At 42.0% G+C, this 144,179-nt stretch overlaps 2 protein-coding genes, 30 non-coding genes and 1 pseudogene across 34 annotated transcripts; 32 read left to right on the forward strand and 1 right to left on the reverse strand.

The window, feature by feature from the left end:
* Positions 1 to 58,753: 58,753 nt before the first annotated feature.
* Positions 58,754 to 58,827, forward strand: trnat-agu. Its single transcript has one exon. It is a non-coding gene; the product is annotated as a tRNA-Thr (tRNA).
* A 274-nt stretch (positions 58,828 to 59,101) lies between these two features.
* trnah-gug lies at positions 59,102 to 59,173 on the forward strand. The gene has a single exon. It is a non-coding gene; the product is annotated as a tRNA-His (tRNA).
* Positions 59,174 to 59,691: 518 nt separating this feature from the next.
* On the forward strand, positions 59,692 to 59,765 carry trnat-agu. The gene has a single exon. It is a non-coding gene; the product is annotated as a tRNA-Thr (tRNA).
* A 275-nt stretch (positions 59,766 to 60,040) lies between these two features.
* On the forward strand, positions 60,041 to 60,112 carry trnah-gug. The gene has a single exon. It is a non-coding gene; the product is annotated as a tRNA-His (tRNA).
* Positions 60,113 to 60,630: 518 nt separating this feature from the next.
* Positions 60,631 to 60,704, forward strand: trnat-agu. The gene has a single exon. It is a non-coding gene; the product is annotated as a tRNA-Thr (tRNA).
* Positions 60,705 to 60,978: 274 nt separating this feature from the next.
* Positions 60,979 to 61,050, forward strand: trnah-gug. The gene has a single exon. It is a non-coding gene; the product is annotated as a tRNA-His (tRNA).
* Positions 61,051 to 61,568: 518 nt separating this feature from the next.
* Positions 61,569 to 61,642, forward strand: trnat-agu. The gene has a single exon. It is a non-coding gene; the product is annotated as a tRNA-Thr (tRNA).
* A 1,212-nt stretch (positions 61,643 to 62,854) lies between these two features.
* On the forward strand, positions 62,855 to 62,926 carry trnah-gug. The gene has a single exon. It is a non-coding gene; the product is annotated as a tRNA-His (tRNA).
* A 502-nt stretch (positions 62,927 to 63,428) lies between these two features.
* trnat-agu lies at positions 63,429 to 63,502 on the forward strand. The gene has a single exon. It is a non-coding gene; the product is annotated as a tRNA-Thr (tRNA).
* A 273-nt stretch (positions 63,503 to 63,775) lies between these two features.
* Positions 63,776 to 63,847, forward strand: trnah-gug. The gene has a single exon. It is a non-coding gene; the product is annotated as a tRNA-His (tRNA).
* A 502-nt stretch (positions 63,848 to 64,349) lies between these two features.
* Positions 64,350 to 64,423, forward strand: trnan-auu. Its single transcript has one exon. It is a non-coding gene; the product is annotated as a tRNA-Asn (tRNA).
* Positions 64,424 to 64,696: 273 nt separating this feature from the next.
* trnah-gug lies at positions 64,697 to 64,768 on the forward strand. The gene has a single exon. It is a non-coding gene; the product is annotated as a tRNA-His (tRNA).
* An 866-nt stretch (positions 64,769 to 65,634) lies between these two features.
* trnah-gug lies at positions 65,635 to 65,706 on the forward strand. The gene has a single exon. It is a non-coding gene; the product is annotated as a tRNA-His (tRNA).
* Positions 65,707 to 66,573: 867 nt separating this feature from the next.
* On the forward strand, positions 66,574 to 66,645 carry trnah-gug. The gene has a single exon. It is a non-coding gene; the product is annotated as a tRNA-His (tRNA).
* An 841-nt stretch (positions 66,646 to 67,486) lies between these two features.
* Positions 67,487 to 67,558, forward strand: trnah-gug. Its single transcript has one exon. It is a non-coding gene; the product is annotated as a tRNA-His (tRNA).
* A 518-nt stretch (positions 67,559 to 68,076) lies between these two features.
* Positions 68,077 to 68,150, forward strand: trnat-agu. The gene has a single exon. It is a non-coding gene; the product is annotated as a tRNA-Thr (tRNA).
* Positions 68,151 to 68,423: 273 nt separating this feature from the next.
* On the forward strand, positions 68,424 to 68,495 carry trnah-gug. Its single transcript has one exon. It is a non-coding gene; the product is annotated as a tRNA-His (tRNA).
* A 502-nt stretch (positions 68,496 to 68,997) lies between these two features.
* Positions 68,998 to 69,071, forward strand: trnat-agu. Its single transcript has one exon. It is a non-coding gene; the product is annotated as a tRNA-Thr (tRNA).
* Positions 69,072 to 70,276: 1,205 nt separating this feature from the next.
* Positions 70,277 to 70,348, forward strand: trnah-gug. The gene has a single exon. It is a non-coding gene; the product is annotated as a tRNA-His (tRNA).
* Positions 70,349 to 71,189: 841 nt separating this feature from the next.
* trnah-gug lies at positions 71,190 to 71,261 on the forward strand. Its single transcript has one exon. It is a non-coding gene; the product is annotated as a tRNA-His (tRNA).
* A 760-nt stretch (positions 71,262 to 72,021) lies between these two features.
* On the forward strand, positions 72,022 to 72,093 carry trnah-gug. Its single transcript has one exon. It is a non-coding gene; the product is annotated as a tRNA-His (tRNA).
* Positions 72,094 to 72,958: 865 nt separating this feature from the next.
* Positions 72,959 to 73,030, forward strand: trnah-gug. Its single transcript has one exon. It is a non-coding gene; the product is annotated as a tRNA-His (tRNA).
* An 865-nt stretch (positions 73,031 to 73,895) lies between these two features.
* Positions 73,896 to 73,967, forward strand: trnah-gug. The gene has a single exon. It is a non-coding gene; the product is annotated as a tRNA-His (tRNA).
* A 518-nt stretch (positions 73,968 to 74,485) lies between these two features.
* trnat-agu lies at positions 74,486 to 74,559 on the forward strand. Its single transcript has one exon. It is a non-coding gene; the product is annotated as a tRNA-Thr (tRNA).
* Positions 74,560 to 74,833: 274 nt separating this feature from the next.
* trnah-gug lies at positions 74,834 to 74,905 on the forward strand. The gene has a single exon. It is a non-coding gene; the product is annotated as a tRNA-His (tRNA).
* Positions 74,906 to 75,771: 866 nt separating this feature from the next.
* Positions 75,772 to 75,843, forward strand: trnah-gug. The gene has a single exon. It is a non-coding gene; the product is annotated as a tRNA-His (tRNA).
* Positions 75,844 to 76,361: 518 nt separating this feature from the next.
* On the forward strand, positions 76,362 to 76,435 carry trnat-agu. The gene has a single exon. It is a non-coding gene; the product is annotated as a tRNA-Thr (tRNA).
* Positions 76,436 to 77,299: 864 nt separating this feature from the next.
* Positions 77,300 to 77,373, forward strand: trnat-agu. Its single transcript has one exon. It is a non-coding gene; the product is annotated as a tRNA-Thr (tRNA).
* Positions 77,374 to 77,646: 273 nt separating this feature from the next.
* On the forward strand, positions 77,647 to 77,718 carry trnah-gug. The gene has a single exon. It is a non-coding gene; the product is annotated as a tRNA-His (tRNA).
* Positions 77,719 to 79,174: 1,456 nt separating this feature from the next.
* Positions 79,175 to 79,248, forward strand: trnat-agu. The gene has a single exon. It is a non-coding gene; the product is annotated as a tRNA-Thr (tRNA).
* A 14,292-nt stretch (positions 79,249 to 93,540) lies between these two features.
* LOC110492677 lies at positions 93,541 to 94,956 on the forward strand (annotated as a pseudogene).
* Positions 94,957 to 108,913: 13,957 nt separating this feature from the next.
* Positions 108,914 to 110,413, forward strand: LOC110492676 (aerolysin-like protein). The gene is made up of 2 exons (XM_036945859.1): positions 108,914 to 109,405; positions 109,673 to 110,413. Exons 1-2 carry the CDS (start codon positions 108,923 to 108,925, stop codon positions 110,120 to 110,122), a joined length of 933 nt encoding a protein of 310 aa, XP_036801754.1. The 5' UTR covers positions 108,914 to 108,922; the 3' UTR covers positions 110,123 to 110,413.
* A 25,157-nt stretch (positions 110,414 to 135,570) lies between these two features.
* LOC110492679 (aerolysin-like protein) lies at positions 135,571 to 140,475 on the reverse strand. Of its 3 annotated transcripts, none has more exons than XM_036947720.1 (3): positions 140,312 to 140,475; positions 136,638 to 137,149; positions 135,571 to 136,350 (listed from the first exon to the last, which is right to left on the reverse strand). In XM_036947720.1, exons 2-3 carry the CDS (start codon positions 137,118 to 137,120, stop codon positions 135,901 to 135,903), a joined length of 933 nt encoding a protein of 310 aa, XP_036803615.1. In that variant the 5' UTR covers positions 137,121 to 137,149; positions 140,312 to 140,475; the 3' UTR covers positions 135,571 to 135,900. The 3 variants fall into 3 exon arrangements, with proteins under 3 accessions (XP_036803615.1, XP_036803616.1, XP_036803614.1); XM_036947721.1 differs by having other exon boundaries at positions 140,316 to 140,462; XM_036947719.1 differs by lacking the exon at positions 140,312 to 140,475 and adding an exon at positions 138,860 to 138,914.
* Between the last annotated feature and the right edge of the window lie 3,704 nt (positions 140,476 to 144,179).

Consider the following 144,179-nt stretch of genomic DNA (forward strand, 5'->3'; position numbering starts at 1 on the left):
GCTCCTTTGTCTTGCTGACAAGACTGCAATGCTCTACTTTCTGTCTACCCAGATAAAGCACAACATTTACTTCATTTATTGCTAAACATGGTTGCTAGAATCTTGACTAGAACCAAAAAAATTGATCATATTACTCCAGTGCTGGCCTATTTCAAGGTTTTACTGCTAACCTACAAAGCATTACATGGGCTTGCTCCTACCTATCTTTCCAATTTGGTCCTGCAGTACATACCTACACGTACGCTACAGTCAAGACGCAGGCCTCCTTACTGTCCCTAGAATTTCTAAGCAAACAGCTGGAGACAGGGCTTTCTCCTACAGAGCTCCATTTTTTATGGAATGGTCTGCCTACCCATGTGAGAGACGCATACTCAACCTTTAAGTCTTTATTGAAGACTCATCTCTTCAGTAGGTCCTATGATTGAGTGTAGTTTGACCCAGGCGTGTGAAGATGAACGGAATAGCATCGGAGCTATTCTGTCCTTTCTGTCTCTGCCTGGCCGGTTCCCCTCTCTCCACTGGGATTCTCTGCCTCTGACCCTATTACAGGGGCTAAGTCACTGGTGGTTGAAGACATCCCTCTAGTGGTGTGGGGGCTGTGCTTTGGCAAAGTAGGTGGGGTTATATCCTGCCTGTTTGGCCCTGTCCGGCGGTATCGTCAGATGGGGCCACAGTGTCTCCCAACCCCTCCTGTCTCAGGCTCCAGTATTTATGCTGCAGTAGTTTATGTATCGGGGGGGCTAGGGTCAGTCTGTTATATCTGGAGTATTTATCTTGTCTTATCCGAGTCCTGTGTAAATTTAAGTATGCTGTGTTATAATCTGTTATAATCTCCACACGGCACAGCCAGAAGAGAACTGGCCACCCCTCATAGCATGGTTCCTCTCTAGGTTTCTTACTAGGTTTTGGCCTTTCTAGGGAGTTTTTTTTAGCCACCGTGCTCCTACACCTGCGTTGCTTGTTGTTTGGGGTTTTAGGCTGGGTTTCTGGACAGCACTTTGTGACATTGGCTGATGTAGGAAGGTCTTTATAAATACATTTGATTTGATTTACAAATTAGATTACTGTGTAAGCAATGATAAACTGTAGAACACACAGCTCATGGATTTCAACTAGAAACAGAGAGAGCGGGAGGGAGGCAAAGACAGGGAGAGAGGGTGTCAGAGAGAGAGAGAAAGAGGGAGAGAGAGAGAGAGAGAGAGAGAGAGGAAGAGAGGAAGAGAGAAAGAAAGAGAGAGCAAGAGAGAAAGGGAGAGACCGAGTTAGCATTACTAACCATTTTTCAGCTTTTTGTAAATATCAAGGTTAATGGCTTGATCATACATGACACATTGACATTTCATGTTTGACCCACGCAGCAGAGTCGTGCACAGACATTTTAGGGGGCATGAGCTCAAACAGGCACCTCCCAAAAACAAATCCCTGCAACCGAGGTCACAGAGAAATTATGACTTTGATTATTTAGTTCCATTATTTAGTTCCATAGTAGCAATAGATGGCCACATCTTAATGTCAAATTAAATGTCACAAATAAATAACCCTTAATCTCATTCACTTTAATAATAGTAATGTACCATTTGTTACAGTTAACAAAATGGCTAACTATTGTACTGTAGCTAGATTACTAGAATAGTCATTTAATTTGTATTTTTTTTACAGATTGTGATTTATCACCAATACTATTAAAACATTTCTTCATGATCTAATATCTAATCTTCTAACTCCATAGTATAATTTTATAATAATGTAATAAAAAAATATTTTATATATATTAATTCTGTAGTCATGTATTGGAGCACAGATCCAGAGGTGGCACCACAGGTCCAGAGGTGGCACCACAGGTCCAGAGGAGGCACCACAGATCCAGAGGTGGCACCACAGGTCCAGAGGTGGCACCACAGGTCCAGAGGTGGCTCCACACGTCTAGAGGAGGCACCACAGGTCCAGAGGAGGCACCACAGATCCAGAGGTGGCACCACAGGTCCAGAGGTGGCACCACAGGTCCAGAGGTGGCTCCACACGTCTAGAGGAGGCACCACAGGTCCAGAGGTGGCACCACACGTCTAGAGGAGGCACCACAGGTCCAGAGGTGGCACCACACGTCTAGAGGAGGCACCACAGATCCAGAGGAGGCACCACAGATCCAGAGGTGGCACCACAGGTCCAGAGGAGGCACCACAGGTCCAGAGGTGGCACCACACGTCTAGAGGAGGCACCACAGATCCAGAGGAGGCACCACAGATCCAGAGGTGGCACCACAGGTCCAGAGGAGGCACCACAGGTCCAGAGGTGGCACCACACGTCTAGAGGAGGCACCACAGATCCAGAGGAGGCACCACAGATCCAGAGGTGGCACCACACGTCTAGAGGAGGCACCACAGGTCCAGAGGTGGCACCACACGTCTAGAGGAGGCACCACAGATCCAGAGGAGGCACCACAGATCCAGAGGTGGCACCACAGGTCCAGAGGAGGCACCACAGGTCCAGAGGTGGCACCACACGTCTAGAGGAGGCACCACAGATCCAGAGGAGGCACCACAGATCCAGAGGTGGCACCACAGGTCCAGAGGAGGCATCATAGGCCCTTTCGGGTATGACAGTGATTCATTAGTTGTTCAAAGGTTTTGAATGGGCTATGATGGGAACAGTTTTTCTAATCAGGTGACATGGTTTTTAAAAAAACTCCTGGAAAAACTCCTGGCCTTAGGAGAGGATGAAAACCCTGTCATACTGCAGCGACCTTGTTCATCATAGTCACTTATCCATGATTTGAAGCTCAGTGTTAAATTCACATCTCAGTATAATTCATATGCAGTATGTAAGCCAATATGACACCAATGTAGATGAACATTTGGAAATAAACTTGATTGGAGATGCACAAAACACTCCCCGCCTCTCCTCAAGATCCCTCTGAACGTTACTGAGATCCGCTACACCATATTTTTGACAGGGTCATTAACATCCTCATTTTTTGGGGGGGCCCAAACCTAGACTTCGGATTAAAACAAGTCTACAGCATCCATGAGGTGACTATTAGACTTAGATTCATTTGGACTGAAGAAGTTTGTTGTTGCAACAGTTTTAATTACATTTACAATTGAACTCTCTCACTTGCATATTTCTGCCAACGATGTGCTACCTTTTTGTAGCATTTCTGCCAACGATGTGCTACCTTTTTGTAGCATTTCTGCCAACGATATGCTACCTTTTTGTAGCATTTCTGCCAACGATGTGCTACCTTTTTGTAGCATTTCTGCCAACGATGTGCTACCTTTTTGTAGCATTTCTGCCAACGATATGCTACCTTTTTGTAGCATTTCTGCCAACGATATGCTACCTTTTTGTAGCATTTCTGCCAACGATGTGCTACCTTTTTGTAGCATTTCTGACAACGATATGCTACCTTTTTGTAGCATTTCTGACAACGGTCACATCTTTTTAGCTGAATCTCAGAGTTCTGAAGCTGGGTGCAACTTGGCTGTTGTGCAACAGTAGCAGCTACAGTAGCTATTAGAAGGCTGAAGATAAGAAGAAGGTGCTTTCAGTATCTATAAGTGTCCATATATCCATGACATTTGAAAATGTTTGAATTCTTCTCGACTGTAAATGTGATTTTTTTTTATTTAAAAAAAAAGTATTTAAAATGTGTGTTGGGGGTGTGGAGGGGGTAGTGTTTGTGTGTGAAAGAGATACATTTAGAAGAGGACCATTGGAGAGTAATGTCAGATCCCTACCTAGGGCCTCCTGGTGCAGTTCTCCAGGTAGAACCTGAGCATCAAGCGACATCAATTTCATATAAGATTAGTGTGACATAAATGTCATTAATATGCTGGGTATATAAAAACAAGTCTCTTATTATCTAATTAGATCAATTGGTACACTTAAGTAAGACTCTTACACAATTAGAACATTCTCAACATTCTCTGTGCACTGAACATATGCAGTCAGAATATTCATCCTTCATTATTACCATGGTTTCAAAACTAGTCAGGTGTTTCTCTTTGAAATCAGCCTCCCACTATTATGCATCCTCCTCTCCACCCAGGCAACAGAGAGCTCCCACAGCCCTGTAGCCTTACTGTTCAGAGGAACCTAGTGGAGGAGCATATTAGAGAGAAGAGCGAGAGAGCGAGAGAGCGAGAGAGGGGGGGGGGGGGGGGGGGGGGGGGGGGGCAAATGGGATAAATTGAAGGAGAGGAAAGAACTGATGACAAATCACAGAATCTTAATCTGGAGGGAAAAAAATTGCATGTGTACACTGCAATTCCAGAATGACTGATAAAGAAGGTCTGACTAGACATGGCCCTCGTTGTCTTGTGTCCCTGAGTCATTTCCTAGTTTCCTAGTACATAATAATATTACAATCAGCCTTTAGTCAACCTTCTGTGCAAACATTTGACCCAATTCCACTTCTAAAAGCTCCATAGAAAAAGTGGAATTTTGTAAAAGTGTGTGATTTTGTATGAGTGTGTGTGCATGTGTTTGTGTGTGAGAGAAATCTAGGTCAAACATGTTGTTTCTGCGGTACCCAGTAGAAGGGATGTTGTGCTGCTTTGAGTCACATTTCTAAAGCTGTGTTTAACGTGTAGGCTGGTGATCCTTGGGACCAGGTGTTGAAGTTATGTTTTATTGAGTGTGTGTGTGAATGTTTGCGTGCGTGTATAATTATCTGTGTGTGTGTGTGTGTGTGTGTGTGTGTGTGTGTCTGTGTGTGTGTGTGTGTGTGTGTGTGTGTGTGTGTGTGTGTGTGTGTGTGTGTGTGAGATTGTTGGGGAATGTGAGTTGTAGTTATGTTATTTTGTTGTTTTGATTAAAAAAGCAGAATCATTACAGAGAATGGCAGCCTTTAATATTGTAGGGCAGCAAGAAGTACAGAAGAACAGAATCAGAACAGAAAGGCCTAGCACCTACTCCTCCAGTCATACAGACCATGGGAAATGGATTACTTTTTCTTCCTTGACATTGAAAGAGTGTTGTATATTTCATAGTATCATTGCTATTTCAGAGTTGCACTTACCCTTGATACCCTGGCATTCATATTCTTGACCTCCCCTCCTCGGTTTCCATGAAAACATGAAACCCACAAGCATGAAAAAGGATCGCTTGAAATAGCAGATATCTCTTATTTCCCTGGCTGTAGCTTGTTTCATGTCAAATTAAAGGGAAATTGGGTTTGCTGTCCTGTGAATGCAGTACAATCCCCCGCTTGCACGCTATCAGAATAATAATCAACAGAATAGTGTAAATATTATTACCATCTGCAATATGTAAATATAGCTGGACCCTTTCAGACTGTCAACATCAATGTCTCAGATTGGGAGAGACAGAGAGGGAGAAAGGAGAGAGAGTGTTTGAAATTGTTTTAATTAAGGACTGAATCATGCTCTCTCTCCCCCTCTGAGAGACATTAATGTTGGTGTGGGGGTCCCCCTGCATTCTGAACCAAAAAGTGTTATTTGCGGAGGGATATGGTTCTAAATTAAATAAAATCGAAGTTTATTTGTCACTTGCGCCAAATACAACAGGTGTAGTAGGCCTTAGAGTGAAATGCTTACTTACAGGCTCTAACCAATAGTGCAAAAAAGGTGTTAGGTGAACAATAGGTAAGTAAAGAAATAAAACAACAGTAAAAAGACAGGCTATCTACAGTAGCAAGGCATTAAAAGTAGCGAGGCTACATACAGACACAGGTTAGTCAGGCTGATTGAGGTAGTATGTACATGTAGATATGGTTAAAGTGACTATGCATTATTGATGAACAGAGAGTAGCAGTAGCGTAAAAGAGGGGTTGGTGGGAGGTGGCAGGCGGGACACAATGCAGATAGCCCGTGGACGGGGGGGGGGGGGGGGGGGGGGACGCAATGCAAATAGTCCGGGTAGCCATCTACCAAGAACCGTTTTGATCAGAAGAACCCTTTTTGAAAGACAAGGTTTCTTTGTAAGGCAAAGGGTTCTACCTAGAATCTTAAACATCCTTTGATGATTCTTTGGAAGGCAAAGGGTTCTACCTAGAATCTTAAACATCCTTTGATGATTCTTTGGAAGGCCAAAGGTTCTACCTAGAATCTTAAACATCCTTTGATGATTCTTTGGAAGGCAAAGGGTTCTACCTAGAATCTTAAACATCCTTTGATGATTCTTTGGAAGGCAAAGGGTTCTACCTAGAATCTTAAACATCCTTTGATGATTCTTTGGAAGGCCAAAGGTTCTACCTAGAATCTTAAACATCCTTTGATGATTCTTTGGAAGGCAAAGGGTTCTACCTAGAATCTTAAACATCCTTTGATGATTCTTTGGAAGGCAAGAAGGTTTCAACATAGAACCATGAATAATATTTTACAGCATGCTCTATTGCAGGGAGATTTTTAAATTCTTTGTTTTACTGTAACATCTGTGTTTTACATTGATTGGTTGATTCGTTTCACGCTACACATTCGTTTTTGTAAACTAATCCAATCTGTTTGTAATTTGATTTTTTTTGCACCCATTACTGGGATGGTTGAGGAAGTCTCAGTGTTCAATGAATAACAATTCCACTTGTTGGATATCTTAACTATGGCTGGATTCCAATAGGAATTACACATCACTTTGCAAGCCAGCATAATTTGATTTACAGGCCTGATGGGCCTGTAAACCAGGAGATTCCTAACACCACAGTGTCAGGGTATAACTAGTCCCTCAAAGAAAGGCCTTATGATATATGTACTTATGTACTGTCATAAATAATTACATTTTAAAGGCTAATAAGGCTGGTGGAACCGTTCTAGGAAGAACCTTCCAAATATATAACGGTTCTCAGTAGAACCCTTTACAGACGGTTCTAGGAAGAACCTTTAGATTATAAAATGGTTCTTGTTAGAACCCTTCATAGAGGGTTCTAAGTTTAAAGAACCCTACATCCAGTAGAGGGTTCTAGATCCCTCTGCAAAGGGTTCTATCTATCACCAAAAAGGGTTCCCGAAGAAACGTGTATGGTTCAACTTTTTTTCTAAGAGTGTATACAACGGTATGTACAGCAGCCGGCTAACTAACTACCGCAGAGGCTAACTTGACTATGTGTTCTATTTAGAGTCCGATCCCATCAGCATTTGCAGAGGCATTAACATCAAGCCCAGCAACAAGTCACCAAAAATGTTACTAAAAAGATCTACTAAATCTTTACATGAATCCATGATGAACAAATACATATACTGGTCCTAGGGATAAACATGATCTGTGTCTTGTTGTCATGGTTGGTGTGTTTACAAGTAGGCTACAACTTCTGCAGTTCTCTGTATTATGGAGGCTTAGTTGATTGTTCATTGAATTCTAAATTGGAGAAAAGGAGTTATTAGTGAGGAGGGCATGGTGTGGGTGACTGACTAGTGTCTGTTGGGGGTGGGTATTGTTTCTGAAGGTTAGTAGGCATGATCTATTGACATGAGTGGGGTGGGTGCATATGGTACCTTGTTTGAGTGTGTATTGATAACAATATGGAAGAAAATGTAACGTATTCTACGAGAACCAATATCACTCGCTAAAAACACAACCTTATGGAACAATCCTTGGAAAGCTTTTCAGAATTCATCAATAAATTGGTCCACATGGAAAACTAAAGGCATAGAAACTGTAAATAACTTGGTAACAGGAAATACATTTATTTTAATTTTATTAATTTTATTTCCATGACAGAATTAAAAAGTAATTTTGGACTTACCAATGTAGATAGTTTCAAATACATGCAACTTAAATGTTACACATCACAGAATGTCAAAGTATTACAGCCCCCCCCCCCCCCCCCCCCCAAAACCTAACATCCCTGCCAACATTACCACAGCGCCAAAGCCTGCTAAACCAGCTGCCATAATCCAACACAAGAAGAGGTTCACCAGCTGAAGAACATTCTGGAACCTGGCTGGAACATTCAACCAACACAACATCCGTATTCAGTCATATTGTAGTAGTGTACTATAGAATGCCTAGTATGCTCACAACTGCATTGTGGTATAGATATTGCTAGCTGTTGTACATATGTATATAAATGGTGAGTTGTTTAACTTATAATATTTTTTACAAAAGGTACTGACAAGTGACAAAAATGATTCCAGCAGCTTCAGAAACCAATAAAGTGTTGAATTCAACTTCTGGATTGATTCATTGTGATATTCATGACATGTGTTTGGATAAACTAGATTTAGTCTTACTGCTAACACGAATGATGCAGGGAGTTGGGTGTTTCATTTAAACTTGAATTTGTTGGCAAGTAAACATGTTGCAATAAAACAGTCGATTAGTCTGTCAATATAGCAAACAAATAGACATGGCTTGTATTCAAGACAAAGTTTATTTGCTCTGGAGACTGAGATACACAGCAATATGCAGGAATAGTTATGGCAATGAATAGGCTAGTGGTTAGAGTCTTGAACTAGTATCTGACAGACTGCAAGGTTGAATCCCTGAGCTGACGATGTAAACATTTGTTGTTCTGCCCCTGGACAAGGCAGTTAACCCACTGTTCCTAGGCCGTCATTGAAAAATAAAAATGTGTTCTTAACTGACTTGCCTAGTTAAATAAAAGGTCAACTAAAAAAATATGCAGTAGAAGAAAAATATACTACTAATGCCTAAATACTACAGTTCTACAAAGGGAATACTTTCGTTTGGGTGGTGTAGTGAGTTGATCAGAGTCCGTTTGATACAAGGGGTAATTGTTGTTATGGGACCTTTCACATCTCCTTTTGAGAGTCATTAATTTATTTGTATCCAAATTGTTTGTGGGAGAAAGTCAAAAACGCTATAACACTTTCTTGGGCAATCGTTGGTACTGTCGGTTTTTCTACTATAGCAGCATGGTAGGGGTGGCAGGTAGCCTAGTGGTTAGAGCGTTGGACTTGTAACTGAAAGGTTGCAAGATTGAATCCCTGAGCTGACAAGGTAAAAATCTGTTATCTGAACAAGACAGTTAACCCACTGTGCCTAGACCACCATTGCGAATAAGAGTTTGTTCTTAACTGACTTGCCTGGTAAAATAAATGGTGTAGAATATGAGGTATTGCACAGACACATGCTAGCTAGCTACAACACACAGGTATAGCTACTCCAAAACTAATGTGAGATCTCTCACAGACACATGTTAGCTAGCTAGCTACAACACACAGGTATAGCTACTCCAAAACTAATGTGAGGTATCTCACAGACACATGTTAGCTAGCTACAACACACAGGTTTAGTTACTACAAAACTAATGTGAGGTATCTCACAGACACATGCTAGCTAGCTACAACACACAGGCATAGCTACTCCAAAACTAATGTGAAGTATCTCACAGACACATGCTAGCTCGCTACAACACACAGGTATAGCTACTCCAAAACTAATGTGAGATATCTCACAGACACAAGCTAGCTAGCTAATCAAATCAAATGTTATTTGTCACATACACATGGTTAGCAGATGTTAATGCGAGTGTAGCGAAATGCTTGTGCTTCTAGTTCCGACAATGCAGTAATAACCAACAAGTAATCTAACTAACAATTCCAAAACTACTGTCTTGTACACAGTGTGAGGGGATAAAGAATATGTACATAAGGATATATGAATGAGTGATGGTACAGAGCAGCATAGGCAAGATACAGTAGATGGTAGATGGTATCAAGTACAGTATATGAGATGAGTATGTAAACAAAGTGGCATAGTTAAAGTGGCTAGTGATACATGTATTACATAAGGATACAGTCGATGATATAGAGTACAGTATATACGTATGCATATGAGATGAATAATGTAGGGTAAGTAACATTATATAAGGTAGCATTGTTTAAAGTGGCTAGTGATATATTTACATCATTTCCCATTATTAAAGTGGCTGGAGTTGAGTCAGTGTCAGTGTGTTGGCGACAGCCACTCAATGTTAGTGGTGGCTGTTTAACAGTCTGATGGCCTTGAGATAGAAGCTGTTTTTCAGTCTCTCGGTCCCAGCTTTGATGCACCTGTACTGACCTCGCCTTCTGGATGATAGCGGGGTGAACAGGCAAAACTAATGTGAGATATCTCACAGACACATGCTAGCTAGCTAGCTAGCTACAACACACAGGTATAGCTACTCCAAGACCAATTTAACTTAATTTTACTTTACTGTACGCCATCATCATCAAAACATTTCTCCAATTTTGCACCTAACAAGAGGCCAGTTAGCTATAACGTTAGACTACAGGACATTTTAGGTATGACAAATTCACAGCTAACTAGCTTGTTAAACTTGACTAGCTTGCCTTGAAACACCGATTGCTGCAAAACATGACTCCAAAATGTTTTTAATCAGACAGCAGGCTCAATCAACCAATGAATTCAACCAATGACTCTCCTGGCGTGAACATTTAAAAATACAGATATAGTGCATAATTATGTCTGAAACACCATTTCATCACTCACAATTTTGTAGCTAGACTGGAACAACACCCCACATTGTTGAAGTTTCCCTTTTAAAAGCTGAGTAAGAACCATTTTAAACCTTACTTTCTTCAGTGTACTATAGCACCATCAATATAATATAACACCTTGTGTCATCCAGAAATAGATTAGCAGATATTTAGAGGTTTCAGCTCCAGGCCATGATGTGAAGCGGAATACTCTGCGTTAAGAATTCCATTTGATTTCCCCTCATCTGATGTGATTAGCTCAGTTCATTAGACTTGGGAAATAATGAGTGGAAGGATCGCAGCAGCACAAGGGAGCAGTCAGGACAGGAGAGGAGAGGAGAGGGGGAGGCAGACAGACAGGAGAGGAGAGGAGAGGAGAGGAGATAGGGAGTCAGACAGAAAAGAGAGGAGATGGGGAGTCAGACAGGCAGGAGAGGAGAGGAGAGGAGAGGAGAGGAGAGGAGAGGAGAGGAGAGGAGAGGAGAGGAGAGGAGAGGAGAGGAGAGGAGAGGAGAGGGGAAGTCAGACAGGCAGGAGAGGAATGGGGAGTCAGACAGGCAGGAGAGAAGAGAGGGAGGCAGACAGACAAGAGAGGAGATGGGGAGTCAGACAGGCAGGAGAGTAGGAGGCAGACAGGCAGGAGAGGAGAGGGGGAGTCAGACAGGCAGGAGAGGAGAGGGGGAGTCAGACAGGCAGGAGAGGAGATGGGGAATCAGACAGGCAGGAGAGGAGGAGGCAGACAGGCAGGAGAGGAGAGGAGGAGGCAGACAGGCAGGAGAGGAGAGGAGGAGGCAGACAGGCAGTCAGGAGAGGGGGAGGCAGACAGGAAGGAGAGGAGGAGGCAGACAGGCAGGAGAGGAGGAGGCAGACAGGCAGGAGAGGAGGAGGCAGACAGGCTGGAGAGGAGGAGGCAGACAGGCAGGAGAGGGGGAGGCAGACAGGCAGGAGAGGAGGAGGCAGACAGGCAGGAGAGGAGGAGGCAGACAGGCAGGAGAGGAGGAGGCAGACAGGCAGGAGAGGGGGAGGCAGGCAGGAAATATGTGGTTGTCTTTCCTAGCTAAGATGAACGCAATAAACTGGAAGTCTCCCTGGATAAGGGCATCTGCTAAATGACAAAAATGTAGATATGGGGAGGAGGGGATGCAGGAGAGGAGAGAGGGAGGACCGAGAGGAGAGAAGCAGGCAGGCAGGAGAGGAGGGGAGGAAGGAGAGGGGGAAGCAGCCAGGAGTGGAAAAAAGGGAGAAAGGAGAGAAGGGGAGGCAAGCATCAGGCAGGAGAGGAAAGAGAGGGAGGAGAGGAGAAGGGGAGGTAGGCATCAGGCAGGAGAGGAAAGAAAGGGAGGAGAGGAGAAGGGGAGGCAGGCATCAGGCAGGAGAGGAAAGAGAGAGGAAGGAGAGGAGAGAGGGAGGAAGAAGAGGGGAAGGCAGGCAGGAGAGGAGAGGAGAGAGGGAGGAAGGAGGAACATTTGGAAATGTGTTGATGATGTTGTACCCACCATAACTATGCACACATACCCCAACCAAAAACCCTGGATGAACAGAGATATCAAATCAAATCAAAGTTTATTGGTCGCAGGTGCAGCGAAATGCTTGTGTTTCTAGCTCCAACATTGTAGTAATACAAAACAATGCACACATAATACAAAGGGTAAAAATGAAGAAATATCAGAAAGATCACTGTCCAGAATATCCAGAATATACAGTGTGTATACATACACACACACAGTTGAAGTCGGAAGTTTACAGACACCGTAGCCAAATACCTTTAAACTCAGGTTTCCACAATTCCTGACATTTAATCTGAGTAAAAATGCCCTGTTTTAGGTCATTTAGGACCACCACTTTATTTAAATTTTCATAGTCCATCTATCGTCATGTTTAATCATGTTTAATCGTCATGTTTAATGTTCTGAGGTTGGTTCTCCATAGTGACAGGACAAAGGAATTTGTCTGTGGCCTGAGATTTACAAGGGGCGTGGGGGCAATAAACCACCCCACGTCTTCAGACCCACAGATCTCTCCTCCTCTGTTATGGTTGAGAAATAATCTGTAGGGTTGTGGTCTCCTGTAACCTGACCTGATCAAGACAGTCATGCCAGTAGCCTATGTATTATTTAAAGCTGTTGCAATCATACTGTAGTGCTGTTTATATGGATGGGTATCTGTACCCAGGGTATTATGAGTAATGAGAATGCTATTTAGAAGGGTGAGGCATCAGAAGATACCTTTGCACAGGTCTGGGGGGGGGGGGGGGGGGGGTCTCATATCTGCAAAGTTGTAGAGTTGTCTACATAGTGCCATAAGTAATGTAATGGATTCCAAACAATATAATGATGGTCTCTTTATATTGGTTGTTATTCTCTGAGTTGTATTATTCCTCTACATGTTTCCAGCTGGGTCAACATGAAAGACACATTCATGGCATCTCTCCACTTTTCTCTCCATCTCTCTTTCATCTAAGGACCTTTCCCTCTTTCGTTCCCCGGTTGTTTTAAAATGCCCTTCAGTTGTCTGGTAATGACAGTTATTCACATGAAAGACTCTTTTGAATCTCTACTCTGCAGATCTGGGACAATCCAGCATAACATAAAATAGCATAAGTGACAAGAACTGAATTAAAGCATTTTAACACTCCTGACAGTGTTCTCTCGGATCACTCTGACACCATAGTGTTTCAGAGCACACAATAGCTTCAAATAGCATAGCTGACTAGAACTGAATTCAACATATCACTGTCAAAAGTGAGACAGTAAACAAACCAAACAAGCAATGATGTTTCTTTACATGCGTCTGTTCCACCGAGGCAACAAACACAGAAACACTTCCTGCATACCAAGTAATCTACTATACAAATAACTGGTCCAAACTCCTCAGAGTATCTACAGTACAAGAACAAACGTATGTGGACACTCCGTTTACTGCTATAACAGCCTCCACTCTTCTGGGAAGATGTTCCACTGGATGACGCAACATTGCTGCGGAGACTTGCTTTCGTTCAGCCACAAGCGCATTAGTGAGGTTGGAACTGATGTTGGGCGATTAGGCCTGGCTCACAGTCGGCGTTAAAATTCATCCCAAAGGCGTTCGATGGGGTTGAGGTCATGGCTCTGTGCAGGCCCAGTCAATTTCTTCCACACCGATCTCAACAAACCATTTATGTGTGGACCTCGCTTTGTGCACAGGGGTATTGTCATGCTGAAACAGGAAAAGGCGTTCCCCAAAATATTGCCACAAAGTTGGAAGCACAGAATCGTCTAGAATGTACAATTATATGGTGTAGTGTTAAGATTTCCCTTCACTGGAACTAAGTGGCCTAGCCCAAACCAGGAAAAACAGTCCCAGACCATTATTCCTCCTCCACCAAACTTTACAGTTGGCACTATGCATTTGGGTAGGTAGCTTTCTCCTGGCATCCACCAAACCCAGAATCGTCTGTCTGACTACCATATGGTGAAGCAGATTCATCACGGCAGAGAACGTGTTTCCACTGCTCCAGTCCAATGCCATTGAAAACCATTTCATGAAGCTCCCGACGAACAGTTTATTTTGCCGACGTTGCTTCCAGATGCAGTTTGGAACTAGGTAGTGAGTGTTGCAACCGAGGACAGACGATTTTAACATGCTACGCACTTCAGCACTCGCCGGTCCTGTTCTGTGAGCTTGTGTGGCCTACCAATTTGCAGCTGAGCCGTTGTTGCTCCTAGACCTTTCCACTTCACAATAACAGCACTTACAGTGGACCATGGCAGCTCTACCAGGGCAGAAACTTGACGAATTGAAAGTCACAGCTCTTCAGTGAGGCTATTCTACTGCCAATGTTTGTCTATGGAGATTGCATAGCTATGTGCTGAATTTTATACACCTGTCAGAAACTGGTGTGGCTGAAATAGCCGAGTCCACTCATTTGAAGGGGTGTCCACATACAAAAAGTATATATAGTGGATCTCTGCCTTAGCTAGCTTCCATGAAGAAGACCCATCTGTTTGTTTGTTTGTTTGTTTGCTTATTTTTCCTATAAACTTGTGCTCAAAATAATATTATTGCAAGTAAGTAAAAAAGTGTCAGGGAGAAACAAACAAGCTGCATACATTTACTAGCTAACAGTAAGATACAAAGCTTTTAAGCATCACACAACGGATGAGTTTGCCAGTGAAGAGAAGAGAGAGGCGTTTGTTCATGAAGTATGCTCTTTAATCTCTGCCTCCTGTCTCTTCTCTCTCTTCATGTGTTCGTCCCGTTAGCTGAGAGGTAGCCGAGAGTCAAGCTGAATTTCAAAGTGAACACTTCATAAGATTTAAGCTTGGTGTTGCCTGCCTGCTGCTAGCTATCTTCACTGAACAAAACACAGGGAGGGAATTTTAGCTAGCGCTAGCTAAGTATGTTGGGCACTGCACTGATTAACAGTTTGTAGCTTCACTTATATAGTTTGACAGTTTGCTGATTAAGTTGTAGACCTTCCCATCATCCATCAGTGTGTAAATCAGCATGTTTCCAGAGCACCAATTGCTGCACTGTAATGTTGGGTAAGCTAAACACGCAGCAGCAGACTCAATACTGTACGACTCGGGTCAGAGCAGGCTGTTTGTTGTTAAATTAAAACTTGTTCATTGTGATAAAATAATGTTACTACAGTAGCTAGCTAACTATGTAGCTTGCTTATGGGATCGAGCACTGCATTTAGTGTTGCACTAGCTAGTTGGTTAGCTCTTTGGTTTCATATGAAGTGACTGGTTGGATAGCTGCTCTTTGGTTTCATATGAAGTGACTGGTTGGATAGCTGCTCTTTGGTTTCATATGAAGTGACTGGTTGGATAGCTGCTCTTTGGTTTCATATGAAGTGACTGGTTGGATAGCTGCTCTTTGGTTTCATATGAAGTGACTGGTTGGATAGCTGCTCTTTGGTTTCATATGAAGTGACTGGTTGGATAGCTGCTCTTTGGTTTCATATGAAGTGACTGGTTGGATAGCTGCTCTTTGGTTTCATATGAAGTGACTGGTTGGATAGCTGCTCTTTGGTTTCATATGAAGTGACTGGTTGGATAGCTGCTCTTTGGTTTCATATGAAGTGACTGGTTGGATAGCTGCTCTTTGGTTTCATATGAAGTGACTGGCTCAAGTGCTTCAAAGCAAAGCATGTAAAGTGAGCAAATCAATTGCCAGAAAAGACTGTGCATTGTTACGTCTGGAATTGTGACAGATATAGTTAAAAAGTAATGTTATATATTTAGTGTTGATAAGTTTAGCTGCCAGTGCAAATAATACATTTGAAAACAACATCTTTATGCTTACCTTTGTTGATTTTGAGCACAGCCACATAGCCTAGGCAGGCTATGGCTAGGAAACTCAAGGAACTCCCCGTTACTGGTATGTAGAAAGAATAACACTAGATAATTTATTGATATGCTGCTAGGGTGTATTAGCTACAGCTCTCCTCACTGTTTGTGAGCCAACATAACGGGAGGCAGGTACGGTGGCTCCCATGGGACATATACGGTGAGTAAAAAGGAACACAGAACAATAATTCACAAGGGCTACACAGAACACAATCAATTCAACTGTTTATTATGGATTTTCATGACAATTAAGTTGGCATATGCTACGCAGTGTATGTGAATTGACACTCTCTAATCTCGCTCAAAAATTCTGATTCCGTTGGTGGTATTTGTGGTTTCGGCTTCAGGCTAAGCTAGCAAGGTATTAACGTTTACGTGTTCATGATCAAACTTTAAAAAAATACTCAAAACTCGTTAACTAGGTGTAAAATCGTGCGACTAAGACCTCCTAGAAATTAAACATCAAAATAAACTACACGGTCACTTTCCATTATAAGAAATTGAATGACTTGTTTCCGCTCTTTGAAAGTATTTCTGTGGCAGTGGATAGGATAGCCTGAATATGTGGAAGTTGGTTTGGTGTCTCCAGCTTGAACGGTTCAAGAGTTATTGTCGGTGGGTTATTTGATGCACATTTTTGTCATTTGTCTTGGTCAGTAGTTGTGGTCAGTAGTTGTGGTCAGTAGTTGTGGTCAGTAGTTGTGTGGTCAGTAATTGTGGGGTTGTGGTCAGTAGTTGTGTGTTTTAATAGTTGTGTGTTCAGTAGCGGTGATCAGTAGTTTAGTGGTTGTGGTCAGTAGTTGTGTGTTCATGGTCAGTAGATATGGTCTGCAGTTGTGTTGTTGTGGTCAGTAGTTGTGAGGTAAGTAGTTGTATGATTGTGGTCAGTACTTATGTGGTTGTGGTCAGTAATTGTGGTCAGTAGTTGTGTGTCATGGTCAGTAGTTGTGTGGTCAATAGTTGTGGTTGTGGTCAGTGTCAGTGTACAGTTGTTGCGTGTGAAAAGTGAAAGAAGTGTGATGAGAAGTGACAGGGTGAAATACGAAGGGAGTGAACGGAGACAGTTTCACACTATCCAATCAGAGCAGCAGGATCAACGTACAGCCCGCCCATCTCTTTACAGACAGACAAACTAACCAGTTGAGTTATTTAGAGCACTGGGCACAATCCTAAGAAGGAGGACGAAGCTAGTGAGCATTCGAAATCTTCTCTGTATCATTCCAGATTGTCAAGACTGGGGAAGCATTACAAATGTTAGTGCTAGCTTTTCGGTCCGAAACAGATTCACAAATCATGGGAATTTATCGCGCTATGAAGACTCTGTCTTCCTCTGAGGCACGTGATGCTAGGCAACAGTTGCCTTAGCAGGCCCGCTCCCTCCATGGCTAAAGCATACTGCGCTCTGAACCACAACACATGATGGTGTTGTTAGACAAAGCAAGTAAAGTAAACTTCAAAACGTGATGTGGTTTTATTGGAATTTGCATAAATAAGGAATCTGCTAGCTTCTGACATGACTTCTTGCATCTATAATGAGGGCAGTTGATTGGTTACTAGAACAGCTCTACCTATAGATGGGTTGGTTGTTTAGCAACAAAACAGACGTGTGCTCAACTTTTGGGCAAAACAGACGGCGTTGGCTTAGATTGTTGACAACGCAAACTATATTTAATCTCCAATGTTTATTGAAAACGTAAATAAATTAGCACAATGAGCACTTGTTGTCTCTCAAATACATTGCTACAGTTGTTGGTTAGCTAGCTAGCAAATTTTTATACATATTAGCATTGACATGAAATCAGTCAAAACACCTCAAAACAAGACATGGTATCAAGAACCAGATGAAACGAGCTTAAACGAGTCACACTTCTCCACATGGCAGTTTCTTGTCATTGTTGGTTAGCTGTCTGGCCATCCAGAATCACAACAACTCACGGACTTCTGCCCCATTGAAGCGTGCACATCGTTTTTTGTGACGTTATCATTTATTGATTGGTGGAAGCTATTCCTAATCCTCTTTTAGATTTGAAAAACAAAGAAGTAATTGGAAGATTTCATAAACGCTAACTGTTTGTTCAACTGGTTGGGAAAGTGGTCAAAATGTTATTTGTTTATAAAAAGTTACTGAAAATGTTGATATGGTTTCTAAAACAGCGGTAACTTTATCGGAATGAGATATTGATGACATCCCAATCGGGCCTTTTAGAATGTTGAGGAAATCCCTTGCAAGTGGATGGAGGACAAAAAGAAGGGCAAAACGTTTAGTAGTTTAAAAAGTATAAAAGATATAAAAAAAAGTTACAATATCTAAAGTCTGGCTGTTGTCGCAAGTCACATTAATTAAAGATTTTTTATTTATTTATCTTGATTTAGTCTAACTATTTTTGAGGGTGACGTACAGTAGTAGTGACTGTTGTTGCTAGGTAACATGCTAAGATTCCTGTGAATCTTCAGGAATCATAGGAATCCCCACTCCTCAGTAAAAGGCACATGACAGGCCGCTTGGAGAGAAATTTCTGCCAAGGGTGCCGAGTCAGCATAGAATGTCCACTCAATAAAGAGGCTTCCGAAGGGCGCAGTGGAGCCCTTGATGACTCGACAACTAGAGTTTGAGATTGACTCGATTGATTTGTAAATGCGCATATCAAGTGATTGAGTGCTCAAAGTATTTGGTTTGAAATTCAGCCTCAAAGTGCGTGACAGACAACCATGGTGGGGGCCATGCGGCAGATGCTGCCCAAATTTAAAGCACAGAGATGTCCTACTGTACTCTGCCCTAATTACAGCACACAGTAAGGTGAAGGAATGCAAATGCCAGCTCCCAGTGGAGGCCTGAGAGAGATTTCTGATTGGACAGTGGAGGACTGAGAGAGCTGTTATTGGACAATGGATGGCTGAGAGAATGTTGTTTGGACACTTCTTTAAATGTCAGTTAGCCACAGATGATTCTTTATTTTTTGTTAAACATGCTAAGACGGGAGGACAGTGTGACATCATCACTCAAAATCTCTGAGGCTTCAACACTCACTAAAGTGCTTGCATAAGCTTTGTGACATAACTAACAGAATGGGAATGTAAAGTTTGGACACCTGGATGTCCAGGGCACAAAGACTGAGAGGACTATCTTTGTTGCTGGGTGGTTTTGACAGTTTAAAGTCCAGCTTTTCACTCAAACATGTCTGTCTGCAGTCTTGATCAGCTACGTCTCTCTTGCAAAGATATTTTTTGTCAACGAGAAAAACGTCTGTATTAATAAAGGTTAAATGTTTTCCAAATGCATACAAAATAGATGCATTGGCACCTTGCACTCTAGCATAAAGCAGTAACACATTGGGTTCTCGTTCTTAATCTACAAAAAAAAAAGACACTTTCACAAAACAGATTTGGTTTCTATCGATTTTAAACAGGAAAATCGAAAACAATGTGAAAGTAAAGAAAATGAGCTCTAAAACCAATCATAGTATAAGGCCAGGCCACTTGGAGGACTGGGTATAAAATGGGGATGTGAGAATGAGAACCTATGACATCAGTAATGCTTATCAACAGATGTAACCATTATCTCCCCCCGGTGTCCAAAACCCTGATAGCAAGCTAGCACCGGCCCATCATCAGTAAAGACAGCACCTCACTTCTCATTTGTCTCATTGGCTTTAGAGTGGATAACAGCTGTGGGGCGACACGAAAGCAGCATACCGACTGTTGGACTGCCATTGTCGGTCCCCTGTTGAACTGCTGCCGAAATACCACCACATCGGCTGCAGACACTGGTCTGATATCAGCTAGCCGAATGGTGAGTTGCATCCTATGGCCAGCAGTGGTCTGATTAGTGCTTGCTAACTAGAGTACCAAGGCTACAGAAGCACAACTATTGGTTTATTCCAACAGACAAGTAAAAGTGAGGAGTTGGAAGCAAACAGGGAAACAGAGATGACTTTGTATTTGTAGAGACTGTTGTGTGAAAGCTCCGGGGCAACTTATTCAAATATGCAGCAGAGATAAATCTCACTCTGTGGCTGACTGGCTGACTGGCTGACTGGCTGAGTGGCTGACTGGCTGACTGGCTGAGTGGTGCTGAACGTTCTGCTCTCTTTGGTTTACCAATGTCCGTCAGATATAACACACACACACACACACACACACATATACACACACACACATTGAACCAATATAAGAGTGACGCTGTAATTAAGGTCTGTGAGAAGTCAGTCCACCAGGGAGGAGAGCTGTGTGTGTGTGTGTGTGTGTGTGTGTGTGTGTGTGTGTGTGTGTGTGTGTGTGTGTGTGTGTGTGTGTGTGTGTGTGTGCGCGCGTGTGCGTGTGCGTGTGCGTGCGTGTGCGTCATGAATCAGTCCACCACGAATGACTCAGCTTCTCGTAGGGCTCTGCTCCGTCTTTATTGTATTGCTGTAGCGTTACAGATTTAGCAATCTAAATGTAATGGTAATTTCTGATGAGACAACATGTGCAGCGTTTTCCGTGAAGGCAGTCTCCACTAACGCGGGAACATTGCCTTTAAATTATGATTACGCTGCAACTCTGAACTTCAGCGATACAGATTGAATCGAGCCCTTCGTCTAATCACAGCTCTACTTTGACTGTAATGTTTTCCTTCAGGCCAGACTGGACACATGCTGTCTAATGGCCCTCTAGGTAGACCTAATAAGGTGTATTAAATACACCTGTCTCTCTGCTTAACATAAGTGCTCTCACAGCCAAGCAATTTGCAAAAGACTTTCTTTGCTAGAGCTTTCTTTCGATTCTGTCTCTAATAGCCCTCAAGGTATAATAAGGTAAATTAAATGTATAATAAGGTAAATTAAATTCTTCAGTTCCCATAGCCAAGCACTTTGCTCTTGGCTAAAACCAGGCTTTCATGTGTAACTTTCTGGTTTCAAATTGCTGTCGAAACATACACAGAGGTCAGACAATGGGACTAGACCTGAGATTGCCCATAACCACAATACCCTTGAAGATTTATAAACTTGATCTCCACTATAAAAAGTATCTAGACATTATATCACATTTTTTTTAGACTAGCATTTGGTTTTCAACAGCAGAGATTTGTATAAACCTTGCTTTCTGTCTCTCCGACCTTTGCAACATTGTTTCAATATTGAAATTCAATCTCCATTAATAAACCTGTTGGGAGTCGGGATGAGAGAGAGGCAGGCAGCGTTTCTCAGGCAGTCAAAATCATGCATCAGCTGGCATCATTTCTATGGATATATACAAAAAAATGTCAATTGAGAAAAGGTAAACAAAACGAATTGCAGGTAGTTTGCAGTCTTTTCAGCTTCAGTTTGAAGGGATTGTGTTAGCTGTGTTGTTGGCTAGCTCTTCTGAACAACAGTGTCCTGACGAGTGAGCACATATCTATGCCAGGCAAAATCGTGCCACATTAGCTCATTGTTATGGATGTATCTAAATAAATATCACTAGAAAACAGCTTAACTTCTTATGGCTGCAGGGGCACTATTGAGTAGCTTGGATGAAAGGTGCCTAGAGTAAACGGCCTGCTCCTCAGTCTCAGTTGCTAATGTATGCATGCTATTAGTAGTATTGGATAGAAAACACTCTGAAGTTTCAAAACTGTTTCAATTATGGGCTCATTAACCACCAACTGTTTGGTCTTCTTGCAGAACATTTGCTGGGACATAGGGCAACATGCCTTTGTTGGTAAAGATATCAACCGAATAGGACCGGCTAGCGTATTGTTTAGGCACAATGAGGGGACATTGGGAGCTGCTTTTGAGAGGGCTGTCAACAAAGTGAATGGCCTGGGGCTCTAAAGACACTGCAAAAAGTCTTAGGAAGGCAGTTCTTGCACAGCATGAAATGTTGTGTATGGGAGATTGATGAGAAATGTCATCTCAATCGATCTCATGCACAACAATACATTTACTTTCTAAGCACAACCAAAAACCCCCCTTCTTATCTCCAAGTAATTGTCTGTAAACCTCCCCCAGCCCATTGACTTTGACAGATCATTCTTGTCGCTATTATCCCTTTACATGGGTATTTATTAGTATTGAATCTGCAGAGAGAAGAATGAGTTGGTTGTGTCATTACGGTCGTAGTCTTGATTTTATAACTTTCAGTGTACTTTGCTGGTTTCTGTCTGACAATCTTGTTGTGCTCCATAACCGCAAGGCTCCCTCATGTTTGTGTACCCAAAATGCCCCAGCTTTGGAGTATTTTTCAGCAGGGCACTGTGGAATGACTCCAGATAACCTGAGTTGTACAAAAAGAAAAGGTAAAAAGAGAAGAGGGGTAAACTAAATTGATGACGTGGTCTGGCAGGTACTCTGTGGTCCTAGGCTACGTCTAACCACATGTAACCCCATAACACAAACCATAAATACACTACCCAATTAATTTGACTTACTGTTAAATGTACATATTTTAGCAATCAGCTTGTAAATGTTTTGGCTATTTTAGAATAAGGCTGTAACGCAATAAAATGTGGAAAAAATCAAGGGGTTCTGAATACTTTCCGAAGGCAGTGTACATGTGACTCGTTTCAGGAAACTAGGCATATGTCGTGCGTACACTTTTCAGCAGATCGGGTTAGGAGCATCGTGCGGGTGAGGAGGGCGGTGGCCCAATTCTTCCCTCTGGCTGCATTCATCCTGTTTTAAAAACTTTCAACTGTTGGGAATGTCAGGAAGCTGCCTAGTTAACTAAACTATAAACTACTCATTTAACTAGCTTAACCAACTAATGTTATGTCCTGTCGATTCATTTCTAGTTTTGGTTTTACATTGGAGCTGGGTTGTTTGCTGTTTTGTTTGCTGATATGACAAACACTTGTAGTTGGCGACGAGTTGGTTTGCCTTTGGCTAACCTTAGCATTAGCATTAGCAAGTGGCCACATCGAAATCCCACGCAACTTCAAACGGTTACTGCTATGATTGTTGACAATCTACTTCACAGGAAAGCTATTTGAACGTAAGCTTTTAAATAAAAATCTAAATGCGTCTTTTGGCAGAAATGCCTTCTGGAATGTAAACTCTCATGTGCCTTAATAACACACCTGTATTCCATCTGTAAATATTCATGAAATTGTTAAATTACCAGCCAAGTTGGTTTAGCCACAGAAAAGCACTAGCCATGATTGGCTGAGATAATGAGTGGGCTGGACGTGCTGAGAGCTGAGTTCGGATTGGTCTGATATATAGCACCCTTCGGTCTATAATATGAGCTGGTCAGTATGTGTAGGTAATCCTTACTAACACAGATGTTTTGAAAGATATCCTGTAGTAGAACTGCATAAGTGTTGCTTTCCACTTTCTGAAGGACTGAGTTATGAAATCAGTGGAATTAGAGTATGACAGCTAAGGAGATGGAGAAAATTCAGGCGTTTGATTGCAAATATGCAGACGGAATTGAAAAGAGAACACACAGAAGGCTGTTGTGTATAAAACACCTGTCTCCGGATTACATCGTATAACTAAGGACAACCATGGCATCTGTGACAGAGAGGGAGAAGCATCCTTTCATGTACGGGTACAATAGTCTAGCTAGCTACATTTGTAGATATAACACATTTCTAAATTTGTCAGAAAGTTGTTTTAATTTCAAGTTAAAATGTACTGTGAGCTAGCTAGCTAACGTTAGCTGGCTGGCTAGCTAGCTGACATTGCATGTATGATCTGTGTAGTAATATTATTTGTATCTCAGAGCCATTTGCATTGCTAGTTATAGCCTAATGTTGGCTAGCTAACATTGAACCTGCTTGGTTAGCTACCTGCAGGTTCATGCAGGGTTGTAACCTTGAGATTATGGTTCATTGTTTAGCTAGGTAACTACATGTCTAAACAAAATACTCCACTATGCAACAAACTATTTCAGTAGAATGTTTATGATGTGACTGCGACAACTGTCGATAGACTTAACTGGTAATTCTGGCATTCTGGCATTCTACTCCTATTTCAGAGCGCTCTGGTCTTAGCCAGAGCGCAGAATAACTGATGAATTTACTTACACCTGCCATATTCAACGGGTGAGGAGGGTAAGTAAACTTTGGAAAAATAAACGTAATTAAATTGTTGCCAGCAGCACAGTTGAAGTCACCAATGCTCTCGATAACATAAAAACAGTGTAACCAGCTCTGCTATGGCGAGTAAAATGGTCAGAGTGAGCTGTTCTCTCATTTGTGTTTGGAAGTAGCTAGCAAAGGAAGCCAACGTTGGCCAGTTAGCTTGGATGCTTGACTGCTGTAGTTAGGACGGAACACTCAGATCAACCCTACTCCTCGGCAAAGGGGGTCCAGTGTGGCTCTGAACGCTAGTCTTGAAATGGAGCGATAGTTGTCAAGACTATTTGTATCCCAACCTTATGGAGTGGCAGCACAAATCAAATCAAATCAAATGTTTTTATATAGCCCTTCGTACATCAGCTGATATCTCAAAGTGCTGTACAGAAACCCAGCCTAAAACCCCAAACAGCAAGCAATGCAGGTGTAGAAGCACGGTGGCTAGGAAAAACTCCATAGAAAGGCCAAAATCTAGGAAGAAACCTAGAGAGGAACAAGGCTATGAGGGGTGGCCAGTCCTCTTCTGGTTGTGCCGGGTGGAGATGATAACAGAACATGGCCAAGATGTTCAAATGTTTATAAATTACCAGCATGGTCAGATAATAATATTCACAGTAGAGAGAGAAAAAGAGAATTAGAGAGAGCATACTTAAATTCACACAGGACACCAGATAAGACAGGAGAGGTACTCCAGATATAACAAACTGACCCTAGCCCACCGACACAAACTACTGCAGCATAAATACTGGAGGCTGAGACAGGAGGGGTCAGGAGACACTGTGGCCCCATCCGATGATACCCCCGGGCAGGGCCAAACAGGAAGGATATAACCCCACACACTTTGCCAAAGCACAGCCCCCACACCACTAGAGGGATATCTTCAACCACCAACTTACCATCCTGAGACAAGCACATGCACAGATTTCCAGGCTTTTGGAAAACTTACTGATAACAACATGAAGTAAAAAATGTGGGCTGCTGAGCCAGCATTAATGGGTGCTGCACACTTAAGCAGACAGGTTCCAAATTATCAGCACCTATGGATTTTTTTTTGTTGAATGTTAATTAACAAAGCATCCAGGACTTCTTTATCAGTGAATTTCCAAAAAGAAAACTCCTGACCGGCATTTTCAGTATCATTCAATAGATTTTAACCATCTACATCCAATCTACCCTTTTCAAGAGTTGGCTTTGAAATACATTCAAATATAAAGCCTGCAGAGATAAAAGGGTGATTAAATGTATTAATGATATACATTTTGTCAGTAATAGGGCCAGAATCTGCATTAATTTATTGGGGAGAGAAGAGGAGACCAAACCCTTCAGTGATTTAACAGCTTTCCATAATTTCTGGGTTCCCTGTACATTCAACTAGTTTTACACACAGATTTCTCAATCGCCTGAAAGACCGAATCAAGTCGGTCGGTCATATATGACATGTGTAGTGTGAATAAGTGTAATGGTTTTCCTCCTCTTCGTCTGAAGAGGAGAGGCGAGAAGGATCGGAGGACCAATATGCGGCGTGGTAAGTGTCCATGGTTGTTTATTTAAACACAAACTGAACACTCCATACAAAAACAATAAACGTAACATGAATAACCGAAACCGACCGCAGTACCATATGGTGTAAAACACAGACACAGAAACAATCACCCACAAAACAACAGTGAAACCCAGGCTACCTAAGTATGATTCTCAATCAGAGACAACTAACGACACCTGCCTCTGATTGAGAACCATACTAGGCCGAACACAGAAAACCAACCTAGAAACACAAAACATAGAATGACCACCCAACTCATGTCCTGACCAACTAAAACAAACAATTAACACAATAACTAGGGTCAGAACGTGACAATAATATTGTCCAACTGACTAAATTATGAATGCATAGTAAATCAAATAATTATTCTTTAAAACTAAGAATGCATTTAACTCAATTCAATTAATAGCATTTAATAGTCTCAAAACATTTGACACTCAAAACAGTTACAATGTATATGAAATACATGACACACTACAGAATAATACAGAGTAAATTACTATCAACTAACTAAGACTTAACATGTTTACACGTGTCTTCAGATCAGAATTCTCTAAAAGAAAAAACAAATGCTTTCTAACAAGTCCTCAAAGTATGAGCGAATTCACTGCCCTTTTAACCAAATTCAAACGGGAACTCACTTTGCCAGTGAAAACAAAAAGTCAAGAACAACACACTCAGATTCCAATCTAATCAACTCAATTTGAATGACTGGACAACAGGAATGTGCCTGATAACCCGTCAACAAAACATTTCACTTCAATTCAGTCACTTTGAAATACATCAACCAGAAAACATACAATGCAATAAGACATATCAACATTTTGCAGCTCTTTATGAACTCTTGAAACAATCCAAACAGGACAATTTAATTCACAGTAATTGTCACGCCCTGACCTTGGAGATCCTTTTTATGTCTCTATTGTGGTTTGGTCAGGGCGTGAGTTGGGGTGGGCATTTCTATATTTTGTGTTTCCTACGATTTTCAATCTCTATGTTTTGGCCGGGTATGGTTCTCAATCAGGGACAGCTGTCTATCGTTGTCTCTGATTGGGAACCATAACCTTTTTCCCCACCTGTGTTTTGTGGGAAGTTGACTTTCTTTATGTCACTTAGCCTTAAGCCTTACGGTTTTGTTTTGTAGTGTGCATTGTTTTGTTCGGCGTCTTTTCTTAATTAGAGAACATGTACGCTGACCACGCTGCACCTTGGTCCGCTCCTTTAATCAGCCGTGACAGTTATATGAAGTTTGTCGGTTCATGTTTCCTCAGTCTTCACATCTCCTACGGTATCCGTGCTCCAAGGATTCTGTGGGAACGTCACGCCCCGGAGAAAGCCATAGATAAGGTGTGTTTTGACTCTTGTGACAGCTCAAATATGTTCAGCCATCCAAACAATGTCCTATATCGTAATTGAGTCGTCACGCTGGGCCTCGGCCCATGCAAGTCGCTAGACGCGATTATTGCCTTCTGTAATTTTTCAACCACATCTGAGATGTCATATCTCTCTCGCCTTAGAGCTTGCTGGTTTTTAACACTTGGTTTCTCCCTGCATGTGAGACAATCGCTGTAGAGAGCCAGTCAGCAGGCACCTCAGAGAGCTGGAACTGAAGGGTCTTAGACAGCCAGGACAGGGTCTCTGAGGAATACTTTAAACACGCCCCTTCCTTCCCATCCATCTATGAGGAAATTGCTGATCAGACAAGGTTTGATTGGTGGAAGCAATGGGGTGGAAATCGTGTTTTACCCTGTCAACACATTTATAGATCAGTGATTACCTGAACGAAGGCAGGATGGAAGGAAGCGAGGGGCCAGAGTCTGACGAACACTGCCAGTTAGAACTGCTGCTGCTTCTCTGTAAATCTCACTGAGTTAGAATGGAATAATGTCAGCCTACATTGTCTGACAGCTATCACCAGACCCACTGTCATGGTAAGACAAGCAAACAAACAAACTGACTACGGCATGCTGGGATAATTCCAAAGAAATATGAAGAAGATAATTCTCAGCATCAGCATTAACTTCAAATTGTGCGACCGTATGACTGGGTGGGGGCAGGGATTATGTAGGACCTCTTGTTCTCATTTGCTTTGAGATTGTAATTACTTTTTTGTTTCTCAGTAAGAACAATAGTCACTGTTCTACTCAGTGGTTGTGTCTGAAATGACACCATATACCCTATATAGTGCACTACTTTTTACCTGAGCCTTATGGAACCCTAAGTCCTTTATAGTGCACTATGTGAGAATAGGGTGTAATTTCAGACCCAGCAGCCTGTGTCTCAGTGGCCTTCAGCCTAATTAACCTCTCTGGGATATGTGGGACGCGTCCCACCTGGCCAAAAGCCAGGGAAAATACAAAGCGCCAAATTCAAAAAATTACTATAAAAATCAAACTTTCATTAAATCACACATGCAAGATAGCAAATTAAAGATACACTTGTTGTGAATCCAGCCAACGTGTCAGATTTCAAAAAGGCTTTTCGGCAAAAGCAAACAATGCTATTATCTGAGGATAGCACCTCTGTAAACTTAGAGAGAAACCATATTTCAACCCTGCAGGCGTGACACACAACGCAGAAATATAAATATAATTCATGCCTTACCTTTGGCGAGCTTCTTTTGATGGCACTCCAATATGTCCCATAAACATCACAAATGGACCTTTTGTTTCGATTAATTCCATTGATATATATCCAAAATGTCCATTTATTTGGCGCGTTTGATCCAGAAAAACACTGGTTCCAACTTGCGCAACATGACTACAACATATCTCAAAAGTTACCTGTAAACTTTGCCAAAACATTTCAAACTACTTTTGTAATACAACTTTAGGTATTTGTTAACGGAAATAATCGGTAAAATTGAAGACTGGATGATCTGTGTTCAATACAGGAGGAAAACAAACTGGAGCTAGCTTTCTGGTCACACGCCTGTATCTAACAGTACACTTCAAGTGACCTTCATTCAAGACGGCCGTACTTCTTCATTACACAAAGGAATAACCTCAACCAATTTCTAAAGACTGTTGACATCCAGTGGAAGCGATAGGAACTGCAAGAAGGTCCCTTAGAAATCTGGATTCCCAATGAAAACCCATTGAAAAGAGTGACCTAAAAATAAAAAAAAAGTCAATGGTTTGTCCTCTGGGTTTTTCCTGCTAAATAAGTTATGTTATACTCACAGACATGATTCAAACAGTTTTAGAAACTTCAGAGTGTTTCCTATCCAGATCTACTAATAATATGCATATCTTATATTCTGGGGATGAGTAGCATTCAGTTGAATTTGGGCATGCGTTTCATCCGGACGTGAAAATACTGCCCCCTGTCACCAAGAAGTTAATAACACTCATGTCACAGGGTCATGTTAAAGCTTAGGCTGCAGGAATGTGTCTGAAGAGAGATGGAGGGAGAAGATATATTAGGGACAGAAAAGGAGCGAAAGAGAGAGAGAGAGCGAGACTGACACAGACAGGCAGCATGACAGACAGTTGGAGAGAGACACAGAGATCAAGGCTAGAGAAAGGGACTTAAATTCAATTCAACCAAATGTAAATCAAAATGAGACTTTGAACTGACGTCTGTGCCCAGTGGTTAATCTTTAAAGGTGCACACACGCGCCGCAGAGGAAGAAGACAGGCGTACATCTCCTCTCCTCTGCTCCCTCGCTCTCTTACTCCCTCCTTATCAGAGTGACACATTGTGATTAAAAATGTATCTCTATCCCGCTGTTACCTCCTCTCTCAAAATATGTATCTTTCTCACTTTCAATCTCGCCCTCTGTCTCTCTCTCACGCTCTCTGGAATAACTCTCCCTCCATCTTTTTCTCTCTCTTCTTCTCCCATACTCTCTCTCTCTGCCTTTCTCACTCTCTGTCTCCCTCCTTCTTAAGTCTCTCTCACACTCTCTAAAATAACTCCCCCTCCATCTCTCTCTCTCTGCCTTTCTTTCTACCACCTCAATTAAGAGTGCCTTCATGCACTTCAAGTTGTCCAAATCATTTATTATTTAGGGATAGTTTGTCCCATTGAGCATCATGGTAGATTTGTGTGCTCTCTTGTCTCCTCTTCACACACAATAATAATAATCATCATAGCATAATAATATAATAACAATAATAACATAATAATAACAACAACAATAATAATAATAATAGAATAATAATAATAATAATAATAATAATAATAATAATATCAAAATAAATAATAATAACAACAATAATAATATCAGCATCATCAATAATAATAATAATAATAATAATAATAATAATACTGATAACATAATAACATAATAACAATGATAACATAATAATAATAACAATAATAACAACAATAATAAGAATAACATTGTAATAACATTTAATGATAATAACAACATTTATGTGACATTTGCTTGTCTATTTGTAGCACAAAACACTGAATTATTGCCACATACACCAGATAGGTGCAGTGACATGTGTTGTTTAACCGGGTCAGCCATAGTGGCATGATAGGTGCAGTGAAATGTGTTGTTTAACATTGTCAGCCATAGTTGTCATGCCCTGATCTGTTTCACCTGTCCTTGAGATTGTCTCCACCCCCTCCAGGTGTCGCTAATTTTCCCCGGTGTATTTATCCCTGAGTTTCCTGTCTCTCTGTGCCAGTTCGTCTTGTATGTCTTTCAAGTCAACCAGTGTTTTTCCCGTACTCCCACTTGTATTCTCTTTTGCCAGTCCTCCCGGTTTTTGACCCTTGCCTGTTTTCTGGACTGCGTACCCGTCTGCCTGACCATTCTGCCTGCCTGCCACTCTGTACCTCCTGGATTCTGAACTGGTTTTTACCTTTTTGCCTGTCCACGACCATTATCTTGCCTACCCCTTTGGATTAATAAACATTGTGAGACTCCAACCATCTGCCTCCTGTGTCTGCATTTGGGAATCGCCTTGTGTCTTGATAATAGTATGATAGGTGCAGTGAAATGTGTTGTTTAACAGGGTCAAACATAGTAGTATGAGAGGTGCAGTGAAATGTGGTGTTTAACAGGGTATGAGAGCAAAATTGCAAGATTATGTTATAATATTGCATCAAATGGTTGTTTTATGCAACATAATAGAGGGTTCTTATAACTATTGTGTCTCTGTGAACTGAAAGTGGGCCTTGGGGAGATAACACTGACAGGAGATTTGCAATGTCTTTTGGGTGATAAAACCTAAAGAGCATTCCAGAGCATGAGTTAATGTTTCTGTTCTATATGGTACCAGGGAGAGATGGTTCCAGGGCCAGATGATCTCAGGGCCAGACCTTGGTCTCTACACAAAGAGAACTGTTTTTACAGCAGATACTGTCTGCTGTGAATTTTAAGTATCTTTCATACAAATCTTAACCTTGCGACCCATTCCATACAGCTGTTGTTCGTCATGTAGACTGAGAGGGGGTGTATCTTAGCTATAAAATACCTTTTTACTTTTGTCTCGTGGCTCTCAACGAATCATCGGAGGGTGATTCGTCAACCAGCCATCATTATCGTAGAGCACTCGATCGATTCAATTGATATGTGTGCGTTGTATTGACCTGCTCCCTTATTAATAAGTGAATAAAGATTTAGTTTAAGTATAACTCTGACTTGTGTGATAAGTTTGTCTCCTCATTTGATAGTAAAGAAATGAACCACCACAAGGGTCAGCCATAGTAGTATGATAGGTGCAGTGACATGTGGTGTTTAACAGGGTCAGCTGGAGCAAATTAGGGTTAGGCGTCTTGATCAAAGGCACTTTGACAGATTTTTCACCTTGGGTATTCAAACCAAGAAACCATTTGGTTACTGGCCCAACGCTTTAGCCACTAGGCTACCTGTCACCCTATCAGTAGAAGCACATGAACATCATCATCCGTGATCATAAAGTAAAAAGTATGTACATTGGTCAGAAGATCAGTCAAACAATCCAAAACGTGCCCTGCACCATGCAGTTGCCTTAAGATTTTTTGATGAGGCATTTTTGATGAGGCAATAGAAGGACAACTTTATGGGTGACCAGTGATTTGGTTGGTATGGTTGAGAGCTAGTATTTCAGTTCCACTTGTCTCCTGTTTCACTCATACAATGGGAATGATTCAAATGGATGGTATAGGAAACCTTGGCGATGACTGGTGGGAGTCTAAGAAATTTTATTGTCGGCAGTGTGGGTGCCATCCTCCTGCATCTATGCCTATACGTTATATGACTGTAGTACTACAGTATAAGTAGTAGTGGATTCGTGGTTATCATCAGTGTGGATGGTGTGTAAATATGTTCTAGAAATGTTCCCATGAGCTCAGAAACATTGTCTATTTCAGCAGAAAATAAACATTGTCAGCATAACAATATTTGTTTTAAATCGCTGTGACATTTACTTGATTCCAGCCACCCCATTTGAATTGAGTGAATATAAGATCATGGAGTCCGGAAACCCCAGATGAATTTGATTCAATTCTGTCATTACGCAATGAGTTTATCATGGGCAGGATCTGAGGACCGAGACAGATGACATAATCCAGACGTGACCAGACCAAATCAGATCCGCTCTCATCAGATATCTCACCAACAACAGATTACCGCATTATCCTCAGATTAGGAGATCTGTGTTGGACAGCTGCCTCGGAGAGATCCAGCCTCGTACTACTGTTATCCATAGATAACCTTACAGCAGTGTGTGTGTGTGTGTGTGTGTGTGTGTGTGTGTGTGTGTGTGTGTGTGTCACACCAGAGAAAATGTCTTCGGTACCCGAACAAAGAAAATCGACCAAAGCAATGTACAGCTATGTATCCCAGATAAGTGATACCCTATGTTGCGAAGAGTATTACACTCAAAGTGAGTACTCATACATAAAGTTATTATTTCCCTTGAACCCTCTGAAGATTAATCATTTGAACCCGCTCAAGATGAATGACTTGAACCCTCTGAAGATGAACGACAGAAGTTCATGTTTCTGACGAGAAGTGGTTAGATTAAGAAATCAGTCACCCGTACTGTGTCAGTTGGAAACAGTCATACTGTAACAGTAACAGGATTGTCGTCTGATGCCTCAGCTCGGGTTTGGCTTGGTCACTTTCTAAATCGAATCTGTTGTAGTTACTAGTTACTTGTCTAAAATTTTAATCAGTAATGTAACTTTTGGATAACAAACTCAGTAAAGTAGTCTGATTACTTTTTTGTTACTTTTGGATTACTTTCGCTTTAAGAGGCGTTAGAAGAAGACAAAAATTATCCATCAAACTCATTTGGTGTGTCATCATAGTGGTCTCTAATTGGTGGTCATCATTTGGTGTGTCATCATAGTGGTCTCGCTCAGGTGGAACGAACTTAAACTTGCGCCTGTGTTCAATGCTGAATTGAATCCCATTGTGAAAACAAAGGTATCAATGTATTTTTTCACAAACATCCTTTCTGAAGTTAAAAGTAATCCAATAAGTAATCTAGTTTTTCAAAAGTATTTGTAATCTGATTACAATGTTTTTTTTGCTGGTAACTCAATAGTTGTTTTTATTTTTATCAGATTACATGTAAATGATTACACATGCATGTTTGTTCGACCCCATGCTGCTAAATCTCTTATCCTGGTAACCAATCAATCAATCAATCACATGTATTTATAAAGCCCTTTTTACATCAGCCGATGTCACAAAGTGCTGTACAGAAACCCAGCCTAAAACCCCAAACGGCAAGCAATGCAGATGTAGAAGCACTGTGAACCAATAGAAGATAACCTGTATATGGGTATTTCTATAAACTAGGGTACCAGTGAGGATTTACTACACTGGACAACTTGTAACAGCTGTTGAGAAGTCATTGATAATAATCTGCAAAAAATGTCATGTCATTACATTAAGATATTATATATATTATTATCATAGCTACAGTGCATTAGGGAAGTTTTCAGACCCGTTGATTTTTTCCACATTTTGTTACTTTACAGCCTTATTCTAAAATGGATGAAATAGTTTTTTCTTCATCAATCTACACACAATACCCCATAATGACATCACAATACTCCATAATGACATCACAATACTCCATAATGACATCACAATACCCCATAATGACATCACAATACTCCATAATGACATCACAATACTCCATAATGACAAAGCAAAAACAGTTTTTTTTAGACATTTTTGCAAATGTATTAAAAATAAAAAACTGAAATATCACATTTGCATAAGACTCAGTACTTTGTCAAAGCACCTTTTGCACTGATTACATCCTCGAGTCTTCTTGGACAGGACGCAACAAGCTTGGCACACCTGTATTCGGGGAGTTTCTCCCATTCTTCTCCGCAGATCCTCTCAAGTTCTGTCAGTTAGGATGGGGAGCGTTGCTGCACAGCTATTTTCAGGTCTCTCCAGAGATGTTCGATTAGGTTCAAATCTGGGCTCTGGCTGGGTCACTCAAGGACATTCAGAAACCACTCTTGCTTTGTCTTCGCTGTGTGCTTAGGGTCGTTGTCCTGTTGGAAGGTGAACCTTAGCCCCAGTCTGTGGTCCTGAGCGCTCTGGAGCAGTTTTCCATCAAGGATCTCTCTGTACATTGCTTCATTCATCTTTGCTTCGATACTGACTAGTCTCCCAGTCCCTGCTACTGGAAAACATTCCTACAGCATGATGCTGCCACCACCATGCTTTACCGTAGGGATGGGACCAGGTTTCCTCCAGACGTGATGCTTGGCATTCAGGCCAAAGAGTTCCATCTTGGTTTCATCAGACCAGAGAATCTGGTTTCTCATGGTCTGAGAGTCTTTAGGTACCTTTTGGCAAACTCCAAGCGGACTGTCATGTGCCTTTTTTACTGATGCGTGGCTTCCATCTAGCCACTCTACCATAAAGGCCTGATTGGTAGAGTGCTGCAGAGATGGTGGCTCTTCTGGAAGGTTCTCCCATCTCCACAGAGGAACACTAGAGCTCTGTCAGAGTGACAATCAGGTTCTTGGTCCCCTCACTGACTAAGGCCCTTCTCCCCCAAGTTTGACCCATCGGCTAGCTCTAGGAAGAGTCTTGGTGGTTCCAAACTTATTTCATTTGAGAATGATGGAGGACACTGTGTTCTTGGGGACCTTCAATGCTGCAGAAATGTTTTGGTACCCTTACCCAGATCTGTGCCTCGACACAATTCTGTATCGGAGCTCTACGGACAATTACTTCGACTTCATGGCTTGGTTTTTGCTCTGACATACACTGTCAACTGTGGGACCTTATATAGACATGTGTGTACCTTTCCAAATCATGTCCAATCAATTGAATTTACCACAGGTGGACTCCAATCAAGTGGTAGAAACATCTCAAGGATGATCCATGGAAACATGATGCATCTGAGCTCAATTTCGAGTCTCATAGAAAAGGGTCTGAATACTTACATAATTAAGGTATTGTGGTTTCTATTTTTAATACATTTGCTAAAATGTTGCTTTGTCATCATGAGGTATTCTGATGTCATTATGGGGTATTGTGATGTCATTATGGGGTATTGTGATGTCATTATGAGGTATTGTGTGTAGATTGCTGAGGGAAACAAATATTCAATACATTTTAGAATAAGGCTGTAACGTAACAATGTAACGTAGACACTGGAAGTCGAGAAGCAAGTGCAGGTGGTAAGTTTAATATAACAAATAATATAGAACGATACAACGTAGGAGTAGCATCCAGACATGAACAACAGATACAATACTGCCTGGGGAAGGAACCTATCTTCTGTGATGAAATACATTTCAACTCTATATCTGACATGGTACAGGTGTCTTCTTGTCTTAAGCCCATGTGTGTGAGGTGTATACTTTTGTTTCCTAGTAGATTTGTTTAAGACTCAAGAAACACTGTGTGACCCTGATTTACCCCACTACAGTAAAAGGATAACCCTTTCTCGTGGTTGGTGTCTTGTCCAAAATCGTGTGACTTTATATTAAGCGTTATTCAGTTAAATTAGAAATTGAAATTGAACCCTGTAAGAATCATGGATCTGTTGAACAGTTTTTTGCATTTGTAACATTTTGTGTCTCATTATGTTACGTGGTGAAAAAAGTTTTCAAGGGCACACAAATCCACAAATCCAAAATAATGAATGCAATTGCGCAATCGAATGCTTCTAACCGAAAATAGTCACCTTACCTGGATACTTAAAGTGGTTCTTCAACAATTTTGCGCATTTGGTGTCCAGCTGATGAGTTACGCTGTGTTATTTTCACAAATCATCATCTGATCCAGGAAATAATTTCTGAATGACATCTTTTGTGATAACGCATGCAATAAAACAATAGCCCAAGTGCTGGAAAAAAAAGTTGTTGGCAAAGAATATCCAGAATATTTGGGTGTCTCATTTGTGACACTGGTGAAGACAGTTGTGCCTGTATTCACATTGCATCTAATATCCCTTTTATTTAACCAGACAAGTCAGTTAAGAACAAATTCCGATTTACAATGACAGCCTACCCCGGCCAAACCCTAAACCGGACGACGCTGGGCCAATTGTGCTCTGTCCTATGGGACTCCCAATCATGGCTGGTTGAGATACAGCCTGGAATTCAACCAGGGTCTATAGTGATACCTTCTAGCACTGAGATGCAGTGCCTTGGACCGCTGCGCCAATCGGGATCCCCCTAGTGAAATGAGGTCGATCTTCTGTTGTTGTCTGCTTGATTTACAGCAGGGTCTTGTTAGATTTAACAGAGAAAACATTAAGGTCCACTTCAATATGCTTACCGCCCCAATAGATCCACAGACGATGCAATCGGAATCACTCTGCACACTGCCCTATCCCATCTGGACAAGAGGAATACCTATGTAAGAATGCTGTTTATTGACTATAGCTCAGAATTCAACACCATAGTACCCCCCAAGCTCATCATTAAGATCAAAGCCCTGGGTCTGAACCCCGCCCTGTGCAACTGGGTCCTGGACTTCCGGATGGGCCGCCCCCAGGTGGTGAAGGTAGGAAACAACATCTCCACTTTGCTGATCCTCAACACTGGAGACCCACAACTGTGCTTTCTCAGCCCCTTCCTGTACTCCCTGTTCACCCATGACTGCGTGGCCATGCACGCCTCCAACTCAATCATCAAGTTTGCAGACGACACAACAGTAGTAGGCTTGATTACCAAAGATGACAAGACAGCCTACAGGAAGGAGGTGAGGGCTCTGGGAGTGTGGTGCCTGGAAAACAACCTCTCACTCAACGTCAACAAAACAAAGGAGATGATCGTGGACTTCAGTAAACAGCAGAGGGTGCACTCACCCATCTACATCGACAGGACCACAGTGGAGAAGGTGGAAAGCTTCAAGTTACTTGGTTACACATCACTGACAAAATTAAATCCACCACCAACACAGACAGTGTGGTGAAGAAGGCGCAACAAAGCCTCTTCAAACTCAGGAGGCTAAATAAATTCACCGCCTGGTACGGCAACTGCACCGTCTGCAACAGCAAGGGTCTCCAGAGGGTGGTGCGGTCTGCCCAGCGCATTACCAGGGGCAAACTACCCACACTCCAGGACACCGACAGCACCTGATGTCACAGGAAGGCCAAAAAGATCATTAAGGACATCAACCACCCGAGCCACTGTTCACCACGTTATCATCCAGAAGGCGAAGTCAGTATAAGTGCATCAAAGCTGGGAAACAGCTTCTATCTCAAGGCCATCAGACTGTTATACAGCCACCACTAGGACATTAGAGGCTGCTGCCTATAGGCATAGACTAGGAATCACTGGCCACTTTAAGGAATGGAACACTAGCCACTTTAATAATGTTTACATATCTCGCATTACTCATCTCATGTATATCCTGTATTCTATACTATTATACTGTATCTTAGTCCGTTCCGCTCTGACATCGCTTGTCCATATGTATAGTCTTAATTCATTCCTACTTAGATTTGTGTGTATTTGGTATATGTTGTGTAATTGATTAGATATTACTGGTTAGATATTACTGCACTGTCAGAGCAAGAAGCATAAGCATTTCTCTACACACCCGCAATAACATCTGCTAATCAATCAAATTGGATTTGGTAATGAGTTCATGTTTTCATATGTTTTTGTGCCTGGTACTGGACACCGAGTCCACTGTGCGCAATTGTGTAGGATAGACTATTGCGCAACACCCAAGCTATTTCTATGAATTTTTTCTGGATATAATGAAATTACATAGTCTAGTGGGCTTGTCAATATGATCTGGTAATGAAATAAGATGACAAATGTCATACAATTCAAGGAGCGCAAAGTAGCATACTTGATCTTGAATTTGGAGTACTGGAAAAGTCCTTGAAAAATACACGTCTTTAATGGTGCTTGAAAAGTCCTTGAAAAATACACGTCTTTAATGGTGCTTGAAAAGTCCTTGCAATTATTTTTAGCCAATTTATAAGTTCTCCTGCTCCCTTTATAATTATCTGTGATTTAAATGTTTTATCCGTTTGTAAATGGTTGTTGCAGTAAATCCATATTCGGTTATTACGAGGACCGCAACATCTAATTATGGCTTCAACTTGGCTTTCCATAAGAAACCCTTCAGTTAAAAAAAAGGAACCTGTTTTTTGGTCACTTTCTCATTATAAAAACAGTGACTGTGAGATTAAAATGGTGAGATTAATGCATGTATCCGATCTATTTGTCAGGTAATGGCCACATTATTCTCACATATTTTTAGAATGTAAGAAAATATCAGTGCATTGGCAAGGCCAAACATTTTTACTATTCTTAACGTGGCAATATATCATTTATATAAATTATACAATTGTATAACATTGAGGTCATTGAAAATGACTATTAAGTGCTTGAATTTGACCTGCCAATGTCTGCAAAAACCCTGTTTAAAGAATATATACCATGGTGTTGTATAGGTGTAGTTATGAGTCAATTTTCACATGTTAACTTTTATGTGGAACTGCATGAAAATACTTTTTTCGTTTCAAAACATTTTGAAATGTTGATCTCATTGGGCCCATTATTTATAGGTGCTTGCTAAAATGGCTTGCTTAGAGGAAATGCTGAGCCTGTTGTTGCATTATTATTGCTAACCTCCACATCTATTGGACAACGTCTGAAAACCTCTCTAAACACCACTGGTAAAGTAAGAGAGAGAGACATTAGTCATTGTGGCCATGGTTACATTCATCACAGGCTGAGTCGCAGGGTAGGGGAACAGAAGGCAGGGGGGTAAAACAAACTGTGTTGTCGCTGTGTGATCGCTAGATTCCTCGTTAGACTCTCAGTCCATTACCTCAATTACCTCGTCTAACCTGTACCCCCGCACTTTGAGTCGGTACCGGTATCCCCTCTATATAGCCTCGTTATTGTTATTTTATTGTGTTACTTTTTTTTTAAACTTTAGTTTATTTCTCTTAAAACTGCATTGTTGTTTTTTTAGGGCTTGTAAAGTAAGCATTTCCCGATAAGGTCTACTACACCTGTGTGACAAATACTATTTGATTTGATTTGATCTTTTATCTACCCTAAAAAAAAAAAAAACAGCCTTTGAGAAAACGTCTTCAACCATTGTTGTACAGATCCAACAGACTTTAACCACTTTAACCTGCTGCTTTTTCAACTGTAACATTAGTGTTCCACGCAGGGGTGGGTATCTCCAGTCTTCCAGGGCCTGATTGCTCTCACACTTTTTCTCCATCCCTGGCAAAAACAGCTGATTAATCAAAGTGTACTCTAAACTGAAGATCATGATTAGTTGATTATTGGAGTCAGATGTGTTAGCTGGACCTGGAGCAAAACTGTGACACCAATCAGGCCCCGAGGACAGTCACTAAGCAGTCGGATTCTGAAGAAGAGTGGCATGTTGAGCTCCCAGTGAATATAGTGACGTATAGTGACGTTTCAGAGCACTTACCAGAGTTTCCACAGCGCCGCCTGCTGGTTAACATTGAAACTGACGTTCACAGTCAAGGTGGCAGGAATGATTATATGGGGAAATTCCTAGCCACAAGTAAAATAAAATAAAAAAAGTATATGCTAATAGCAGAACCGTTGCATGAAATATGGGTTTGGTCCTCAGAGCAGATGAGATCAGCACAGATGTGTTAGGAGAGATAGGACTACTGAACCAGTCAAGATTGAGCTTAGGCCTGATGCAGTCCCCTATTCTCTGACTTCGCCACGCAGAATTCCTTTTCCACTCTTTCCAAAAGCGGAGGAAGAACTGAACAGAATGGAGAAAAATTGCCTCATCGAGGGAGTAACCAAGCCTACAGACCGGAGTGCTCCCATGATGCTGGTGGCAAAGTGAGAACATGTGTAGACTTAAAACAACTCAACGAAGCACCAAAACGGGATAGGTTTATTTTACCTACTTTGGAGGATATAGCACCAAACCTATCCGGGGCGAGTGTCTTCACCCCATTCGATGCATCTAGCGGTTTTTAGCAGATACCGCTTGAACAGAACTGCAGAGAACTGACAACTTTCGCTGTGGGAAGATTCTGCTTCTGGAATAATCAGCGTGCCAGAGAATCTTTCAGAGGGAGATGAGCTCCTGAGAGGACATAAGGGCACAGTCGTTGTGATGGTTGACATACTGGTCTACGGTGCAAACAAGGAAGAACCCAACAGGAATCTGAGCAAAGTGCTACAGACCAACAAAGAGTCATGACTAAAGCTGAACAAAGACAAGTGTCACTTTGGGAAGTCGGAGATCCAGTACTTCGGTCATGTGATCGGAGCGGATGGGATAAAGCCGGATGACAGCAAAGTGAAAGCCGTCTCCGAGATGCCCAGTCCAACTAACATCACTGACTGCTGAACTACTTGGGCAAATTCTTGCCGGTTCTGTCATCAGTGCCACACCCCGTCACTGAGCTGTTGAAAAAAAGAGACAGAGTGGATGTGGGGCGACCCACAGGAGCAGGCATTCCACAAGGTCAAGGCTATGTTAGTGTCAACACAGGTATTAGATAGTGACCTGCTGGTACCACTGATGTCATCCAGGCAAAGGGTGGCTACTTTGAAGAATATAAAATCTATTTTGATTTGTTTAACACTTTTTTGGTTACTACATGATTCCATATGAGTTATTTCATAGTTTTGATGTCTTCACTATTATTCTACAATGTAGAAAAGGAGTACAAATTAAGAAAAATCCTGTCCAAACTTTTGACTGGTACTGAACATGCATCACATCAATGCATATTAATCATCCTCTGTGCTTTCTCCACGTACACATCCAACCCTAGCAGGAATAATGCATTTCACACATCCTAATGACTTCCTCTCCATGAATTATGTATAGCTCCCTCCCACAGAGAGAGGGAGGGAGAGAGAGAGAGAAAGTCATATTTCACATTACCCACAGTTCACTGAGGATCAATAAGAGGTGATAGCAGCTGAAGAATAAAACCATGATGGGTCCAATTGTTCTAATTTATGAAGGGGAAGAGTAATTACAAAATATGAACAAGAGTTGCAAAAATAGTCTATTCATCATCACACCAGTGAGCATGATTTTCAACAGGATAAAGTTTTCAGCTACTTCCTCGGTGTTCAAAGCATTGAAGCGTTAAAGCATGTAAACACAAGAGAAAATTGAGTTCAGGTAGGCCGTCGCGCTCTGGCAAACAGCAGAAAGTTCTCAAAATGAGGGGTGCTCAACAACAATGACAGGAATCCAACAATATCGTACACAGGGAAAAAATAAATAAATGACGACGTCGTGGTAAACAGTAAACAGGTGTTGGAGCAGTCAAAAAACAGGCAGATATATATAACGATACAGTATGGACAGAAATACAGTGAGACATATACAGAGATAATGTACAGCTCCAACAGTATTGGTGACCCTTTGCTGTTGTTTTGGCTCTGTACTCCTTCACTTAGGATTTGAAATGATACAATGACTATGAGGTTAAAGTGCAGACTGTCAGCTTTAATTTTAGGGTTTCGTCATCTATGAACCATTTACAAATTACAGAACATTTTGGACATAGTCCAACCATTTTAGGAGACCAAAATTATTGGGAAAAATTCACTTTTATGCATAGTAAAGTAGTCAGTCAAAAGTTTAGTATTTGGTCCCATATTCCTAGCATGTAATGATTACATCAAGATTGTGACGTTACGGATTTGTTGGATGCATTTGCTGTTTGTTTTGGTTGTGTTTCAGATTATTTTGTGCCCAATAGAAATGAATGATAAATATGTATTGAAGCTGACAGTTTGCACTTCAAACTCATTGTTACACCCTGATCTGTTTCACCTGTCTTGTGACTGTCTTCACCCCCTCCAGGTGTCGCTTATTATCCCTGGTGTATATATCCCTGTGTTTCCTGTCTCTCTGTGCCAGTTCGTCTTGTATGCTTTTCAAGTCAACTAGCGTGTTTTTCCCGTACTCCTGCTTCTATTCTCTTTTTGCTAGTCCTCCTGGTTTTTGACCCTTGCCTGTTTTCTGGACTCCGTACCCGCCTGCCTGACCTTTCTGCCTGCCCTGACCTCGAGCCTGCCTGCCACTCTGTACCTCCTGGACTCTGAACTGGTTTGTCGTTTGCCTTTTGTCTGTCCATGAACATCTCTTGCCTACCCCTTTTTCGATTGTAGGGGGCAGTATTTTGATGTTTGGATGAAAAACGTACCCAAATTAAACTGCCTATTTCTCAGGCCCTCAATCTAGAATATGCATATAATTGTTAGATTAGGATAGAAAACACTCTAAAGTTTCCAAAACTGTCAAAATATTGTCTGTTAGTATAACAGAACTGATATTGTAGGCAAAAACCTGGGGAAAATCAAACCAGGAAGTGGCCACTATTTTGAAAGCTCCATGTTCCATAGTCTGCCTTCGCTCCATTTAAAAGGATATCAACCAGATTCCCTTTCCTATTCCTTCCCCATGGTGTGAACAGTCTTTATTTTGAAAAATGAGAGAGAAAGATCATTGTATGGCCGGGTGTCAGCAGCGTTTTGTATGCCCAACAGCTTGGAGCAGCCATTTTCTCTCCTATTGAAGAAGCTACATTCCCGGTTTATATATTATCGATTATATATTGGAAAAACAACCTGAGGATTGATTATAAAAACGTTTGAAATGTTTCTATGAACATTACGGATATTATTTGGAATTTTCGTCTGCGATGTCGTGACCGCTCGAGCCTGTTGATTTCTGAACATAACGTGCCAACCAAATGGAGGTTTTTGAATATAAAAATAATCTTTATGGAACAAAAGGAACATTTATTGTGTAACTGGGAGTCTCGTGAGTGCAAACATCCGAAGATCATCAAAGGTAAGCGATTTAATTTATTGCTTTTCTTTCTTTTGTGACCAATCTACTTGGCTGTTAGCTGTTTGTAATATTTTGTCTACTGAGAGACATGTCCTTACCTATACACTTGTTATGCTTTCGCCGAAAAGCGTTATTGAAATCTGAAATGCCAGGTGGATTAACAACAAGCTAAGCTGTGTTTTGCTATATTGCACTTGTGATTTCATGAAAATGAAATATTTTAGTGATTTCATTTGAATTTGGCGCTCTGCAATTCAGCGGTGGTTGATGAAAATGATCCCGCTAATGGGATGGGTGCATCAAGAAGTTAATAAATATCAAGACTCAAACCATCTGTCTCCCGTGTCTGCATCTGGGTCTCCCCTTGTGCCCTTCTACTCATAGCCATTGTATCGTTTCAACTCCAAAGTGCTGTAGTACAGAGCCAAAACAATAAAAATGTGTTACTGTCCCAATACTTTTGGAGTTCACTTTTCAGGACTCAAAATGTGTGAGAAGTCAAATCAACTCTTTCAGCCAGGCTGTGCTTTGCTCTTTCAGCCAGTACCTGTTGCATCTGTAGCTGTTTTTGAAAAATATTTTATCTCTGTCATGTCAATGGATCTGTTAGCTCTATCATGTCAAAGTCAATGGATCTGTTAGCTCTATCATGTCGATGGATCTGTAGCGCTGTCAGGTCAAAGTCAATGGATCTGTAGCGCTGTCAGGTCAGTCAATGGATCTGTAGCGCTGTCAGGTCAAAGTCAATGGATCTGTAGCGCTGTCAGGTCAGTCAATGGATCTGTAGCGCTGTCAGGTCAAAGTCAATGGATCTGTAGCGCTGTCAGGTCAAAGTCAATGGATCTGTAGCGCTGTCAGGTCAGTCAATGGATCTGTAGCGCTGTCAGGTCAAAGTCAATGGATCTGTAGCGCTGTCAGGTCAAAGTCAATGGATCTGTAGCGCTGTCAGGTCAAAGTCAATGGATCTGTAGCGCTGTCAGGTCAAAGTCAATGGATCTGTTAGCTCTATCATGTCAAAGTCAATGGATCTGTTAGCTCTATCATGTCGATTGGTTCTGTAGCGCTGTCAGGTCAAAGTCAATGGATCTGTAGCGCTGTCAGGTCAGTCAATGGATCTGTAGCGCTGTCAGGTCAAAGTCAATGGATCTGTAGCGCTGTCAGGTCAAAGTCAATGGATCTGTAGCGCTGTCAGGTCAAAGTCAATGGATCTGTAGCGCTGTCAGGTCAGTCAATGGATCTGTAGCGCTGTCAGGTCAAAGTCAATGGATCTGTAGCGCTGTCAGGTCAAAGTCAATGGATCTGTAGCGCTGTCAGGTCAGTCAATGGATCTGTAGCGCTGTCAGGTCAAAGTCAATGGATCTGTAGCGCTGTCAGGTCAGTCAATGGATCTGTAGCGCTGTCAGGTCAAAGTCAATGGATCTGTAGCGCTGTCAGGTCAGTCAATGGATCTGTAGCGCTGTCAGGTCAAAGTCAATGGATCTGTAGCGCTGTCAGGTCAGTCAATGGATCTGTAGCGCTGTCAGGTCAAAGTCAATGGATCTGTAGCGCTGTCAGGTCAGTCAATGGATCTGTAGCGCTGTCAGGTCAGTCAATGGATCTGTAGCGCTGTCAGGTCAAAGTCAATGGATCTGTAGCGCTGTCAGGTCAAAGTCAATGGATCTGTAGCGCTGTCAGGTCAGTCAATGGATCTGTAGCGCTGTCAGGTCAAAGTCAATGGATCTGTAGCGCTGTCAGGTCAAAGTCAATGGATCTGTAGCGCTGTCAGGTCAGTCAATGGATCTGTAGCGCTGTCAGGTCAAAGTCAATGGATCTGTAGCGCTGTCAGGTCAGTCAATGGATCTGTAGCGCTGTCAGGTCAAAGTCAATGGATCTGTAGCGCTGTCAGGTCAGTCAATGGATCTGTAGCGCTGTCAGGTCAAAGTCAATGGATCTGTAGCGCTGTCAGGTCAAAGTCAATGGATCTGTAGCGCTGTCAGGTCAAAGTCAATGGATCTGTAGCGCTGTCAGGTCAGTCAATGGATCTGTAGCGCTGTCAGGTCAAAGTCAATGGCCTTCTGGCCTGCACACCTAAATAACCTTTGTATCTGTGTCTTTTCTACCATTTTGTTGTTTTAGTTGCACCAAGGAAAAGGCTGTACTCACCTCAATCTTCATGTCAAACTAAACAGTTACATAATTGTCGGTGTGTTATATTGGGCTTCGGCATTGCTCACGACAGTGCGATGATTTCTGAGCTTTTGTTCACTCTGACACACAAAACATATCAGCTTTAAAATAATACAAATGTTCTTCATTTTTACCAGGTAAGTTGACTGAGAACACATTCTCATTTACAGCAACAACCTGGGGAATAGTTACAGGGGAGAGGGATGAATGAGCCAATTGTAAACTTGGGATTATTAGGTGACTGTGATGGTTTGAGGGCCAGATTGGGAATTTAGCCTGGACACCGGGTTAACACCCCTACACATACGATAAGTGCCATGGGATCTTTAATGACCTCAGAGAGTAAGGACACCCGTCTAACATCCCATTTGAAAGACAGCACCCTACACAGGGCAGTGTAGGGTGCCCTAGGGCATTTTTTTTTGACCTGAGGAAAGAGTGCCCTCCACTGGCCCTCCAACACCACTTCCAGCAGCATCTGGTCTCCTATCCAGGGACTGACCAGGACCAACCCTGCTTAGCTTCAGAAGCAAGCAAGCAGTGGTATGCAGGGTGGTATGCTGCTGCTAATACAATAATAATAATATTTCTATCCTCACTTAAAGCATTATGGGATGAATACCTTGCCTGTGGTAGACGTAAGAGCTCTTTTAAGTTTGTCTTTCAACTTCCCTGGCCGGTCATATGATTCAGATCAATATTTCTTCCCTTTGAAGAAGCTCCAACCTCCATCCCTCCGTGCTTTACAATTCCCTTCATCCCTGCCCATTTGAAGGAGATCCAACATCCCTCCATCCACCCCTTCATCCTACCAGGATAATATGCCTTGAGCTGGGCAGGATGAAGTGAAAATTCATGCTATGATATTAATGCACCACTAAATTGGTTTAGGAGCTTGTCTGATCTACCTCAGTAAGATTTCAAGTCAACATTCAACATTTCAAGCCTCTTGTAATTGTTGTTGAACCCATAGGCCTTTTCTAATCTGGGAAAAAAAGTCATTCCTCTCTCCTCTGGGACCTGGAAACCGATAAGTAGTCGAGGAGATGTCATTTTGTTAGTAGGCGAACAGAAGAGTGTCCTCCCGTCCTGAATAGCCACCTTTCATCCTTTGTGGAAGTGTTTGGAAAACTGCCACACCCTCATTGAATCAGCGTTTGTTTTGTCGTCGGAGAAAGGAATGCACACATTTAAAAACAATAATGTTACTTGTATCTTTTTTTTTAATCTATAAAACGTCTCGCACAGCTAACTTAATTTGTTTTTATGACTTTACACATTTATTTTGGGATCCACCCCTGTAAATGTGATTTGCCTGATAACGTTCGAGTGGAGATGGAGACTCATTTCATATAAGTGCTTTTTCTTCCACGTTCCCGCTCCTCGCCACCTCTTGACCTTTTTCAAAAGGAGGCGAGAGATGATGGAAGACAGAGGACGCAGGAGTTGAACAAATTCAATTCATTATGTCTCCTCAATAGTTCCTGCCAAGGCAGCAGCTACTCTTCCTGGGGTTTATTAAGGATCGTCATTAGTTCCTGTCAAGGCAGCAGCTACTCTTCCTGGGGTCCAGCAAACATATAAGCAAAGGCCATAGAGATACAATATGATACATGTCATAGCCTAATATAATTTCTGTTCTATTTAATTCAGTGGCGGGACTCTTGTGAAACAACGACACATTGGATGACAGTCAAAGCAGCATGTGAATCTGTTCTCCAATAAAGGGAACAGTTGGATGCTGAAAATACGTATTTCCCACGTACCCCAAAACAATCAATTATTCACTGCAGTGCCATACAAAATCAGGGCGACATAAATATTTCATGGCCTGTTATATCTTTAAGAAATATGTTTCTTCTACTCTGAGAGAGTGTTGTGAAGACATATTAGCGCAGTAGCAGGAACTTGAAACGCAGGCCGCTATTGGTTGTTTTAGTTCAAACACTTTATTTCAAATTCTGTGTGAAATGTATTACATTTAGTTGAAATATGAATGTCTGTAAAACAAATTAATTGAACACATTATCAAAGTGTGACAAAGTTGACCTATACCTTGTCAACATTAAATGCTTCACAAAAACTACTGAGAAATAATAGGCATAAATTATTTTACTTTAAAACTGCAGACTTACTGGATATTTTTATTGGGTTTGGGGTTCGACAAATAAATTACATTCCTCAAAATCTAAAAAGGCACAACCTAGATTTCAGCCAATATCTTAAACCTCTTGTGGTGTGTGGTTCTGTGGGACCCATTTTCAATGTTTACTAACAGAAAAATGAAAAAAAGAAATTCAACCTGAGACTCACTCGTTGGCCTTGGCTCATTTTCTGTGAAGAACATGTAAAATAACACATTTTCATTGAATGCACACTGTACATATATACATATACATTTATATAACATATGTGTGTTTCAGGTCCGCTGGACCCGAAGGTAATACAAGTGTGGAAAAGTGTGTTTGTGTGTGTGTAGGTGAAAACAAGTAAAAATGAAACATGCAACAATGTCTCCAGGATTATCCGCTTCGATAACCGAGACACCAGACCAGCTCGGCGGCAGAGAGACAAGCTAGCTGCAATCAGGTCAGTGCAGAGAGACAAGCTAGCTGCAATCAGGTTAGTGCAGAGAGACAAGCTAGCTACAATCAGGTCAGTGCAGAGAGACAAGCTAGCTGCAATCAGGTCAGTGCAGAGAGACAAGCTAGCTGCAATCAGGTCAGTGCAGAGAGACAAGCTAGCTGCAATCAGGTCAGTGCAGAGAGACAAGCTAGCTGCAATCAGGTCAGTGCAGAGAGACAAGCTAGCTGCAATCAGGTCAGTGCAGAGAGACAAGCTAGCTGCAATCAGGTCTGTGCAGAGAGACAAGCTAGCTGCAATCAGGTCAGTGCAGAGAGACAAGCTAGCTGCAATCAGGTCTGTGCAGAGAGACAAGCTAGCTGCAATCAGGTTAGTGTGTGACAAGTGGGTGGACCGCCTGCCCGTGTTTTACAACCCCGGGCCCAAAGTTACTGTTGATGAGCAGCTTATGCCATTTAGGGGCCTCTGCCCCTTCAGGCAATACATACCGTCTAAACCCACAAAATATGGAATCAAGATCTTGGCTGCCTGTGATGCTGCTTCATTATATTCATGGAACTTGCAAGTGTATACGGGGAAGCCAGATGGAGGAGCTCCTGAGAAGGACCAACGGATGCAGGTTGTCCTGGACGTGACACAGGGACTCCGTGGCCACAACATCACATGCAATAACTTTTTTACTTTGCACAAGCTGGGACAGGAGCTCCTCAAGGTGAAGTTGACGATGGTAGGAACAGTACGAAAAAACAAGCCAGAGCTCCCACCTCAGCAGTTGAATATTGGGGGCTCCCGAGTGGTGCAGGGGTCTAAGGCACTGCATCTCAGTGTAAGAGGTGTCAATACAGTCCCTGCTTTGATTCCAGGCTGTATCACATCCGGCTGTGATGGCGAGTCCCATAGGGCAGCTCACAATTGGCCCAGCGTCGTCTGTGTTTGGCTGTGGTAGGCCGTCATTGTAAATAAGAATGAGCTCTTAACTGACTTGCTTACTTAAATAAAGGTTAGTTAAAAATATATATAAAAAATACAAGGAACAGGCCTATCAATTCCTTTAAGTTTGTTCATGGCCAACACGTCCCCAATGTCGTACTTTCCAAAGAAACTAGCAAATGAGTAGGCTGAATAGGGACTGGGGAATCTGTGGCCAGGAATATCAAAAAACAGAAATCGTAATGGATTACAATGCCACAAAAGAAAGGGTGGACAATTTAGACAAGCTGGTGACTGACTACAGCTGCAAAAGAAGAACCCTACGCTGGCATCTTGTGATATTCTTCAACATCTTGAACATCTTGGTGTACAACGTGTTTGTCATCTGGATGGCGCTGAACCCAGATTGGAACAGAGGGAAGCTCCAGAGGAGACGGCTCTTTCTCGAGGAGCTGGGTAAGGCATTGGAAAGAGGAGGCAACATATCCCAAGGACCCAGCTTCTGCACCCATTGCAAGGAGGAATCAGGAGGAGGATGCTGGTGCCCCATTCGCCAGAAACCACAGAACCAACAACTTCAATACCGGAACTAAGTGTGAGTGATGTTGTTGCATGTGTGTGTCTGACTCTCCTACCTTGGCCTGCTGTAACTATATATGTGAGTGAGTGAGTGACATGTTAGTAAAACTCCTGAACTAAGTGTTTTCATCATTCTAGATTGCAGCCGGTAGCAACAAGAAGAAGCTCTGCAATGCGTGTGGACCCAAGAAGGACAGGAAGACAGGGTACACATGCATCAAGTGCAAGAAATACATTTGCAACACACACACAGTACAACTCTGTCCCTCATGTGGTGTGTAGACCAGCCTTAATTTGTGTTCAATTTGGCTCATTTATCATTTCCATAAAATACTGTACATAAAATACCGTCCTTGTAATTTGTTCAGTTCAAAGCAATAAACGTCAGTAGTGATGAAAACCTTGTTTCATTTATATTTGTTCAAGATAAACAGGATTAATTCCACCCATGTCTTGATTAGCCCATCCAACTACCTCATCCCCATACTGTATTTATTTATCTTGCTCCTTTGCACCCCTGTATCTCTACTTGCACATTCATCTTCTGCACATCAATCACTCAAGTAAAACTAAATGCATGCTCTTCAACCGATCGCTACCTGCACCTGCCCGCCTGTCCAACATCACTACTCTGGACGGCTCTGACTTAGAATACGTGGACAACTACAAATACTTAGGTGTCTGGTTAGACTGTAAACTCTCCTTCCAGACCCATATCAAACATCTCCAATCCAAAGTTAAATCTAGAAACAAAGCATCCTTCACTCATGCTGCCAAACATACCCTTGTAAAACTGACCATCCTACCAATCCTCGACTTTGGCGATGTCATTTACAAAATAGCCTCCAATACCCTACTCAACAAATTGGATGCAGTCTATCACAGTGCAATCCGTTTTGTCACCAAAGCCCCATATACTACCCACCATTGCGACCTGTACGCTCTCGTTGGCTGGCCCTCGCTTCATACTCGTCGCCAAATCCACTGGCTCCATGTCATCTACAAGACCCTGCTAGGTAAAGTCCCCCCTTATCTCAGCTCGCTGGTCACCATAGCATCTCCCACCTGTAGCACACGCTCCAGCAGGTATATCTCTCTAGTCACCCCCAAAACCAATTCTTTCTTTGGCCGCCTCTCTTTCCATTTCTCTGCTGCCAATGACTGGAACGAACTACAAAAATCTCTGAAACTGGAAACACTTATCTCCCTCACTAGCTTTAAGCACCAACTGTCAGAGCAGCTCACAGATTACTGCACCTGTACATAGCCCACCTATAATTTAGCCCAAACAACTACCTCTTTCCCAACTGTATTTAATTTAATTTATTTATTTATTTTGCTCCTTTGCACCACATTATTTTTATTTCTACTTTGCACATTCTTCCATTGCAAAACTACCATTCCAGTGTTTTACTTGCTATATTGTATTTACCTTGCCACCATGGCCTTTTTTTGCCTTTACCTCCCTTCTCACCTCATTTGCTCACATTGTATATAGACTTGTTTATACTGTATTATTGACTGTATGCTTGTTTTACTCCATGTGTAACTCTGTGTCGTTGTATCTGTCGAACTGCTTTGCTTTATCTTGGCCAGGTCGCAATTGTAAATGAGAACTTGTTCTCAACTTGCCTACCTGGTTAAATAAAGGTAAAATAAAATAAATAAAAAAACTCTAGTGTCTAATTGGTATATTGTAATTACTTCACCACTGCGGCCTATGTATTGCCTTACCTCCCTTTTCTTACCTTATTTGTACACACTGTATATAGATTTTCTTCAACTGTATTATTGACTGTATGTTTTGTTTATTCCATGTGTAACTCTGTGTTGTTGTATGTGTCGAATTGCTACGCTTTATCTTGGCCAGGTCGCAGTTGTAATTGAGAACTTGTTCTCAACTTTCCTACCTGGCTAAATAAAGGTGAAATAAAAAAAATAAAAAATAAAAAATTAAAATAATTGATTTTCGTTCATAAAAATCACATTTTATATATACGTTTTTTTTGGGTGAAAATAGCACTTTTATTGATAAATGTGATCTAGCAGAGGTAAATGGCAAATACTAACCATATACGCTGTCTATATTTCTTGTAATTGATATAAGTCGACTTCTAAGTATTAAGTATTTTTACGTAAATTGATATGGCTGTATTGTTTTAAAAACCAAATAACGTTGTTGGTCCATTAGACCCGCGAACATTGGGTGAATAACAAAAACATGAACACCACACAAGGGTTAAGTAGTTCACCATGTTACTGACACATTTTCATTTTCGTCAAAAACAACTTTATATCAAAGGAGCGCATTTGAAGGCCTACACTATTAGACAAGATTACATGTTTCTACGCATGAGCTCTGCCTCGGAATGTACACTGTACAGTTCCTACGATCGTTGCTAGCCAATATCGCCATGACACCGCCTACAAATGTGATTAGGGATTTCTATTGTAGATCTTCCTACTATACCATATTTGGTAGTATGCTAAGCTAAGTTCTGGTCAGTTGGAACGTGTTAAATACTGCCCAGGCCTAGCAAAGCAATAGGTGTGTCACTAGGAATATTATACTTCTTAATGATTACTATGGGTCCGGAACATCCTGTTTTGTGTGAGTGTGTGTGTTTCTTGATTTTTAATATCACTTGCAGTGTACAGTGAAATCTTGACAGCGCCAGCTGTTTGCCAGCTCCAAACCCAACAATGCAGCAATCAATATCAATGTAGTACTAAACATAACATAAGGTAGAGCAAACACACTGAGAAATAAAAATAAGAAAGTAAGAAAAGCTGTACAGGGTCCGTTCCAATATCATATTTAAACCGTCCAGGGATCCTGGAGTGATCGAGGTAGATATGTATATGGGTCAGCTGACTAGGCATCAGGATACATGATAAACAGAGTAAATGTGTGTGCATGTTGGAGTGTCAGTGTTTTTTTTTGTTGTTTTTTTTTTTACATTTAACTAGGCATGTCAGTCAAGAACAAATTATTTTTTTAACAATGACAGCCTACCCCCAGATGACTCTAGACCAACTGTGCACTGTCCTACAGGACTCCCAATGTGATACAGCCTTGATTCAAATCAGGGATTGTAGTGATGCCTCTTGCACTGAGAAGCTGTGCCTTAGACTTAAACATTCATTCCAAGATGGCATAGCAGTTCAGAAGTCTTTTGTCCTCGTCTTGTCGTGTCCCGTATATATATATATATTTACAACTTTTTTCACATACCTTTTTATATATATTTTTTAATTTTCCATAAACTCATCTTCAAAACACTCTCCTGCAACCCGCCTCACCAATTTATATTTATAAAAAAAGTATTATTTACCTCAAATCTGTAATCCTCCAAGAAGCTAGCCAGAAACTAGCCAGAAGCTAGCCAGGGGCTAGCCAGAAGCTAGCCAGAAGCTAATCCAGAAGCTAATCAGAAGCTAATCAGAAGCTAGTTAGCTTCTTTACTGGCTAATCGTTAGTATTCAGCTAACCACGGTTTGTGGTCATCAGCTATCCTTTAGCTCGAAAATCTATCGCCAGTTTTGTACGGCGCAGCGCGGCTCGGAACGGAACATACCGGACCAATTTTTCTCTCCATGTCCCTGGATTTCAACCGCTAACTCTGGACATTCATACCTGGATCTCACAGCTAGCTACCTGCTATCCGTGTGACTATCGGCTTTCTTCGATTCCGGAGCAAACATCAATTATTCCGAAGCTAGCCAGCTGAAGAGTTCCATCAATCACTCCTGGGCTACAATCACCTATCCGGACCCGTTTTACTGCCTACGCGGAGCCCCACCGGGCCTTCACAACTGGACTGCCGAAGTTATCTACCCGAAGGAGTTATCCGGCTGGCTCCTCCGTCGCGACGTTACCTGAACGCCAAATCTGCGGCCAGCTAACCGTTAAATGTCTTATCGGCTGCTATCTGAATAGACAATCGGACAATTTATTTATTTGTATTATTATTATTATTATTATTTTTCTTCTTGGGCCTCTATAACTATATCTATTGTTGTTGTTTTTTTTGTTGTTGTGTGATTTGGATTAATCCCCTCTACCACACGGAACCCCACTAATCTACTGACGGAACGCAAGAGGTGGCTAATAACAGACCTCCATCCTATGCTAGCTTGCTACCGATGGCCTGGCTAGCTGTCTAAATCGCCGTGACCCCCAACCAACCTCTCTACTCACTGGACCCTTTTGATCACTCGACTAAGCATGCCTCTCCTTAATGTCAATATGCCTTGTCCATTGCTGTTCTGGTTAGTGTTTATTGGCTTATTTCACTGTAGAGCCTCTAGTCCTGCTCACTATACCTTATCCAACCTATTAGTTCCACCACCCACACATGCAATGACATCTCCTGGTTTCAATGATGTTTCTAGAGACATTATCTCTCTCTTCATCACTCAATACCTAGGTTTACCTCCACTGCATTCACATCCTACCATACCTTTGTCTGTACATTATACCTTGATGCAATTTTATCGCCCCCAGAAACCTCCTTTTACTCTCTGTTCCAGACGTTCTAGACGACCAATTCTTATTGCTTTTAGCCGTACCCTTATTCTACTCCTCCTCTGTTCCTCTGGCGATGTAGAGGTGAATCCAGGCCCTGCAGTGCCTAGCTCCACTCCTATTCCCCAGGCGCTCTCTTTTGACGACTTCTGTAACCGTAATAGCCTTGGTTTCATGCATGTTAACATTAGAAGCCTCCTTCCTAAGTGTGTTCTATTCACTGCTTTAGCACACTCTGCCCACCCGGATGTTCTAGCTGTGTCTGAATCCTGGCTTAAGAAGATCACCAAAAATGCAGACATTTTAATCCCAAACTACAACCTTTTCAGACAAGATAGAACTGCCAAAGGGGACGGTGTTGCAATCTACTGCAAAGATAGCCTGCAGAGTTCTGTCCTACTATCCAGGTCTGTACCCAAACAATTTGAACTTCTACTTTTAAAAATCCACCTCTCTAAAAACAAGTCTCTCACCGTTGCCGCCTGCTATAGACCACCCTCTGCCCCCAGCTGTGCTATGGACACCATATGTGAACTGATTGCCCCCCATCTATCTTCAGAGCTCGTGCTGCTAGGCGACCTAAACTGGAACATGTTTAACACCCCAGCCATCCTACAATCTAAACTTGATGCCCTCAATCTCACACAAATTATCAATGAACCTACCAGGTACCTCCCCAAAGCCTTAAACACGGGCACCGTCATAGATATCATCCTAACCAACTTGCCCTCTAAATACACCTCTGCTGTCTTCAACCAAGATCTCAGCGATCACTGCCTCATTGCCTGCATCCGTAATGGGTCAGCGGTCAAACGACCTCCACTCATCACTGTCAAACGCTCCCTGAAACACTTCAGCGAGCAGGCCTTTCTAATCGACCTGGCCGGGGTATCCTGGAAGGATATTGATCTCATCCCGTCAGTAGAGGATGCCTGGATATTTAAAAAAATGCCTTCCTAACCATCTTAAATAAACATGCCCCATTCAAGAAATTTAGAACCAGGAACAGATATAGCCCTTGGTTCTCCCCAGACCTGACTGCCCTTAACCAACACAAAAACATCCTATGGCGTTCTGCATTAGAATTGAACAGCCCCCGTGATATGCAGCTGTTCAGGGAAGCTAGAAACCATTATACACAGGCAGTTAGAAAAGCCAAGGCTAGCTTTTTCAAGCAGAAATTTGCTTCCTGCAACACTAACTCAAAAAAGTTCTGGGACACTGTAAAGTCCATGGGGAATAAGTACACCTCCTCCCAGTTGCCCACTGCACTGAAGATAGGAAACACTGTCACCACTGATAAATTTCAATAAGCATTTTTCTACGGCTGGCCATGCTTTCCACCTGGCTACTCCTACCCCGGTCAACAGCACTGCACCCCCCACAGCAACTCACCCAAGCCTTCCCCATTTCTCCTTCTCCTAAATCCGTTCAGCTGATGTTCTGAAAGAGCTGCAAAATCTGGACCCCTACAAATCAGCAGGGCTAGACAATCTGGACCCTTTCTTTCTAAAATTATCTGCCGAAATTGTTGCCACCCCTATTACCAGCCTGTTCAACCTCTCTTTCGTGTCGTCTGAGATTCCCAAAGATTGGAAAGCAGCTGCGGTCATCCCCTCTTCAAAGGGGGGGACACTCTTGACCCAAACTGCTACAGACCTATATCTATCCTACCATGCCTTTCTAAGATCTTCGAAAGCCAAGTCAACAAACAGATTACCGACCATTTCGAATCTCACCATACCTTCTCTGCTATGCAATCTGGTTTCAGAGCTGGTCATGGGTGCACCTCAGCCACGCTCAAGGTCCTAAACGATATCTTAACCGCCATCGATAAGAAACATTACTGTGCAGCCGTATTAATTGATCTGGCCAAGGCTTTCGACTCTGTCAATCACCACATCCTCATCGGCAGACTCAACAGCCTTGGTTTCTCAAATGATTGCCTCGCCTGGTTCACCAACTACTTCTCTGATAGAGTTCAGTGTGTCAAATCGGAGGGTCTGCTGTCCGGACCTCTGCCAGTCTCTATGGGGGTGCCACAGGGTTCAATTCTTGGACCGACTCTCTTCTCTGTATACATCAATGAGGTCGCTCTTGCTGCTGGTGATTCTCTGAACCACCTCTACGCAGACGACACCATTCTGTATACTTCTGGCCCTTCTTTGGACACAACAACCCGCCAGGCAAGCTTCAATGCCATACAACTCTCCTTCCGTGGCCTCCAATTGCTCTTAAATACAAGTAAAACTAAATGCATGCTCTTCAACCGATCGCTACCTGCACCTGCCCGCCTGTCCAACATCACTACTCTGGACGGCTCTGACTTAGAATACGTGGACAACTACAAATACTTAGGTGTCTGGTTAGACTGTAAACTCTCCTTCCAGACCCATATCAAACCTCTCCAATCCAAAGTTAAATCTAGGATTGGCTTCCTATTTCGCAACAAAGCATCCTTCACTCATGCTGCCATACACCCTTGCAAAACTGACCATCCTACCAATCCTCGACTTTGGCGATGTCATTTACAAAATAGCCTCCAATACCCTACTCAACAAATTGGATGCAGTCTATCACAGTGCAATCCTTTTTGTCACCAAAGCCCCATATACTACCCACCATTGCGACCTGTATGCTCTCGTTGGCTGGCCCTCGCTTCATACTCGTCGCCAAATCCACTGGCTCCATGTCATCTACAAGACCCTGCTAGGTAAAGTCCCCCCTTATCTCAGCTAGCTGGTCACCATAGCATCTCCCACCTGTAGCACACGCTCCAGCAGGTATATCTCTCTAGTCACCCCCAAAACCAATTTTTTCTTTGGCCGCCTCTCCTTCCAGTTCTCTGCTGCCAATGACTGGAACGAACTACAAAAATCTCTGAAACTGGAAACACTTATCTCCCTCACTAGCTTTAAGCACCAACTGTCAGAGCAGCTCACAGATTACTGCACCTGTACATAGCCCACCTATAATTTAGCCCAAACAATTACCTCTTTCCCTACTGTATTTAATCTATTTATTTATTTTGCTCCTTTGTACCCCATTATTTTTATTTCTACTTTGCACATTCTTCCATTGCAAATCTACCATTCCAGTGTTTTACTTGCTATATTGTATTTACTTCGCCATCATGGCCTTTTTTTTGCCTTTACCTCCCTTATCTCACCTCATTTGCTCATTTGCTCTGTGTCGTTTGTTCGGGTCCCTGTTTTTGACCTTGTGGGAGAAAATAGCTAACAGAATGGCTAATTGTCAGGGGATGTATCTTCACACAGCTGCTATAGGGGGAGGTGAAGTAGTGTTTTCCATTGCCATGGACTGACAGGAACATGAGACATTTTCCCGTCGTATATTGACATCTAGTGGACAATTTGAGTTAGTGGACATATTTATCATAATATTATGATGGGAGTCATTTTCATTACGAAATGTATTTCCTTCCTGCCTTGTCCTTCTGTAATTTCTATAGATTAAATATATAGATATAAATTATATTAGGACTGTTTTCTTTTTTTTTCTTCTTTTTTTTTCTTTTTGAATATTAAAACAGACAATTTACTTGCATTGAAGCTGCTCAACATTTCCATTACATTCAGTCATCTAACAGACTCCCATCCAGAGCGACCCACAGAAGAAACCAGGGTCAACGCCCTGCTCAAGGGCACATCGACAGATCTCCCACAAGGTCAAAAACAGGGACCCGAACCAGTGACCAATCATCTACTTACCCGAGCTCCCAACGACCAGGACACCAGCCCTCCAAGATCCCCAAGTGCTGCTCCTCAACCATCCAACACTTTTTCGGTTGCTACATGATTCCATATGTGTTATTTCGTAGTTTTGATGTCTTCACTATTATTCTACAATGTAGAAAATAGTACAAATAAAGAAAAACCATGGAATGAGTAGATGTGTCCACACCTTTGAATGGTAATGTAGCTGAAGCCACTTAGCTCCTCTGTCCATCACAAGCACAGAACTATAGACTGTCACAGAACTCTCATGGTGAAAAGCTTTTACTTCCTGTTTTTTTAACCCTGTTTCTCTCCCCAATTTCATAATATCCAATCACAATCTTGTCTCATTGCTGCAACTCCCCAACGGGGGCTTAGGTAAGGCAAAGGTCGAGTCATGCGTCCTTCCAAAACATGACCTACCAAACCACACTCCTTAACACCCGCGTGTTTAACCCGGAAGCCAGCCACACCAATTTGTCAGAGGAAACACCGTTCTCATGACGACCAAAGTCAGCCTATAAAGCTCGACTGTTTCTTCACTTTATTCATTATCATAGTTTAAGAATCCATGTCAGAGGTTCTTGAGTTTATTCATCTCGAGACCCAAATGAAAAATGTACTGTCCTCGAATGACCAATATTAGTAAAACACCTCTCTTTTGTGATGTGATTTTGTAAGACAGAGATGTTGGTTAAATTAATGAGACTGGTTTGATTCAAATAGGTGTGGGTGTTCAAATCTGCAAAATATATCTCTTTCATGGGTACTGTGGCTTAGTTGGTTAAAGTGCCTGTCTAGTAAACAGGAGATCCTTAGTTCAAATCTCAGCAGTACCTTTTCAAGCATTTTATTGTACACATTGGTGGAGAAGGTCAGAGGGGAGGGCACTCAGGTTTTCTCACCAATCGGTTTAGAGAATTAGAGATGACGTGAGGAGAATGCAATTGAGATATTCCAATGTCATGGAAAAAGGGCACTGTTTGAATGTGTAAAGCTCGACTGTTTCTTCACTTCATTCATTATCGAGACCAATATGAAAAGTGTTCATCCAGCTTGTGCACATCACTTTCACAGCCTATGTAGGCTTTACAAAGCCAACTCTTGTAGCCAGCCGTGATCGTATAGTGGTTAGTACTCTGCGTTGTGGCCATAGCAACCCCGGTTTGAATCCGGGTCACGGCACTGCAATGTACTTTCAGAAGGGTTGTTTTTTGAACAGGTTAAGACTTACTCTGAAAGCTAAGAAACTCAGCAACTCTGCCTTTTGACAAAGTTCCCCAGCATATCGCAGGTTCATTACTTACATGAACTGATTCATCTGCTGTTTCAGTGGTTTTTACCATTTTTAAGCTCGAGAGCCAAATGAGAAATGCAGTGTCCTCGAACGACCAACATTATGAAGAAATAGTGTATGATTCTGAATGTTTACTCATATCTCGCGACCCACCTATGACATGTTAATAACTGCTTTGGGTCCCAAATCATAGTTTAAGAATCCATGTCAGAGGTTCTTGAGTTTATTCATCTCGAGACCCAAGTGAAAAATGTACTGTCCTCGAATGACCAATATTAGTAAAAGACATCTCTTTTGTGATGTGATTTTGCTAGACAGAGATGTTGGTTAAATTAATGAGACTGGTTTGATTCAAATAGGTGTGGCTGTTCAAATCTGCAAAATATATCTCTTTAATGGGTGCTGTGGCTTAGTTGGTTAAAGTGCCTGTCTAGTAAACAGGAGATCCTGAGTTCAAATCTCAGCAGTACCTTTCAAGCATCTTATTGTACACATTGGTGGAGAAGGTCAGAGGGGAGGGCACTCAAATTTTCTCACCAATCGGTTTAGAGAATTAGAGATGATGAGAGGAGGATGCAATTGAGATATTCCAATGTCACGGAAAAAGGGCACTTTTTGAATGTGTAAAGCTCGACTGTTTCTTCACTTCATTCATTATCGAGACCAATATGAAAAGTGTTTATCCAGCTTGTGCACATCACTTTCACAAGCCTATGTAGGCTTTACAAAGCCACCTCTTGTAGCCAGCCGTGATCGTATAGTGGTTAGTACTCTGCGTTGTGGCTGCAGCAACCCTGGTTCGAATCCGGGTCACGGCACTGCAATGTACTTTCAGAAGGGTTGTTTTTTGAACAGGTTAAGACTTACTCTGAAAGCTAAGAAACTCAGCAACTCTTCCTTTTGACAAAGTTCCCCGGTTTTGACAAAGTTCACCGGTTAATTACTTACACGAACTGATTCATCTGCTGTTTCTGAGGTTTTTACCATTTTTAAGCTCGAGAGCCAAATGAGAAATGCAGTGTCCTCGAACGACCAACATTATGAAGAAATAGTGTATGATTCTGAATGTTTACTCATATCTCGCGACCCACCTATGACATGTTAATAACTGCTTTGGGTCCCAAATCATAGTTTAAGAATCCATGTCAGAGGTTCTTGAGTTTATTCATCTCGAGACCCAAGTGAAAAATGTACTGTCCTCGAATGACCAATATTAGTAAAAGACATCTCTTTTGTGATGTGATTTTGTAAGACAGAGATGTTGGTTAAATTAATGAGACTGGTTTGATTCAAATAGGTGTGGGTGTTCAAATCTGCAAAATATATCTTTTTCATGGGTGCTGTGGCTTAGTTGGTTAAAGTGCCTGTCTAGTAAACAGGAGATCCTGAGTTCAAATCTCAGCAGCACCTATTCAAGCATTTTATTGTACACATTGGTGGAGAAGGTCAGAGGGGAGGGCACTCAGGTTTTCTCACCAATCGGTTTAGAGAATTAGAGATGACGTGAGGAGGATGCAATTGAGATATTCCAATGTCACGGAAAAAGGGCACTTTTTGAATGTGTAAAGCTCGACTGTTTCTTCACTTCATTCATTATCGAGACCAATATGAAAAGTGTTTATCCAGCTTGTGCACATCACTTTCACAAGCCTATGTAGGCTTTACAAAGCCACCTCTTGTAGCCAGCCGTGATCGTATAGTGGTTAGTACTCTGCGTTGTGGCTGCAGCAACCCTGGTTCGAATCCGGGTCACGGCACTGCAATGTACTTTCAGAAGGGTTGTTTTTTGAACAGGTTAAGACTTACTCTGAAAGCTAAGAAACTTAGCAACTCTTCCTTTTGACAAAGTTCCCCGGTTTTGACAAAGTTCACCGGTTAATTACTTACACGAACTGATTCATCTGCTGTTTCTGAGGTTTTTACCATTTTTAAGCTTGAGAGCCAAATGAGAAATGCAGTGTCCTCGAACGACCAACATTATGAAGAAATAGTGTATGATTCTGAATGTTTACTCATATCTCGCGACCCACCTATGACATGTTAATAACTGCTTTGGGTCCCAAATCATAGTTTAAGAATCCATGTCAGAGGTTCTTGAGTTTATTCATCTCGAGACCCAAGTGAAAAATGTACTGTCCTCGAATGACCAATATTAGTAAAAGACATCTCTTTTGTGATGTGATTTTGTAAGACAGAGATGTTGGTTAAATTAATGAGACTGGTTTGATTCAAATAGGTGTGGGTGTTCAAATCTGCAAAATATATATTTTTCATGGGTGCTGTGGCTTAGTTGGTTAAAGTGCCTGTCTAGTAAACAGGAGATCCTGAGTTCAAATCTCAGCAGCACCTATTCAAGCATTTTATTGTACACATTGGTGGAGAAGGTCAGAGGGGAGGGCACTCAGGTTTTCTCACCAATCGGTTTAGAGAATTAGAGATGACGTGAGGAGGATGCAATTGAGATATTCCAATGTCACGGAAAAAGGGCACTTTTTGAATGTGTAAAGCTCGACTGTTTCTTCACTTCATTCATTATCGAGACCAATATGAAAAGTGTTTATCCAGCTTGTGCACATCACTTTCACAGCCTATGTAGGCTTTACAAAGCCAACTGTTTTAGCCAGCCGTGATCGTATAGTGGTTAGTACTCTGCGTTGTGGCCGCAGCAATCCCGGTTCGAATCCGGGTCACGGCACTGCAATGTATTTTCAGAAGGGTTGTATTTTGAACAGGTTAAGACTTACTCTGAAAGCTAAGAAACTCAGCAACTCTTCCTTTTGACAAAGTTCCCCGGTTTTGACAAAGTTCACCGGTTAATTACTTACACGAACTGATTAATCTGCTGTTTCTGAGGTTTTTACCATTTTTAAGCTTGAGAGCCAAATGAGAAATGCAGTGTCCTCGAACGACCAACATTATGAAGAAATAGTGTATGATTCTGAATGTTTACTCATATCTCGCGACCCACCTATGACATGTTAATAACTGCTTTGGGTCCCAAATCATAGTTTAAGAATCCATGTCAGAGGTTCTTGAGTTTATTCATCTCGAGACCCAAGTGAAAAATGTACTGTCCTCGAATGACCAATATTAGTAAAAGACATCTCTTTTGTGATGTGATTTTGTAAGACAGAGATGTTGGTTAAATTAATGAGACTGGTTTGATTCAAATAGGTGTGGGTGTTCAAATCTGCAAAATATATCTTTTTCATGGGTGCTGTGGCTTAGTTGGTTAAAGTGCCTGTCTAGTAAACAGGAGATCCTGAGTTCAAATCTCAGCAGCACCTTTTCAAGCATTTTATTGTACACATTGGTGGAGAAGGTCAGAGGGGAGGGCACTCAGGTTTTCTCACCAATCGGTTTAGAGAATTAGAGATGACGTGAGGAGGATGCAATTGAGATATTCCAATGTCACGGAAAAAGGGCACTTTTTGAATGTGTAAAGCTCGACTGTTTCTTCACTTCATTCATTATCGAGACCAATATGAAAAGTGTTTATCCAGCTTGTGCACATCACTTTCACAGCCTATGTAGGCTTTACAAAGCCACCTCTTGTAGCCAGCCGTGATCGTATAGTGGTTAGTACTCTGCGTTGTGGCCGCAGCAACCCCAGTTCGAATCCGGGTCACGGCACTGCAATGTACTTTCAGAAGGGTTGTTTTTTGAACAGGTTAAGACTTACTCTGAAAGCTAAGAAACTCAGCAACTCTTCCTTTTGACAAAGTTCCCCGGTTTTGACAAAGTTCACCGGTTAATTACTTACACGAACTGATTCATCTGCTGTTTCTGAGGTTTTTACCATTTTTAAGCTCGAGAGCCAAATGAGAAATGCAGTGTCCTCGAACGACCAACATTATGAAGAAATAGTGTATGATTCTGAATGTTTACTCATATCTCGCGACCCACCTATGACATGTTAATAAGTGCTTTGGGTCCCAAATCATAGTTTAAGAATCCATGTCAGAGGTTCTTGAGTTTATTCATCTCGAGACCCAAGTGAAAAATGTACTGTCCTCGAATGACCAATATTAGTAAAAGACATCTCTTTTGTGATGTGATTTTGTAAGACAGAGATGTTGGTTAAATTAATGAGACTGGTTTGATTCAAATAGGTGTGGGTGTTCAAATCTGCAAAATATATCTCTTTCATGGGTGCTGTGGCTTAGTTGGTTGAAGTGCCTGTCAAGTAAACAGGAGATCCTGAGTTCAAATCTCAGCAGCACCTTTTCAAGCATTTTATTGTACACATTGGTGGAGAAGGTCAGAGGGGAGGGCACTCAGATTTTCTCACCAATCGGTTTAGAGAATTAGAGATGATGTGAGGAGGATGCAATTGAGATATTCCAATGTCACGGAAAAAGGGCACTTTTTGAATGTGTAAAGCTCGATTGTTTCTTCACTTCATTCATTATCGAGACCAATATGAAAAGTGTTTATCCAGCTTGTGCACATCACTTTCACAGCCTATGTAGGCTTTACAAAGCCACCTCTTGTAGCCAGCCGTGATCGTATAGTGGTTAGTACTCTGCGTTGTGGCCGCAGCAACCCCGGTTCGAATCCGGGTCACGGCAATGCAATGTACTTTCAGAAGGGTTGTTTTTTGAACAGGTTAAGACTTACTCTGAAAGCTAAGAAACTCAGCAACTCTGCCTTTTGACAAAGTTCCCCGGTTTTGACAAAGTTCCCCTGTTAATTACTTACACGAACTGATTCATCTGCTGTTTCAGAGGTTTTTACCATTTTTAAGCTCGAGAGCCAAATGAGAAATGCAGTGTCCTCGAACGACCAACATTATGAAGAAATGGTGTATGATTCTGAATGTTTACTCATATCTCGCGACCCACCTATGACATGTTAATAACTGCTTTGGGAAGAATCCATGTCAGAGGTTCTTGAGTTTATTCATCTCGAGACCCAAGTGAAAAATGTACTGTCCTCGAATGACCAATATTAGTAAAAGACATCTCTTTTGTGATGTGATTTTGTAAGACAGAGATGTTGGTTAAATTAATGAGACTGGTTTGATTCAAATAGGTGTGGGGGTTCAAATCTGCAAAATATATCTCTTTCATGGGTGCTGTGGCTTAGTTGGTTAAAGTGCCTGTCTAGTAAACAGGAGATCCTGAGTTCAAATCTCAGCAGTACCTTTCAAGCATTTTATTGTACACATTGGTGGAGAAGGTCAGAGGGGAGGGCACTCAGATTTTCTCACCAATCGGTTTAGAGAATTAGAGATGACGTGAGGAGGATGCAATTGAGATATTCCAATGTCACGGAAAAAGGGCACTTTTTGAATGTGTAAAGCTCGACTGTTTCTTCACTTCATTCATTATCGAGACCAATATGAAAAGTGTTTATCCAGCTTGTGCACATCACTTTCACAGACTATGTAGGCTTTACAAAGCCAACTGTTTTAGCCAGCCGTGATCGTATAGTGGTTAGTACTCTGCGTTGTGGCCGCAGCAACCCCGGTTCGAATCCGGGTCACGGCAATGCAATGTACTTTCAGAAGGGTTGTTTTTTGAACAGGTTAAGACTTACTCTGAAAGCTAAGAAACTCAGCAACTCTGCCTTTTGACAAAGTTCCCCCGTTTTGACAAAGTTCCCCTGTTAATTACTTACACGAACTGATTCATCTGCTGTTTCAGAGGTTTTTACCATTTTTAAGCTCGAGAGCCAAATGAGAAATGCAGTGTCCTCGAACGACCAACATTATGAAGAAATGGTGTATGATTCTGAATGTTTACTCATATCTCGCGACCCACCTATGACATGTTAATAACTGCTTTGGGAAGAATCCATGTCAGAGGTTCTTGAGTTTATTCATCTCGAGACCCAAGTGAAAAATGTACTGTCCTCGAATGACCAATATTAGTAAAAGACATCTCTTTTGTGATGTGATTTTGTAAGACAGAGATGTTGGTTAAATTAATGAGACTGGTTTGATTCAAATAGGTGTGGGGGTTCAAATCTGCAAAATATATCTCTTTCATGGGTGCTGTGGCTTAGTTGGTTAAAGTGCCTGTCTATTAAACAGGAGATCCTGAGTTCAAATCTCAGCAGTACCTTTCAAGCATTTTATTGTACACATTGGTGGAGAAGGTCAGAGGGGAGGGCACTCAGATTTTCTCACCAATCGGTTTAGAGAATTAGAGATGACGTGAGGAGGATGCAATTGAGATATTCCAATGTCACGGAAAAAGGGCACTTTTTGAATGTGTAAAGCTCGACTGTTTCTTCACTTTATTCATTATCGAGACCAATATGAAAAGTGTTTATCCAGCTTGTGCACATCACTTTCACAGCATATGTAGGCTTTACAAAACCACCTCTTGTAGCCAGCCGTGATCGTATAGTGGTTAGTACTCTGCGTTGTGGCCGCAGCAACCCCGGTTCGAATCCGGGTCACGGCACTGCAATGTACTTTCAGAAGGGTTATTTTTTGAACAGGTTAAGACTTACTCTGAAAGCTAAGAAACTCAGCAACTCTGCCTTTTGATAAAGTTCCCCGGTTTTGACAAAGTTCCCCGGTTAATTACTTACACGAACTGATTCATCTGCTGTTTCAGAGGTTTTTACAATTTTTAAGCTCGAGAGCCAAATGAGAAATGCAGTGTCCTCGAACGACCAACATTATGAAGAAATAGTGTATGATTCTGAATGTTTAATCATATCTCGCGACCCACCTATGACATGTTAATAAGTGCTTTGGGTCCCAAATCATAGTTTAAGAATCCATGTCAGAGGTTCTTGAGTTTATTCATCTCGAGACCCAAGTGAAAAATGTACTGTCCTCGAATGACCAATATTAGTAAAAGACATCTCTTTTGTGATGTGATTTTGTAAGACAGAGATGTTGGTTAAATTAATGAGACTGGTTTGATTCAAATAGTTGTGGGTGTTCAAATCTGCAAAATATATCTCTTTCATGGGTGCTGTGGCTTAGTTGGTTGAAGTGCCTGTCTAGTAAACAGGAGATCCTGAGTTCAAATCTCAGCAGCACCTTTTCAAGCATTTTATTGTACACATTGGTGGAGAAGGTCAGAGGGGAGGGCACTCAGATTTTCTCACCTATCGGTTTAGAGAATTAGAGATGATGTGAGGAGGATGCAATTGAGATATTCCAATGTCACGGAAAAAGGGCACTTTTTGAATGTGTAAAGCTCGACTGTTTCTTCACTTCATTCATTATCGAGACCAATATGAAAAGTGTTTATCCAGCTTGTGCACATCACTTTCACAGCCTATGTAGGCTTTACAAAGCCAACTGTTTTAGCCAGCCGTGATCGTATAGTGGTTAGTACTCTGCGTTGTGGCCGCAGCAACCCCGGTTCGAATCCGGGTCACGGCAATGCAATGTACTTTCAGAAGGGTTGTTTTTTGAACAGGTTAAGACTTACTCTGAAAGCTAAGAAACTCAGCAACTCTGCCTTTTGACAAAGTTCCCCGGTTTTGACAAAGTTCCCCTGTTAATTACTTACACGAACTGATTCATCTGCTGTTTCAGAGGTTTTTACCATTTTTAAGCTCGAGAGCCAAATGAGAAATGCAGTGTCCTCGAACGACCAACATTATGAAGAAATAGTGTATGATTCTGAATGTTTACTCATATCTCGCGACCCACCTATGACATGTTAATAACTGCTTTGGGTCCCAAATCATAGTTTAAGAATCCATGTCAGAGGTTCTTGAGTTTATTCATCTCGAGACCCAAGTGAAAAATGTACTGTCCTCGAATGACCAATATTAGTAAAAGATATCTCTTTTGTGATGTGATTTTGTAAGACAGAGATGTTGGTTAAGTTAATGAGACTGGTTTGATTCAAATAGGTGTGGGTGTTCAAATCTGCAAACTATATATCTTTATGGCTTCGTTGTGGCTTAGTTGGTTAAAGTGCCTGTCTAGTAAACAGGAGATCCTGAATTCAAATCTCAGCAGCATCTTTTCAAGCATTTTATTGTACACATTGGTGCAGAAGGTCAGAGGGGAGGGCACTCAGGTTTTCTCACCAATCGGTTTAGAGAATTAGAGATGATGTGAGGAGGATGCAATTGAGATATTCCAATGTCACGGAAAAAGGGCACTTTTTGAATGTGTAAAGCTCGACTGTTTCTTCACTTCATTCATTATCGAGACCAATATGAAAAGTGTTTATCCAGCTTGTGCACATCACTTTCACAGCCTATGTAGGCTTTACAAAGCCACCTCTTGTAGCCAGCCGTGATCGTATAGTGGTTAGTACACTGCGTTGTGGCTGCAGCAACCCTGGTTCGAATCCGGGTCACGGCACTGCAAGGTTTTTTGAACAGGTTAAGACTTACTCTGAAAGCTAAGAAACTCAGCAACTCTGCCTTTTGACAAAGTTCCCCAGCATATCGTAGGTTCATTACTTACATGAACTGATTCATCTGCTGTTTCAGAGGTTTTTACCATTTTTAAGCTCGAGAGCCAAATGAGAAATGCAATGTCCTCGAACGACCAACATTATGAAGAAATAGTGTATGATTCTGAATGTTTACTCAAATCTCGCGACCCACCTATGACATGTTAATAACTGCTTTGGGTCCCAAATCATAGTTTAAGAATCCATGTCAGAGGTTCTTGAGTTTATTCATCTCGAGACCCAAGTGAAAAATGTACTGTCCTCGAATGACCAATATTAGTAAAAGACATCTCTTTTGTGATGTGATTTTGTAAGACAGAGATGTTGGTTAAATTAATGAGACTGGTTTGATTCAAATAGGTGTGGGTGTTCATATCTGCAAAATATATCTCTTTCATGGGTGCTGTGGCTTAGTTGGTTAAAGTGCCTGTCTAGTAAACAGGAGATCCTGATTTCAAATCTCAGCAGCACCTTTTCAAGCATTTTATTGTACACATTGGTGGAGAAGGTCAGAGGGGAGGGCACTCAGATTTTCTCACCAATCGGTTTAGAGAATTAGAGATGATGTGAGGAGGATGCAATTGAGATATTCCAATGTCACGGAAAAAGGGCACTTTTTGAATGTGTAAAGCTTGACTGTTTCTTCACTTCATTCATTATCGAGACCAATATGAAAAGTGTTTATCCAGCTTGTGCACATCACTTTCACAGCCTATGTAGGCTTTACAAAGCCACCTCTTGTAGCCAGCCGTGATCGTATAGTGGTTAGTACTCTGCGTTGTGGCCGCAGAAACCCCGGTTCGAATCCGGGTCACGGCACTGCAATGTACTTTCAGAAGGGTTGTTTTTTGAACAGGTTAAGACTTACTCTGAAAGCTAAGAAACTCAGCAACTCTTCCTTTTGACAAAGTTCCCCGGTTTTGACAAAGTTCACCGGTTAATTACTTACACAAACTGATTCATCTGCTGTTTCAGAGGTTTTTACCATTTTTAAGCTCGAGAGCCAAATGAGAAATGCAGTGTCCTCGAACGACCAACATTATGAAGAAATAGTGTATGATTCTGAATGTTTACTCATATCTCGCGACCCACCTATGACATGTTAATAACTGCTTTGGGTCCCAAATCATAGTTTAAGAATCAATGTCAGAGGTTCTTGAGTTTATTCATCTCGAGACCCAAGTGAAAAATGTACTGTCCTCGAATGACCAATATTAGTAAAATACATCTCTTTTGTGATGTGATTTTGTAAGACAGAGATGTTGGTTAAATTAATGAGACTGGTTTGATTCAAATAGGTGTGGGTGTTCAAATCTGCAAAATATATCTCTTTCGTGGGTGCTGTGGCTTAGTTGGTTAAAGTGCCTGTCTAGTAAACAGGAGATCCTGAGTTCAAATCTCAGCAGTACCTTTCAAGCATTTTATTGTACACATTGGTGGAGAAGGTCAGAGGGGAGGGCACTCAGATTTTCTCACCAATCGGTTTAGAGAATTAGAGATGATGTGAGGAGGATGCAATTGAGATATTCCAATGTCACGGAAAAAGGGCACTTTTTGAATGTGTAAAGCTCGACTGTTTCTTCACTTCATTCATTATCGAGACCAATATGAAAAGTGTTAATCCAGCTTGTGCACATCACTTTCACAGCCTATGTAGGCTTTACAAAGCCAACTGTTTTAGCCAGCCGTGATCGTATAGTGGTTAGTACTCTGCGTTGTGGCCGCAGCAACCCCGGTTCGAATCCGGGTCACGGCAATGCAATGTACTTTCAGAAGGGTTGTTTTTTGAACAGGTTAAGACTTACTCTGAAAGCTAAGAAACTCAGCAACTCTGCCTTTTGACAAAGTTCCCCGGTTTTGACAAAGTTCCCCTGTTAATTACTTACACGAACTGATTCATCTGCTGTTTCAGAGGTTTTTACCATTTTTAAGCTCGAGAGCCAAATGAGAAATGCAGTGTCCTCGAACGACCAACATTATGAAGAAATAGTGTATGATTCTGAATGTTTACTCATATCTCGCGACCCACCTATGACATTTTAATAACTGCTTTGGGAAGAATCCATGTCAGAGGTTCTTGAGTTTATTCATCTCGAGACCCAAGTGAAAAATGTACTGTCCTCGAATGACCAATATTAGTAAAAGACATCTCTTTTGTGATGTGATTTTGTAAGACAGAGATTTTGGTTAAATTAATGAGACTGGTTTGATTCAAATAGGTGTGGGTGTTCAAATCTGCAAAATATTTCTCTTTCGTGGGTGCTGTGGCTTAGTTGGTTAAAGTGCCTGTCTAGTAAACAGGAGATCCTGAGTTCAAATCTCAGCAGCACCTTTTCAAGCATTTTATTGTACACATTGGTGGAGAAGGTCAGAGGGGAGGGCACTCAGGTTTTCTCACCAATCGGTTTAGAGAATTAGAGATGACGTGAGGAGGATGCAATTGAGATATTCCAATGTCACGGAAAAAGGGCACTTTTTGAATGTGTAAAGCTTGACTGTTTCTTCACTTCATTCATTATCGAGACCAATATGAAAAGTGTTTATCCAGCTTGTGCACATCACTTTCACAGCCTATGTAGGCTTTACAAAGCCAACTTTTGTAGCCAGCCGTGATCGTATAGTGGTTAGTACTCTCCGTTGTGGCCGCAGCAACCCCGGTTCGAATCTGGGTCACGGCACTGCAATGTACTTTCAGAAGGGTTGTTTTTTGAACAGGTTAAGACTTACTCTGAAAGCTAAGAAACTCAGCAACTCTGCCTTTTGACAAAGTTCCCCAGCATATCGTAGGTTAATTACTTACACGAACTGATTCAACTGCTGTTCCAGAGGTTTTTACCATTTTTAAGCTCAAGAGCCAAATGAGAAATGCAGTGTCCTCGAACGACCAACATTATGAAGAGATAGTGTATGATTCTGAATGTTTACTCATATCTCGCGACCCACCTATGACATGTTAATAACTGCTTTGGGTCCCAAATCATAGTTTAAGAATCCATGTCAGAGGTTCTTGAGTTTATTCATCTCGAGACCCAAGTGAAAAATGTACTGTCCTCGAATGACCAATATTAGTAAAAGACATCTCTTTTGTGATGTGATTTTGTAAGACAGAGATGTTGGTTAAGTTAATGAGACTGGTTTGATTCAAATAGGTGTGGGTGTTCAAATCTGCAAACTATATATCTTGATGGCTTAGTTGTGGCTTAGTTGGTTAAAGTGCCTGTCTAGTAAACAGGAGATCCTGAATTCAAATCTCAGCAGCATCTTTTCAAGCATTTTATTGTACACATTGGTGGAGAAGGTCAGAGGGGAGGGCACTCAGGTTTTCTCACCAATCGGTTTAGAGAATTAGAGATGATGTGAGGAGGATGCAATTGAGATATTCCAATGTCACGGAAAAAGGGCACTTTTTGAATGTGTAAAGCTCGACTGTTTCTTCACTTCATTCATTATCGAGACCAATATGAAAAGTGTTTATCCAGCTTGTGCACATCACTTTCACAGCCTATGTAGGCTTTACAAAGCCACCTCTTGTAGCCAGCCGTGATCGTATAGTGGTTAGTACTCTGCGTTGTGGCTGCAGCAACCCCGGTTCGAATCCGGGTCACGGCACTGCAAGGTTTTTTGAACAGGTTAAGACTTACTCTGAAAGCTAAGAAACTCAGCAACTCTGCCTTTTGACAAAGTTCCCCAGCATATCGTAGGTTCATTACTTACATGAACTGATTCATCTGCTGTTTCAGAGGTTTTTACCAATTGTAAGCTCGAGAGCCAAATGAGAAATGCAGTGTCCTCGAACGACCAACATTATGAAGAAATAGTGTATGATTCTGAATGTTTACTCATATCTTGCGACCCACCTATGACATGTTAATAACTGCTTTGGGTCCCAAATCATAGTTTAAGAATCCATGTCAGAGGTTCTTGAGTTTATTCATCTCGAGACCCAAGTGAAAAATGTACTGTCCTCGAATGACCAATATTAGTAAAAGACATCTCTTTTGTGATGTGATTTTGTAAGACAGAGATGTTGGTTAAATTAATGAGACTGGTTTGATTCAAATAGGTGTGGGTGTTCAAATCTGCAAAATATATCTCTTTCATGGGTGCTGTGGCTTAGTTGGTTAAAGTACCTGTCTAGTAAACAGGAGATCCTGAGTTCAAATCTCAGCAGCATCTTTTCAAGCATTTTATTGTACACATTGGTGGAGAATGTCAGAGGGGAGGGCACTCAGGTTTTCTCACCAATCGGTTTAGAGAATTAGAGAGAATGTGAGGAGGATGCAATTGAGATATTCCAATGTCACGGAAAAAGGGCACTTTTTGAATGTGTAAAGCTCGACTGTTTCTTCACTTCATTCATTATCGAGACCAATATGAAAAGTGTTTATCCAGCTTGTGCACATCACTTTCACAGCCTATGTAGGCTTTACAAAGCCACCTCTTGTAGCCAGCCGTGATCGTATAGTGGTTAGTACTCTGCGTTGTGGCTGCAGCAACCCTGGTTCGAATCCGGGTCACGGCATTGCAATGTACTTTCAGAAGGGTTGTTTTTTGAACAGGTTAAGACTTACTCTGAAAGCTAAGAAACTCAGCAACTCTTCCTTTCTGCTGTTTCAGAGGTTTTTACCATTTTTAAGCTCGAGAGCCAAATGAGAAATGCAGTGTCCTCGAACGACCAACATTATGAAGAAATAGTGTATGATTCTGAATGTTTACTCATATCTCGCGACCCACCTATGACATGTTAATAACTGCTTTGGGTCCCAAATCATAGTTTAAGAATCCATGTCAGAGGTCCTCGAATGACCAATATTAGTAAAAGACATCTCTTTTGTGATGTAATTTTGCTAGACAGAGATGTTGGTTAAATTAATGAGACTGGTTTGATTCAAATAGGTGTGGCTGTTCAAATATGCAAAATATATCTCTTTAATGGGTGCTGTGGCTTAGTTGGTTAAAGTGCATGTCTAGTAAACAGGAGATCCTGAGTTCAAATCTCAGCAGTACCTTTCAAGCATTTTATTGTACACATTGGTGGAGAAGGTCAGAGGGGAGGGCACTCAGGTTTTCTCACCAATCGGTTTAGAGAATTAGAGATGACGTGACGAGGATGCAATTGAGATATTCCAATGTCACGGAAAAAGGGCACTTTTTGAATGTGTAAAGCTCGACTGTTTCTTCACTTCATTCATTATCGAGACCAATATGAAAAGTGTTTATCCAGCTTGTGCACATCACTTTCACAGCCTATGTAGGCTTTCCAAAGCCAACTGTTTTAGCCAGCCGTGATCGTATAGTGGTTAGTACTCTGCGTTGTGGCCGCAGCAACCCCGGTTCGAATCCGGGTCACGGCACTGCAATGTATTTTCAGAAGGGTTGTTTTTTGAACAGGTTAAGACTTACTCTGAAAGCTAAGAAACTCAGCAACTCTTCCTTTTGACAAAGTTCCCCGGTTTTGACAAAGTTCACCGGTTAATTACTTACACGAACTGATTCATCTGCTGTTTCAGAGGTTTTTACCATTTTTAAGCTCGAGAGCCAAATGAGAAATGCAATGTCCTCTAACGACCAACATTATGAAGAAATAGTGTATGATTCTGAATGTTTACTCATATCTCGCGACCCACCTATGACATGTTAATAACTGCTTTGGGTCCCAAATCATAGTTTAAGAATCCATGTCAGAGGTTCTTGAGTTTATTCATCTCGAGACCCAAGTGAAAAATGTACTGTCCTCGAATGACCAATATTAGTAAAAGACATCTCTTTTGTGATGTGATTTTGTAAGACAGAGATGTTGGTTAAATTAATGAGACTGGTTTGATTCAAATAGGTGTGGGTGTTCAAATCTGCAAAATATGTCTCTTTCATGGGTGCTATGGCTTAGTTGGTTAAAGTGCCTGTCTAGTAAACAGGAGATCCTGAGTTCAAATCTCAGCAGTACCTTTCAAGCATTTTATTGTACACATTGGTGGAGAAGGTCAGAGGGGAGGGCACTCAGATTTTCTCACCAATCGGTTTAGAGAATTAGAGATGATGTGAGGAGGATGCAATTGAGATATTCCAATGTCACGGAAAAAGGGCACTTTTTGAATGTGTAAAGCTCGACTGTTTCTTCACTTCATTCATTATCGAGACCAATATGAAAAGTGTTTATCCAGCTTGTGCACATCACTTTCACAGCCTATGTAGGCTTTACAAAGCCACCTCTTGTAGCCAGCCGTGATCGTATAGTGGTTAGTACTCTGCGTTGTGGCCGCAGCAACCCCGGTTTGAATCCGGGTCACGGCACTGCAATGTATTTTCAGAAGGGTTGTTTTTTGAACAGGTTAAGACTTACTCTGAAAGCTAAGAAACTCAGCAACTCTGCCTTTTGATAAAGTTCCCCGGTTTTGACAAAGTTCACCGGTTAATTACTTACACGAACTGATTCATCTGCTGTTTCAGAGGTTTTTACCATTTTTAAGCTCGAGAGCCAAATGAGAAATGCAATGTCCTCTAACGACCAACATTATGAAGAAATAGTGTATGATTCTGAATGTTTACTCAAATCTCGCGACCCACCTATGACATGTTAATAACTGCTGTGGGTCCCAAATCATAGTTTAAGAATCCATGTCAGAGGTTCTTGAGTTTATTCATCTCGAGACCCAAGTGAAAAATGTACTGTCCTCGAATGACCAATATTAGTAAAAGACATCTCTTTTGTGATGTGATTTTGCTAGACAGAGATGTTGGTTAAATTAATGAGACTGGTTTGATTCAAATAGGTGTGGCTGTTCAAATCTGCAAAATATATCTCTTAAATGGGTGCTGTGGCTTAGTTGGTTAAAGTGCCTGTCTAGTAAACTGGAGATCCTGAGTTCAAATCTCAGCAGTACCTTTCAAGCATTTTATTGTACACATTGGTGGAGAAGGTCAGAGGGGAGGGCACTCAGGTTTTCTCACCAATCGGTTTAGAGAATTAGAGATGATGTGAGGAGGATGCAATTGAGATATTCCAATGTCACGGAAAAAGGGCACTTTTTGAATGTGTAAAGCTCGACTGTTTCTTCACTTCATTCATTATCGAGACCAATATGAAAAGTGTTTATCCAGCTTGTGCACATCACTTTCACAGCCTATGTAGGCTTTACAAAGCCAGCTGTTTTAGCCAGCCGTGATCGTATAGTGGTTAGTACTCTGCGTTGTGGCCGCAGCAACCCCGGTTCGAATCCGGGTCACGGCACTGCAATGTACTTTCAGAAGGGTTGTTTTTTGAACAGGTTAAGACTTACTCTGAAAGCTAAGAAACTCAGCAACTCTGCCTTTTGATAAAGTTCCCCGGTTTTGACAAAGTTCCCCGGTTAATTACTTACACGAACTGATTCATCTGCTGTTTCAGAGGTTTTTACCATTTTTAAGCTCGAGAGCCAAATGAGAAATGCAGTGTCCTCGAACGACCAACATTATGAAGAAATAGTGTATGATTCTGAATGTTTACTCATATCTCGCGACCCACCTATGACATGTTAATAACTGCTTTGGGTCCCAAATCATAGTTTAAGAATCCATGTCAGAGGTTCTTGAGTTTATTCATCTCGAGACCCAAGTGAAAAATGTACTGTCCTCGAATGACCAATATTAGTAAAAGACATCTCTTTTGTGATGTGATTTTGTAAGACAGAGATGTTGGTTAAATTAATGAGACTGGTTTGATTCAAATAGGTGTGGGTGTTCAAATCTGCAAAATATATCTCTTTCATGGGTGCTGTGGCTTAGTTGGTTAAAGTGCCTGTCTAGTAAACAGGAGATCCTGAGTTCAAATCTCAGCAGCACCTTTTCAAGCATTTTATTGTACACATTGGTGGAGAAGGTCAGAGGGGAGGGCACTCAGATTTTCTCACCAATCGGTTTAGAGAATTAGAGATGATGTGAGGAGGATGCAATTGAGATATTCCAATGTCACGGAAAAAGGGCACTTTTTGAATGTGTAAAGCTCGACTGTTTCTTCACTTCATTCATTATCGAGACCAATATGAAAAGTGTTTATCCAGCTTGTGCACATCACTTTCACAGCCTATGTAGGCTTTACAAAGCCAACTGTTTAAGCCAGCCGTGATCGTATAGTGGTTAGTACTCTGCGTTGTGGCCGCAGCAACCCCGGTTCGAATCCGGGTCACGGCACTGCAATGTATTTTCAGAAGGGTTGTTTTTTGAACAGGTTAAGACTTACTCTGAAAGCTAAGAAACTCAGCAACTCTTCCTTTTGACAAAGTTCCCCGGTTTTGACAAAGTTCACCGGTTAATTACTTACACGAACTGATTCATCTGCTGTTTCAGAGGTTTTTACCATTTTTAAGCTCGAGAGCCAAATGAGAAATGCAATGTCCTCTAACGACCAACATTATGAAGAAATAGTGTATGATTCTGAATGTTTACTCAAATCTCGCGACCCACCTATGACATGTTAATAACTGCTTTGGGTCCCAAATCATAGTTTAAGAATCCATGTCAGAGGTTCTTGAGTTTATTCATCTCGAGACCCAAGTGAAAAATGTACTGTCCTCGAATGACCAATATTAGTAAAATACATCTCTTTTGTGATGTGATTTTGTAAGACAGAGATGTTGGTTAAATTAATGAGACTGGTTTGATTCAAATAGGTGTGGGTGTTCAAATCTGCAAAATATATCTCTTTCATGGGTGCTGTGGCTTTGTTGGTTAAAGTGCCTGTCTAGTAAATAGGAGATCCTGAGTTCAAATCTAAGCAGCACCTTTCAAGCATTTTATTGTACACATTGGTGGAGAAGGTCAGAGGGGAGGGCACTCAGATTTTCTCACCAATCGGTTTAGAGAATTAGAGATGATGAGAGGAGGATGCAATTGAGATATTCCAATGTCACGGAAAAAGGGCACTTTTTGAATGTGTAAAGCTCAACTGTTTCTTCACTTCATTCATTATCGAGACCAATATGAAAAGTGTTTATCCAGCTTGTGCACATCACTTTCACAAGCCTATGTAGGCTTTACAAAGCCACCTCTTGTAGCCAGCCGTGATTGTATAGTGGTTAGTACTCTGCGTTGTGGCTGCAGCAACCCTGGTTCGAATCCGGGTCACGGCACTGCAATGTACTTTCAGAAGGGTTGTTTTTTGAACAGGTTAAGACTTACTCTGAAAGCTAAGAAACTCAGCAACTCTGCCTTTTGATGAAGTTCCCCGGTTTTGACAAAGTTCACCGGTTAATTACTTACACGAACCGATTCATCTGCTGTTTCAGAGGTTTTTACCATTTTTAAGCTCGAGAGCCAAATGAGAAATGCAATGTCCTCTAACGACCAACATTATGAAGAAATAGTGTATGATTCTGAATGTTTACTCAAATCTCGCGACCCACCTATGACATGTTAATAACTGCTTTGGGTCCCAAATCATAGTTTAAGAATCCATGTCAGAGGTTCTTGAGTTTATTCATCTCGAGACCCAAGTGAAAAATGTACTTTCCTCGAATGACCAATATTAGTAAAAGACATCTCTTTTGTGATGTGATTTTGCTAGACAGAGATGTTGGTTAAATTAATGAGACTGGTTTGATTCAAATAGGTGTGGCTGTTCAAATCTGCAAAATATATCTCTTTAATGGGTGCTGTGGCTTAGTTGGTTAAAGTGCCTGTCTAGTAAACAGGAGATCCTGAGTTCAAATCTCAGCAGTACCTTTCAAGCATTTTATTGTACACATTGGTGGAGAAGGTCAGAGGGGAGGGCACTCAGGTTTTCTCACCAATCGGTTTAGAGAATTAGAGATGATGAGAGGAGGATGCAATTGAGATATTCCAATGTCACGGAAAAAGGGCACTTTTTGAATGTGTAAAGCTCAACTGTTTCTTCACTTCATTCATTATCGAGACCAATATGAAAAGTGTTTATCCAGCTTGTGCACATCACTTTCACAAGCCTATGTAGGCTTTACAAAGCCACCTCTTGTAGCCAGCCGTGATCGTATAGTGGTTAGTACTCTGCGTTGTGGCTGCAGCAACCCCGGTTTGAATCCTGGTCACGGCACAGCAATGTACTTTCAGAAGGGTTGTTTTTTGAACAGGTTAAGACTTACTCTGAAAGCTAAGAAACTCAGCAACTCTGCCTTTTGATAAAGTTCCCCGGTTTTGACAAAGTTCCCCGGTTAATTACTTACACGAACTGATTCATCTGCTGTTTCAGAGGTTTTTACCATTTTTAAGCTCGAGAGCCAAATGAGAAATGCAGTGTCCTCGAACGACCAACATTATGAAGAAATAGTGTATGATTCTGAATGTTTACTCATATCTCGCGACCCACCTATGACATGTTAATAACTGCTTTGGGTCCCAAATCATAGTTTAAGAATCCATGTCAGAGGTTCTTGAGTTTATTCATCTCGAGACCCAAGTGAAAAATGTACTGTCCTCGAATGACCAATATTAGTAAAAGACATCTCTTTTGTGATGTGATTTTGCTAGACAGAGATGTTGGTTAAATTAATGAGACTGGTTTGATTCAAATAGGTGTGGCTGTTCAAATCTGCAAAATGTATCTCTTTAATGGGTGCTGTGGCTTAGTTGGTTAAAGTGCCTGTCTAGTAAACAGGAGATCCTGAGTTCAAATCTCAGCAGTACCTTTCAAGCATTTTATTGTACACATTGGTGGAGAAGGTCAGAGGGGAGGGCACTCAGGTTTTCTCACCAATCTGTTTAGAGAATTAGAGATGACGTGACGAGGATGCAATTGAGATATTCCAATGTCACGGAAAAAGGGCACTTTTTGAATGTGTAAAGCTCGACTGTTTCTTCACTTCATTCATTATCGAGACCAATATGAAAAGTGTTTATCCAGCTTGTGCACATCACTTTCACAGCCTATGTAGGCTTTACAAAGCCAACTGTTTTAGCCAGCCATGATCGTATAGTGGTTAGTACTCTGCGTTGTGGCCGCAGCAACCCCGGTTCGAATCCGGGTCACGGCACTGCAATGTACTTTCAGAAGGGTTGTTTTTTGAACAGGTTAAGACTTACTCTGAAAGCTAAGAAACTCAGCAACTCTGCCTTTTGATAAAGTTCCCCGGTTTTGACAAAGTTCACCGGTTAATTACTTACACGAACTGATTCATCTGCTGTTTCAGAGGTTTTTACCATTTTTAAGCTCGAGAGCCAAATGAGAAATGCAATGTCCTCTAACGACCAACATTATGAAGAAATAGTGTATGATTCTGAATGTTTACTCAAATCTCGCGACCCACCTATGACATGTTAATAACTGCTTTGGGTCCCAAATCATAGTTTAAGAATCCATGTCAGAGGTTCTTGAGTTTATTCATCTCGAGACCCAAGTGAAAAATGTACTGTCCTCGAATGACCAATATTAGTAAAAGACATCTCTTTTGTGATGTGATTTTGCTAGACAGAGATGTTGGTTAAATTAATGAGACTGGTTTGATTCAAATAGGTGTGGCTGTTCAAATCTGCAAAATATATCTCTGTAATGGGTGCTGTGGCTTAGTTGGTTAAAGTGCCTGTCTAGTAAACAGGAGATACTGAGTTCAAATCTCAGCAGTACCTTTCAAGCATTTTATTGTACACATTGGTGGAGAAGGTCAGAGGGGAGGGCACTCAGGTTTTCTCACCAATCGGTTTAGAGAATTAGAGATGACGTGACGAGGATGCAATTGAGATATTCCAATGTCACGGAAAAAGGGCACTTTTTGAATGTGTAAAGCTCGACTGTTTCTTCACTTCATTCATTATCGAGACCAATATGAAAAGTGTTTATCCAGCTTGTGCACATCACTTTCACAAGCCTATGTAGGCTTTACAAAGCCACCTCTTGTAGCCAGCCGTGATCGTATAGTGGTTAGTACTCTGCGTTGTGGCCGCATCAACCCCGGTTCGAATTCGGGTCGCGGCACTACAATGTACTTTCAGAAGGGTTGTTTTTTGAACAGGTTAAGACTTACTCTGAAAGCTAAGAAACTCAGCAACTCTGCCTTTTGATAAAGTTCCCCGGTTTTGACAAAGTTCCCCGGTTAATTACTTACACAAACTGATTAATCTGCTGTTTCAGAGGTTTTTACCATTTTTAAGCTCGAGAGCCAAATGAGAAATGCAGTGTCCTCGAACGACCAACATTATGAAGAAATAGTGTATGATTCTGAATGTTTACTCAAATCTCGCGACCCACCTATGACATGTTAATAACTGCTTTGGGTCCCAAATCATAGTTTAAGAATCCATGTCAGAGGTTCTTGAGTTTATTCATCTCGAGACCCAAGTGAAAAATGTACTGTCCTCGAATGACCAATATTAGTAAAAGACATCTCTTTTGTGATGTGATTTTGTAAGACAGAGATGTTGGTTAAATTAATGAGACTGGTTTGATTCAAATAGGTGTGGGTGTTCATATCTGCAAAATATATCTCTTTCATGGGTGCTGTGGCTTAGTTGGTTAAAGTGCCTGTCTAGTAAACAGGAGATCCTGAGTTCAAATCTCAGCAGCACCTTTTCAAGCATTTTATTGTACACATTGGTGGAGAAGGTCAGAGGGGAGGGCACTCAGGTTTTCTCACCAATCGGTTTAGAGAATTAGAGATGATGTGAGGAGGATGCAATTGAGATATTCCAATGTCACGGAAAAAAGGCACTTTTTGAATGTGTAAAGCTCGACTGGACCGACTGGAGTAATTGGCAAACCCTAAAAACCGCTGCACCTCTTTCACCGTGGTCGGAGTCGGCCAATTACGCACGGCTGTAACGCGGTCATCCTCCATCACCACCCCAGAGGTGGAAATACGATATCCCAGGAAGGAAACGGACTGTTTGAAAAACTCACATTTCTCCGCCTTGCAATACAGGTCATGCTCCAGCAGTCGCCCAAGTACCTTACGCACCAGAGACACATGCGCCGCGCGTGTGGCAGAATAGATCAAGATGTCATCGATGTACACTACCACTCCCTGCCCGAGCAGGTCTCGGAGAATCTCGTCTACGAAGGATTGGAAGACGGCTGGAGCATTCTTCAACCCGTATGGCATGACGCGGTACTCATAATGACCAGATGTAGTACTAAATGCAGTTTTCCACTCATCTCCTCCCCGGATACGCACCAGATTATACGCGCTCCTCAGGTCCAGTTTTGTGAAGAAGCGCGCCCCGTGAAATGATTCCACCGCCGTAGCGATGAGAGGTAGTGGGTAACTAAACCCCACTGTGATGGAATTTAGACCTCTATAATCAATGCACGGACGCAGACCTCCATCCTTCTTCTTCACAAAAAAGAAGCTTGAGGAGACGGGTGATGCGGAGGGCCGAATGTACCCCTGTCTCAGCGATTCAGCAACGTATGTTTCCATCGCTACCGTCTCCTCCTGGGACAATGGATACACGTGACTCCTAGGAAGTGCAGCGTTCTCCAGAAGGTTTATCACGCAGTCCTCTCGACGATGAGGTGGTAATTGGGTCGCCTTCCTTTTACTGAAGGCGATAGCCAAATCGGCATATTCAGAGGGAATGCGCACGGTGGAAACTTGGTCTGGACTCTCCACCGTAGTCGCACCAACGGCAACTCCTCTACACCTACCTGAACACTCCTCTGACCACCCCTTAAGAGCCCCCTGTCGCCAGGAAATCACCGGGTTGTGTTGAGCTAACCAGGGAACCCCCAACACCACCGGAAACGCAGGTGAATCTATAAGGAACAGACTAATCTGCTCCTTATGATCCACCTGCGTTACCATGTCCAGTGGCACCGTAACCTCCCTAATCACTCCTGACCCTAATGGTCGGCTATCTAAGGAGTGCACGGGGAAAGGTTGGTCTACCGACACCAGGGGAATCCCTAGCCTTAACGCAAGCCCACGATCCATGAAATTCCCAGCTGCGCCTGAATCGACTAGCGCCTTATGCTGTAGAGAGGGAAAAAACCCAGGGAAAGAAGTCAAAACATACACATGACCGACAGGAGGCTCTGGGTGAGTCTGGTGCTTACTCACCTGGGGTGATCGAGCAGTGCTCCGCCTGCCCTCCCGACTCCCAGACGAGTTCCTCCAGCACCGGTCTGACGTGTGCCCTCGTCGACCACAGCTGGTGCAGGAGGACACTCCTCCTCCGGTCTCCCTCGAAGCTGCCCGTCCTAATTCCATAGGGATAGGGGCAGGAGGGCTGGGAAGTGGAAACGACAGGGCCTGATCCGAACGCCCGCGGGCAGCCAGCAGATTGTCGAGACGGATAGCCAAGTCAATGAGCTCATCCAGTGTGCAGGTGGTGTCCCGACATGCCAGCTCCCTGCGGACGTCCTCCCTGAGACTGCATCTGAAATGGTCGACCAAGGCCCTGTCGTTCCATCCTGCTCCTGCGGCCAAGGTCCTGAACTCCAGAGCAAAGTCCTGTGCGCTCCTCGTCTCCTGCCGCAGGTGGAACAGCCGTTCACCCGCCGCCCGACCCTCTGGTGGATGGTCTAAAACAGCTCGGAATCGGCGGGTGAACTCTGGGTAATTATCCCTTGCCGAGTCCGGACCTTTCCATACTGCGTTGGCCCACTCGAGGGCTCGCCCAGTCAAGCAGGAGACGAGGGCGCTCACGCTCTCCTCTCCAGAGGGAGCAGGACGCACGGTAGCCAGGTATAGCTCCAGTTGAAGGAGGAAACCCTGGCACCCAGCCGCCGTTCCGTCATACTCCCGTGGGAGTGTCAACCGCAGAGCCCCGGAGCCAGATGTGGTCGCAGGAACAGGAGGTGCTGGAGAAGGGGGTGCTAGCGATGATGTGGGAAGACCACTCCTCTCCCATCGATCCATCCTCTCCATCATTTGGTCCATGGCAGAACCAATCCGATGGAGCACGCTGGTGTGGTGGAGGACTCTCTCCTCCATCGATGGGAGAGGAGACGCGGCTGCTCCTGCTGATTCCATTGGTGGTGCGGGATTCTGTCACGTATTAACAAGGTGGGTGGAATCAGGCGCAGAGAGCAGGTGCAGTGAGTCGAATGTTTATTCTCCGGAACCAAACACGGTCAACCCAAAATACAGGGTGAAATAATCCAACACAGGATTAAATGTATCGGAGCAAATAACACAATACGTATTCACGAAAACACATGAAACCAAAACAACCCCGCACGAAACAAGGGCGGGACAACCTACTACATATAAGGACGTCAATAAACTAAAATACACACAGGTGAAACTAATAAGACAAAACCAACAGACAAACGAAAAAGGGATCGGTGGCGGCTAGTAGGACGGCGACGACGACCGCCGAGCACCGCCCGAACAGGCAGGAGAGCCAACTTCGGCGGAAGTCGTGACAGACTAACTGCAGGAAGATAGAGTGGAAACCATCTGTTTACAGAAACACAGAATTAAACAGAACAGAAATATCTCACCGTTTGTTAATTAAATAATTGCTAACTATTAATATTAAACAAATCAGGTAAATATGTAATTTTCTATCGACCTCTGGCTTTCTCATATAATGGGTTTTGAGAAAGAGGCGAGGAGATAGGACGGAGATAGAACGCGAGGAGTATGTCCATGTCACTGTATGCTACTCGCTAGTACTTTGTGCTGTGGCTGTAGCAACCCAGGTTTAAAATCTGTGTCAGAGCATTGCAGCACACAAAAAGGGATCCTTCTGAATAAGTTCAAACGCACTGCGTCATCTACATTTTTTATCTAACTACAAACTGTAGCATTAGCTGAACTGGCTAACTACCCAACTCAGCATTTAGTCAGCTTATACACATCACTGTCCCAGCATGAATAGCCTCTACAAGCATGCTCTGGTAGCTCGCCGTGATCGTATAGTAGTTAGTACTCTGCGTTGTGGCTGCAGGAGATCTGGGTCATGGCATTGTGTGACTCAATGTCATGGTAAAAGTGCCCATTTTGAATTAGTTAAAATGGTGTGGTGGTGACGAATAGATCCGTCTCGCCACAAGCTCCTACAAAACTGCAGGTTTCTACATTTCCTAGGTTTTTTTCTATTATTTTTCTCAGATTTTCTTATTTAACACCTCTTTTACCCTGCTGCTACACTCTGTTTATCATATATAGTCACTTTAACTATACATTCATGTAGATATTACCTCAATTATCCTGACTAAGCGGTTAGGCGCTGCACATTGGCTACCTCTGACTATTTGCATTGTGTCCCGTCATCCCCCCCGCCAACCCCTCTCTTATGCTGCTGCTACTCTCTGTTCTTCATCTATGCATAGTCACTTTAACTGTACATTCATGTACATATTACCTCAATTAGCCCGACTAACCGGTGCCCCCCGCACATTGACTCTGTACCTGTACCACCCGAATAGAGCCTCGCTACTGTTATTTTCACTGTCATTCTACAGTTTTTTTTATTTCTTTACTATTGTTTATGTAATACCTATGTTTTGCTAAAAAATTGCACTGTTGGTTAGAGCCTGTAAGTAATTGGGTAGGGATCGTAAGTAAGCTTTTCACTGTAAGGTCTACCTGTTGTATTCGGCGCACGTGACAAATACACTTTGATTTGATTTGTATATGTTCCAGTGAGGGAATAGAGCTTCTCAGGTCCACTCTGTTGTGGAGAGGTAGCTTAGCTGCTAACGCTAGACAGGACAATGTGAAAACTAACTCATCAAAGTTTTTTCTTTCATATTCCTTAAAACTTCACTAGGGTAGGGGACAGCATTCGGAAATTTGGATGAAAGCGTGCCCAAATTAAACTGCCTGCTACTCAGGCCCAGAAGCTAGGATATGCATATTATTAGTAGATTTGGATAGAAAACACGCTGACGTTTCTAAAACTGTTTGAATGATGTCTGTGAGTATAACAGAACTCATATGGCAGGCGAAAACCTGAGAAAAATCCAACCAGGAAGTGGGAAATCTAAGGTTTGTAGTTTTTCAAGTGATTGCCTATCCAATGTACTGTGTCTATGGGGTCATATTGCACTTCCTAAGGCTTCCACTAGATGTCAACAGTCTTTAGAACTTTGTTTCAGGCTTCTACTATGAAGGGGGAGAGAATAAGAGCTGTTTGAATCAGGGGTCTGGCTGAAAGCCATTAATTTAGTCACGCACACGGCCGTGAGCGCAAGCTCCATTCCTTTTCATTTCTAAAGACAAAGGAATTGTCCGGTTGGAATATTATTGAAGATTCATGATAAAAACATCCTAAAGATTGATGACATGTTTCTACAAACTGTAATATAACTTTTTTGAATTTTCGTCTAAAAAGGAGGTATGATGGACTTTATCGTACAAAACTAACATTTGTTGTCTAACTTGGAGACCTGGGAGTGCCATCAGATGAAGATCATCAAAGGTAAGTGATTCATTTTAACTCTATTTCTGACTTGTGTGACACCTCTCTTTGGTAGGAAAATGGCTGTATGGTTTTCTGTGGCTAGGCGCTGACCTAACATAATCGCAGTGTTCTTTCGCCGTACAGCCTTTTTGAAATCGGACCAAGCTGTTGCATTAGGAGAAGTTTATCTTTAAATGTATGTTAAACACGTGTACCGTAGATCAATGTTTATGATGAGTATTTCTGTAATTTGATGTGGCTCTCTGCACTTTCACCGGATGTTTGTTTGAGACAATGCATTTCTGAACATAACGTGCCAATGTAAAAGGAGATTTTTGGATATAAGTATGAACTTTATCTAACAAAACATACATGTATTGTGTAGAGGTCGACCGATTAATCGGAATGCCCGATTAATTAGGGCCGATTTCAAGTTTTCATAACAATCGGAAATCTGTAATTTTGGACGCCAATTTCGCCAATTCTTTCTTTTTTATTACCATTATTTAAGTAGGCAAGTCAGTTAAGAACGCATTCTTATTTTCAATGATGGCCTAGGAACGGTGGGTTAACTGCCTTGTAGCTAGTCCAACGCTCTAACCACCTGCCTCACGAGGAGCCCGTCTGTTACACGAATGCAGTAAGAAGCCAAGGTAAGTTGCTGGCTAGCATTAAACTTATCTTATAAAAAACAATCAATCAATCAATCGGACGACACTACAGTGGAAGGCTTGATTACCAATAACGACGAGACAGCCTACAGGGAGGAGGTGAGGGCCCTCGGAGTGTGGTGTCAGGAAAATAACCTCACACTCAACGTCAACAAAACAAAGGAGATGATTGTGGACTTCAGGAAACAGCAGAGGGAGCACCCCCTATCCACATCGATGGGACAGTAGTGGAGAGGGTAGTAAGTTTTAAGTTCCTCGGCGTACATATCACGGACAAACTGAATTGGTCCACCCACACAGAGAGCATAGTGAAGAAGGTGCAGCAGCGTAACCGATGTGAAATGGCTAGCTAGTTAGCGGGGTGCGCGCTAATAGCATTTCAAATGTCACTCGCTCTGAGACTTGGAGTAGTTGTTCCCCTTGCTCTGCATGGGTAACGCTGCTTTGAGGGTGGCTGTTGTCGATGTGTTCCTGGTTCGAGCCCAGGTAGCGGCGAGGAGAGGGATGGGAGCTATACTGTTACACTGGCAATACTAAAGTGCCTATAAGAACATCCAATAGTCAAAGGTATACAAAATACAAATCGTATAGAGAGAAATAGTAGAAATTATATAAATTATTCCTATAATAACTACAACCTAAAACTTCTTACCTGGGAATATTGAAGACTCATAAAAGGAACCACCAGCTTTCATATGTTCTCATGTTCTGAGCAAGGAACTTAAACGTTAGCTTTCTTACATGGCACATATTGCACTTTTACTTTCTTCTCCAACACTTTGTTTTTGCATTATTTAAACCAAATTGAACATGTTTCATTGTTTATTTGAGGCTAAATTGATTTTATTGATGTATTATATTAAGTTAAAATAAGTGTTCATTCAGTATTGTTGTAATTGTCATTATTACATATAAATGTAAAAAATAAAAAATAATAAAATATATATTTTTAAATCGGCCGATTAATCGGCATCGGCTTTTTTGGTCCTCTAATAATCGGTATCGGCGTTGAAAAATCATAATCGGTCGACCTCTAGTATTGTGTAACATGAAGTCCTATGAGTGCCATCTGATGAAGATCATCAAAGGTTAGTGATGAATTTAATTGCTATTTCTGACTTTTGTGAGCCCTCTCCTTGGCTGGAAAATGGCTGTATGGTTTTCTGTGACTAGGCTCTGACCTAACATAATCGCATGGTGTGCCTTCGCAGTAAAGCCTTTTTGAAATCGGACACTGTGGTTGGATTTACAATAAGTTTATCTTTAAAATGGTGTATAATACTTGTATGTTTGAGGAATTTTAATTATGGTATTTCTGTTGTTTTGAATTTGGCGTCCTGCAATTTCACTGGCTTTTGTCGAGGTGGGACGCTACCGTTCCACTTGTGCCAGAGAGGTTCAGGCCTCTTCTTGTTGTAGTGTTTTTTCTATTTAAAAAAACACTTCAGTTGTATATAGTAGAAAAGTATGTTCAAGTTTGAGATTCTCCACTGAGCTTGCTCCTTGTTCCAGGACTAGGCTTAATCGTTATCCGGGAAACCACGCCGTTACGTTGACTTGAAGTCAAGTGCACATTTGAAGTGCACTGTGTCATTTAATGGTTGGTATTTATACAGGTGCAGTATTTACTCAGCTCTCACCTACTCAATGTTATGGCTAGGTTGTAGGCTACATGTTACATGGATTCATTTAATTTCCCATAATGTGCCACAGTGATTGAATCATGTTGTAAATGTGAATCACTGGTAAAAGACTACATACTGTAGCCGACGTTCCACCATAGATTAAAAACTATGTGGACACTTTGGTGCGTCTCGAGCTGAACGGGTTTAAGATCCTCTGGACAAGCAGATGAAACGATTAAAGTTGTTTAGTTATCCAGTTATTTTAGCTACAGGTGTAGAAAATCGAGTACACAGCCATGCAATCTCCATAGACAAACATTGGCAGTAGAATGTCTTTACTGAAAAGCTCAGTGACTTTCAACGTGGCACCGTCATAGGATGCCACCTTTCCAACAAGTCAGTTCGTCAAATTTCTGCACTGCTAGTCAAGTGGTCAAGAGCTGTTATTGTGAAGTGGAAAATTCTAGCAGCAACAACAGCTCAGCTGCGAAGTGGTAGGCCACACAAGCCCATAGTATGGGACTGCCGAGTGCTGAAGAAATCATCTTATCTTCGGTTGCAACATTCACTACTGAGTTCCAATCTGCCTCTGGAAGCAACGTCAGCACACTAACTGTTCTTCGGGAGCTTCATGAAATGGGTTTCCTTGGCCGAAATCTACACTCAAGCCTAAGATCACCATGAACAATGCCAAGCATCGGATGGAGTGGTGTAAAGCTTACCGCCATTGGACTCTGGAACAGTCGAAATACGTTCTCTGGAGTGATGAATCACCCTTCACCATCTGGCAGTCCTACGGACAAATTTGGGTTTGGCGGATGCCATCAGAACGCCACCTGACCAAATGCATAGTGCCAACTGTAAAGTTTGGTGGAGGAGGAATGATGGTCTGGGAATGTTTTTCATGGTTCGGGCTAGTCCCCTTAGTTCCAGTGAAGGGAAATCTTAAAGCAACGGTATACAATGACACTCTAGACAATTCTGTGCTTCCAACTTTGTGGCAACAGTTTGGGGAAGGCCCTTTTTTCACCATGACAATGCTCCCTGTGCTGTGCACAAAGCAAGGTCCATACAGAAATAGTTTGTTGAGATCGGTGTGGAAGAATTTGGCAGGCCTGCACAGAGCCCTGACCTCAATTCCCATCGAACACTTTTGGAATGCCGACTGTGAGCCTGGCCTAATCGTCAAACCTCACTAATGCTCTTGTGGCTGAATGGAAGCAAGTCCCTGCAACAATGTTCCAACATCTTGTGTAAAGCCTTCCCATAAGAGTGGAGGCTGTAATAGCAGCAAAGAGGACACCAACTCCATATTAATGGCCATGATTTTGGAATGAGATGTTCGACTAGCAGGTGTCCACATACTTTTGGTCATGTTGTGTATATGCTTTTTAACACTTCTCACAGTTTACTGTTGATTAAAATGTGTTACCTTCTCACAGTCACTGTTGATTTAAAAAGTGGTGTTACTCTAGTTTTGAAATATAGGGAGAAATAATATTAAATACAGTTTAAAATGTTGAATTACTGTTGATGGCTCCTGTACAAAGTTACTCAGTCAAATACTGTAGTTTCCAGTGCCGATGGAAAGATTCTCCCAAAAACTTGTAATTACAACACTTGACCAGTAGGAGGCAGTAGAGTCATACTTGAGTGAATATATTCGGGTGTTTCCCCATTAGCTTGTAATTACAACACTTGGCCAGAAGGAGGCAGTAGATTGCTGATTGAGTGAATATGTTCTGGTGTTTCCCCAGAAGCTGTGGTGTGTTGTTTCTTTTCTTCATTTGATACAAAAAATTCCATAACTTTTCTCTGAAAACAATGTTCACATACCCTTTTAACCTTACTGCTTAGAATAGCCAATTATATTTCCACCAACAATTTAATTTGTTTTGCTTCTTTTTGAAGGCCTCACTGTCAATTTGAGCATTAAACTAATGCATTCTGGGAAGAATTTAGATCAATACAGGATTTTGTTTGGTGAATAATGAAATAGAAAAATGTTGAATATTCTCATACAGGTTTAGTTTACCTTGAACGTTCACTTTAAGAGTTTGTCCTGAAAAATCAATTGTTTCAACAACATTATATTGTAATTAACGACATGTTTGATGTGTTATGTACAATATGTATATTTGTATAAACTACACCTTATATAAAATAGAAGAGGCATTTGAATTTCACTGAATTAAATTCTATTTCCTTTAATTTAATTCAAATTCTGTATCGTGTTTGCTACTTCAATTCAATAATTGAATTGGAATATATTTGTCATTCTCGGCTCTATTTGGAATTTAGACCAACCCTGGTGAGAAAGGGGTTCCATCTCACGACCCATATAAATACGTAAACCTTCTTTCAAATATCTTGTATTTTCTCACAAAAAAACGTATGTAGTATATGTATCAAATCAAAACAAAGTTTATTTGTCACGTGCGCCGAATACAACAGACCTTACAGTGAAATGCTTACTTACAGGTTCTAACCAATAGTGCAAAAAAGGTATTACGTGAACAATAGGTAGGTAAAGAAATAAAACAACAGTAAAAAGACATGCTATATACAGCGGCGAGGCTTAAAAGTAAGCTACAGACAGACACCGGTTAGTCCGGCTGATTGTGGTAGTATGTACATGTAGATATGGTTAAAGTGACTATGCATATATGATGAACAGAGAGTAGCAGTAGCGTAAAAGAGGGGTTGGTGGGTGGTGGGTGGAAAACAATGCAGATAGCCTGGTTAGCTAATGTGCGGGAGCACTGGTTGGTTGGCCCAATTGAGGTAGTATGCACATGAATGTATAGTTTTAGTGACATACACTGCTAAAAAAAATAAAGGGAACACTAAAATAACACATCCTAGATCTGAATGAATGAAATATTCTTATTAAATACGTTTTTCTTTACATAGTTGAATGTGCTGACAACAAAATCACACAAAAATTATCAATGGAAATCAAATTTATCAACCCATGGAGGTCTGGATTTGGAGTCACGCTCAAAATTAAAGTGGAAAACCAGGCTGATCCAACTTTGATGTGATGTCCTTAAAACAAGTCAAAATGAGGCTCAGTAGTGTGTGTGGCCTCCACGTGCCTGTATGACCTCCCTACAATGCCTGGGCATGCTCCTGATGAGGTGGTGGATGGTCTCCTGAGGGATCTCCTCCCAGACCTGGACTAAAGCATCCGCCAACTCCTGGACAGTCTGTTGGTGGATGGAGCGAGACATGATGTCCCAGATGTGCTCAATTGGATTCAGGTCTCGGGAACGGGCGGGCCAGTCCATAGCATCAATGCCTTCCTCTTGCAGGAACTGCTGACACACTCCAGCCACATGAGGTCTAGAATTGTCTTGCATTAGGAGGAACCCAGGGCCAACCGCACCAGCATATGGTCTCACAAGGGGTCTGAGGATCTCATCTCGGTACCTAATGGCAGTCAGGTTACCTCTGGCGAGCACATGGAGGGCCCCCCAAAGAAATGCCACCCCACACCATGACTGACCCACCGCCAAACCGGTCATGCTGGAGGATGTTGCAGGCAGCTGAACGTTCTCCACGGCGTCTCCAGACTGTCACGTCTGTCACATGTGCTCAGTGTGAACCTGCTTTCATCTGTGAAGAGCACAGGGCGCCAGTGGTGAATTTGCCAATCTTGGTGTTCTCTGGCAAATGCCAAACGTCCTGCACAGTTTTAGGCTGTAGGCCTACACCTGTGGACGTCGGGCCCTCATACCACCCTCATGGAGTCTGTTTCTGACCGTTTGAGCAGACACATGCACATTTGTGGCCTGCTGGAGGTCATTTTGCAGGGCTCTGGCAGTGCTCCTCCTTGCACAAAGGCGGAGGTAGCGGTCCTGCTTCTGGGTTGTTGCCCTCCTACGGCCTCCTCCACGTCTACTGATGTACTGGCCTGTCTCCTGGTAGTGCCTCCATGCTCTGGACACTACGCTGACAGACACAGAAAACCTTCTTGCCACAGCTCGCATTGATGTGCCATCCTGGATGAGCTGCACTCCCTGAGCCACTTGTGTGGGTTGTAGACTCCGTCTCATGCTACCACTAGAGTGAAAGCACCGCCAGCATTCAAAAGTGACCAAAACATTTGCAGAACCACTCCTTTATTGGGGGTGTCTTGCTAATTGCCTATAATTTCCACCTGTTGTCTATTCCATTTGCACAACAGCATGTGAAATTTATTGTCAATCAGTGTTGCTTCCTAAGTGGACAGTTTGATTTCACAGAAGTGTGATTGACTTGGAGTTACATTGTGTTGTTTAAGTGTTCCCTTTATTTTTTTGAGCAGTGTATATGATAAACAGAGAGTTGCAGCAGCATAAAAAGAGGGGTTGGGGGGGGGCACACAATGCAAATAGTCCGGATAGCCATTTGATTACCTGTTCAGGAGTCTTATGACTTGGGGGTAAAAACAGTTGAGAAGTCTTTTTGCCCTAGACTTGGCACTCCGATACTGCTTGCCATGCGGTAGTAGTGAGAACAGTCTATGACTGGGGTGGCTGGGGACTTTGACCATTTTTAGGGCCTTCCTCTGACAACGCCTGGTGTAGAGGTCCTGGACGGCAGGCAGCTTAGCCCCAGTGATGTACTGGGCCATACGCACTACCCTCTGTAGTGCCTAGCGGTCAGAAGCTGTGCAATTGCCGTACCAGGCAGTGATGCAACCATGCAACCATGCTCTCGATGTTGCAGCTGTAGAAACGTTTGAGGATCTCAGGACCCATGCCAAATCTTTTTAGTTTCCTGAGGAGGAATAGGCTTTGTCGTGCCCTCTTCACAACTGTCTTGGTGTGTTTGGACCATTCTAGTTTGTTGTTAATGTGGATACCAAGGAACTTGAAGCTCTCAACATGCTCAACTACAGCCCCATCGATGAGAATGGGGGCGTAGCAGAATTTAGCAGAATAGCAGAATTTCTTGTAAGCTTCCGGGTTAGAGTCCCGCACCTTGAAAGTGTCAGCTCTATCCTTTAGTTCAGTGCGGATGTTGCCTGTAATCCATGGCTTCTGGTTGGGGTATGTACATACAGTCACTGTGGGTACGATGTTCTCAATGCACTTATTGATAAAGCCAGTGGCTGATGTGGTGTACTCCTCAATGCCATCGGAAAAATCCCGGAACATGCTCCAGTCTGTGATAGCAAAACAGTCCTGCAGTTTAGCATCTGCTTCATCTGACCACTTTTTTATAGACCGAGTCACTGGTGCTTCCTGCTTTAATTTTTGCTTGTAAGCAGGAATCAGGAGGATAGCGTTGTGGTCGGATTTACCAAATGGAGGGCAAGGGAGAGCTTTTTACGCATCTCTGTGTGTAGAGTACAGGTGATCTAGAATTTTTTTCCCTCTGGATGCACATTTACCATGTTGATGGAAATTTGGTAGAACTGATAAAAGTTTCCCTGCATTAAAGTTTCCGGCCACTAGGAGCTCCGCCTCTGGGTGAGTTTGCTTATTTCCTTATACAGCTGACTGAGTGCGGTCTTAGTGCCAGCATCTGTCTGTGGTGGTAAATAAACAGCCACGAAAGTATAGCTGAAAACTCTCTAGGCAAGTAGTGGCATGCAATTTATAACAATATACTCTACTTCAGGCGAGCAAAATCTAGAGGCTTACTTAGATTTCGTGCACCAGCTGTTGTTTACAAATATGCACAGACCCCCCCCCCCCCCCCCCTCGTCTTACGGAGTGTGCTGTTCTATCTTGCCGGTGCAGCGTATATCCCGCTAGCTGAATATCCATGTTGTCATTCAGTCACGATTCCGTGAAACATAGAATATTACAGTTTTTGATGTCCCGTTGGTAGGATATTCGTGATCGTACCTCGTCTAATATATTGTACAATGATTGCACGTTGGCGAGTAGTATTGATGGTAATGGTAGCTTTCCCACTCGCCTTTTCTGGGTGCTGACCAGGCATCCGGCTCTTTGTCCTCTGTACCTGCGTCGCTTCCTCTTGCAAATAACGGGGATGTTGGCCCTGTCGGGTGTTTGGAGAATGTCCTGTGCATCTTGCTTGTTGAAGAAAAAATCTTCATCTAATCCAAGGTGAGGGATCGCTGTCCTGATATCCAGAAGCTCTTTGTCTAATCTGAGGTGAGTGATCGCTGTCCTGATATCCAGAAGCTCTTTGTCTAATCCGAGGTGAGTGATCGCTGTCCTGATATCCAGAAGCTCTTTGTCTAATCCAAGGTGAGTGATCGCTGTCCTGATATCCAGAAGCTCTTTGTCTAATCCGAGGTGAGTGATCACTGTCCTGATATCCAGAAGCTCTTTGTCTAATCCGAGGTGAGTGATCGCTGTCCTGATATCCAGAAGCTCTTTGTCTAATCCGAGGTGAGTGATCACTGTCCTGATATCCAGAAGATCTTTGTCTAATCCGAGGTGAGTGATCGGTTGCAGAAACATTATGAACAAAATAAGTTACAAATAACGTGAAAAACCCCCACATAATAGCACAATTGGTTGGGCGCCCGTAAAACTGCTGCCATTTCTTCCGGCGCCATTTTATTGTAATTTATTTGATTTATGTATGTAATGAACCTGAAAGAAATGCAATACTATTTGAACCCAGGTCTGCTACATTACAGAGATGTGGATCTGTCTGTCACTGCAGCACCAGCAGGTTCACAACTCTCTATGGCATCCTCCCAGATGGCACCCTATTCCCTATTTAGTGCATTACTTTTTACCAAGGCCTTTTGCACCATATATGGAGTAGGGTGCTATTTTGGAACTCAGGCAATGCTTCTTCTCTGTGCCCCTGCGGCAGCCCCAGGGCAAAACACAGATAGAAGCTTATCCTCCAACCACTAATGAAACATGTGACCTTTACCTTTTACACTGTGAGCTGCACTGAGCCAGATGACATTAGCTGGAGAGGAGCCAGGAAGAGGGGGACTGGAGAATTAGAACCAGATTCAGTGAGATCAGGAAGTAACACTTATAGTGCATCTCTATGGATGATAAATGTGTGATCATTATTTGTTATGCAATATGTTTATTATGCTGTCTAAATGTTGATATGTGACCTGTTGTATAAATGATTGGAGACAGGCGCAGGAATTCGTAATTGGGGGGTTTAATACTCCACCCAAAATATACAACATGTTGTGAAAAGGCATGGGGACGAAGCCCAAAACAAACACGTATACAGAAACACAGGGGTGTAACCCAAACAAAAGAGTGAGGTGCTTTTTGGTGCTTTGAATGTCTGAATCAGACCTGAGTTTGAGTTGGAGGTTTCTTAAATTTATCTGTACAAATTTGCATTTCAGTTTACTTGACGCACACTCAAACTCTCAACATGGCAACCACACTGCAGTTGATCGGTGGTGGAGGAGGCAGTTCCTTTGAATTCCACGGCATGAAAAACGGTGCCACCCTCAAGAAGATCAGAGTGGCGGTGGAAGGCTGGCAGGTCAAAGCTGTGCGGGCGGAGCTTACCGACGGGCGCGTTGAGACCTTTGGAAATTCACACACTTTCAATGAGTTTGAGTTTGACCTCAGAGGGAGCACATCACCAAGCTGTCTCAATGGGGTAACGGCGTCGGCACACGTCTGGGTGCCGGCAAGTTCACCATGAGTAAGAACCGGCAGTTTTTTTTTAAATGACCAGCTGGCCACTGAAGACTGAGTACACCATAGATGTGGTGTCCGGAATCTGCCTGGGGCTGGAGGGCAGGTCTGGCTCGGACATCGACTGCATGGGCTTCCTCTTCATCAACATCATCAAGTCGTCCGTGCTGACCGACATGAAGTATCCCACCCTGTTCCTCTTCAAACCCCAGGTGTGTGTAGACGACTCAGGAAAACTCTACCGATGCTCTAACATTAAGGGGGCTGTCCACTTTAAAACGTATAATCCAATATGGGGGTTGACATTCATCAGGCATCTAATTTCTAGGACAGTCACACACACATACACACACATTAGATTATATTGTTAGCTTTCTAAAAATCAATTGATCAGTTCCTCACTGATGATTAGTTCTTAAATTGTCTTTGTCTTGTCTGAACAATTTGTATCTTTGTGTGTGTGTTGATTTTAGGTGACCCCAGAATATGTGAAGTCCATGTCTCACCACAACGACACTTCCTTGGTTCAAGAAGAGTCCATTACATACAGCAAGACACTGACCAATACTTCCTCCTGGTCCGTCAGCAACAAGATAGAATCCACCTTGAGTTTGTCGGTCAAAGCAGGGATCCCGGATCTGGTCGAGGTGACATCAGGGTTCAGCTTGACCGTGGGAGTGGAGCAATCCACCAGCCTGCAGGAGACAGAGAACATAACAGAATCAGATAGCATCAACCTGAAGATCCCGCCAGGGACGACCATGGATGTTGAGAGTGGGGAGAGCAAATATCGACCTCGACTACAGGGCCACAGTGAATGTCACCTGCATGAATGGCAGCCAGCTGGTCTTCCTATCCAACGGCATCTACACTAGTGTGACTGAAATTCAGTGAGGGTATCCACAAAGGAGTGATCGCATGACATCATGAATAGTGTGCACAGTGATAGAATGTGACACCATTACTAAATCTATGTGTGCCTTTTCTGTTATTATGATCTTCTTTGAGTGATTCTAATTGAACCATGTTGACTCAGCACTTTCTGTTATTATGATCTTCTTTGAGTGATTCTAATTGAACCATGTTGACTCAGCACTTTCTGTTATTATGATCTTCTTTGAGTGATTCTAATTGAACCATGTTGACTCAGCACTTTCTGTTATTATGATCTTCTTTGAGTGATTCTAATTTAACCATGTTGACTCAGCACTTTCTGTTATTATTATCTTCTTTGAGTGATTCTAATTGAACCATGTTGACTCAGCACTTTCTGTTATTTATTATCTTCTTTGAGTGATTCTAATTGAACCATGTTGACTCAGCTCTTTATTTCTGTCTCAGCAGAGGGTATAACAACAGGTGGGTCATTCCCACAATCCGGTGCCTTTTGTGTCCAATGACATGTTAACACATGTTTTGTGTGAATTATTGAACAACATTCATTACAAAATGTTTTGTTATACAGTTAGACCCCCATTTACCATTTAAAAAAATTGTATGTAACTGTAACTTAATTTCATGAATATTAAACTATTTGCCTTGTGTGTCAGTAACCTTTTGACATATCCCCAGTTAAGTTTATTCAACTTCCATTGGATATACTATTCATAAAATTCACAAATATTAAAATTATCATTAAGTTGAGTTCGTCAGGATTTGGCCAGGGTTGTTCCGGTTTTGGTCACTAGCTGCCCCCATTGTGCTTGTTGACCCTTTTGTTTTCCCTTGTTTCCAGTTATTATTTGCACCTGTGCCTCGTTTCCCTTGATTGTATTTAAACCCTTAGTTTTCCTCAGTTCTTTGTTCTGTGTTTGTATGTTAGCATCCAGCCCCAGCCATGCTGTGAACTTGAGGTACTCTGGTTTTGTTCTTGTTTATTTTTTTTATTATTCTTTTGAGGTTTGTTTTTTCCCTGCTGTTCTTACCACTTTGTGGATTTTCCTTGTGTCTTGGAGGATATACATTTTTTTTATCTTGGAATTACTTTTGACGTTGTGGATTTATATTTTTGCCTGAAGATCTTTTCCTTTTTTCTTTATTAAATCACCGTCTCTACGCACAATTGGCCTAGCGTCGTCCGGGTTAGGGAGGGCTTGGTCAGTGGGGATGTCCTTGTCTCATCGCGCACCAGCGACTCCTGTGGCGGGCCGGGCGCAGTGCGCGCTAACCAAGGCTAACCAAGGTTGCCAGGTGCACGGTGTAGCCTCCGACACATTGGTGCGGCTGGCTTCCGGGTTGGATGCGCACTGTGTTAAGAAGCAGTGCGGCTGGTTGGGTTGTGTATCGGAGGACGCATGACTTTCAACCTTCGTCTCTCCCGAGCCCGTACGGGAGTTGTAGCGATGAGACAAGATAGTAGCTACTACAACAATTGGACACCACGAAATTGGGGAGAAAAAGGGATAAAAATTAAAAAAAAAAATATATATATATATAAATCACCGTCTCTAGTACTGCTGTGTCTGCCTCATCTTCTGGGTTCTGCCGAATATTAGTGGCTCAGTTTACTAAGTGACTGTTTCTCACACCGGAGACCCGAGTTTGTAACCGGGTCCTGACAGAGTTGTTCTCTTTCTTAAGAATTGTTTATCATGATTAATTTATTATTTAATATAAGAATCATCCAATGTGTTTGTTAGCACACATGCAGTCACTCACATTCATGCTACTCACACATCACAACTGCTAATAACAGACTCTTATTATAATTGCTAAATACTGCACAACTTAAACCCTCCCCCTTTCCCAAAAGACATGTAAATATTGGATTAGAAATTGTGGAGAATATCAGCAGCATCTCAGTTTCAATTTATCAGTTTATTTGTTGTAAGTCTACTAACTATGTGTAGACATGATTTGGATCTCTCCAAATAAAGTGAAACACAAGTTGAGCTTAGTGGGTGTCTACCGATGATCTACTCCACATTCAACTATGTATCAACTGATGAGCATGTTCAGTGCATTTACTAATACTAGTAACTCTCTGTAGATATGAATTGGGAATCTCTAAATGAAGTGAAAGACTGTTTAAATTAATATGCAATAATCACTCAACACATCCAAATGTAAAACGGTTGGGATGAGTGAAATGACGTTTTGACACTGGAGCACCTGTGGGAATACACTGAACAAAAATATAAATGCAATACGTAAAATGTTGGTTCCATGTTTCATGAGCTGAAATAAAAGATGGAAAACAGAAAGGAAAATGCCGCACACTGCTGCTCATGCTCCCAGGTGATAACGTTGTTGTAAATAAATATCACCTGGGAGCATAAGCAGCAGTGTTTTCCTTTCTGTTTTCCACGAGTTTGCCTTCAACTCCAGCACTTGCGGAAAGTATACCTGGATGTGCGTATGTTCTTCAGCTTTTGTACTGAAATAAAATATCCCAGAAATGTTCCATATGCACAAAAAAACATATTTCTCTCGAATTTTGTGCACGAGTTTGTTTACATCCCTGTCAGTAAGAATGTATCCTTTGCCAAGATAATCCATCCACCTGACAGGTGTGGCATATCAAGAAGCTGATTAAACAGTATGATCATTACATAGGTGCACCTTGTGCTGGGGACAATAAAAAGCCACTCTAAAATGTGCAGTTTTTACACACAACAAAATGCCAAAGATTTCTCAAGTTTTGAGGGAGCGTGCAATTGGCATGATGACTACAGGAATGTCCACCAGAGCTGTTGCCAGAGAATGACGTGTTTTTTAGAGAATTTGGCAGTACGTCCAACCGGCCTCACAACTGCAGACCATGTGTATGGGTGAGCGGTTTGCTGATGTTAACATTGTAAATAGAGTGTCCCATGGTGGTGGTGGGGTTATGGTATGTGCAGGTATAAGCTACGGACAACTAACACAATTGCATTTTATCAAGGGTAATTTGAATGCACAGAGATACCGTGATGATATCCAGAGGCCCATTGTCGTGCCATTCATCCACCTCCATCACCTGATGTTTCAGCAAGATTATGCACTGCCTGTTGCAAGGGTCTGTACACAATTCCTGGAAGCTGAAAATGTCCCAGTTTACCCATGGCCTGTATACTCAGCAGACATGTCACCAATTGAGCATGTTTGGGATGCTCTGGGTCGACAGGCCACAATAAACAGGCGATCAACGCTATGCGGAGGAAACGTGTCACATTGCATAGATCAAATGGTGGTCACACCAGATCCACGACCGTACCATTGTTTTATGTATCTGGGACCAACACTCCCAGTCATGTGAAATCCATAGATTAGAGCCTAAAGAATTCATTTCAATTGTCTTTCCTATTGGTGATGAAAAAAAATAAATAATAATAATTATCAAAAAATCACAATAATGTCTATCAACATTGTTGGACTAATGGCTACAGGCTGAGAGAGAGAGAGAGAGAGAGAGAGCGAGAGAGAGAGAGAGAGAGCGAGAGAGAGAGAGAGAGAGAGAGAGAGCGAGAGAGAGAGAGAGAGAGAGAGAGAGATTGCAGCACCAAGGTATCGTAGTTTAATTCAACCAACACTAAGTTATTGTATACATTGAGTCTCCACCACACACTTTTGTTTCCTGAAGTGTTAAACAGAAACTTCAGTAGTATCACAGTACCATAATTGGCACACACAAAGGACACACGTTTTACCCAGAACACAGTGTGCAGTCACTGAAACCAGCTCCAACCTTGCTGAACCTGATAAAAATCTCATGTTGAACATTTTGTCAAACTATGGTATCACAATACTATCAAAGTTTCAGTATACAGTAAACACTACAGTAAACACTACAGTAAATGTGCCCCTGAATGTGTGTTTGCCTCCACCACAAACAAATGTTCAATATATATACTTTTTTACCGGTACTATCGAATGTAACAAGATACTGTTGTCCTGCAACAAGAAAAACATGTTTGTCCACGTATCTTACTTGGAAGGTAAGTAACTCCCCCCTTCCTCTTCATCTCTGTGACCTTTACTTGAATATCACCTACCATTCTGTGCATTATGTTGCCAGGGAAATATCCAGTTTGACAGAATAGTGTGCAACGTTTAATTCAAAGGAAACACTACTGAACGACCAGTTGAAGAACAGTGTGATCACAGTGACCCAGAGAGCGATTGTGTATGTGTATGGTGTGTGTGATTTGTGTTTCAAAATCACAACTATATGGATCACAGCCTCAGTTTTTTTCACATTCACATGATGTCATTGAAAAGTCTACCAAGGACTCTATGAAGCAGAGTAGCCTCTTTAGGGACTTCTCTGGTCAGTTTCCCACGAAGATGTCACATTTCCTTCTTATAAGTCTGCCACACCCATGAGATATTCAGATAGGGCAGACGTATGTGGCAGATAGCCTAGTGGTTAGAGCATTGGACTTGTAACCACAAGGTTGCAAGAACGAGTCTCTGTAGCTGACAAGGTCAAAATCTGTTGTTCTGCAGCCTCAACAAGGCAGTTAACCCAGTGTTCCTTGGCTGTCATTGAAAATAAGAACGTGTTCTTAACTGACTTGCTGGTTAAATAAAGGTACAATAAATACATACACGGGTCTCCATAATCTGGAATGTGTTTGACCTTCACATGCCATGTTACATGGCATATCTGAAACAAATTAGTGTCAGCATATCAGTAGTAAACAAGGAAACAACATTTAATGACCATAATGACCTGCCTTCAGCATTGACTAATACTCAATGAGTTTTTCCACATTTTGTTGTGTTACAGCCTGAAGACAAAAGGCATTATTAACGGAATTTGTTCACCCATCTACAGACAGTACTCCATAATGACAAAGAGAAAACATGTTTGTAGGCATTAACAGCACATTTATTGAAAATGAAATACAGAAATATCTATTTACAGAAGTATTCACACCCCTGCGTCAATACTTTGTAGAAGCACCTTTGGCGGCAATTACAGCTGTGAGTCTTTTTGGGTAAGTCTCTAAGAGCTTTGCACACCTGGATTGTACAATAATTTCCCCTTATTATTTTTAACATTCTTCAAGCTCTGTCAAGTTGATTGTTGATTATTGCTAGACAGTCATTTTCAAGTCTTGCCATAGATTTTCAAGATAATTTAAGTCTCAACTGTAACTAGGACACTCAACATGCAATGTCGTCTTGGTAAGCAACTCCAGTATAGATTTGGCCTTTTGTTTTAGGTTATTGTCCTCTTGAAAGGTGAATCCATCTCCCAGGGTCTGTTGGAAAGCAGACTGAACCAGGTTTTCCTCTAGGATTTTGCATGTGCTTATTCCGTGAATTTGTATTCAAAACCTACCATCACTCCCTAGTCCTTGCCGATGACAAGCATACACATAACATGATGCAGCCACCACCATGATTGAAAATATGTAAAGGGGTACTCAGTGATGTGTTGTGTTGGATTTGACCCAAACATAATGCTTAGTATTCAGGACAAAAAGTTAGTTTCTTTGCCACATTTTTTGCAGTATCACTTTAAAACCTTGTTGCAAACATGATGCATCTTTGGAATATGTTTATTCTGTACAGGTTTCCTTCTTTTCACTCTGTCATTTATTTTGGTATTGTGGAGTAACTACAATGTTGTTGATCCATCCTCAGTTTTCTCATATCACAACCATTAAACTCTGTAACTGTTTTAAAGTCACCATTGGCCTCATGGTGAAATCCCTGAGCGGTTTCGTTCCTCTCCAGAAACTGAGGTAGGAAGTACTGTATCTTTGTAGTGACTGGGTGTATTGATACACCATCCAAAGCCTCATTAATAACTTCATCATGCTTAAAAGGATATTCAGTGTCTGATTTTTTTTATTTTTTACACATCTACCAATCAGTGCCCTTCTTTAAGAGACACTGGAAAACTTCCCTGGTCTTTATGATTGAATCTTCGCTTGAAATTCACTACTCGACAGATAAATGTTATTGTGGGATACAGAGATGGGGTAGTAAATTTAAAAAATCATGTTAACCGTTATCATTTAACACAGAATGAGTCAATACAATTTATTATGCGATTTGTTTAGCACATTTTTACTCCTGAACTTATTTAGGTTTGCCATAGTAAAGGGATTGAACACATACTGGCTCAAGACATTTCAGTTTGACATTATGGGGTATTGTGTGGAGATCAGTAACACCAAATCTCAATGTAATCTATTTTAAATTCAGGCTATAACATAAGAAAATGTGGAAAAAGTAAAGGGGAGTGTGAATTCTTTCTGAAGGCGCTGTACATCCTGTCAAGATGTTCTCTTCATGTTTAAAGCCAGATGTACACTAGACATTTTTGGACACGATGTAGCTGTCCCAGAGAAGTTTTTTCAGATTGGAGACAAAATCCTACGTCATTGCCCTACTCGGTGCATGCGGCCGTCACCGACCATCGTTTAATGTGAGCGGGTCAAAGATGCAATCTGAGAGCTACCGATCTCATCTTTGAGCAGTCCCAGAGTGATGATGACTTTATATAAACAACTGGAGGCCCATTAGCCTGTTGAATAATGGTGGAAAGTTATTTGTCCTTGTATTTGCTATGAGGTTCAAACAAGGCTTACATAATATACAGTAATTGATGAAGAACAATCTGGTTTTATGCATTTGCTCATGGGATATTGCAAAGATTTGATATTGGGCAGGACATTAGGCAGGGCTGCCGAATTAGTCATTTTTTATATTTTTTATTGGTTACTCAAGTTATAGCTGTTTATATCAAGAAAGCTTTTTCAGCACTTGGCAAGGAATTTAAACGAAGTCAACTGGCTGATGACACCACCATATTTTTGAAAGACAGTAATGAGGTTTCTACAGCATTTTCCTGTATTGAAGACTTTTCCTTGGTTTCAGGTTTGAAAATGAATATCGATAAGTCAGTCTTATTTTCATTCAAGGACTGTGTTTTACAGGAAGTATATGGTATCCCAATTGAAGACCAGGTAACTTATTTTGGAATTGATATATTTAATGATGAGTAATATATGGTGATATACAATGGGGGCAAGCGTGAACAATTCTGAACAATATTGTATCCATAAGTTTCATTTAAAACGTTACATAGAATTTATCCTGTGAAACATGTTTTGGAAAGATTCAAGCTGAATATTGACTATAATTGGGATTTCTGTGGAATGGAGAAGGTGTCACGCCCTGACCATAGAGAGCCCTTGGGGTTCTCTATGGTGCAATAGGTCAGAGCGTGATGAGGGGGTGTTCTAGTCTTGAAATTCTATGTTGGTGTGAGTATGGTTCCCAATTGGAGGCAGCTGATGATCGTTGCCTCTAATTGGGGATCATACTTAGTGTGGTCCTTTTCCCACCTACTTTTGTGGGATATTGTTTTGGTTTAGTGCTATGTGAGCTACGAACTTTAAATTAGTTTATTCTTTGTTGTTTTTTGAAGGTTCACTTTAATAAATATGTGGAACTCTACTCACGCTGCGCCTTGGTCCGCTCATTATGTATACGACGAACGTGACAGAAGCAGACAATTTTATATTTGTTTTTTTTCACCTGTATTTAAGGTCGAATTTTGGGGATTTGACATACAGAACTTAGTTACAAATAAAACAGGACAGGTTGTGGTTTTGATATAATTATTAATTTCAGAAATTCTGACATCGATAAAGTATATTTAATTCAACTACTAATACTAATAATAGGTTCATTTCATAAATGAAAATGGTCTAAAATCTAAACCTAACTTTTTTCACTTTGTAAATTCATTTAAACACTATGGCACTATTTTAGCTAAAATGAAAAACGAAAACGCTATTGTAATAGCTAATGGCTATGGTATTATATTATACTCTATTCTTATCTACTATAACAAACGTGCAGTGTATATTAAATGAATATCCTATCATGAGTCAGGATATGATCCAGATGCAGACACAGGAGGCGGATGGTTCAGTTCTCAGATAATCTATTATAATAAGGGGAGCAGGCAAAAGGAAGTTTGAGGACAGGCAGAGGTTCGTAACCAGATCAGAGTCCAACAAGTACTGGACGACAGGCAGGCTCAGGGTCAGGGCAGGCAGAAACGTTAGAACTGGAAAAGCTAGAAACAAAAAACTAGAGAGCAGGGAAAAACTGTAAACACGCCGGGACGACCTGACAATACAAAACGAACTGGCAACAGAAAAACAGAAAACGCAGGTATAAATACATATATACATATATACTATTACCTAAGTGTTATGACTGCCTATTACCTAAGTGTTATGACTGCCTATTACCTAAGTGTTATGACTGCCTATTACCTAAGTGATAACATCAAAGATAAACACTGTTATAAATGTATTGTAATGATGACTCCATTCTCAGCCACATTCCTCCCAGGAGGTGTATTTAAGTGTTACTAGTGGGTAGATTGAAGAGGAGGAAGTAGGCAGAGGAGTGCTCTCCCCCCCCCCACCCACCCACACACACACGCAGTCTCCACCTCACACACACGCACAAACGGACACACACACACACACACACACCAGGCAGACACGATCATACATGTATATGCACAGACACACATTCAGTGTTAACGTAATGTATGTTACGTGTTTACATAATATTCACTTTTTAACCCTGTTAATTCATGGTCTTAAAATGTTTATTTAATTTTATTTAACCTTTAGTTAACTAGGCAAGTCATTTAAGAACAAATTCATATTTACAATGACCAAAAGGCAATAGCCCTCCTGCGGGGGCAGGGATTAAAAATATAAATCAATTAAATTAAAATATAGGACAAAACACACATCACAACAAGAGAGACACCACAACACAGCATAAAGAGAGACCTAAGACAACAACATAGCATGGCAGCAACACAACATGACAACAACATGGTAGCAACACAACATGACAACAACATGGTAGCAACACAACATGGCAGCAGCACAACATGGTGGCAGCACAAAACATGGTACAAAGATTATTGGACACAGACAACAGCACAAAGGGCAAGAAGGTAGAGAGAGCAACACATCATGCAAAGCAGCCACAACTGTCTGATAAGAGTGTCCATGATTGATGATGATAAGTCTTTGAATGAAGAGATTGAGATAAAACTGTTCAGTTTGAGTGTTTGTTGCAGCTCGTTCCAGTCACTAGCTGCAGCGAACTGAAAAGACAAGCGACCCAAGGATGTGTGTGCTTTGGGGACATTTAACATAATGTTACTGGCAGCATGGGTGTTGCATGTGAAGGATGACGGCTGCAGTAGACATCTCAGATAGGGGGGAGTGAGGCCTAATAGGTTTTTATAAATAAGAATCAACCAGTGTGTCTTTGGCACTCACAGACAATATCTTTGCAGATTTGGAAACGTCAGAGTGTTTTCTTTCCAAAGCTGTCAATTATATGCATAGTCAAGCATCTTTTCGCGACAAAATATTGCGCTTAAAACGGGAACGTTTTTTTTTATCCAATAATGAAATAGCGCCCCCATAGTTACAAGAAGTTAACCTCTGGTGTTCCAAGCCAGACCTTCGCTGTTGGACCACGGAGAAATCAACCATAAGTTTGTGACGCCATAATTGGAGTGGAAATGTACTACTAAGGACTCAGAAACGCAAAGCAAATGAAGCGATCATTATTTGTTTAATGTACGGAGAGGTTCACACACCTTGGTATAGGTCTACTGAAGCTCTGAAGGGGCAAAGCAAAACGTTTTTTTAGAAATGTAGGCATTTATGGGTTGGTTTTTGCATACGACTGGCTGTTATCATGAGGGCTCAGTTCCCAAATAAATTGAGCAAGGTCTCATATCTTAACTTCCAGAACATATACTGGGCATTCTACCAATTATCTTCGATTATAATCACAGCCGTATATATATATTCCCCCCCCAAGCAGACACATCGATGGCTCTGAACGAACTTAATTTGACTCTTTGCAAACTGGAAACCACATATCCTGAGGCTGTATTCATTGTAGCTGGGGATTTAAACAAGGCTAATCTGATAACAAGACTCCCTAAATTGTATCAGCATATCGATTGCGCAACCAGGGCTGGTAAAACCTTGGATCATTGCTATTCTAACTTCCGCGACGCATATAAGGCCCTCCCCCGCCCTCCTTTCGGAAAAGCTGACCATGACTCCATTTTGTTGCTCCCTGCCTACAGACAGAAGCTAAAACAAGAAGCTCCCGCGCTGAGGTCTGTTCAAAGCTGGTCCGACCAATCTGATTTCAAGCTCCAAGACTGCTTCCATCACGTGGACTGGGATATGTTCCACATTGCGACGAACAACAGCATTGACGAATACGCCGATTCGGTGTGCGAGTTCATTAGAACGTGCATTGAAGATGTCGTTCCCATAGCAACGATTAAAACATTCCAAACCAGAAACCGTGGATTGATGGCAGCATTCGCGTGAAACTGAAAGCGGCGAACCACTGCAAGGTGACTGGAAACATGACCGAATACAAACAGTGTAACTATTCCCTCCGCAAGGCAATCAAACAAGCTAAGCGTCAATATAGAGACAAAGTAGAGTCGCAATTCAACAGCTGAGACACAAGAAGTATGTGGCAGGGTCTACAGTCAATCACGGATTACAAAAAGAAAACCAGCCCAGTCACAGACCAGGATGTCTTGCTCCCAGGCAGACTAAATAACTTTTTTGCCCGCTTTGAGGACAATACAGTGCCACTGACACGGCCTGCAACGAAAACATGCGGTCTCTCCTTCACTGCAGCCGATGTGAGTAAAACATTTAAACGTGTTAACCCTCGCAAGGCTGCAGGCCCAGATGGCATCCCCAGCCGCGCCCTCAGAGCATGCGCAGACCAGCTGGCCGGTGTGTTTACGGACATATTCAATCAATCCCTATACCAGTCTGCTGTTCTCACATGCTTCAAGAGGGCCACCATTGTTCCTGTTTCCAAGAAAGCTAAGGTAACTGAGCTAAACGACTGCCGCCCCGTAGCACTCACTTCCGTCATCATGAAGTGCTTTGAGAGACTAGTCAAGGACCATATCACCTCCACCCTACCTGACACCCTAGACCCACTCCAATTTGCTTACCGCCCAAATAGGTCCACAGACGATGCAATCTCAACCACACTGCACACTGCCCTAACCCATCTGGACAAGAGGAATACCTATGTGAGAATGCTGTTCATTGACTACAGCTCGGCATTCAACACCATAGTGCCCTCCAAGCTCGTCATCAAGCTCGAGACCCTGGGTCTCGACCCCATCCTGTGCAACTGGGTACTGGACTTCCTGACGGGCCGCCCCACTAACATTGAGTGGCTGCTGCCAACACACTGACTCAACTCCAGCCACTTTAATAATGGGAATTGAAGGAAATTGATGTAAAATATATCACTAGCCACTTTAAATAATGCTACTTACATAATGTAATATAATGTTTACATACCCTACATTATTCATCTCATATGTATATGTATATACTGCACTCTATCATCTACTGCATCTTTATGTAATACATGTATCACTAGCCACTTTAAACTATGTCACTTTACTCATCTCATATGTATATACTGTACTCGATACCATCTACTGTATCTTGCCTATGGCGTTCTGTACCATCACTCATTCATATATATTTATGTACATATTCTTTATCCCTTTACACTTGTGTGTATAAGGTAGTAGTTTTGGAATTGTTAGGTTAGATTACTCGTTGGTTATTACTGCATTGTCGGAACTAGAAGCACAAGCATTTCGCTACACTCACATTAACATCTGCCAACCATGTGTATGTGACAAATACATTTGATTTGATTTGATTTGAGGGGGAGGCTATGACTGTGTCCCTTTGTGTGTTTATCCAGTCACCTGCATGAACCATGATAAACAGAACAGAGGATGCATTACAGCTTGTACAATTCACTGCTATGTCTTCAGTATTAGACATTTTCCACCACATAGACTTTAAACATATAGGATGTTTTGACGAACAAAACTACAGAGAAAGGTGATGTTGCATATTATTAGTGATTTTTTTTTGTTAGTGACTGGAAACCGCCGATATGCTCTCTGGCTCAAATATCAAGAAGAGGAAGTGGCACCAAGAGTTGTTGAAACTGTTGATACACGTTTGTCAGGATTAGCACAATACAATGTCTTATTCAGGGTCAAAGGGTTTGTGTCAATTTCAATAGAAAACTGCTGACACACACTTTATTTGCATGAGGGGAATTTGCTGCTATATAAGAGAGATGGCTTCTCCACTCCAGAGACACGTATTTCGCGGAAGCATCTTTAACGTTAAACAACTTTTCAGTTTTCTTCCATCAAGATCTTCTATAGTCATCCTTAACACTGAGGCCTGCATATCATTGTACGTAAGTGACACAATGTCCCTAAATAACTATTCTTGCTATATGAGGAATGTTTGAGAGCTATACATTTCTATTTTGACCAACTAATTTACAAAACATTTCAGGCAACAAATGTTTTCTAAATTCTGAAACAGTTTCTTAATCAGTTATAACGTCTATCTGAACAAACATGGTACGGGTTTGACGTCCCCCACAATGAAATTTGGGTGGGGACTCTGTACGTCTGTTGGTATGTTTGTTTGTACGTTAGTAAAACAAGATCTCTGAGAGCACTGGGCTGATTTTGACAAAGCTTAGGTGAATGATTCATCTTGTCATAGAGATCCAACATTTACAAAATTACACTGATTGGCCCAAGGCGGGAGCTATGGCAATTGACTGAAATGTCTTAGTCACACGCAATATCTCAACTTGCCCAAATCAAATGTTATTTGTCAATTGCGCCGAATACAACAGTTGTAGACCTTAGTGAAATTCTTACTTACGAGCGCTTAACCAACAATGCAGTTCAGAAAAAAAATACCTAAAAAAAATTGAACAGTAAGATGAGAATAACATAATAGCAGAAGCATAATGTAAAAACAAACAAAATAGCTTAGTTAGGAATTACTTGACTAACAAGACCAATATTAAGAATATTATTAAGAACCAGTCAGACCACTATCAAAAAATATATGTATCTTTACATGCTTTTTAATAACTGCAGCCCTCCACTCCGGCGCCATCGTGAAATAAATAAGGGGGTAGTGCGTCATTCGTGGGGGACGACATGTTTACTGTTTGCCTTGTTTCCACTTGGTTTCCTTTAGCCTCCTATTGTTCTGTTTTGAATTCAAAAGTATTACGTTAGTATGATGTTTAATGTGAGGTGAGTAGACTGTTGAGTGTAGTGCTTTACATCAAGCTGTCTCTTAACATTGAATACACTGATTGACACATCTAGCATTGAGTTCTGAAATGTCATGTTCCAAATTATTGAACTACAGGGAAAGGTGAAATGAGAGAGGAAGTACTTCATGTGAGCAATTTTGCTCCGTTAAAGCTGCAGTAGGTAAGTCTGTAGAAATCAGACTTTGCTGACAATAGTCCATCAAGGTAGCTGAAATGTTGTCGATTTTCAAACTAGGTGACTGGTGCTATCTCGACAAAAAAACAGGTTGTAGTTCCAAGCTGAGGAGGAAGGAATGGGTGTGATAGATTCATACGAATAGAGATGTAACAATCAGAGGAGGGTGGAGGAGGAGTTAGGAGCAATTTAAGAATGTGTCATTCTCAGTGACCTGTGGATTGTGCAGCGATTTACTCACCCTAGACCAGAGCTACCGTCCTGTATTTTTTAATTCCAATCCCAATCTAGTCCACCTGATTCTAATAATTAACTGTTTGACAAGCTGAATTAGGTTAGTTACCACTGGGTTTGTAGTGAACCTACAGGAGGGTAGCTTTCCATGATCAGGGTTGGAGAACCCTGGTGTGAACCTACAGGAGGGTAGCTCTCCAGGAACAAGGTTGGAGAGCCCTGCCATAGACTGATGTGTTGCTCGACCTCTAATTCCAACCATGAGTCATTATAACCCTTGGTTATCGTTTGATCTTGTCCTTTAATTTCCTTTTGGTGCTTTGAATGTCTGAATCAGATCTCCTTTGAGTTGGAGCTTAGAGTTATGTGTACAAATTTGTATTTTTTAGGTTACTTGACGCACGCAAGCGCACACACTCAACATGGCAACCACACTGGAACTAATAGGTGGTCAAGGAGGCAGTCCATTTGAATTCCACGGCATGAACAACGGTGCCACCCTCAAGAAGATCGGAGTGGCTGTGGGAGGCTGGCAGGTGAAAGCTGTGCGGGCGGAGCTGACCGATGGGAAAGTAGCAACTTTTGGAGATGCGGACACTTTCAAGGAGTTTGAGTTCGACCTCGGCGAGCGCATCACCAAGCTGTCTCTGTGGGGTAACGGCGCCGGCACACGTCTGGGTGCCATCAAGTTCACGACGAGTGAGAACCGGGAGTTCTTTGAAAAAATGACCAGCTGGGGACTGAAGACTGAGTACACCATAGATGTGGGGTCTGGAATCTGCCTGGGGCTGCAGGGAGGGTATGGCTCAGACATCGACTGCATGGGCTTCCTCTTCATCAACACCATCAAGTCGTCCGTGCTGACTGACATGAAGTATCCCAACCTGTCCCTCTTCAAACCCCAGGTGTGTGTAGACGGCTCAGGAAAACTCTACCGATGCTGTAACATTAAGGGGGCTGTCCACTTTAAAACATGTAATCCAATATGGGGGTCGACATTCATCAGGCATCTCATTTCTAGGACAGTCAGACACACATACAGACACATTAGTTATTATTGTTGGCTTTCTAAAAATCAATGGATAAGTTCCTCACTGATGACTAGCTCTTAAATTGTCTTTGTCTTGTCTGAACAATTTGTATCTTTGTGTGTGTGTCTGTGTTGATTTTAGATGACCCCAGAATATGAGAAAACCCTTATTTACCAAAACGACACCTCCTTGGTTCAAGAAGAGTTCTTTACATACAGCAAGACACTGACCAAGACTTCCTCCTGGTCCGTCAGCAACAAGATAGAATCCACCTTCAGTGTGTCGGTCAAAGCAGGGATCCCGGATCTGGTCGAGGTGACATCAGGGTTCAGCTTGACCGTGGGAGTGGAGCAATCCACCAGCCTGCAGAAGACAGAGACCATAACAGAATCGGATACCATCAACCTGAAGATCCCGCCAGGGAAGACCATGGATGTTGAGATCACAGTGGGGAAAGCAAATATCGACCTCGACTACGAGGCCATAGTGAAAGTCACCTGCATGAATGGCAGTCAGCTGGTCTTCCCATCCAACGGCATCTACACTGGTGTGACTTACACTTCAGCAAGGGTATCCACAAAGGAGAGATAATAAGTACAGTGATAGAATTAACTAATTATTTGTGTGCCTTTTCTGTTACTATGATAATCTTTGAGTGATTCTGATTGAACCCAGCTGACTCAGCTCTTTCTTTCTGTCTCAGCAGAGGGTATAAAAACAGGTGGGTCATTCCTACAATACGGTGCCTTTGTGTTCCATGACATGATAACACACACTACCAGTCAAAAGTTTTAGAACACCTACTCATTCAAGGGTTTTTCTTTATTTGGACTTTTTTCTACATTCCAGAATAATAGTGAAGACATAAACTATGAACTGACACATATGGAATCATGTAGTAACCCAAAAGGTGTTAAACAAATCAAAATTATTTCTTCAAATAGCCACCCTTTGCCTTATTGACAACTTTGCACACTCTTGGCATTCTCTCAACCAGCTTCATGAGGTAGTCACCTGGAATGCATTTCAATTAACAGGTGTGCCTTCTTAAAAGTTAATTTGACTATTTCACCAAGAAGGAGAGTGATGGAGTGTTGCATCAGATGACCTGGCCTCCACAATCACCAGCCCTCAACCATATGATTCCGTATGTGTTTTTTCATCGTGTTGGTGGCTTCACTATCATTCTACAATGTAGAAAATAGTCAAAATAAAGAAAAACCCTTGAATGAGTAGGTGTTCTAAAACTTTTGACTGATAATTTTGTGTGAATTATTGAACAACATTCAATGCAAAATGTTTTAATATATGGTTAGACCAAAAATGTACCATAAAAAACGATGTTAAGTAACCATAGCTTAATTTCAAGAATAATAAACCATTTGTCTTTTGTTTAACTTCTTGACCATACTTGAGACGCAGACGTCTCAAGTAGGCACCTGGAAATGCAAATGCGCTACGCTAAATGCTAAATGTACTCGTTACAACTCAAACCTTGATCAAAATTCACAAGCAGGGTATTGAATTAAAGCTACACTCGTTGTGAACCTAGCCAGCAAGTCAGATTTTTAAAATGCTTTTCGGCGAAAGCATGAGAAGCTATTATCTGATAGCATGCACCCCCCAAAATGCCAGCACGACACGTAAACAACAGATTTTGCGGTAGCCGGCGCTACCCAAAACGCAGAAATAAAATATAAAACATTCATTACCTTTGACGAGCTTCTTTCTTGGCACTCCTATATGCCCCATAAACATCACTATTGGGTCTTTTTTTCGTTTAAATCGGTCCATATATACCCAAAATAGCTTTGTATGGAAGCTGTGTCATTCAGAAAAAAACATTGTTTTTAAACGCTGCGTAATTTTTTAAAATTAAAAAAGTCGACGATAAACTTTCACAAAACACTTCGAAATCCTTTTGTAATCCAACTTTAGGTATTAGTAAACGTTTATAATCTATCAAAATGATTACAGGGTGATGTATATTCAATAGGTCCTCGCTTGCAAATCAATGGCTGCCAATGTCTTCATTAACAACATCCGGGTGAAGACTGGAAAAACGGATGCCAGATAGATGGATTTTCCAACAATTAATTCAATTGAAAATGACGACAATGGCGACATCGTGTGGAATGTGTATGAATTGCATGCAGGTCGATATTAAATTTTGTCCCCTTTTAACAACACATGGAAGTGACTTATGGAAATTATTTTTAGCTTTCAGAGAGCAGTTTTTCTTGCGTTTTTCAATGAAACACACGATCTGTTATAGTCACAGCCATGATTTAACCAGTTTTAGAAACTTCAGAGTGTTTCCTATCCACACATACTAATCATATGCATATACTATATTCCTGGCATGAGTAGCAGGACGCTGAAAAGTTGCGCGATTTTTAACAGAATGTTCGAAAAAGGAGGGGGTAGAAGTCAAGTTTAGAAGTTTATCAAACTTCCATTTGATATAATATTAATGCAATTCACAAATATTTTAATTATCATTACGTTGAGTTGTTCTCTTTCTAATCAAATTGTTTAGCATGATGAATCTATTATTTAATATCAGAATCATCCATTGTGTTTGTTAGCACACACGCAGTCACTCACACACACACACACACACACACACACACACACACACACACACACACACACACACATACACACACACACACACACACACACACACACACACACACACACACACACACACACACACACACACACATACACACATATATGTGGAGTAATGCAAAAAGTATACCTGGATGTGCGTATGTTCTTCAGCTTTTGTACTGAAATAAAATATCCCAGAAATGTTCCATATGCACAAAAAAACATATTTCTCTCGAATTTTATGCACGAGTTTGTTTACATCCCTGTCAGTGAGAATTTCTCCTTTGCCAAGATAATCCATCCACCTGACAGGTGTGACATATCAAGAAGCTGATTAAACAGTATGATCATTACATAGGTGCACCTTGTGCTGGGGACAATAAAAGGCCACTCTAAAATGTGCAGTTTTGACAAACAACAAAATGCCAAAGATTTCTCAAGTATTGAGGAAGCGTGCAATTAGCATGCTGACTGCAGGAATGTTCACCGGAGCTGTTTCCAGAGAATGACGTGGTTTTTAGAGAATTTGGCAGTACGTCCAACCGGCCTCACAACTGCAGACCATGTGTATGGATTCGTATGGGTTAGCGTTGATGTGCTGATGTTAATATTGTAAATAGAGTGTCCCATGGTGGAGGTGGGGTTATGGTATGTGCAGGCATAAGCTACGGACAACTAACACAATTGCATTTTATCAAGGGTAATTTGAATGCACAGAGATACCGTGATGATATCCAGAGGCCCATTGTCATGCCATTCATCTGCCTCCATCACCTGATGTTTCAGCCGGATAATGCACTGCCTGTTGCAAGGGTCTGTACACAATTCCTGGAAGCTGAAAATGTCCCAGTTTACCCATGGCCTGTATACTCAGCAGACATGTCACCAATTGAGCATGTTTGGGATGCTCTGGGTCGACAGGCCACAATAAACAGGCGATCAACTTTATGCGGAGGAAACGTGTCACATTGAATAGATCAAATGGTGGTCACACCAGATACTGACTGGTTTTCTGATCCACGACCGTACCATTGTTTTATGTATCTGGGAACAACACTCCCAGTCATGTGAAGTCCATAGATTAGAGCCTAAAGAATTCATTTCAATTGTCTTTCCTATTGGTGATGAAAAAACACAAAATATTTTAATTATCAAAAAATCACAATAATGTCTATCAACATTGTTGGCCTAATGGCTACAGGCTGAGAGAGAGAGAGAGAGAGAGAGAGAGAGAGAGAGAGAGAGAGATTGCAGCACCAAGGTATCGTAGTTTAATTCAACCAACACTAAGTTATTATATACATTGAGTCTCCACCACACACTTTTGTGTTAAACATACATACAACTTCAGTAGTATCACAGTACCATAATTGGCACACGAAATGCACACACAAGGACACACGTTTTACCCAGAACACAGGGAGCAGTCACTGAAACCAGCTCCAACCTTGCAGAACCTGATAAAAATCTGATGTTGAACATTTTGTCAAACTATGGTATCACAATACTATCAAAGTTTCAGTATACAGTAAACACTACAGTAAACACTACAGTAAATGTGCCCCTGAATGTGTGTTTGCCTCCACCACAAACAAATGTTCAATATATATACTTTTTTACCGGTACTATCGAATGTAACAAGATACTGTTGTCCTGCAACATGAAAAACATGTTTGTCCACGTATCTTACTTGGAAGGTAAGTAACTCCCCCCTTCCTCTTCATCTCTGTGACCTTTACTTGAATATCACCTACCATTCTGTGCATTATGTTGCCAGGGAAATATCCAGTTTGACAGAATAGTGTGCAACGTTTCATTCAAAGGAAACACTACTGAACGACCAGTTGAAGAACAGTGTGATCACAGTGACCCAGAGAGCGATTGTGTATGTGTATGGTGTGTGTGATTTGTGTTTCAAAATCACAACTATATGGATCACAGCCTCAGTTTTTTTCACATTCACATGATGTCATTGAAAAGTCTACCAAGGACTCTATGAAGCAGAGTAGCCTCTTTAGGGACTTCTCTGGTCAGTTTCCCACGAAGATGTCACATTTCCTTCTTATAAGTCTGCCACACCCATGAGATATTCAGATAGGGCAGACCTATGTGGCAGATAGCCTAGTGGTTAGAGCATTGGACTTGTAACCACAAGGTTGCAAGAACGAGTCCCTGTAGCTGACAAGGTCAAAATCTGTTGTTCTGCAGCCTCAACAAGGCAGTTAACCCAGTGTTCCTTGGCTGTCATTGAAAAAAATAACTTGTTTTTAACTGACTTGCTGGTTAAATAAAGGTACAATAAATACATACACTGGTCTCCATAATCCGGAATGTGTTTGACCTTCACATGCCTGCAGTCCTGTGAGAGACTTGCATACGCTCTCTATTCATCTCTGACTACCATACTCTGACGCTTTTACATGCCGAAAGACTGGGACGTCTGGAGTTGCCCTGGCTGTCCAACATTCCGAACACCCATATCTTTATCCTCATTGTTAAAGTGTCTATGGCATATTTGAAACTAATTAGTGTCAGCATATCAGTAGTAAACAAGGAATCAACATTTAATGACCTTAATGACCTGCCTTCAGCATTGACTAATACTCAATGAGTTTTTCCACATTTCCACAGACAGCCTGAAGACAAAATGCATTATTAACGGAATTTGTTCACCCATCTACAGACAGTACTCCATAATGACAAAGAGAAAACATGTTTGTAGGCATTAACAGCACATTTATTGAAAATGAAATACAGAAATATCTATTTACAGAAGTATTCACACCCCTGCGTCAATACTTTGTAGAAGCACCTTTGGCGGCAATTACAGTCTTTCTGGGTAAGTCTCTAAGAGCTTTGCACACCTGGATTGTACAATTATTTCCCCTTATTATTTTTAACATTCTTCAAGCTCTGTCAAGTTGATTGTTGATTATTGCTAGACAGTCATTTTCAAGTCTTGCCATAGATTTTCAAGATAATTTAAGTCTCAACTGTAACTAGGACACTCAACATGCAATGTCGTCTTGGTAAGCAACTCCAGTATAGATTTGGCCTTTTGTTTTAGGTTATTGTCCTCTTGAAAGGTGAATCCATCTCCCAGGGTCTGTTGGAAAGCAGACTGAACCAGGTTTTCCTCTAGGATTTTGCATGTGCTTATTCCGTGAATTTGTATTCAAAACCTACCATCACTCCCTAGTCCTTGCCGATGACAAGCATACACATAACATGATGCAGCCACCACCATGATTGAAAATATGTAAAGGGATACTCAGTGATATGTTGTGTTGGATTTGACCCAAACATAATAATTAGTATTCAGGACAAAAAGTTAGTTTCTTTGCCACATTTTTTGCAGTATGACTTTGTTGCAAACATGATGCATCTTTGGAATATGTTTATTCTGTACAGGTTTCCTTCTTTTCACTCTGTCATTTATTTTGGTATTGTGGAGTAACTACAATGTTGTTGATCCATCCTCAGTTTCCTCATATCACAACCATTAAACTCTGTAACTGTTTTAAAGTCACCATTGGCCTCATGGTGAAATCCCTGAGCAGTTTTGTTCCTCTCCAGAAACTGAGGTAGGAAGTACTGTATCTTTGTAGTAACTGTGTGTATTGATACACCATCCAAAGCCTCATTAATAACTTCACCATGCTTAAAAGGATATTCAGTGTCTGATTTTTTGTATTTTTTACACATCTACCAATCAGTGCCCTTCTTTAAGAGACACTGGAAAACTTCCCTGGTCTTTATGGTTGAATCTTCGCTTGAAATTCACTACTCGACAGATAATTGTTATTGTGGGATACAGAGATGGGGTAGTAAATTCAAAAATCATGTTAACCGTTATCATTTAACTTCTTGACCATACTTGAGACGCAGACGTCTCAAGTATGCCCCTGGAAATGCAAATGCGGTACGCTAAATGCTAAATGTACTCGTTACAACTCAATCTTTGATCAAAATTCACAAGCAGGGTATTGAATTAAAGCTACACTCGTTGTGAACCTAGCCAGCAAGTCAGATTTTTAAAATGCTTTTCGGCGAAAGCATGAGAAGCTATTATCTGATAGCATGCACCCCCCAAAATGCCAGCACGACACGTAAACAACAGATTTTGCGGTAGCCGGCGCTACCCAAAACGCAGAAATAAAATATAAAACATTCATTACCTTTGACGAGCTTCTTTCTTGGCACTCCTATATGCCCCATAAACATCACTATTGGGTCTTTTTTTCGTTTAAATCGGTCCATATATACCCAAAATAGCTTTGTATGGAAGCTGTGTCATTCAGAAAAAAACATTGTTTTTAAACGCTGCGTAATTTTTTTAAATTAAAAAAGTCGACGATAAACTTTCACAAAACACTTCGAAATCCTTTTGTAATCCAACTTTAGGTATTAGTAAACGTTTATAATCTATCAAAATGATTACAGGGCGATGTATTTTCAGTAGGTCTTCACTTGCAAAACAATGGCTTCTAATGTCTTCATCAACTACATCCGGGTGAAGACTGGGAAAATGGAGGTCAGATAGATGGATTTTCCAACAATTAATTCAATTGAAAATGAGGACAATGGCGCCATCGTGCGGAATTTGTATGAATTTCAGGCAGTTCGATATTAAATTCTGTTCTCTTTTAACAACCCGTGGAAGTGACTTATGGAAATTATTTTTAGCTTTCAGAGAGCAGTTTTTCTTGCGTTTTTCAATGAAACACACGATCTGTTATAGTCACAGCCGTGATTTAACCAGTTTTATAAACTTCAGAGTGTTTTCTATCCACACATACTAATCATATGCATATGCTATATTCCTGGCATGAGTAGCAGGACGCTGAAAAGTTGCGCGATTTTTAACAGAATTTTCGAAAAAGGAGGGGGTAGAAGTAAGAGGTGTTAACACAGAATGAGTCAATACAATTTATTATGCGATTTGTTTAGCACATTTTTACTCCTGAACTTATTTAGGTTTGCCATAGTAAAGAGATTGAACACATACTGGCTCAAGACATTTCAGTTTGACATTATGGGGTATTGTGTAGAGATCAGTAACACCAAATCTCAATGTAATCTATTTTAAATTCAGGCTATAACATAAGAAAATGTGGAAAAAGTAAAGGGGAGTGTGAATTCTTTCTGAAGGCGCTGTACATCCTGTCAAGATGTTCTCTTCATGTTTAAAGCCAGATGTACACTAGACATTTTTGGACACAATGTAGCTGTCCCAGAGAAGTTTTTTCAGATTGGAGACAAAATCCTACGTCATTGCCCTAAAAGATGCAATCTGAGAGCTACCGATCTCATCTTTGAGCAGTCCCAGAGTGATGATGACTTTATATAAACAACTGGAGGCCCATTAGCCTGTTGAATAATGGTGGAAAGTTATTTGTGTCATGTACTGTCATGTTGTGTCTTGTCTCTGTCCTTTCCCTTCACCCTGTCTCCCTCTGCTGGTCGTTGTTAGGTTACCTTTTCTCCCCCTCTTTCCCCCAGCTGTGTCTTGTCTCCTCCTAACCACCTCGTCACCCCTTTTCCCACCTGTTCCCTTTTTCCCTCTGATTAGGTCCCTATATCTCTCTCTGTTTCTGCTCCTGTCCTTGTCGGATTCATGTTTGTTGTGTTTCATGCCTGAACCAAACTATCGTCATGTTTGCTGTAACCTTGTCCTGTCCTGTCGGAATCTGCCGGTCTATCTGAGCCTACCTATGTTTGGTTATTAAAGAAGCTCTGTTTAAGTTAGTTCGCTTTTGGGTCCTCATTCACTCACCGTAACAGAAGAATCCGACCAAGAATGGACCCAGCGACTTCGGATCCTCTCCACTCAGCCGTCGGGATCCAGGGAGCGATGCTAGGCAGACACGAGCAGGAATTGTCTGCTGCTCGACATGCCGTTGAGACCCTGGCCACCCAAGTCTCCAACCTCACAGAACAGGTTCACCATCTCCGCCTCGATCCACCGGCCACTTCCAGGGCTTTCGAATCTCCGGAGCCCAGAATCAATAACCCGCCGTGTTACTCTGGGGAGCCCACTGAATGCCGCTCGTTCCTCACCCAGTGTGATATTGTGTTTTCTCTCCAGCCCTACACTTTCTCCAGGAGCACTGCTCGTGTCGCCTACGTCATATCTCTCCTTATTGGACGGGCTCGTGAGTGGGGCACGGCAATCTGGGAGGCAAGGGCTGAGTGTACTAACCAGTATCAGGACTTTAAGGAGGAGATGATACGGGTTTTTGATCGATCTGTTTTTGGGGAGGAGGCTTCCAGGGCCCTGTCTTCCCTATGTCAAGGTAATCGATCCATAACAGACTACTCTATTGAGTTTCGCACTCTTGCTGCCTCCAGTGGCTGGAACGAGCCGGCTTTGCTCGCTCGTTTTCTGGAGGGTCTCCGCGCAGAGGTAAAGGATGAGATTCTCTCCCGGGAGGTTCCTTCCAGCGTGGATTCCTTGATTGAACTCGCTATTCGCATTGAGCGACGGGTTGATCTTCGTCACCGAGCTCGTGGAAAGGAGCTCGCGTTCTCCGTTGCCCCTCTCTCCGCATCACTACCATCTTCCTCTGCCGGCTCGGGTGCTGAGCCCATGCAGCTGGGAGGTATCCGCATCTAGACTGAGGAGAGGGAACGGAGAATCACCAACCGCCTCTGTCTCTATTGCGGTTCCGCTGGTCATTTTGTCACTTCATGTCCAGTAAAAGGCCAGAGCTCATCAGTAAGCGGAGGGCTACTGGTGAGCGCTACTACTCCTGTCTCTCCTTCAAGATCCTGCACTACCTTGTCGGTCCATCTACGCTGGACCGGTTCGTCAGCTTCCTGCAGTGCCTTAATAGACTCTGGGGCGGAGGGCTGTTTTATGGACGAGACCTGGGCTCGGGAACATGACATTCCTCTCAGACAGTTAAAGGAGCCCACGGCCTTGTTCGCCCTGGATGTTAGTCCTCTCCCCAGGATTCAGCGTGAGACGCTACCTTTAACCCTCACTGTTTCTGGTAATCATAGTGAAACCATTTCTTTTTTAATTTTTCGTTCACCTTTTACACCTGTTGTTTTGGGCCATCCCTGGCTAGTTTGTCATAATCCTTCCATTAATTGGTCTAGTAATTCTATCCTCTCCTGGAACGTCTCTTGTCATGTGAAATGTTTAATGTCTGCTATCCCTCCTGTTTCCTCTGTCTCTTCTTCACAGGAGGAGCCTGGTGATTTGACAGGGGTGCCGGAGGAATATCACGAATTGCGCACGGTGTTCAGTCGGTCCAGGGCCACCTCTCTTCCTCCACACCGGTCGTATGATTGTAGTATTGATCTCCTTCCGGGAACCACCCCCCCCCGGGGTAGACTATACTCTCTGTCGGCTCCCGAACGTAAGGCTCTCGAAGATTATTTGTCTGTAGCTCTTGACGCCGGTACCATAGTCCCCTCCTCCTCTCCCGCCGGAGCGGGGTTTTTTTTTTGTCAAGAAGAAGGACGGGTCTCTGCGCCCCTGCATAGATTATCGAGGGCTGAATGACATAACAGTGAAGAATCGTTATCCGCTTCCTCTTATGTCTTCAGCCTTCGAGATCCTGCAGGGAGCCAGGTTTTTCACTAAGTTGGACCTTCGTAACGCTTACCATCTCGTGCGCATCAGGGAGGGGGACGAGTGGAAGACGGCGTTTAACACTCCGTTAGGGCACTTTGAATACCGGGTTCTTCCTTTCGGCCTCGCTAACGCTCCAGCTGTCTTTCAGGCATTAGTCAATGATGTCCTGAGAGACATGCTGAACATCTTTGTTTTCGTTTACCTTGACGATATCCTGATTTTTTCACCGTCACTCCAGATTCATGTTCAGCACGTTCGACGTGTCCTCCAGCGCCTTTTAGAGAATTGTCTTTTTGTGAAGGCTGAGAAGTGTACTTTTCATGCCTCCTCCGTCACATTTCTCGGTTCTGTTATTTCCGCTGAAGGCATTAAGATGGATCCCGCTAAGGTCCAAGCTGTCATTGATTGGCCCGTCCCTAAGTCACGCGTCGAGCTGCAGCGCTTTCTCGGCTTCGCGAACTTCTATCGTCGTTTCATCCGTAATTTCGGTCAGGTGGCAGCTCCTCTCACAGCCCTTACTTCTGTCAAGACGTGCTTTAAGTGGTCCGTTTCCGCCCAGGGAGCTTTTGATCTCCTCAAGAATCGTTTTACATCCGCTCCTATCCTTGTTACACCTGACGTCTCTAGACAGTTCGTTGTCGAGGTTGACGCGTCAGAGGTGGGCGTGGGAGCCATTCTTTCTCAGCGCTCCCTCTCTGACGACAAGGTCCACCCATGCGCGTATTTTTCTCATCGCCTGTCGCCGTCGGAACGTAACTATGATGTGGGTAACCGCGAACTGCTCGCCATCCGGTTAGCCCTAGGCGAATGGCGACAGTGGTTGGAGGGGGCGACCGTTCCTTTTGTCGTTTGGACTGACCATAGGAACCTTGAGTACATCCGTTCTGCCAAACGACTTAATGCGCGTCAGGCGCGTTGGGCGCTGTTTTTCGCTCGTTTCGAGTTCGTGATTTCTTATCGTCCGGGCTCTAAGAACACCAAGCCTGATGCTTTGTCTCGTCTCTTCAGTTCTTCAGTAGCCTCCACTGACCCCGAGGGGATTCTCCCTGAGGGGCGTGTTGTCGGGTTGACTGTCTGGGGAATTGAGAGGCAGGTAAAGCAAGCGCTCACTCACACTCCGTCGCCGCGCGCTTGTCCTAGGAACCTTCTTTTCGTTCCCGTTCCTACTCGTCTGGCCGTTCTTCAGTGGGCTCACTCTGCCAAGTTAGCCGGCCACCCTGGCGTTCGGGGTACGCTTGCTTCCATTCGCCAGCGTTTTTGGTGGCCCACCCGGGAGCATGACACGCGTCGTTTCGTGGCTGCTTGTTCGGTCTGCGCGCAGACTAAGTCCGGTAACTCTCCTCCTGCCGGCCGTCTCAGGCCGCTTCCTATTCCCTCTCGACCGTGGTCTCACATCGCCTTAGATTTTGTCACCGGACTGCCTTCGTCAGCGGGGAAGACTGTTATTCTTACGGTTGTCGATAGGTTCTCTAAGGCGGCTCATTTCATTCCCCTTGCTAAGCTTCCTTCTGCTAAAGAGACGGCACAGATCATCATCGAGAATGTTTTCAGAATTCATGGCCTTCCGTCGGACGTCGTTTCGGACAGAGGTCCGCAATTCACGTCTCAATTTTGGAGGGAGTTTTGCCGTTTGATTGGGGCTTCCGTCAGTCTCTCTTCCGGCTTTCACCCCCAGTCTAACGGTCAAGCAGAACGGGCCAATCAGACTATTGGTCGCATCTTACGCAGTCTTTCTTTTCGCAACCCTGCGTCTTGGTCAGAACAGCTCCCCTGGGCAGAATACGCCCACAACTCGCTTCCTTCGTCTGCGACCGGGCTATCTCCTTTTCAGAGTAGCCTCGGGTACCAGCCTCCGCTGTTCTCATCTCAGTTCGCCGAGTCCAGCGTCCCCTCCGCTCAGGCTTTTGTCCAACGTTGCGAGCGCACCTGGAAGAGGGTCAGGTCTGCACCTTGCCGTTATAGGACGCAGACTGTGAGGGCTGCTAATAAGCGTAGAACTAAGAGTCCTAGATATTGTCGCGGTCAGAGAGTTTGGCTCTCCACTCAGAACCTTCCCCTTAAGACGGCTTCTCGCAAGTTGACCCCGCGGTTCATTGGTCCGTTCCGTATTTCTCGGGTCATTAATCCTGTCGCAGTTCGACTTCTTCTTCCGCGATACCTTCGTCGCGTCCACCCGGTCTTCCATGTCTCCTGCATCAAGCCCGTCCTTCGCGCCCCCGCTCGTCTTCCCCCCCCCCCCCCCATCCTTGTCGAGGGCGCACCCATCTACAGGGTCCGTAGAATTTTGGACATGCGTCCTCGGGGCCGTGGTCACCAGTACCTCGTAGATTGGGAGGGGTACGGTCCTGAGGAGAGGAGTTGGGTTCCCTCTCGGGACGTGCTGGACCGTGCGCTGATCGAGGATTTCCTCCGTTGCCGCCAGGTTTCCTCCTCGAGTGCGCCAGGAGGCGCTCGGTGAGTGGGGGGGGTACTGTCATGTACTGTCATGTTGTGTCTTGTCTCTGTCCTTTCCCTTCACCCTGTCTCCCTCTGCTGGTCGTTGTTAGGTTACCTTTTCTCCCCCTCTTTCCCCCAGCTGTGTCTTGTCTCCTCCTAACCACCTCGTCACCCCTTTTCCCACCTGTTCCCTTTTTCCCTCTGATTAGGTCCCTATATCTCTCTCTGTTTCTGCTCCTGTCCTTGTCGGATTCATGTTTGTTGTGTTTCATGCCTGAACCAGACTATCGTCATGTTTGCTGTAACCTTGTCCTGTCCTGTCGGAATCTGCCGGTCTATCTGAGCCTACCTATGTTTGGTTATTAAAGAAGCTCTGTTTAAGTTAGTTCGCTTTTGGGTCCTCATTCACTCACCGTAACAATTTGTCCTTGTATTTGCTATGAGGAATTGATATATTTAATGATGAGTAATATATGGTGATATACAATGGGGGCAAGCGTGAACAATTCTGAACAATATTGTATCCATAAGTTTCATTTAAAACGTTACATAGAATTTATCCTGTGAAACATGTTTTGGAAAGATTCAAGCTGAATATTGACTATAATTGGGATTTCTGTGGAATGGAGAAGGTGTCACGCCCTGACCATAGAGAGCCCTTGGGGTTCTCTATGGTGCAATAGGTCAGAGCGTGATGAGGGGGTGTTCTAGTCTTGAAATTCTATGTTGGTGTGAGTATGGTTCCCAATTGGAGGCAGCTGATGATCGTTGCCTCTAATTGGGGATCATACTTAGTGTGGTCCTTTTCCCACCTACGTTTGTGGGATATTGTTTCGTTTTGGTTTAGTGCTCTACGAACTTTAAATTAGTTTATTCTTTGTTGTTTTTTGAAGGTTCACTTTAATAAATATGTGGAACTCTACTCACGCTGCGCCTTGGTCCGCTCATTATGTATACGACGAACGTGACAGAAGCAGACAATTTTATATTTGTTTTTTTTCACCTGTATTTAAGGTCGAATTTTGGGGATTTGACATACAGAACTTAGTTACAAATAAAACAGGACAGGTTGTGGTTTTGATATAATTATTAATTTCAGAAATTCTGACATCGATAAAGTATATTTAATTCAACTACTAATACTAATAATAGGTTCATTTCATAGTCTAAAATCTAAACCTAACTTTTTTCACTTTGTAAATTCATTTAAACACTATGGCACTATTTTAGCTAAAATGAAAAACGAAAACGCAATTGAAACATGTTGTATTATTAATGAATGTGATTTGTTTGTTTAGGATTCCTGGCAATGTAAATAGTTTATTATGCTTGTTTGCATGTGACTATTCCTATTTTGTTTGTTTATTTGTTTGTTTACAAAATAAATGAAATTAAAAAGGAGCGATGACTACTACTAGTATGTTTTTGTACAAATTTGGATTTGAATTTGATTTGATTTGACTGAGCATGGCGCTGCAGCATGACTCAGTACTGCTGGTAATGACAGAAATAGAGAAGGTACTTACTGTTCCAGATTAAACAATGTTATCAAAAGAGTTGCTGTTTGATTTTAGGGTTTGAATTTAGATCCACGAGGGACCAGAACGATTTCAGCCATAAGATCAACAGAGATAAAACCTAGATAGTGCGTAGGCATACAAGCTCTTTCTATGGCTATTGTAATAGCTAATGGCTATGGTATTATATTATACTCTATTCTTATCTACTATAACAAACATGCAGTGTATATTAAATGAATATCCTATCATGAGTCAGGATATGATCCAGATGCAGACACAGGAGGCGGATGGTTCAGTTCTCAGATAATCTATTATAATAAGGGGAGCAGGCAAAAGGAAGTTTGAGGACAGGCAGAGGTTCGTAACCAGATCAGAGTCCAACAAGTCTGGATGACAGGCAGGCTCAGGGTCGGGGCAGGCAGAAACATTAGAACTGGAAAAGCTAGAAACAAAAAACTAGAGAGCAGGGAAAAACTGTAAACACGCCGGGACGACCTGACAATACAAAACGAACTGGCAACAGAAAAACAGAAAATGCAGGTATAAATACACAGGAGATAATGAGGAAAATGGGAGACGTCGAGCTTGACCTTGACGTAAACAAAGTATGCCATAAGAAGCTATCACAAAATAAAATGGCTTTGAATGTTTGACTAAGAGGTAGTCTATCATGACTGCCTATTACCTAAGTGATATGACTACCTATTACCTAAGTGATATGACTGCCTATTACCTAAGTGATATGACTGCCTATTATCTAAGTGATATGACTGCCTATTACCTAAGTGATATGACTACCTATTACCTAAGTGATATGACTGCCTATTACCTAAGTGATATGACTGCCTATTATCTAAGTGATATGACTGCCTATTACCTAAGTGATATGACTGTCTATTACCTAAGTGATATGACTGCCTATTACCTAAGTGATATGACTGCCTATTATCTAAGTGATATGACTGCCTATTATCTAAGTGATATGACTGCCTATTACCTAAGTGATATGACTACCTTATTTCCTAAGTGATATGACTGCCTTTTATCTAAGTGATATGATTGCCTATAATCTAAGTGATATGATTGCCTATTATCTAAGTGATATGACTGCCTATTACCTAAGTGATATGACTGCCTATTACCTAAGTGATATGACTGCCTATTATCTAAGTGATATGATTGCCTATAATCTAAGTGATATGATTGCCTATTACCTAAGTGATATGACTATCTATTATCTATGTGTATGACTGCCTATTACCTAAGTGATATGACTGCCTATTACCTAAGTGATATGACTGCCTATTACCTAAGTGATATGACGGCCTATTGCCTAAGTGATATGACTGCCTATTACCTAAGTGATATGACTGCCTATTACCTAAGTGATATGACTGCCTATTACCTATGTGTATGACTGCCTATTACCTAAGTGATATGACTGCCTATTACCTAAGTGATATGACTGCCTATTACCTAAGTGATATGACTGCCTATTACCTAAGTGATGTGACTGCCTATTACCTAAGTGATAACATCAACGGTAAACGCTTTAATAAATGTATTGTAATGATGACTCCATTCTCAGCCACATTCCTCCCAGGAGGTGTATTGTTGTGTTACTAGTGGGTAGATTGAAGAGGAGGAAGTAGGCAGAGGACTGCCCCCCCCCCCCCCCCCCCACCCCCACTCACACACACACACGCAGTCTCCACCTCACACACACGCACAAACGGACACACACACACACACACACACCAGGCATGCACGATCATACATGTATATGCACAGACACACATTCAGTGTTAACGTAATGTACGTTCAGTGTTTTTACATAATATTCACTTATGTTATGACCATGTTAATTCATGGTCTTTACATTTTTATTTTATTTTATTTAACCTTTAGTTAACTATTTTCAAATTCATATTTCAATTCAATTAAAATATAGGACAAAACACACATCACAACAAGAGAGACAACACAACACAGCATAAAGAGAGACCTAGACAACAACATAGCATGGCAGCAACACAACATGACAACACAGCATGGTAGCAACACAACAACATGGTAGCAACACAACATGACAACAACATGGTAGCAACACAACATGGCAGCAGCACAACATGGTAGCAGCACAAAACATGGTACAAAGATTATTGGACACAGACAACAGCACAAAGGGCAAGAAGGTAGAGAGAGCAATACATCATGCAAAGCAGCCACAACTGTCAGTAAGAGTGATTGAGTCTTTGAATGAAGAGATTGAGATAAAACTGTTCAGTTTGAGTGTTTGTTGCAGCTCGTTCCAGTCACTAGCTGCAGCGAACTGAAAAGACAAGAGACCCAAGGATGTGTGTGCTTTGGGGACATTTAACATAATGTTACTGGCAGCACAGGTGTTGCATGTGAAGGATGACGGCTGCAGTAGATATCTCAGATAGGGGGGAGTGAGGCCTAATAGGGTTTTATAAATAAGAATCAACCAGTGGGTCTTTGTACGGGTATACAGAGTTGACCAATTCACAGAGGAGTATAGAGTGCAGTGATGTGTCCTAAAAGGAGCATTGGTGGCAAATCTGATGGCCGAATGGTAAAGAACATCTAGCTGCTCGAGAGAACCCTTAGAGGTAGTAATCACACTTGTGAGGAGAGGGGCATTCAACTTACCAAAACACATGCCCTTTGTTTTGGAGGTGTTCAGAACAAGGTGTTCGGAACAAGGTGTTCGGAACAAGGTGTTCGGAACAAGGTGTTCGGAACAAGGTGTTCGGAACAAGGTTAAGGGCAGAGAAAGCTTTTTGGACACCTAAGAAAGCTTTGTTGTAGAGAGTTCAAAATTCACAAAATTCTTACTCAATACTTTAACACCTTTAACCCTGTAAATTATTTTTCAAGACTAACACCTTTACAGGTGGTACAGTTTGACAACAGTCACAGGAGCCCTGGCTCACAGCCTCTCACATGAATTCATAACAGATTTATTTTCCTAAGACTCAGACCACATTCCTCCACTGTTTAAACACCAAGACCCGTAATCACAGCGTTTCTCAGAGTAGGAGTGCTGATCTTGGATCAGATCCCGGCTGTACATATAATCTTATCAATTATTATCTTAAAGGGAAAACTTATCTGATATCAGCACTCTGAGACGCTTTGTGAATACGGCTGAGGCTCTGATCTGCTCAATCCACATATTGTCAGGCCTACCAGGGAGTCTGCGGCAATATGTTCTGGGTTGTATACTGTAAGCCCTATGAGTGCCAAATGACACTTGATTCCCTTTATAGCACAGTACTTTTGACAAAATAACTATTGGCCCTGGTCCAAAGTAGTGCACTATAAAGCAGAAGGGCTCAGAAACAGGACAGGCAAGGGTCAAAACCAGGAGAGCAAGAAAAAGAGAGACTGGGGAACAGCAGGAGCTGAGACAAACCACTGGTTGACTTGACAAACAAGACGAACTGGCAACGGACAAACAGAAAACACAGGTATAAATACCCAGGGAATAATGGGGAAGATGGGCGATACCTGGAGGGGGGTGGAGACAATCACGAAGACAGGTGAAACAGATCAGGGTGTGACAACGTGATCAGCAATAGCCAATGAGAGCTCGCCAGAGAAGAAGCCAGTGAGATGATGACGTTGTTTCGCATCACCCAGAATGTGTTGACTACAGCAGGAGGGATAACTACTATTAGTATGCATTTGTACTTGACCTTAACCATCAAAGCAGAGTTTTAAAAAAGTAAGACAAATGAGCTAAACAAACAAAAGGAAAAATAGTTACACAATAAAATAACAATAACGAGGTTATACACAAGGGGCACTGGTACCGAGTCAATGTGCAGGGTTACGGGTTAGTCGAGGTAATTGAGGTAATTTTTACATGTAGGTAGGGGTAAAGTGACGATGAATAGATAATAAACAGAGAGTAGCAGCAGCGTACGTGAAGAGTGTGAAGGAATGTGAATATATGTGTGTGTGTGTGTGTGTGTGTGTGTGTGTGTCCGTTTGTGTGTGTGTTTGAGGTGGAGACTGCGTGTGTGTGGATGGGTGGGTGGGGGGGAGAGCACTCCTCTGCCTACTTCCTCCTCTTCAATATGTGTGTGTGTGTGTGTGTGTGTGTGTGTGTGTGTGTGTGTGTGTGTGTGTGTGTGTGTGTGTGTGTGTGTGTGTGTGTGTGTGTGTGTGTGTGTGTGTGTGTGTGTGTGTGTGTGTGTGTGTGTGTGTGTGCTGGAGTGTCAGTGTATCAGAGGTGGGACCAAGTCATTGTTTTACAAGTCTAAAAGTAAATCTCAAGTCTTTGCACTCAAGTCCCAAGTCAAGAACAACAAGTATCAAGTCCTACACTTTGAGTTTCGAGTCCTAGACAAGCCATAATGTGCTCTTCAACCAAATATAATACCATTTCATATTTTTAACAAGAGTAATAGTTAGTATATTACATTTATGCAAATTATGAATGCTTTTAAAAATATCTATATATTCATTACTTTCCAAATAAATGTTATATTTCCATGGAAATACATGGGTAGCCATGAGAAAAACATTTTACCAAAATTCTATCATTATGTTAAACGTGCAACCAGAGGAAAAAACTCTGGAACAGCTATGCTCCACACACAGAGATGCATAAGAAGCTCTCCCTCGCCCTCCATTTGGCAAATCTGACCATAATTCTATCCTCCTGATTCCTGCTTACAAGCAAAAATTAAAGCAGGAAGCGCCAGTGACTAGATCAATAAAAAAGTAGTCAGATGAAGCAGATGCTAAACTACAGGACTGTTTTGCTAGCACAGACTGGAACATGTTCCGGCATTCCGCCGATGGCATTGAGGAGTACAACACATCAGTCATTGGCTTCATCAAAGTACATCGATGACATCGTCCCCACAGTGACTGTACGCACACACCCCAAACAGAATTGATTGCCCCCCCCCATCTATCTTCAGAGCTCGTACTGTTAGGTGACCTATACTGGGATATGCTTAACACCTCGGCAATCCTACAATCTACGCTAGATGCCCTCAATCTCACACAAATTATCAAGGAACCTAAGAGACACAACCCTAAATCCGTAACAATGGGCACCCTCATAGATATCATCCTGAACAACTTTCCCTCTAAATACATCTCTGCTGTCTTCAACCAGGATCTCAGTGATCACTGCCTCATTGCCTGCGTCCGTAATCGGTCCGCAGTCAAACAACCACCCCTCATCGCTGTCAAACGCTCCGTTAAACACTTCAGCGAGCAGACCTTTCTAATCGACCTGGCCCAGGTATCCTGGAAGGATATTGAACTCATCCAGTCAGTAGAGGATGTCTGGTTGCTTTTTAATTGTAAGGCTAGGGGGCAGTATCCTGAATTTCCGGTTGACTGACGTACCCAAAGTAAATTGCCTGTTACTCAGGCCCAAAAGCTAGGATATGCATATAATTGGTGGCATTGGATAGAAAACACACTGAAGTTTCTAAAACTATTACAATAATGTCTGCAAGGGTAACATAACTTATATGGAAGGCAAAAACCAGAGGGAAATCCATCCATACCTTTTTTTGGGGGGGGAGGTCACAGGCTATTTCAAAGCAAGCCTTTGGGCTATACAAAAAAATAGCTCCCAGATTGCAGTTCCTATGGCTTCCACTAGATGTTAACAGTCTTTATACAGGGTTTCAGAACAAGTGCTTAGTAGTTTTTCCAAGGTGTGCTCATCAGGAAAGGTAGGCTTTTGGCACACGTGAAAGAGGGTGCGCTCTTTGTTATTTTCCTTTCCCATTGAACACCGTTCTTTCCATCTGAAATATTATTGTTTATTTACACATTAGTCTACCTGAGGATTGGATAGAAACATTGTTTGACTTCTTTGGACTAAGTTTACCGGTAGCTCTTTGGATTCCTTTGTCTGCATGTTGAAGGAGTGGATTACTGAAATCAACTAAATATACTTTTTTGGATATAAAGAAGGACTTTATCGAACAAAATAGACATTCATTGTGTAGCTGGGACCCTTGGGATTGTAAACAGAGGAAGATCTTCAAAGGTAAGTGATTTATTTTATCGCTATTTGTGATTGTTGTGAAGCCTGGCTGGTTGAAAAAGTATTTTGATGTGGGGCGCTGTCCTCAGATAATCGCATGGTATGCTTCCGCCGTGAAGACTTTTTGAAATCAGACAACGCAGTTGGACTAACAAGAAGTTAAGATTTTAAATGATGTAAGACACTTGTACGTTCATGAATGTTTAATATTACGATTTTGTAATTTGAATTTCCACTTTCACCGGGTGTTGTCGACAGGTGTCCCGCTAGCGGTTCACGATCCCTAAGAGGTTTTAACAAACTTCCAAACGAGCTTCAATGCCATACAACACTCCTTCCATGGCCTCCAGCTGCTTTTAAATGCTAGTAAAACTAAATGCATGCTCTTCAACCGATTGCTGCCCGCATCCGCCCGTCCGACTAGCATCACTGCTCTGGACGGTTCTGACTTAGAATATATGGACAATTACAAATACCTAGGTGTCTGGTAAGACTGTAAACTCTTCTTCCAGACTCATATTAAGCATCTCCAATCCAAAATTAAATCTAGAACTGGCTTCCTATTTTGCAACAAAGCCTCCTTCACTCATGCTGCCAAACTTACCCTCGTAAAACTGATCCTTGACTTCGGCGATGTAATTTACAAAATAGCCTCTAACCCTCTACTCAGCAAATTGGATGTAGTCTGTCTATCATAGTGCCATCCGTTTTGTCACCAAAGCCCCATATACTACCCACCACTACGACTTGTATGCTCTCGTTGGCTGGCCCTCGCTACATATTCGTCGCCAAACCCACTGGTCATCTCTAAGTCTTTGATATGTAAAGCTTCGGCTTATCTCAGCTCACTGGTCACCATAGCAACACCCACCCGTAGCACGCGCTCCAGGAGGTTTATTTCACTGGTCATCCCCAAAGCCAACACCTCATTCGGCCGCCTTTCCTTCCAGTTTTCTGCTGATGAATGGAACGAATTGCAAAAATCACTGAAGCTAGAGACTTATATCCCTCTCTCTAACTTTAAGCATCAGCTCTCAGAGCAGCCTACCGATCACGGTACCTGTACACAGCTAATCTGTAAATAACTACATCATCCCCATATTGTTTTTTGTTGTTGCTCTTTTGCCCCCCGGTGTCTCTACTTGCAAATCAACATCTATCACTCCAGTGTTAATGCTAAATTGTAATTATTTCGCCTCTATGGACTTATTTTTGTTGCCTTTACCTCCCTAATCTTACTACACTTGCACACACTGTAGAAAGACATTTTCTATTGTGTCATTGACTGTACGTTTGTTTAGCACGTGGGTAACTCTGTGTTGTTGTTTTTGTCGCACTACTTTGCTTTATCTTGGCCAGGTCGCAGGTGTAAATGAGAACTTGTTCTCAACTGTCCTACCTACTAAATAAAGGTGAAAAAAAAGAAGCAGTTGATTACAGGCAGCATCCGCACTGAGCTAAAGGCTAGAGCCGCCGCTTTCAAGGAGCGGGACTCTAACCCGGAAGCTTATATGAAATACCCCTATGCCCTCAGACAAACCATCAAACAGGCACAGTCATAACAGGACTAAGATCGCATCGTACTACACCGGCTCCGATGCTCGTCAGATGTGTCAGGGCTTGCAAACCATAACAAACTACAAAGGGAATCACAACTGAGAGCTGCCCAGTGACACGTGCCTACCAGACAAGCCAGTTTGTCAGCGCATGAGTGCACCAGCTGTTCCGGAAGACTGTGTGATCACGATATCCACAGCCAAGGTGAGGAAGACCTTTAAACAAGTCAACATTCACAAGGCCACAGGGTCAGACGGATTACCAGGAAGTGTACTGCAAGCATGCGCTGACGAATTGGCAAGTGTCTTCACTGAAATTTTGTGTTAAGCAGACCCCCATAGTGCCTGTGCCCTAGAACACTAAGGTAACCTTCCTAAATGACCACCGACCCGCAGCACTCACGTCTGTAGCCATGAATTGCTTTGAGGGTAGTGCGAACGGCCCATACATCAATGGGGCCAAGCTTCCTGCCTTCCAGGACCTCTATACCAGGTGGTGTCAGGAAGATCCTAAAAATTGTCAAAGACTCCAGCCACTCTAGTCATAGACTGTTCTCTCTGCTACCGGAGCGCCAAGTCTAGGTCCAAGAGGCTGCTAAACAGCTCCCAAGCCAAAAGACTCCTGAACATCTAATCAAATGGCTATCCTTGACTATTTTGCTCTGACATGTACTGTCAGCTGTGGGACCTTATATAGACAGGTGTGTGCCTTTCCAAAATCATGTCCAATCAATTGAATTTGCCACATGTGGACTCCAATCAAGTTGTAGAATATCTCAAGGATGATACATGGAAACAGGATGCACCTGAACTCATTTTCGACATTCATAGCAAAGGGTCTGAATACTCATATAAATCAGGTATTTCAGTGTTTTATTTTTAATACATTTGCAAAATATTCAAAAATCCTGTTTTCCCTTTGTCATTATGGGGTGTTTGTAGAATGATGAGGAAATAAACGATTTAATACATTGACTGGGAATACAGACATGCATCTGTTGGTCACAGATACATACAAAAAAAGGTAGGTGCGTGAATCAGAAAACCAGTCAGTATCTGGTGTGACCACCATTTGCCTCATGTAGCGTGACACATCTCCTTCACAAAGAGTTGATCAGGATGTTGATTGTGGCCTGGGGAATGTTGTCCCACTCCTCTTCAATGGCTATGTAGCGTGACACATCTCCTTCACAAAGAGTTGATCAGGATGTTGATTGTGGCCTGGGGAATGTTGTCCCACTCCTCTTCAATGGCTATGCGATGTTTCTCGATATTGTCGGGAACTGGAGCACGCAGTCGTACACATCGATCCAGAGCATCCCAAACATACTCAATGGGTGACCTTTGGTGAGTATGCAGGCCATGGAAGAACAGGAACATTTTAAGCTTACGGGAATTGTGTACAGATCCTTACGACATGGGGCTGTGCATTATCATGTTGAAACATGAGGTGATTGCGGCAGTTGAACGGCACGGCAATGGGCCCCAGGATCTCGTCACGTTATCTCTGTGCATTCAAATTGCCATCGATAAAATAATAACTTGTTTATGCCTGCCCATGCCATAATCGCACCGCCACCATGGGGCACTCTGTTCACAACGTTGACATCAGCAAAACGCTCACCCACACGATGCCATATGCGTGGTCTGCGGTTGTGAGTCTGGTTGGACGTAGTGACAAATTCTCTAAAACGACATTGGAGGCGGCTTATGGTAGAGAAATTAACATTACATTCCCTGGCAACAGCTCTGGATGACATTACTGCATTCAGCATGTCAATTTCACTCTCCCTCAACTTGCGACATTTGTGCCATTGTGTTCTGTGACAAAACTGCACATTTTATAGTGGCCTTTCATTGTCCCCAGCACAAGGTGCACCTGTGTAATGATCATGCTGTTTAATCAGCTTATTGATGTGCTGCACCTGTCAGTTAGACAGGTTATCTTGTCAAAGGAAAAATGCTCACTAACAGAGATGTAAACAAATGTGTGCCAAAAAATCTGAGAGAAATGTGTTATTTGTGCATATTGATATTTATGGGATGTTTTATTTCAGGTCATGAAACATGGGACCAACACTTTACATGGTGATATATATTATTGTTCAGTGTATTCCCCCAGGTGCTGCAGTGTCAAAACTTAATTTCACTCATCCCAATAGTTGGACATTTGGATGTGTTGAGTGATTATTGCATATTAATTTAAACAGTCTTTCACTTCATTTAGATAGTCCTGATGCATTTCTATTGAGTGATTAATGCATCTTAATTTAAACAGTATTTCACTACATTTAGATAGTCCTGATGCATTTCTATGGAGTGATTAATGCATATTAATTTAAACAGTCTTTCACTACATTTAGATAGACCTGATGCATTTCTATTGAGTGATTAATGCATATTAATTTAAACAGTCTTTCACTACATTTAGATAGACCTGATGCATATCTACAGAGGGTTACTAGAGTTAGTAAATGCACTGAACATGCTCATCAGTTGATACATAGTTTAATGTAAAGTAAATACTCTGTAGATGCCAACTAAGCTCATCTTGTGTTTCACTTGGATAGCCCCAAGTCATACTTTATTTTTATTGTTTATTTTATTTAACCTTTGTTTAACTAGGCAAGTCAGTTAAGAGCACATTCTTATTTACAATGACAGCCTAGGAACAGTGGGTTAACTGCCTTGTTCACAGGTAGATTGACAGATTTTTACCTGGTCAGCTTGGGGATTTGATCTTGCAACCTTTCAGTTACTGGCCCAACGCTCTAACCACAAGGCTACCTGCCGCCAGATAGTTACTAGAATATGCTCTTAAATTGTAACTGATATGCAGCTGAGATTCTGCACAATTTATAGTACAATATTTAATATTTAAACTTATTTTGGGGAAGGGGGGATTGGGGCAAGTGTTTAAATTGTGCAGAATTTAGCAATCATAATATTCTGTTAGCAGAAGTTGTGAAGTGCAAGTGTGTGTGTGTGTGTGTGTGTGTGTGTGTGATTGACTGCATGTGTGCTAACAAACACAATGGATGATTCTGATATTAAATAATAGATTCATCATGCTAAACAATTTGATTAGAAAGAGAACAACTCAACGTAATGATAATTAAAATATTTGTGAATTGCATTAATATTATATCAATTGGAAGATTGATAAACTTCTAAACTTGACTGGGGACATGGTTTAAACAAAAGACAAATGGTTTATTATTCTTGAAATTAAGCTATGGTTACATAACATCGTTTTTTATGGTACATTTTTGGTCTAACCATATATTAAAACATTTTGCATTGAATGTTGTTCAATAATTCACACAAAATTATCGGTCAAAAGTTTTAGAACACCTACTCATTCAAGGGTTTTAGAACACCTACTCATTCAAGTGTTTTAGAACACCTACTCATTCAAGTGTTTTAGAACACCTACTCATTCAAGTGTTTTAGAACACCTACTCATTCAAGGGTTTTAGAACACCTACTCATTCAAGTGTTTTAGAACACCTACTCATTCAAGTTTTTTAGAACACCTACTCATTCAAGGGTTTTAGAACACCTACTCATTCAAGTGTTTTAGAACACCTACTCATTCAAGTGTTTTAGAACACCTACTCATTCAAGTGTTTTAGAACACCTACTCATTCAAGTGTTTTAGAACACCTACTCATTCAAGTGTTTTAGAACACCTACTCATTCAAGGGTTTTAGAACACCTACTCATTCAAGTGTTTTAGAACACCTACTCATTCCAGGGTTTTAGAACACCTACTCATTCAAGTGTTTTAGAACACCTACTCATTCAAGGGTTTTAGAACACCTACTCATTCAAGTGTTTTAGAACACATACTCATTCAAGTGTTTTAGAACACCTACTCATTCAAGTGTTTTAGAACACCTACTCATTCAAAAGTTTTTGAACACTTACTCATTCAAGTGTTTTAGAACACCTACTCATTCAAGTGTTTTAGAACACCTACTCATTTTGACAATTTTCTACATTGTAGAATAATAGTGAAGCCACCAACACGATGAAAAAGCACATACGGAATCCTATGGTTGAGGTCAGGTGATTGTGGAAGCCAGGTCATCTGATGCAACACTCCACCACTCTCCTTCTTGGTGAAATAGTCTAATTAACTTTTAAGAAGGCACACCTGTTAATTGAAATGCATTCCAGGTGACTACCTCATGAAGCTGGTTGAGAGAATGCCAAGAGTGTGCAAAGTTGTCAATAAGGCAAAGGGTGGCTATTTGAAGAAATCTATTTTGATTTGTTTAACACCTTTTGGGTTACTACATGATTTTACATATGTGTTAGTTCATAGTTTATGTCTTCACTATTATTCTGCAATGTAGAAAAAAGTCCAAATAAAGAAAAACCCTTGAATGAGTAGGTGTTCTAAAACTTTTGACCGGTAGTGTATGTGGTAACATGTCATGGAACACAAAGGCACCGTATTGTAGGAATGACCCACCTGTTGTTATACCCTCGGCTGAGACAGAAAGAAAGAGCTGAGTCAGCTGGGTTCAATAAGAATCACTCAAAGATGATCATAGAAACAGAAAAGGCACACAAAGAATTAGTTAATTCTATCACTGTACTTATTATCTCTCCTTTGTGGATACCCTCGCTGAAGTGTAAGTAACACCAGTGTAGATGCCATTGGATGGGAAGACCAGCTGACTGCCATTCATGCAGGTGACTTTCACTTTGGCCTCGTAGTCAAGGTCGATATTTGCTCTCCCCACTGTGATCTCAACATCCATGGTCTTCCCTGGCGGGATCTTCAGGTTGATGGTATCCGATTCTGTTATGGTCTCTGTCTTCTGCAGGCTGGTGGATTGCTCCACTCCCACGGTCAAGCTGAACCCTGATGTCACCTCGACCAGATCCGGGATCCCTGCTTTGACCGACACACTCAAGGTGGATTCTATCTTGTTGCTGACAGACCAGGAGGAAGTCTTGGTCAGTGTCTTGCTGTATGTAATGGACTCTTCTTGAACCAATGAGGTGTCGTTGTGGTGAGACACAGATTTCACATATTCTGGGGTCACCTAAAATCAACACACACACAGACACACACACAAAGATACAAATTGTTCAGACAAGACAAATAAAATTTAAGAGCTAATCATCAGTGAGGAACTTATCCATTGATTTTTAGAAAGCCAAAAATAATAATTAATGTAGCTGTATGTGTGTGACTGTCCTAGAAATGAGATGCCTGATGAATGTCGACCCCCATATTGGATTACATGTTTTAAAGTGGACAGCCCCCTTAATGTTAGAGCATCGGTAGAGTTTTCCTGAACCGTCTACACACATCTATAAAAGAGCTCACCTGGGGTTTGAAGAGGGACAGGGTGGGATACTCCATGTCAGTCAGCACGGACGACTTGATGGTGTTGATGAAGAGGAAGCCCATGCAGTCGATGTCTGAGCCATACCCTCCCTGCAGCCCCAGGCAGATTCCAGACCCCACATCTATGGTGTACTCAGTCTTCAGTCCCCAGCTGGTCATTTTTTCAAAGAACTCCCGGTTCTCACTCGTCGTGAACTTGATGGCACCCAGACGTGTGCCGGCGCCGTTACCCCACAGAGACAGCTTGGTGATGCGCTCGCCGAGGTTGAACGCAAACTCATTGAAAGTGTTCGCATCTCCAAAAGTCGCTACTTTCCCGTCGGTCAGCTCCGCCCGCACAGCTTTCACCTGCGAGCCTCCCACCGCCACTCCGATCTTCTTGAGGGTGGCACCGTTGTTCATGCCGTGGAATTCAAATGGACTGCCTCCTTGACCACCTATTAGTGTCAGTGTGGTTGCCATGTTGAGGGTGTGTGCGTGCGTCAAGTCACCTAAAAAATACACATTTTTACACATAACTCTAAGCTCCAAGTCAAAGGACATCTGATTCAGACATTCAAAGCACCAAAAGGAAATTAAAGAACAAGATATAAGGATCAAATGATAACCATGGGGTATAATGACTCATGGTTGGAATTAGAGGTCGAGCAACACATCAGTCTAGGGCAGGGCTCTCCAACCTTGTTCCTGGAGAGCTACCCTCCTATAGGTTCACACCAGGGCTCTCCAACCCTGATCATGGAAAGCTACCCTCCTGTAGGTTCACTACAACCCCAGTGGTAACTAATCTGATTCAGCTTGTCAAACAGTTAATTATTAGAATCATGTGGACTAGATTGGTATTGGAATTAAAAAATACAGGACGGTACCTCTGGTCTAGGGTGAGTAAATTGCTGCACAATCCACAGGTTACAGAGAATGACACGTTCTTAAATTGCTCCTGACTCCTCCTTGTCCTCCACTCTCCTCTAATCTTTCCATCTTTATTCACCTGGAATCTATCACACTCATTCCTTCCTCCTCAGCTGGGAACCTCAGAGTTACCATGGAGTCCCTCTCCTACTCCCAGCACCTCCCCACTCTACCTCCTGCTGTTTCTTCCTGATCAACACCATGGAGTCCCTCTCCTACTCCCAGCACCTCCCCACTCTACCTCCTCCTGTTTCTTCCTGATAAACTTGGTGACTTATGTGTAATGAAACATATTGTTGTGTAAGTGAGTGTGCCTCAAGCACTTCTAAAAATATTTCAGATGTTGCTATAATTACAAATTATCATGAATAATGATGAGTATGAATGTTACAGATGCTACATCAGAATGTGAGTTGTTTATCCTGCTGAAATTCACCTCTTTTAAATATCTGAAAGGATAAAGATGTAATTGAATTAATATAGGACAGAATTGTTTAGGACACAGGCTGCAGTATTTACAGGTATGAATGAAGATATTATGACACTGTCTAATATAGAACACTGTCAAACATTTAAAGTATACAGTATGTCCAATTAAGTCTAACATTCATATTTAGTCAAGAAATTCCTAAAACATGACTGTTAATAATTAAAACTTCATTTCTAAATGTAAATCAAAACTTTATCTCGATTTCAAATGGTTTTTTATTGGTATTTTATTTTACCGGAATTTAACTATTTAGAATCTGTAATTTCAGTATGAAATACTAGTTGTGTTAGTCAAATCAAGAGGAAAGGGAAAGTTTGGTATAAAGCACTACACTCAACATTCTACTTTATGGGAACAACTAAACATCATGCTGTCATACCACATCTGCATATCTGAGTCAAATTAATCCCTGTGATATTATAGTATAAATACAACATGAACAGGCAACAATAAATATGAATAGCTAGAGAAACCTGTGTTTAGCCACTGACCTGAACATATATTACACAGGATCAGAAGAGCTAGCTAGAGAAACCTTTGTTTAGTCACTCACCTGAACACATTACACAGGATCAGCAGAGCTAGCTAGAGAAATCTGTGTTTAGTCACTCACCTGAACACATATTACACAGGATCAGCAGAGCTAGCTAGAGAAACCTGTGTTTAGTCACTAACCTGAACACATATTACACAGGATCAGCAGAGCTAGCTAGAGAAACCTGTGTTTAGTCACTCACCTGAACACATATTACACAGTATCAGCAGAGCTAGCTAGAAAAACCTGTGTTTAGTCACTAACCTGAACACATATTACACAGGATCAGCAGGGCAGGCCAACGTCCACCATGTGAAAACAAAAACAATATTAGGCCAAGGTGAACAATGTGAATACAAAACATTATGTCATATAAACTGATGAACTACAAATGATGACCAATAAGTCAACTGTTTCATCATTTAGGTACCATTTGTTCCCTGAAATGGGCAGTTAATTAGTAATAAAATCAACCTTAGTTTACTAACATTTGCCTCAGTTTCAAAGATGGATGTAGATTCTCTAATTTAAGTAAGTTTTCATGTTATAGTTTTCATGCATTAGGTAATATTGATTTTTTAACAATTTGGTGAAGTTGTATTCATACATCCTCAGCTATCAGTATGTAAAATGTTCTGAGAGAAGACCCAGCTTCATTGACTGCCCCTCGCTCTGGAATCACTCTCGGAAGAATCATTCCAGCCAATCGTGTCCCTTCTGGGGATGTACCTGACTAATGTGCACAGTAATTAGATTTAAACAGATAAAATATACATGATGCAGAAGTTGGAGACAGATAAATGTTTGTTTGTTGGTAACATTCCTGTTCATGCATTCACTTTATATTATGGATAATACAGTTGGTGAAGTGACTGAACAAAGCCTGTTATTTGTCGAGATAGCACCAGTCACCTAGTTTGAAAATCGACAACATTTCAGCTACCTTGATGGACCATTGTCAGCAAAGTCTGATTTCTACAGACTTACCTACTGCAGCCTTAACAGAGCAAAATTGCTCACATGTAGTACTTCCGCTCTCATTTCACATTTCCCTGTAGTTCAATCATTTGGAACATGACATTTCAGAACTCAATGCTAGATGTGTCAATCAGTGTATTCAAGGTTAAGAGACAGCTTGATGTAAAGCACTACACTCAACAGTCTACTCACCTCACATTAAACATCATACTGACATCATACTTTTGAATTCAAAACAGAACAATAGGAGGCTAAAGTCAACCATGTGAAAACAAGGCAACAGTAAACATGTCGTCCCCCAAGAATGCAGTACCCCCTCTTGTGCCAATTGACATATCGCGGGTGACCAACAAATTGCAGTTAATTACCATATCTCCCGTCTTGGGCCAATTAGTGTCATTTTGTAAATGCCAAATCTGTATGGCAAGACTAATCATTAACCCAAGCTTTGTCAAAATCTTACCAGTGCTGTCTGAGATATCATGTGTTACTAACTTACAAACATACGAACGGACAGAGACAAATCCACAGTCCCCTTCCCAATATCATCGTGGGGGACAACAAACCCATACCATGCGTGTTTAACTAGACTTTATAACTGATTAAGCAACTGTTTCAGAATATAGGAAGCATTTGTTCCCTGAAAAGTTTTGTTCATTTGTTGGTCAAAATAAAAACATGCTCTCAAATATTTCCTCATATAGCAAGATGAGTTATTTAGAGACATTGTGTACTTACATACAATGATATGCAGGCCTCAGTGTTAAGGATGACTATAGAAGATCTTGATTGAAGAAAACTGATTGGTCTGATTCAATATGCAATAAACGTCTTTAAGAGTCAAGACTCTGAGTGAAGTTCAAAGTTGAAACAGCAGAATATGTGTCTCTGGAGTGGAGAAGCACTCTTTCATATAGCAGCAAAAACCCCCCACGCCCATACAAAGATGTACGTCAGACTTTACACAGAACCTTTCACCCTGAATAAACATTGTATTGTGCTTATCATGACAGGTGTGTTTGGTGGACATTCAACACCAGGGACTCCTGAAGTCCATATTAAATTAATCATTCTTTATTTTCACTTAACTGGAGAAGTTAGAACAAACACGTACAAAGTACTAGTCTGCCACAAGGTCCGCCAGGGCGGTCCCTTCAGTTCTCTTATATGTTGCTACACAACAGCAAAAAACAACATAGGCATGGTACACTGGGTTGGTTCCTGCAGGTAACTGGCTGTTATATCACACTCCCAATCACAGCCAGATGTGATGCAGCTTGGATTCAAACCAGGGTTTGCAGTGACATCTTTTTGCACTGACATGCACAGGGGGAGGTAGGTAGCCTGGTCCAGGGGCAGGTCATACACAGGGGGAGGCAGGTAGCCTGGTCCAGGGAGAAGGTCATACACAAGGGGAGGCAGGTAGCCTGGTCCAGGGGCAGGCAGAAGGTCATACACAGGGGTAGACAGGTAGCCTGGTCCAGGGGAAGGCAGAAGGTTATACACAGGGGGAGGTAGGTAGCCTGGTCCAGGGGCAGGCAGAAGGTCATACACAGGGGGAGGTAGGTAGCCTGGTCCAGTGGCAGGCAGAAGGTCATACACAGGAGGAGGCAGGTAGCTGGGTCCAGGGGCAGGCAGAAGGTCATACACAGGGGTAGACAGGTAGCCTGGTCCAGGGGAAGGCAGAAGGTTATACACAGGGGGAGGTAGGTAGCCTGGTCCAGGGGCAGGGAGAAGAACATACACAGGGGGAGACAGGTAGCCTGGTCCAGGGGCAGGGAGAAGGTTATACACAGGGGGAGGTAGGTATCCTGGTCCAGGGGCAGGGAGAAGGTCATACACAGGGGGAGGTAGGTAGCCTGGTCCAGGGGCAGGGAGAAGGTCATACACAGGGGGAGGTAGGTAGCGTGGTCCAGGGGCAGGGAGAAGGTCATGCACAGGGGGAGGTAGGTAGCCTGGTCCAGGGGCAGGCAGAAGGTCATATACAGGAGGAGGCAGGTAGCTGGGTCCAGGGGCAGGCAGAAGGTCATATACAGAGGGTCCAAAAAGGCTAAAGTACAGGCAGGGAAAAGGCTAGTAACGTAGTCCAGGAGATCAGGCAATAGGTAGATAACAGGGAAGCCGATAGGCAAAAGTACAGGCAGGGAATAGGCAAAAAGGTGTCGTTAGTGAGTCAGGAAATACTATCATACACGGGAGGAGTAAATTACGGGACAACCAGCAATCTGAAGGCCGTGTCACAAAACAAACAATACCTCACAGTGATGGGGTGCAAAGAACTGATATAAATAGTGTATGATAATGACATACAGGTGTGTGAACAGGTGATTCGATTTCAGGTGCTATGGATCTAAAGAGTGAGCTGCGTTCAGGGGGTTCTACGTGTTTGAGGGTGTGAGTTGGAAGCAGACGTTACAATGTGTAGGCTAATTTTAAGAGGGGACCCTAATCACGTTGAGATGGAAGGTGTCGCGTGTACCCCAGCAGTCAGGAAGCAGGTGCAGAAGGTGAGTTGAGAGAATGAGAGAATGCAGATAAACAAAACATGTGAAGCGTACTGAACGTGAAAAAAAACACTAATACTGCCTGATGACTGAGGCTACTGAGGGCTAAAGGAAGGGAAGGTAATCAAGGTAATCAAGGTGATGATGAAGTTCAGGTGTGCGTAATGATGGTTTCCAGGACCGGTGGTTAGTTGAGCGGTGACGTTGAGCACTGGAGAGGGGGAGTAGGAGTGATAGAGACATTTAACTGGGTAGAGAAATGTAGCCAAATTGGGCTCGGAGTGAGTAAAACGTTCCATAGTCATTGTAATCAACATGTTTGAGCTGTTGAATTGCGACTCCACTTTGTCTCCATACTGATTCTTTGCTTGTTTGATTGCCTTGCGGAAGGAATAGCTGCACTGTTTGTATTCGGTCATGTTTCCGGTCGACTTGCCATGATTAAAAGCGGTGGTTCGCGCTTTCGGTTTTGCGCAAATGCTGCCATTAATCCATGGTTTCTGGTTAGGGAAGGCTTTAATAGTCAAAGCGGGTACGACATCTCCTATACACTTGCTAATATACTCGCTCACCGAGTCAGCGTATACATCAATGTTGTTGTCTATCCAGAAAATATCCCAGTCCACTTGACCGAAGCGATCTTGAAGCGTGGAATCCGATTGGTCAGACCAGCGTTGTATTGACCTGAGCATGGGCATTTCCTGTTTCAGTTTCTGTCTATAGGCTGGGAGCAACAAAATGGAGTCATGGTCAGATTTGCCAAAAGGAGGGCTTTGTATGCATCGAGGAAGTTTGTGTCGCAACGATCCAGAATGCTGCCAGCTCGTGTCGTATATTCGATATACTGATAGAATTTAAGGAGTAATGTTTCCGTGAAACAGAGAATGTTACAATCTCTGATGTCTCTCTGGAAGGCAACTTGTGCTCTAATTTCGTCCACCTTGTTATCTAGAGATTGGACATTGGCGAGTAATATGCTTGAAAGCAGTGGATGGTGTGCTCGCCTTCTGAGTCTGACCAGTAGGCCGCTCCGTCTGCCTCTCCTGTGGCGACCACGTTGTTTTGGGTCGGCCTCCGGGATAAGATCACGTCCAGGGTGGAGGTTCCGAACAAAGGAATCAATTCGGGAAAGATGTATTCCTGGTTGTAATGATGGTAAGTTGACATCACTTTGATATCCAATAGTTCTTCCCAGCTGTATGTAAAAACATTTGACATTTTCTGGGATAAAGGATCTGAAGCGAGGCGACCATCTCTGCCATGACTATGAACCATCACTGAGAATGAAGGATGCGGCCATCCAAAAAAACAAGACATCGAACAAGGTGTCAACTCACTTGTACAGTCTCGATGTACACTCAGTGAACTCCAACCACACACTCACACATACTATACTGACACTCCAACACACACAGACACACATATATTCACATTCCTTCACACTCTTCACGTACGCTGCTGCTACTCTCTGTTTATTATCTATTCATCGTCACTTTACCCCTACCTACATATACATATTACCTCAATTACCTCGACTAACCCGTACCCCTGCACATTGACTCGGTACCAGTGCCCGTGCCCCTTGTATATAGCCTCGTTATTGTTATGTTTCCATTTGTTTATTTAGCTCATTTGTCTTACTTTTTTAAAACTCTGCTTACTCATAAATAAGCATTTCACAGTAAGGTATACTACACTACTGCTGTATTCAACGCATGTGACAAATACTATTTTATTTTATTTGAACGTCAAGAGAACATCCTGTCATGACACCTTTAGAGTTAAGCCAGGTGGACACTACACAACTTTCAAAATCAGAACATCGCTGAGCCGTCACATTAATGACCTCTTACAGCCACCGAGACGCCAGCGTCTCACCTAGCCAACAGGAAATGACATTAAACAACCATCTTTCCTGTCGTTAAAAAAATGATTACATCAAAACCACTAAATTAAACAACCTGTCCTGTTTCCTTTGTAACAAGTTCTGTTTGTCAATCCCAAAACATTCTGCCTGAAATACAGGTAATAAAAACGAATACAAAATGGGGTCCTCCATTCCACAGAAATCACAATTAGATTCAATATTCAGCTTGAACCTT

This window comes from Oncorhynchus mykiss, chromosome 16 (genome assembly GCF_013265735.2).
Source record: "Oncorhynchus mykiss isolate Arlee chromosome 16, USDA_OmykA_1.1, whole genome shotgun sequence".
Lineage (NCBI taxonomy): Eukaryota > Metazoa > Chordata > Actinopteri > Salmoniformes > Salmonidae > Oncorhynchus > Oncorhynchus mykiss.

Bases quoted from the DNA above. Each gene is read 5' to 3' on its own strand.
- LOC110492676 (XM_036945859.1), top strand. From the start codon at position 108,923: ATGGCAACCACACTGGAACTAATAGGTGGTCAAGGAGGCAGTCCATTT. The intron at 109,406-109,672 runs GTGTGTGTAGAC...TGTTGATTTTAG, and splicing joins TGTCCCTCTTCAAACCCCAG to ATGACCCCAGAATATGAGAA.
- LOC110492679 (XM_036947719.1), bottom strand. The intron at 136,351-136,637 runs GTGAGCTCTTTT...TGTTGATTTTAG, and splicing joins TGTCCCTCTTCAAACCCCAG to GTGACCCCAGAATATGTGAA.